This window comes from Bos taurus, chromosome 19 (genome assembly GCF_002263795.3).
Source record: "Bos taurus isolate L1 Dominette 01449 registration number 42190680 breed Hereford chromosome 19, ARS-UCD2.0, whole genome shotgun sequence".
Classification (NCBI taxonomy): domain Eukaryota; kingdom Metazoa; phylum Chordata; class Mammalia; order Artiodactyla; family Bovidae; genus Bos; species Bos taurus.
This window is the reverse complement of record NC_037346.1, coordinates 5546269-5690447: the sequence shown is the minus strand read 5'-3', so window position 1 is coordinate 5690447 and position 144179 is coordinate 5546269. Positions and strand designations below refer to the sequence as shown.

The following is a 144179-nucleotide window of genomic DNA, read 5'->3' as shown; positions in this document are numbered from 1 at the left end:
AGGCCCCTGAACTGTGGGGAGAGGAACCCCAGCCAACTCTACCACTGCCCACCGTTAGTTGACTCGTACCTGAGCACTTATTGTATAAATACTCAGAGAGAGCCCAAGTTCTTTGGGGGAAATGCAAAGGAAAGGAATAGGAAAGACACTGTTGACTGCCTATTTGATGACTATTTCCCACCAAACCTTACCTCTTCTTTGCTTCATTGACCTAAAACAAACAGAAGGCCAGGTATCTCCCCAGCAAAGATGGGTTTTTTCAGAGTCAGCAGAGAATTGCAATTTGGGATCTGCAACCAGGGTGAGCCACACGTGAGTCCCCACAGCACAAGGGGAGGACCGTGCTTTTACAGAGAAGAAAAGGAAGGTGAGAGGCTGTCGCGAGCAAAGAGCCCGTAAGTGAGTCCTCACCAAGAAAGAAGAGTCTTTCTTCTTCTCACTGGGCTCCGCTGTCATCTGGGGCCCTTTCCTGGTCTGCCAACTCTCTGTAACTGAGGTTTCAGCATATTAACTTTTTTATAGCTGGCAGGGCCCATGTCTCATTGTTGAGAGTTGAAAATATCAGATATCCACTTCCCCAGCCTTTCTTGTGCTGAGGACATGGGAATGTGACCCACCCCTTCTGGGGGCTTGGGGAAAGGGCTTTCCTCTCTCTAAAAATCAGTGATATGTCTATGAAAATGCCCTTCTCCTTCATCATTTGCCAGACACTTGAAAAATGTATCCTCAAAACAACCTCATGAGGTGGTTAATAATATAGTCCTGATTTTACAGATGAGGAAACAAGGCTTAGAGAGATAAATAACTCAACCAAGATCATATGTAATAGATGGCAAGGCCAAGGTTTGAACACAGGTATCCATGGCGCCTATCATAGGTTGAATTGCATGCCTCCCAAAAGTTATGTTAAGGTCCGAATCCCCACTATCTCAGCTTATGACCTTATATAGAAATAGGATGTTTACAGGGGTAATCAGCTTAAAAGAAGCTCATTAGAGTGGACCCTAATCCAACATGACTAATATCCTTATAAGAAGGGAAACTTTGAAACCAGAGGAAGACAACACAAAGGGAAGATAATGTGGAGACCCACAGAGAGCAGACAGCCAAGTGGCTGGAATGATATGTCTGCAGCCAGAGAATGGCAAGGGCTGATAGCAAAGCCCAGAAGATGAAAGAGTTAAGAAGAGGTCCTGTCCTAGAGCCATCAGAGAGAGCACGGCCAGGACGACACCTGAATGTCAGACTTCTAGCTGCTAGAAATATGAAACAATAAACGTCTGTCGTTTCAAGCCCCCCAGGTTTTGGTACTTCGTGACAGCAGCTCTAAGAAACAAATAGAACTCCCAAACCCTTATACACCTTCTTACAATGCTCCCTGAAAGCATGCAAATTTAGACATGTAGCTAGGAACATTGCTAGAATAGTGGAGACGATCCTGGATGATCTTGAAGGCACAAAGGTAGGACCATGCAAATCACGTGCTAGCTCAGTCAGAGAGCTACAGTGGAGACCAACATGAACTCAATCTGCATTTGTCAAACTATAAGTATGGTCATAGGTGCTTCACCCACAAGGCTCCCAACACCCTAAAAGGCTGGCATCTCTACCTGCAACAGGTGATGGAACTGGCTGGCCCTAAATCCCGTAGCTGATAAAGGCAAGCAAGCCCTTAAACGCAGAGCTTCTGACCAGCCCCACTGTTCTTTCTGCCCGCTGAACCATCTTCAGTGACACGGCCACAGGAGGCGGGCAGATATGAGAAGGAACGCTGTGAAAGTACAGTATTTGTCTTTGGCTCGTGAGGACTGGGGAGTAGGTTTTTGTTTTAGATTTTTGTTTTTTAAGACTTAAATTGGTCAGTGTGGTCAATTGCAGTTCCTCCCTTTGCTGTCTCAGAACACTCAGGGGTATCTCCCTGATGACCTCATTTCCCACTTTTGTTGCTGTGCATTCTCATGCAGTAGAGCCAGTAATCGTAACTAATTAGCTTGAGAATTGCCTTGAGATAAAAACAAAAGTGCTTACATTACAGAATTCAGTGGCTTGGATGTAGGCAGAACTTGTCTCTTAAGGAAATCCCTGAACTTTGGCTTCTAGCCATTGCACCTCTGACATCATCAAGACTGTGATCTCAAGACTATTGCTTTTCACTTGAGCAGATCTGTGGATGCTTCCTCTACTACCTTGAAGAACTACCTATGTGAAAGTCCTCACTTTCTTTCCACATACCAAGGATGCAAAGATGCCTTAAAAACGTATCACGGATCTATCACCACACATTGTCCAACTGATGGTAGCTCAGAAATGAAGAAAATACAAAGTGATGAGTCAAGCTATAGGTTCCAAGATGGTGAACTCCAAGAGGAATGAAATACAGCATCTGGAACTGCCTTTCTTCACCCTTCTAGAATGAGGGATTTTTGCAACTTCCTTTGTGTCACATTTCTCACAGAACCCTGCCTGATACAACCTCAAGCTTCCATACCTCACACCTAAAACTCTCCACACACTGGCCCTAACTTCACTCCAACTAGACTCCAACCACCCATCTACATGAAACATCCGTTCGACCCCAATACTGCAAGGTATGTTTGGCACTTTTTTTTTTTAATCTTCCTGTCTCCTTGCTCTCAGGAGCTTGCCACGAGAATCCCATCACAGTCTAATGTAGATGCAAAGGGACCCATCCTCCAGTCCAAAGGGTCTAAATTGCCTGTGTAGGTACTGACTTTATCAGAAACACCTGAAGTACTTAAGAGATCCCTGAGCCCTGATCCCAGATGATTCTGAGACACAGCCAAGTTTGAGAACCTAAAAGCCCAAACTCATTCACTCAATATAGGACTCCCTTCTGTACCATCCTAAGGCATGGAAGTCAGCACCTGCCTGAACATTCTGGTATGATCTTGAATTGCATTTTTTAACAGTGCTATTTGTTAAAATTTTCTGCCATATGTTTAAGACAGTATCATCTTCTTCTCTGCAAATCCTACTATTTGACCTAATTCTGTCATGAGAATCACCCAAAAGAAATCCAATAACTCTTCCTAATAGCAGTTGTTCAAATGTCTAAAAATAGATCTCACCTCCCTTTCACTTCCCTCTTCCTTTCCCCAACAAGTCTTCAATTTTCTGGCTAAACAATTCTAATTCCTTCAAATATAGATCATAGTTTATCATCATCCTCATCATTCTTGCCATAGCTCAATGAGACAGGTACCATTAATTATTTCCATTGCCTGCATGAAGAAACTGAGCTTATGAGAGATTCAGTAACTTTCCCAAAGTCGCACAGTAGGTGTCAGAGCTTGGACCTGAGCAGGTCTGTCTGATTGCAAAGTGGATGGCCTTAACTGATAGGCAGCCACCAACTTGTTCATTATTCTTTGGACAGTCTCCAACTTTAATGTCTCTCATTAAATGTGATATCCAGAATGGGATGCAATGTTTGTGAACGTGTCTGCCTAGCACAGAATACAGAGTTCTCTTACTGCCCACTGCAAACTTCTGTTAATACAGGCCAAGATGATCTTAGTATTTCCTGGCAGTTCTATCACACGATTCACTGATATCAAAATCCACATGGACTATTGTAAAATCAGGCATTATTTTACTGCATTAATTGCCTAAAATGGGATTCCTCTCCTCATCTACTGCATCTAGGGAGGGCTCGGAGTGGGGCCCTCATTCCGTTTCTCAGTGCCCCCGTCCCCTGGGCTGGAGGGCTGCACCTCCTTTGGTACCCAAATAAGGAGCAAATTTTCTCTGGAAAAAATAAAAAATTGCCTGTTATAAGTAAATCAAGGAACTATGGACCAGAAATGCAGGTGTGGATACAGTGTTAGATAAGGCACACCCTGCTGTCAAAGGAGCAAAGAAAAGAAAGGGGATGGAAGTAGAAGAGATGATAGAATTGGTGCCCGGCCACATCGCTGGTGTTATAAAACTATCAAGCACAGAGATCTTCAGTTCAGTTCAGTTCAGTCACTCAGTCTGACTCTTTGCAACCCCATGAATCGCAGCACGCCAGGCCTCCCTGTCCATCACCAGCTCCCGGAGTTCACTCAAACTCACGTCCATCGAGTCGGTGATGCCATCCAGCCATCTGATCCTCTGTGGGCCCCGTCTCCTCCTGCCCCCAATCCCTCCCAGGGACTCAATTCTTCTCCAACGTTGTGACTAATGTTACTTTGTGACTCTTTAACCTTTGGAGGCTGAGCAGAAAAGTGTATCAGATGCTTAAAGCTACCACCCAATACGTCTTATCCTGTACCTGCAAATCTGATTTATTTTAAACCTTAGTTAAGGATTTTCTATCTGTACTTAATTGTACCTTATATATTTATCTTGTGAGTTTTGGTCCATCTTCCTAAATTTTAAAAGTGATTACTTTTTTGTTGAGCCTGATACTTGAAGAATCAGATTCTACCATGTCAATACTCCCAACTCTGAACTCTCCACAAATGGAATGAACATGCCCTAGAAGTCATTGATTAAAGTGTTAAACAGAAATTGACCCCAGACATGAAGCATTGTGACAGAGATACAAGCTCAGGCTGGGAGTGGGCTGGCCTGGCTTGTTCCTCCCTGTCTGCCCGGAACACAGCACAGGCCTCCACATAGAGTGGATGCTCTCAAGCTTTGCATTGGGTTGGCTAAAATATTCATTCAGGTTTTTCTATAATATTTTATAATTATTTATTTATTTATAATAATTTATTTATTATAAATTTCTATATTATTTATTTATTTATAATAATTTGGTTATTTTATATATTTTATAATGTTATAATAAATTATAATATTTTTTATGAAAAACTCTAAAGAACTTTTTGGCCAACTCAGTAGAAATCAACCAATTAAGATCCTCCTCCAGTTTCAAACTATAGAATATTAGAATATCTTTAACTGGAAAGGACCTTAAAAGTCATTTAATTCAACATTCTCCCTTCATACAGTAAGAAAATGAAACCCAAAGAACAATTATTTACCTCAAATCATCTCCTTAAAGGAAAAAAACAGATAAACAAAAACAGCTCAATAGCTCAGGCTTCTTATTTTCTAAGGCAGAACACCTCCCAACACGCCAACCAGCAGACTTACCAATCGACACTCCCCTGTTATGTGTGTTGACCCCATAACTGCACTACTGTCAAGCCTGAGGGGATCCTTGGAAGCCCCCATTAAGGCAGAAGAGAGATCCTTTCCTTTTGACTTAGAGATCAAATGCTCCTGGGTGAATTCAAATAAAACCCCAGTTCTTTGGGTACTAAATTTGTCATCATAAGGGAAGACTTTTAACAGAGAGATCCAGAAAGGAGCTCTGCGGTTCTAGAAGAGAAAAACAAGTCTTCTGTCATCACTTAGACACAGAAACTGGCCTCCAAAGACGCTCTCTAGAGTGTTAGACCACATCAGAAGCCCGTGATCCCGTAGGTCAAGTGCTCTATCTCTGGACATGACCTGTCCGGAATTCTGCTTTTCAAATCACAATGCATAACAAATGTTGTAGATTGTTGAGTCCCTACAGAAAGCCCCAGCCCGGGGCTTTATATCCTTTATTTCTAATCTTCAGGACAATTCTGAATGCTGGCTCTCATTCACTCATTTTCCAGACAAGGAAATAAAGATCCAGAGAAGTTAAATAACTTTCCAAGATAATAAGTGGAGAAGCCACTATGGAAACCCAAGCGTATCCATCTAAATCCCAGGTTCAGCTTAAGGCCAGACGCTTTCCACAGCACCAACATGCTTGCCCTCAAATCTGTGCTCTGTTTTCTCGAGTTTGATCTCAACTAACCCCAGACAAGGGAGCAAGTGGAGGGTTAGTTCTACTTTACCCTGAAAAGTGGGAATTTGGCCCCCACCAGAGGCTCTCTACAGCCTTTCCCGTCTGCTCTGCCAGACCATTCTCCCAGTGGGTTCCTAATGTTGCCCACATTTGCAGCTTTCTCCACAGGAACTCTCTGCCCTGAAGTGTTCTATTAACCATATTACAGAATCAAAAACAATAGAATTTCACGGATACTCTTAACTCATTCAGGACTACCACTGTGAGGGAGATGTCTAGGGATTTTTTCCTCATTAAAGAAATAGGTCATAAAAATGCACAAGTTGTATTTTTCTGGATACTCATGGAAGCTATTTGCTTAAACCACCTCATCTGTGATATTTTATCATAGAACCCCAGGCCCACTAACACAGCTGTGTAACTTGTACCGTAGTCAAGAGGCAGAACGCCTCCATCATTCTAACAAGTTCTATCTTTACCGTCAATCCTCTTTCCCCACCTTCAGCCTCTGGCAGCCACTGCCCTGTCCCTGTTCCTATAATTTGACCTCTTCCAGAACGTTATATGAGCAGAGTACAATAGACAGCCTTTTGCATCTGGCCTTTTTTCACTTAGCATGATGCATTGTAAGTCATCTATGTTGCTGAATGGATAATTACTTCTTTTTGATGAAAATATTTTGAGAGCATGTGAGCAAAAGAAAAGAGACAGAGAAGGAAGAGGAACAGGATGTTGGTTTGGAGGAACAAGGGGATGTTGAGTCAAGAATTAGGTATTTGAGAAATTGAATGTACTCAAAATGTCATACAAATAATTACTTTAGGTTTTTCCAAAATCTAATATAGATGACTCTCTCTCTCCTTGGTCTTAGGTCAGAGCTGAGATAATCATATTTCTTAGTCCTCAGTTTCCTATCACCATTAGTCTGGGTGAGGACTCACTCCTTAATTGTATCATGTTTCTCAATTTACTCTCTACACCACTGCTGTTCTCCCCCAAAACTCTCTTCCTCTCTAATACGCTTCTTGTATGTGCTTAGGTGTGTGAAGATCTTTAAAATCTACAAAGTGCTGATTTTTATATTCATGTCTTTTAAATGTAAGTAAAGGGTGTTATGATATAGAGCTTGAAATGTTCCTTTATCACTCAGCAATGCTTTTAAGTTCCGTCCATGCTGAGTTAATGTGTAGCACTTTGTAAATAACTCTACAATACTTGCTACTACTATTTTTAGAAATGACAGTCATAATAATACTACTAGTAGTGGTAGTAATAATAATAATTATTCAAGAAATATTTTTGAGCATCTACTTTGTTAAACTCTAGATATGGAGAAATATATGTGTTTGTTGGTTTTAAAAAAGACACAGTTCTGGGATTTCCCTGATGGTCCAGTGCTTAAGAATTCACCTTCCAATACGGGGAATGTGGGTTTGATCCCTGGTCAAGGAACTATTAATAAGATCCCACGTGACTCAGGGCAGCTAAGCCTCTCACCACAAATAGAGAAGCTCTCACACGGCAATGAAGACCCAATGCAGCCAAAATAAAAAATGTTCTAAACGTACTGATTTTTTTAAAACAAACAAAAAGAAGACACAGTTCCTTATGAAGAAATATGGAAAACAAGTAAGTCCATAATTAGCTATATAAATATGATGGTAATAATCTCAAAATTGTAAATAACTAAGTATTATGAGAGTTTCTAGCTGGAGGGCGCAACCACATCTTCAGACTAGGGACTGCCTCTCTGAGATGAGGGCACTTTAGCCAACTTTTTGCCCCTTAACTAGGGCTCCTATACACTTAAGTCACATATATTGTGCATATACCAGATGGGTTTTGCATTTTCTTCAGATGGGCAAGTTTGAACAAAAGAAATCTAGGACTGAGCTGCAGAAAACTGGCTCCAATGACTGCCAGTGGCAGTCCAGTGAGTGGCAGAGATGAGTCAAAGCTGATGACCTAGAGATGGCAGAGCAACACAGATGACTGAAGTCCAGAATCATCAATAGTGTGCTCTCACCTTCTTATTCTGTGTAAATATGTGTCATCACAATAGGCCTGCATCATCAAAAGAAATATTGAGTTCCTGCCATGCATGGTGGGTCAGAGGCAGGTCTGTTTGTTTGCTTGGATAGAGGTGAAATTAGAGAAAGCAAGTAACAGAACCCCCTGGAAACAGGATCAAGTCACTGCTCTCAGCTCTAGCATTGAATTGCACCAAGAGGAAAAATCCAAGTTCAAAGTAAGGATTAAAGCCCCCCTCCAAGTTGACTAAACACTTTATATTGCATTGGTGCTGATGATTTAGTCACTAAGTTGTGTCCGACTCTTGCAACCCCATGGACTGTAGCCTGCCAGGCTATGGGATTCTCTAGGCAAGAGTACTGGAGTGGGTTGCCATTCCCTTCTCCAGGGGATCTTCCTGACCCAGGAATTGAACCCAGGTCTCTTGCATTGCAGGTAGATTCTTTACTGATTTAGCTATGGGGGAAGCCCTTATATTGCATTGTTTTCCATTTAATGTGAAGTAGGAAGGAGGAACAAATAGGAAACAGTCTAAAAACAGGGAGCATATAAAACAGCGTAAATCAGTTCAGACAGCATGCAAATCCCAACTCTCCATTACCATTACTCTCAAGATCTGCTTGTGGGTTAATGGCATTTACAAATGTTTTCCCTTTGTGATAGATCCTGATAAAGAACTTGAGAGCTGTCAACAGGATTTTGTTTTTAATGTAAGCCTGGTAAACACAGTTCTTCATTTAGAGAGCAATTTTGTATTTTCTAGTAATGCAGATTTATGTGAAAAATGCCTGGTTTATCCTCTCCCAATCTATTCCTACCCCATGAACTTATCTCTTAAAAATCGGTGTTCTTGTGTTAGAGGAAAAACCACTACATTATAACTGCTTGCTGATCTGCAATCCTCGGATAGGAAATCTGAAATTGCAGACAATTATGTAAGAATCATCAAAATGCCTGAGGTTTAAGAGTGTCTGAAAGACTAAAAGTCATGGTCTATGTTGAATGTATTCTGAAAGCCCCTCAATTTGCCTTATTTAATATGTTGATATGGGTGGAGATTTAACACCAAGATAACTAAAACATAATGAAATTTCTCTTCGAATCTCAAAGAGTAAATTCAACTCTTTATGTTTTAGTCTCACAACCTTACCATATAAATGATTCATTGCAAAAAAAATTTATTGACCTTTCCTACTATATTCAAAACAGAAACAAAAATTAACAAAACATAGACTTAAAGAGCCACAGTTGGAACTTGCCTGGTGGTCTAGTGGTTCAGAATCCACCTTTCAATGCAGGGACGCAAGTTTTGACCCTGGTCTAGAAACTCATGCTATGGGGCCAACTAGTCCACAGGCCACAACTAGAGAGCCCACATGCCTCACTGAATTCCCATGTGCTGCGACTAAGACCCAGATAGTCAGCTAAGTCACTCAGTCATGTCCGACTCTTTGTGACCCCATGGACTGCAGCACACCAGGCTTCCACGTCCATCACCAGCTCCCGAAGATCGCTCAAATTCATGTCCATCAAGTCAGTGATACCATCCAACCATCTTATCCTCTGTCGTCCCCTTCTCCTCCCACCTTCAATCTTTCCCAGCATCAGGGTCTTTTCCAATGAGTCAGCTCTTCACATCAGGTGGCCAAAGTATTGGGGTTTCAGGTTCAGCATCAATCCTTCCAATGAATATTCAGGACTGATCTCCTTTAGGATGGGCTGGTTGGATCTCCTTGCAGCCCAAGGGACCCTCAAGAGTCTTCTCCAACCTCACAGTTTAAAAGCATCAATTATTTATTACTCAGCTTTCTTTATAGTCCAACTCTCACATCCGTACCTAACTACTAGAAATACCATAGCTTTGACTAGATGAACCTTTGTTGGCAAAGTAATGTCTCTGCTTTTTAATATGCTGTCAAGGTTGGTCATACCTTTTCTTCCAAGGAGCAAGAGCCTTTTAATTTCATGACTGCAGTCACCATCTGCAGTGATTTTGGAGCCTAAGAAAATAAAGTCTGTCACTGTTTCCTCATCTATTTACCATGAAGTGATGGGACTGGATGCCATGATCTTAGTTTTCTGAATGTTGAGTTTTAAGCCAACATTTTCCCTTTTCACTTTTACTTTCATCAAGAGGCTCTTTAGTTCTTCTTCGCTTTACGCCATAAGGGTGGTGTCATCTGCATATCTGAGGTTATTGATACTTTTCTAAGCAAACTTGATTGCAGTTTGTGCTTCATCCAACCGGAGATTTCGCATGATATACTCTGCACATAAATTAAATAAGCAGGGTGACAATATACAACCTTGACATACTCCTTTCCCTATTTGGAACCAGTCTGTTGTTCCATGTCCAGTTCTAACTGTTGCTTCTTGATCTGCATACAGATCTCCAAGGAAATCAAGAGATCAAGGAAGATCAGGAGATCAGGAATGGTAGGGATCTAACAGAAGCAGAAGATATTAAGAAGAGGTGGCAAGAATACACAGAAGAACTACACAAAAAAGATCATCACGACCCAGATAACCACAATGGTGTGATCACTCACCTAGAGCCAGACATGCTGGAATGTGAAGTCAAGTGGGCCTTAGGAAGCATCACTATGAACAAAACTAGTAGAGGTGATGAAATTCCAGTTGAGCTATTTCCAATCCTAAAAGATGATGAAAGAGTGAAAGCGCGGCACTCAATGTGGCAGCAAATTTGGAAAACTCAGCAGTGGCCACAGGACTGGAAAAGGTCAGTTCTCATTCCAATCCCAAAGAAAGGCAATGCCAAAGAATGTTCAAACTACTGCAAAACCGCACTCATCTCACAAGCTAGCAAAGTAATGATCAGAATTCTCCAAGCCAGGCTTCAATAGCATGTGAACCAGAAGCTTCCAGATGTTCAAGCTAGATTTATAAAAGGAAAAGGAACCAGAGATCAAATGGCCAACATCCGTTGGATCATTGAAAAAGCAAGAGAATTCCAGAAAATCATCTACTTCTGCTTTATTGACTACAACAAAGCCTTGGACTATGCAGATCACAACAAACTGTGGGAAATTCTTGAGAACCCTGGCAACCAAAATAAATAACTTTTTTCTTTTTGGAAAAAGAGAGCTATAGTTCTTAACCTCAAGGCCTTACATGGGCTTCAAGTGATGCTTGTATAAACATATTGTTTTTAAATATTCATAATTCTAAATCCATTGGGGGAAAAATAGGGCTCAAAAACTTTCATCAGATTCTCAAAGGCACCAGTGACTTGAGGATATTTAAGGATTTCTGTCTTAGTCATGGGATGCATGCATGCTCAGTCACATAGTCGTGTCAGACTCTTCATGACCACATAGACTGTAGCCCACCAGGCTCCTCTGTCCATGGGATTTTTCCAGGCAAGCATACTGCAGTGGTTTGCCATTTCCTCCTCCAGGGGATCTTCCTGACCCAGGGATCGAACTCAGGTCTCCTGCATTGTCGGGCAGATTCTTTACCACTGTGCCACCTGGGAAGTCCCAAGTCATGGGATAAGTCATATATAAAGATTGAATGATAAATTGTTAAATGTGAAATGTACTTTAAAGCCATCCAGTCTTAATTAGTCTTCAGTTTACAAATGAGAAAACTGAGATGCTATAGAGGAAAATGACTTGCCCCAACTGCCAAATACCACTAGGACATGGGCCACATCTCTCATTCTGGAGCTAACTATGGCTATGACTCAGATAAAGTGAGATAAGTAACAGGAAAGAACTACAAAAGAAATGGGAAAAATTGCGTTTGTTTTAGAGTGTCAAAAAAGACCTGATGAGGGATGTGACCTTTGAAATAGTCTCAGATGATAGATTTTGAGACATATTATTGGTAAGGCTAAGGTGAGAGTAGATGGAGTACTCTGGGGAAAAGAAAAACTGGAAAAGTAAAGTTAGGAACACATGAATCTGTGTGTATGTGTGTGTGTGTTGTGTGTGTGTGTATAGAAGAATAGGAGGCAGGATTGGAAAAATGAGCACTGGCCCTATTGTGAAAGGTGTCAAAAGTAGAAAGAGAACAGATACCTCATGTACAACACAAGTTAAAAAATCCACCAAATACCATATATCCCCTATCACATTTCCAGACACTTCTTTGGATGCTCACACTTTCTCAGCACTAGTAAACACTCATAAAAGTTGCTGGTGGGACTATTTTGTTGTTGTTCAGTTTATCAGTCATGTCCGACTTTTTGAGACCCCATGGACTGCAGTATGCCAAGCTTACCTGTCCTTCAGCATCTCCCAGAGTTTGTTCAAACTCATGTTCATTGAATCAGTGATGCCATCCAACCATCTCATCTGTTGTCCCCTTCTCCTCCTGCCTTCAATCTTTCCCAGAATCAGGGTCTTTTCCAATGAGTCAGTTCTTCCCATCAGATTGCCAAAGTATTGGAGCTTCAGCAACAGTCCTTCCAATTAATATACAAGGATTGAATTACTTCAGGATTGATTTAGTTGATTTACTTTAGGATTGACTGGTTTGATCTCCTTGCAGTTTGAGGGACTCTCAAGAGTCTTCTCCAGCACCACAGTTGGAAAGCATCAATTCTTCAGCTCTCAGCCTTCTTTAAACTGGTACAATCTTTCTAGAGGGCAATTTGGAAAGCGGTATCAAAATGTCTTGAGTGCATAGCTTTGGAATGGGCAATACCTCTTCTCGGAGAAGGCATGGCACCCCACTCCAGTACTCTTGCCTGGAAAATCCCATGGAAGGAGGAGCCTGGTGGGCTGCAGTCCATGGGGTCGTAAGAGTCAGACATGACTGAGTGACTTCACTGTCACTTTTCACTTTCATGCACTGGAGAAGGAAATGGCAACCCACTCCACTATTCTTGCCTGGAGAATCCCAGGGACGGAGGAGCCTGGTGGGCTGCCGTCTATGGGGTTGCACAGAGTCGGACACGACTGAAGTGACTTAGCAGCAGCAGCATACTTCTTCTAGGGATTTATTCTAAGTAAACAACAATGAACACTCCCTGAGATTTCCAAAACTATCCACTGGAGTGTTTGTTCTACTTATGAACAAAGACATCGGAGAAGGCAATGGCAACCCACTCCAGTACTCTTGCCTGGAAAATCCCATGGACCGAGGGGCCTGGTGGGCTGCAGTCCATGGGGTCGCTAGGAGTCGGACACGACTGAGCGACTTCAGTTTCACTTTTCACTTTCTTGCACTGGAGAAGGAAATGGCAACCCACTCCAGTGTTCTTGCCGGGAGAATCCCAGGGACAGGGGTGCCTGGGGGGCTGCCGTCTATGGGGTCGCACAGGGTTGGACACGACTGAAGCGACTTAGCAACTTAGCAGTAGTCTCTACACATAGAGGATGTTAAATAAATTATGGCACCTTCTCAAGACAGAAAAAAAAAATATGATCATTGTACTGTAGAAGAGCTGTTAGTGGGGGAAATGCCTGTGACATATTTTGAATTTTTTACATTTGTCTTGACTATTTCACCTTCCCTATTGTGTTTTTCTCAAACGAGAAGCCAGAGATTTTTAACTTGCCGGTGTGCCTTATTTGCATAGGAAGCCCATGACACACATTTAGAGAAATAAAGAAAGTTGCAGAGAAGTAAGTATACTATCATTCTTATAAAAAGACACGTGAATAGATCTGTAAACTACAAGGATATTCATCAAAAAGTTGATAATGGTAACCCCTACTTGTGAAATTAGCTTTTAAAAATTCTTGCTCTGTTTTTCTATGTTTTCTACATTCAAAAAAATACGTGATCATTTCTTAAAAATTTTTATTGGGGTAACAAGTGATCGTTTTAAAAACAAAGCAATACAGGTGTTATTTTTCAACAGATGGCAATCCCTCAGGTGTGATTATTTTTGACTGAGAAAGTTAACCTCGCCAGGACAGTTTTGGACTTCCTGGGCTGGTTTCTTCGCTTTTGTAATGTGCATCCAAATGTCACACACACTTCCCTTTCTCCTCCTTTCCTACCTTATTTTGAAGACTTATTTTGTCTGGGATAATTTATGTAGGGGCTTCATTTATCTTTTAGCTTACCTATTAAATAGTTTCTTTTTAATATGAAGATTCCTACCAAACACACATTCAAAGCCCACTGTCTAAGAAAGCTACTTCTGGTGTGTCAAAAATTCCACAGCTGACCAGATGACACTGAGTGATCAGCTAGTAATGAGAGAGAAGAGGAAGTAGGCTTGACTCTAACTTGCCCTGAGATCCTTCCAGCCAGACAAGTGTTTAAACAGGGAACTGATGGGGTCACACCAGAAGGCAAATTCCCACAATGCCACGCTAGTCGGTATTTCTTAGAAAACCAGGGTTCTGCTATTGCCCTCAAAAGGGACAATACTGCTGTTGTTGTTGTTGCTGTTCACTTGCTAAGTTGTGTATGACTCTGCGACCCCAGAGACTGCAGCAAGCTAGGCTTTCCTGTCCTTTGCCATCTCCCTGAGTTTGTTCAAACTCATGTCCATTGAGTAGGACACAACTGTAGATTATTTCACATGTCACCCAATGAAGAGCCGTACCACTGCCATGCTTAATTAGTCTTGATCAACTATTCTGAGCATCTGCGGAAATTACTGTTAAAACCTGTTGTTCAGTTGTTCGGTTGCTCAGTTGTGTCTGACTCATTGCAAGCCCATGGACTGCAGCACCCAAGCTTCCCTGTCTTTCACCATCTCAAGGAGCTCGCTCAAACTCATGTCCATTGAGGCAGTGACACCATCCAACCATCTCATCCTGTCATCCCCTTCTCCCACCTGCTACCTTTCCCAGCATCAGGCTCTTTTCTAATGAGTCAGCTCTTCGCATCCGGTGGCCAAAGTATTGGAACCTTAGGACCTGTCATTAACAGTAGACTGGATTAATACACTGTGGTGTATGTCTCCACACCTGCAGGGGGAGACGGGAGTGATGGGGGCTCCCAGGAAGCTGGTCATATTGTTTCTTGTTCTCAGTGCTGGCTGTAAGGGTATTCAGCTTCTAAAGATTCATTCAGTGTACATATGCGACCATGTAGTATATATGTTATACTTCAGTAAAAGTTTAAAAGATAAATCCACCTGGGGACCACTGTTATCATCCCCAGAGTAAGAATCTTCAGTTGGATCACTGCTGAACTTGCCAAGAGATGTGTAGGATAATGGATATGTTTGCATTTTCACTTGAGAGTGAAAGGAAGGGAGAAGGAGAGTGGAAAATAAGAGAGACCTATGCTTGGAAACCAAGCTGCGTGGCCTCATAGTCTGAGGAACTGCCCAGGTGGTGTGTTTCAGAGAAGAGGGTGGGTGACCACGTGGGAACACAGCCTCCTACCACAGGCTTCACCTGCGGCAGACCGCTGAGCACTGCACTTTTCATCTCTGAACTTCAGGTTGGGCCAGCTAGAAAAAGAGGATATTTTATATTCCTAACCATGGCCTGGGCTTCCACAATGCCGCTAGTGGTAAAGTATGGCAAAGCCAATACAATATTGTAAAGCAATTAACCTCCAATTAAAATAAATAAATTTATATTTAAAAAAAAAAAAAGAACCCAACTGTCAACACAGGCTATGTGAGAGATGTGGGTTCAATCCCTGGGTCGGGAAGATCCCCTGGAGGAGGGCATGGCAACCCACTCCAGTATTCTTGCCTGGAGATTCTCATGGACAGAAGAGCTAATAGCTTTGCCTTCACTGGGTGATAAACGAAAAGACATAATTTGTTGGGGAGTACTGAAAAAATAGGCAGCAATGATTGTCAGAATCATTTTTCTTATTAGAAAGCAAAGTTAAACATTCATGGGTGCCTCTCAGGTCACTCAGGACATACACTGAGTGTCGACAAAGCCCGTTTTCCAGCACAGGACAGTCACTGTGGGAGGGGAGCACTCGGAGCAGAAGAGCTGGAGCTTTCTGTGGCTTCTGTGGTTTGTCCGGGTCATGGTCAAACCTCCACTAGAAGCTGAGAACACGTCCTACCTCACTTTCCTCCATTCAATGCCAGGGATTCATGAGCCGACCTGAGAATCTCCTATTTCTCCATCCTGCGAGTTTTCCTTCTGGCATCACCGTTATAACCCAACTCCGCCACCAGCTTTGCTCCACTCTTTCTATAGACAATGCTGTGTTTACACACACGTGTGTATAGTCTAGAGGCGACAGCTGTTTTCAAACAAACTGGTAGTTTAACAGAATGTAGCAGGATTTCTATACCAGAACTTCCCAGACTATGTTCTGTGGAGCACCTATACTCAGGGATATTCATGCAAATTCCTTGACAAAAGGATATGTGGAAAAATACACCCGGGGACTGCTGAGTTTTCTTAAGTGTTTACTTTAGAACTTCTCAGAGCCTTTGATAGGCACTATCAGTGTCCCAGAAGATAAAAAAAAAAAAGAAAAAAGAAACACTCTTAAATCTTCTTTGTAGGAATAAATAGTAATTCCTCAGGCAGCTTAGTTTAGGAAAGCTGGTAAATTCCTTTATTCAACAAGTATTTGTCAAATAGCTACTGTGTGTCTGGCACTGTTCCAGGTGCCTGGAAAATACATATTTCTCAAGGCCGTTTTCAGAGCATTTTTATTTTAGTGGCAAGAGAAGAAAACAAAGCAGCGAACAAGACGGCGTCAGTATGTGGTAAGAAGCATAAGAAGGAAATAGCTAGAACCCAATTTAAGGACTCTTTGGGGAGCTACTTGAGCTGAGACTTGAAGGCAAAAATGAGTCAGCCACAGGAAAAGCCAAAAGGAAAACATTCTAGACAAACGAGAGAGCAAGTGCAAAGGCCCAAAGGCAGGAAGATCTTGGGCTGGTCGGGTCTGACCAGGTTGGTGGTATTAGAGGACAGTGAGGGAAGAAGACAGTGGTGAAAAATGAGGTTGGGGAAGAGGCAGGGACTGGATCACACAAGGCCTGGTGGCAACAATCAGGAGTTTGGATCTCAGGCTAAGGGTGATAAGAAGCCCCTGGGGGGGCTTTAAGTAGCAAGATGCTGCCAAGGGAGATGGAGAGAAGAGAGTGAATTAGAAATGTATTCTGAAAAAGTACACACATGTATAATTTGGCTATTTTATGTCAACTTATTTTACGTTCCTCTTTGGATCTGATGTGGCCTACGAGGTATGGATTTCTGACCTGTGTTTGTGAACCATAGGTCTAAAACTGGGATCTTTTCTAGAGACAGAGAGCAAATATTTGGGCTTGGCTGTTCACATATGCTTCCCCAGGCGGCTCAGTGGTAAAGAATCCACCCACAATGCAGGAGACGCAGCTTCAGTCCCTGCATTGGGAAGATCCCCTGGAGGAGGAAATGGCCACCGACTCCAGGATTCTTGCCTGGGAAATTCCACGGACAGAGGAGCCTGAGAGGCTACAGGGCATGGGGTCGCAAAGAGTCGGACACGACTGAGCGACTCAACAACAACAACGACAGAAGTCATAAGTAGCCTCTGCAGCAATTACTCAGTTTTGCTATTGAAGTATAAGATTAGCCATACTACTACGTCGCTTCAGTCGTGTCCGACTCTGTGCGACCCCACAGACAGCAGCCCACCAGGCTCCCCCGTCCCTGGGATTCTCCAGGCAAGAACACTGGAGTGGGTTGTCATTTCCTTCTCCAGTGTATGAAAGTGAAAAGTGAGTTGGACAGTCGTGTCCAACTCTTAGCGACCCCATGGACTGCAGCCTACCAGGCTCCTCCATCCTTGGGATTTTCCAAGCAGGAGTACTGGAGTGGGGTGCCATTGCCTTCTCCGAGATTAGCCATAGATGCCATGCAAATGAATGAGCATAGCTATGTCTTGATAAAACTTTACTTATAAAGACAGAAGGTAAACTGAAAAAAAAAAAAAAGAAAGAAAGAAATGTGTCCAGGTGGAGTGCCTATGGAACTCTCCAGTTACCGTCTGGACTCAACTCATGCTTCAGCACTTTATCTGTGCTCTGCTCATCCTGTCTTTCTGTGGCTGTGAACCTGTTTCCTAACTCAATTGCAAGTTCCCTCTCACTAGGTCCTAAGCAGAAAGCAAAAAGTAAAACCCAGGGATCAAAAGACCTGGGTTCCACGCCTGGCTTTGCAGTAAGCAGCTGTGAGAGTGTGGGCAAGGCACTCACTTCCCAGGGCCTCACTCACTTCCTTTGTAACATGAAACCATCACCAAGCCCACCACAGCTATCAGTTACCACCTCACTCCAAATGTCCCCACACCATTTTCAGGGTAATCACTCTTCCTGTCCAGGATTCCCATTACACGATGACTTTTATGTCTTTCATTTCTCCATTATAGTGTTTAGTAAAAGACTTTGCATAGGGTAGATAGCTCTTCAATAGGTACTGCTCCCAAACAGAAACTTCAAGAAACCCTTCAGTAAGCATACCCTGAGCACTTCACTTACAACTCAAAGACCGGAAAGTCAACCAGACATCACCTGATTTGTAAAGAAGCAAAAGAATGTGCTCAGCTTGGCATGAGAGATTCGGATTTTAGTCCCTCCTCTTCACCAGTCTGTTTTGTGACTCTGGCGGGCAAGTTTCTCTGGCTGTCTGGGCATTGGTTTCTAAAGGGAGAAGCCTAGCTCCACAGAAGGGAAGGCATTGAGAGGATGGAGCAGAGAGAGATTTGAAGGTGCTGGCCGTTGAATGTGGGAGTGATGTGGTCACAAGCCAAGGAATGCTGGCACCTGCCAGATTTTCTCCTAGAACCTCAGTGACCAGAGCTGTGGTCCAGCCCTCAAAGGCTAACACTGCAGGGCAGCGTTGGTGGTTGCATGTCATCTGTCTTGATGGCCTGGGGGAGGTTGTCTGTCTGTTGAGGAGCTTGAGGCTTCATCTGGTTGCAGGCGAGGTAGACCACGAGCTGCTCAGAAGGGTACATCTTAGCTTGCTGCACCTACGTCAGACAGGTAGGCATCTTAGACCCACCTTAGTTACCACTGGCCTTGTGATCTATGATCCACTGTGAGATGGGATGCACATAACTTATTAGCAATATTAAAATGTGGACTTTTGCAGATGATTTATTTTGTTCAATAAACTAGGGCAAGGGACTTCCCTGGCTGTTCAGTGGTTAAGACTTCACCTTCCAATGCAGGGGCTGTGGGCTCAATCCTTGGTTTAGGAGCCAAGATCCCACATGCCTCATGACCAAAAAACCAAAACGCAAAACAGAAGCAATATTGTAACAAATTCAATAAAGACTTTGAAAAACAATCCACGTCAAAAAAGAGAGAGAGGAAAGCTTAATGTGACTGGCTTCTAGAAACTCACACTACTTATATTCCATAAGAAGGATTTGTAGGGAAAGAAAGAAACAAACAAACATTTTATTCAGCCCAGGCCCAGGTTGATTGTCCTTGCAATTTAGACGGGCAAAAGACAGATTCACAAGAGTGAAACAGAGGTTTGTCAGCATATGTATCATGCATACAGATGGGAGGATTCAGTGATAAATAGCTCAAAAGGGAGGTTAGAATTTAGGTTTGTTATAGCATCTTAGCAAAAGAACAACAGAGTTGTAGCGATATGACAAGACAAAGGAAGAGGCCCTTCAAGTTTTCAGGGGCAGCAAATTGCGAGAAGGTAAATACATGGAGAAAACCAATGGAAAATAAGGGCTATTTAGCAAAGTTTGTTACCTAGATTCCCCTGGGGCCATCTCAGTCCAAAGTTGTCTTCAGTGATTAACAATCATCCTGCCCTTCAGAGCAGAGAAGGGGAAGGCAGAGAGCTTTTCTTGTGTCTGCTTTTTCTCATTGCCCTTGGCTCAAAATAATCCTATGTCAGAGTGGCCTATTATAAAGGGAGGCATGCTCTGAACCTCCTCAAATTAAAAATTAAATATTTTCCTTCTCAGAGTCTTTTGAAACATATGTCTCCTCTAAGTTACAGAAGGAAAAATTTTGCCCTTATTTACTGCAGTTTGGGGGAATTGACCTAGAAAGAAGAAAAGGATCGAAGTGAGATAAAAATCTTCATTTTCCAGTGTTGCTGACCCAGATCTAAACACTTGAGGCTTCTGCAATACGGAGGGTCAAGTTTCAAAGATCTCTATCTCTCTCAAGAGCTCTATTGCTGTTTTGGAAAAAGTCAGCAGATCCTTCAGCTAACAAGTATTCTTCACGTCCCGGAACCAACCGCCAGCTTGAGCCTGCTTCTGTCTTCCACACTCATCCCGCCCGCTCCGTTCCACCTCCCACACCTCAGGAAGAGGGACACCTCAGGAAAACTTCCTCCCATAAATAACTTAAAGAGCCAAGCAATAGATGAGAGGAATTGTAACAGGGGATGAGAAAGGCACAGGAAATGGAAAAGAATTATCCTGTCCTTCTCATCACATTTCCTTACTTAAGTGCTAGAGGAAATACATGAACTTTGTACCAGGGAGAAAGGAAGAAAAGAACATTAACTGAGCACCTACTATGTCCCAGGCCTTTTCCTGGTTATTTTCACAACCCTGTGAAATGGATATTATTGTCCCCTTTAAAAGATATGGAGATAATACAAATACCCATGATGGGATGAAGGGATAAACAAAATCTGTTATATACACACACACACACACACACACACTGGAATTTTATTCAGTCTTAAAAAGGAACGAAATTCTGGTACATGGTACAACCTAGGTAAGAATTAAGGCATTATTATGCTCAAGACTCACATATATAGGAAACTAATGAGTAGTTATCCATGGAAAGAGGGAAGGGGGAGGGACAATATAGGGGTAGGAGATTAAGAGGTACAAACTATTATGTATAAAATAAACTCCAAGGATATATTATACCACACGGGGAATATGGCCAATATTTTATAATAACTATAAATGAATATAACTCTTAAAATTATGAATCACTGTACCGTACGCCAATAATTTGTATAATATTGTACATCAACCATACTTCAATAAGAAAAAATGTTAAGACATTATGCTAAGTGAAATGAATCAGACACAAAAGCACACATATGATTTCACTTACATGAGGCACCTAATATGGATAAATACACAGAGCCAGAAAGCAGAACAGGTGTTGCCAGAGGATAAGGGGAGGGGAGAGCAGGAGCTGTGGTTTGGGGGGTACAGGCTTTCTATTTAGGATGATGCAAGAGCTCTGGAAACAGGGAGCAGTGACTGTTGCACAGTATTGTGAATGCACTTAAGGCTGCCAGACTCCACACTCTCAAATGGTTAAAACTGCAAAAACTCATGTTATGCATGTTTTACTACAGCTAAAAACAATGGTTATGGAAACGATGAGGTTCATCGTCCCAAATCACACAACCATTAGAGGGGAAGCCAGGGTTTGAACCCATTTAACTGACATGTGATAATTATTATGGGGAGAAAAAAAAATCAGATAGTAATAACACTAATTTCCAGACAAAGCAGAAGTTACTACTGAGTAAACATTAGCTTTTCATGTCTACCACAAGCTGATTTCCTGACCTGAAGTGGTTTTCCAGATGATGACTGGGTGAGTAGAAAGAAAGTTAACTCATCACTCACTGAATACTATCTAACCACATCCTCCTAAGTCTGCTCTGTCAATGGCCTCGTCTGCTGTGTTATCCCCTAGTTCAGCTCCGCTTGAACTTTGAGAATAATTAAAGAATTCACTGGGCTCCTACAACCTACAAATAATGGCCTTACTGAGAGTAAAATTAGCCCTTCCCTTTAGCCAGTATTGAAAGAATTTTGGGAAGTCACTAGACTGTAACTCTTTTGCTCAGATTCATCTCCCAACCCAGGTATTTGGCACGATATCTGGCCAATGACAATATTTGGAAATGTTTAATTAGCTGAATTAAAATTTGGAAATGTCACCCCAAACCTCACAGGAGACACTCTATACGACCAGCCCGTAGAGTGATTCTGCGTAACCCAAAGTCTGTCATGGCAATCATCGGTTCTGCTGGTGATGGTGGTGGTTTTCGTCCCTCACCCCACAGCTACCGTCACACGACACACGGAGATTAACTCTACCTTTTGGTACCATGTCCTGGACACGTGACTCAAAGGACCGCTGAGGAAGGCTGAAGTACTACACCCCTTCCTGGTAAAAATAACAGCTGACATGATGTGCCTACGGAAGTGACACAACGTGAAGGGCCAACACAACATGGGAATCGCTGTATTCTTGCCCAAATATTTATCCTGAATATCAGGAGGCCTCTAGACCTCGTCTCCAGCTTACAGGGAATATTCAAGACAGAGAAATAAGTTATGTCACACCACAACTATATAATGACAGAAAGTAAGACATTCCTCAAGACCAACTGGCCTTCTTTCTGCAAAACATCAATTCCAATGGGAACAAGTGGGGGTCACTGGTCTAGATTAGGGGCAATTAAAGAACTAGAAAGGCGTGATACACCATATAAACCTTCAGTGGCTCCAAAGAAGCTATAAAATGGGCAATTAAGAACATCTGATTACAGGCTGGAAATTAGTTATTAGGGAACTAATATCGTGTTCTTATAATGATATAGTATGAAAGAAATCATTCTTAGTTTTGGGGGCACACATCCTGAGGTATGCAAGGCCAAAGGGAACTAATATCGTGTTCTTATAATGATATAGTATGAAAGAAATCATTCTTAGTTTTTGGGGCACACATCCTGAGGTATGCAAGGCCAAAGTGTCACAATGTTTAATACTTACTTTCAAGAGGCTTAGCCAAAAAACAAAAAATAACACAGTCACACACATGTGCCTATAAGAAGGGAAAGCAAATTTAACCGTTGTGAAATCTGGATGTTGGATATTTGGGTGATCATCGTACTATTCTCTCAACTTTTGTAACTATTAGAACTTTTTTCCAAATTAGAATTTATTTAAAAAATCAAAATTAGAACAACAAAAAATAGCTAATGTTTACTGACTGTGTGCTATGTGGCAGGCAATGGTCTTTATATTCACAGTTTATCTAATTACCATAATAGCTCTTTGAGATAGGTTGTAATATTCTTCTCATTTTAATGATGAGGAACATATTCAATTTACAGTACAGATCTCTCAAGCTAAAAGCATGGGGCTGTCTCAAGACCAACCCCTGATGGTGAATTATCCCACTTACAGTAAATGCCAGAAACAGATATGACGCAAGCTTCAAATGAAAGCCACCTGAATTCCGGATTATTTAATGCTCTTCTGACTCAGGAAATTCATGTCTTCCATTTTTACCCCTTAAATATTCATTAATGCAGCTACTGATCTCTTAGGAAGTTGTATATAATAAAACCACCTCAATCCTGCCACAACATTGTTCAGTTTGTAACTTAGGTGTCGAATCGTTCCTTTTTGATAGTGAGAAGGGGAAGCAGTCAGCACTCTCCTCCTACCTCCACAACTAACAGCCGTGGGGCTTGGACGTGGGAAACAGATTCTACCTTTCTGGGCCCTTCTCTTGGGAAATGAAGAGTCTGGCCAAAAAAGTGAAAGATTCTTTGCTACTTAGCCTGTTGTAACCTGACCTTAGAATAGTCAGTTTCACAACTGATCTGTTCTGTTTTGTTCAATTGTGGAATTTTTTAAACAAAGTTTCTCAGAGCTGAGCAAATCCTTCCCTTTAATGTTTTATGGTTCTGTTTCAAAAGTGTCTTCGGCAACCACTCCCAGGCCCCTTTTTTTACCCCACCAGTCTGTTTATCTGGTGACTAAGTGTAGAAACTCCTTGTGATCTGAGCCAAAAGATTCAAGATTCAAACGTGGGCGCGTGGTGGGGGGACTTTTAATTGCAAGCCTGCCTCTCAGAAGAGAAATGGTCTGAAACACAAAGCTCAGTTGCAGCCTTCCTCACTTCCTCAACTTCTTATCCCCAGTAGCAGGGTTTGCACTACATATACCCTAAATTACCCACAGGCCAGGAAGATCAGATGGGAAGAGGAGACCACAAGAATTCTGCTCAAATCGGTTCGGTCTCCAAAACTGTCCAGCCAAAGAGCTTTTCCATCTTAAGGGTGGGGAGCATGACAGAGGCCAACTCCAAGTGGTTAGAGGTGATACGGATTCTAATCCTCTAACTGCATCCTCAAATGGGGTTGATTACTACAAGTTGTACGCAGGTCTGCAGTTACCCCTGTGTTTCAACTGGAACTCTCAAAGTAAGCAGCAAAGCAGATGACGGTGCCTAAACCCCCACCCACCCACCTTCCATCCATTCTGTGGCCGCCAGCCCCCCCAGCTCCAGCCCCCACCTCCCAGCAGTCCCTGGGCATTTTCTTACTTGAGAAAAGGTTTTTCCTAAGAGTAACTTTGCATCCTGATTGATTTTTCGCCTTTGTTTCACACAAACACTAAATATGTATGTATGAAATGGAGGTGGTTCAAACTTCCTTTGGAAGGAATTTAAAGTTGCCTCTATTGTCTGTTGCCATCGTTAGCTTTAAAGACACGTGTAGTATATTGTCAACTACAAGATGTAGCCATAAACCCAGACCACGCAGAATTTGGGGGAGTCCCAGGCAGGGTGCCGGGCTCCTGTGGAACCATGCAAAGGCCTTACCCGACTTTCACTCTGCCGTCCTTGCTGGGAGGCTGACCTCCCTCCCTCTGCTCAGGACTCCCAGCCCCAGTGTTTCTAAATCAGGACCAAAGGCTGTAACAAAGTATAAACTCAACATTCCATTCCTTCTGTAAGAGAGCCATGTGAAAAGCTCTCTTGACAAGGGAAGGGAGGGCGGAGGTACCCGGCTGCCTGCTTTCAGGGCAAATCCTTCCATCTCCCCACAGAAGGAAGCTTAAAAGGAGGCCATTTAGAGCAATGCATCCTCCCCGCAAAGGCGGTCCATGCACATTCGGCTACCAAACAGTTTCCCTTTTAAATAAGGTTGGGGAATATTGCATGTTACTGATTCTCAGAGATTCACGCTTCACATTGACATGTTAAAGGTTCTGAGAAATAAACCTGTTTATGTTTAATGAAAGATTTCCAAAATCTGTGCTTTGCTTCACCACTCAGTCATGTCCAACTCTTTGTGACCCCTGTGGACTGTTGCCCGCCAGGCTCCTCTGTCCATGGGGATTCTCCAGGCAAGAATACTGGAGTGGGCTGCCTTGCCCTCCTCCAGGGGATCTTCCCAACCCAGGGATCAAACCCAGGTCTCCCAAATTTCAGGTGGATTCTTTACTGTCTGAGCCACCAGGGAACCCCAAGAATACTAGAGTGGGTAGCCTATTCCTCCTCCAGGGGATCTTCCCTACCCAGGAATCTAACCAGGGTCTCCTGCATTGCAGGCCGATTCTTTACCAGCTGAGCTACCCGGAAGCTCTTCCAAAAGCTATTTGACCATATAGTTGTTTTTTTTTTTTTTTTTTCTCTCTCTCTCTTTCATACAATACTTATCAACAATCTGTTCTGAAGAATACAAACTGGGAAATGCAGGTTTAATGGAAAATCATTGTGACCTTTGGTGTTAGCAAGTCTAGATTGGAATTACTATCCAATTGTTTACTTGCTGTGGGGCCCTGGGGAATGTACTTACCCTCTCAGAACCACTGTCCTGCCATCTTGAAAAGGAAGCTCATAATTCCAGTCTCCTAACGGTTTCTGTGGAAAATTCTGAAAGAGACAGGAATACCAGACCACCTGACCTGCCTCCTGAAAAACCTGTATGCAGGTCAGGAAGCAACAGTTAGAACTGGACATGGAACAACAGACTGGTTCCAAATAGGAAAAGGAGTATGTCAAGGCTGTATATTGTCACCCTGCTTATTTAACTTCTATGCAGAGTACATCATGAAAAACAGTGGGCTGGAAGAAGCACAAGCTGGAATCAAGATTGCTGGGAGAAATATCAATAACCTCAGATATGCAGATGACACCACCCTTATGGCAGAAAGTGAAGAGGAACTCAAAAGCCTGTTGATGAAAGTGAAAGAGGAGAGTGAAAAAGTTGGCTTAAGGCTTAACATTCAGAAAATGAAGATCATGGTATCTGGTACCATCACTTCATGGGAAATAGATGGGGAAACAGTGGAAACAGTGTCAGACTTTATTTTGGGGGGCTCCAAAATCACTGCAGATGGTGATTGCAGCCATGAAATTAAAAGACGCTTACTGCTTGGAAGGAAGGTTATGACCAACCTAGATAGCATATTAAAAAGCAGAGATATTACGTTGCCAACAGAAGTCCGTCTAGTCAAGGCTATGGTTTTTCCAGTGGTCATGTATGGATGTGAGAATTGGACTGTGAAGAAAGCTGAGCACCGAAGAATTGATGCTTCTGAACTGTGGTGTTGGAGAAGACTCTTGAGAGTCCCTTGGACTGCAAGGAGATCCAACCAGTCCATCCTAAAGGAGATCAGTCCTGGGTGTTCTTTGGAAGGACTGATGCTGAGGGTGAAACTCCAATACTTTGGCCACCTCATGCGAAGATTTGACTCATTGGAAAAGACCCTGATGCTGGGAGGGATTGGGGTCAGGAGGAGAAGGGGAAGACAGAGGATGAGATGGCTGGATGGCATCACTGACTCAATGGACATGAGTTTGGGTAAACTCCGGGAGTTGGTGATGTACAAGGAGGCCTGGCGTGCTGTGATTCATGGGGTTGCAAAGCGTCGGACACGACTGAGCACCTGAGCTGAACTGAACAGTCCTATGAGAATGAAATAAACGAAGGTATTGCTTGGCACCTGATGGGAGTCTGGTGAATGGCAGTTGCCATTTATAAATATGACCCTTTGTGGAGTGGAGGCTGTGAGGCACTTTCCAGATCCCCCTTTCAGAATAAAGGCAGGAATTGTTTCTCCAGTTGCTGAGAAAGTTGCTGGGAGACAGCCTTCCACTCTCAGCCCTGTTCAGGAATGGTCTTGGCTGAAGAGGGCAGGGCAATGACGTGCCCTCTTAGGGCAGCTGTGGAGTGGCTCCAAACACCGAGCTCTGACCCTCTCACCCTCTTTGTGAGGGCTGTCTGGGCTTCAGAGTTTCCCGTGGGCTGCCTACAGCCGCAGCTGAAACCACCCTACAGCCCACTTTCTCGCCCTCCCCCAGGCCCGCTTGTCTCCCCACTCCCCACTCTGTCCCCCTTCTCTCTCTTCTACAGGTGCTAATCCAAGACCAGTCCCTAATAAAGCTCTAGCACACACATTTCCACTTAAGATTCAGCCTCCTGAGGACCCAGCCAATGCCACTGTGATTCTAACAGCCCACCTTCCATCAGGACTTGGATGGCAGGAAAGAGAGACAGCAGGGCTCCAAAAGCCTCAGCAAGAGCCAGAGTTATGCATTTAATGAAGTAGGCGTTCCCCAAAGAAACGCCTCCCGTGCCGGGCAGACGTCCCCGCGTGGCCGTCTCTGGCAGGTTCCGCCGGGCCGCGGACTTGCACAGGGTGGCCCATCAGCGGAACCCAGGCAGCTTGACAACAACGAGGCTCGTCAGGTTCACCCCAGACTGTCTTCAGAGGCAGCTTGGGATGACACTGGGAATCAATATCTGGAACCAACCCTACAAATGATGCTGATGCAGGCCACCCTTGGCCCACGGTTGGAGAATTGACGCTCTAGACTTTTTCTCTTTTAGGCGTGGCAGGTCAGGTGCGCATGCGTGCTCAGCTGCTCAGCGTCTGACTCTTTCGAGCCAACGGACTATAGCCCCGACAGGCTCCTCTGTCCATGGGATTTCCCAGGCAAGAACCTGGAGTGGGTTGCCGTTTCCTTCTCCAGGGGATCTTCCCAACCCAGGGACCAAACCCAAGTCTGCTGTGGCTCTTGCATTGCAGGCAGATTCTTTACTACTGAGCCACTGGGGAAGGCCTGGATAACCTCTGTCACTGCTCAGCTCCACTGTTGTAGCATGAAAACAGCCACAGACAAGATGTCAGATAAAGGAGATGGGTGGACTGCAATAAAACTTCATTTTTGGAAGCAGGCTGCAGGCCACTTGAGGCCACAGGCCATGCTTTGGCAACCCTCACCCTGACTCTTATTTTCCAAGGCATGATGCCAGGATCATCAACTTCACCTTGAACCCTGCTAGACAATACTGATTCCCAGGCACAGGTGCAGAATTACTGAATCAGAATCTGCAGTTTAACAAGCTGGGCAGGTGATTTCTAGTATGTTTGAGTTTGAGAAGCAATACTATGTAGTGTCCACTGGAGCAAGCTTCTATCGCCACAGGCTAGTTAGCTTCTCTCTGTTCTATGATTACAGAGGAAAGATGGGCATCTTCCCAATCTGTGCTAGCTACCAAAGTGGCCCATAAAGCAGGTCAGCTCAAAGGCCTCTTTCCTGGACAAATCAAGTAAATTCTGACTTTCTCACTGGAGGCCAGTGGTTAATGAACGTGAAACACACACATTTGTAAAAAGATATAATCAAGCTGACACCAGGTGGTGGGGGAAGAAACCCTTTTATCTTTGAGGGGGAAGTAGAGTAGAAGATCATCTGGATTTTCAGGCACAAGGCTCATCTTCCTGACTCACGCAGTCCTGTTTTTCTGGTAGAGACTTTGCAATATTGCATTAGTCAAATGATTCTGCAACATCATTTAAATGACACAAAATGTCTGCTTGTGTCTGATCTGAGCATGAGTCTGAAAGCACATCAGTGCCAGCCCATCTGTTTCTCTGGAGAGTAGATCCGGAATTAATTCTGTTAGCAATAAACAGGCTTGGGCTTCCCTAGTGGCTAAGTGGTAAAGAGCCTGCCTGACAATACAGGAGATACAGGTTCGATCCCCAGTCCGGGAAGATCCCACGTGCTGAAGAGCAGCCAAGCCTGAGCACCCTGACTACCGAGCCTGTGCTCTGGAGCCTGGGAGTCGTGTCTGCTGAGCCCACATGCCTAGAGCTGTGCTCCACAACAAGAGAAGCCATGGCAATGAGAAGCCCCCCTGCATCGCAACTAGAGGTTAGGCCCCACTCACCACAACTGGAGAAAAGCCTGCCCTGCATCAAAGACCCAGCATAGCTGAAATTAAAAATAAATAAAATTATTTTTTTTAAGTTTTCAAAAGAAATAGCAGGCTCATTTGGCAGGATGGCCCTGGTAAGTACATATAAAAGGCCTATGTGCCAGAAGCCCTGTCCTCACAAGGGGCATCACCAATATAAGGGCAGGAACACTTGCCCTGCCCTCCACCCATACCTTGACAAATGCTTTCATGGTTGAACTTAACCGCTCCATCTTCTAAAGCAGTGACTGGCAAACATTTTTTGTAAAGGGACAGACAGTAAACATGTTAGGCTTTGTCAGCTTCATGGTATCCCCATTCAGCTCTGCACTGTAGCACAAAAATAACCATAAACAGTGTAAAGTAATGAAGGAAGTTTGTTAATAAAACTGTATTTACAAGAAAAGCAGTGAGTGGGATTTGACCTAAGGATTTCAGTTCAGTGAATCCTGCTTTAGAGTGTCTAGACCACTGCTTCTCAAATTTTAAAGTGCATAGAAATCCCAGGGTGTCTTGGTAAAATGCAGGTTCGTATTCAATAGGTGAGGCCTGAGTTTCTACATTTTTAACCAGCTCTCAGATGATAATGATGGTGGTGATCTAGGACCATGTTTTGTACAGCAGGAATTGAGTTTCAGACCAGAAGTTCTCAAACGTGGATGCACCCTGGAATTATTGCAAGAAAAACAGGGCATGAGAGGATGGTCATGTCCCAGGTCTCAGGCAGGTTTGTGGGATGGGCCACCAAGTGAGGATCCTTGGCTTCATGAAGGAAAGAATTTAAGAGTTAGCCACAGCATTTAGAGAGATACACATTCCACAGACAGAATGCTGTCCATTCCAGAAAGTGAGAGTCGCCCCCAAATATGGGGTGTTTGGTTTATATGGGCTGGGTAATTTCAACAGTTCATTCCAACTATTTTGGAGAAGGAGTGGGAATTTCCAAGAATTGAGCCACCAACCACTTTTTGGTCTTCTATGGCTAGCCACAGGGCCTGTGGCTATGTGGTTATGTCATTTAGCTAATGGATCAATATTATAATGAGTACAATGAGGATTAAGTTTTACGGGAAGTTGAATCTTTCACCATCTTGGACCTAGTTGGTTCTAACCAGTTTCTGTAGTGCCCTCAACAGCTATGTCATTCTTTTGAAGGTTGTGCCCTACCCCCCTCCTATCTCAGAATCACCTGAAGAGCTTTAAAAATACCAGTGCCCAAGAGGAATGATACCAAAATCTGGTTCCCACATTTACCCTCTGAAGTTCTGATTTCACTGGTCTGAGCATCTTTATTTAAAGCTCCCAGGTGATTCTGACATGTGACTAAAATTAAAAATCATTGGTAGGATAGAATCTGGAATCCTTAGGGCATTCATGTCAACTATTTGGTAGAGGAAGAGATATTCACCCAGCAGACGCTTCCTGAGAAGTTAGAATGTCCCAAGGAAGGTCATCTTCTGAGTGTGGGAAATACAAGTGGAATGGAGGACTTGAAGAGAATTGTGAAGATTCAGAACAGGTTTTCAGAACACTAGGAGAAGAGGCAGAGCCAGGGACAAAGGGATTCCCCAATGCTGTAAAGGGCCCACTGCAGTTAGAGAAAATTTTCAACTGAATAAAAGGAAGAATTTGCTGATGGTAAAACTGCCAAAGTTGTCATTGGCTCCCACTGGAAAGGGCAAACTCCCCATCCCTGGATGATTTCAACCACTGGTGACCTTAGCACTTTTCATGCACAAAATCTATGTATCAAGAACAGCCAAGCAGGGTGTTACCAGTAATTTTGGCTATTAAGAGTTAAACTGCCAACTTTTGCGAACGAATGACTTTAAAATTGCATACTTTAGAATAAAATCAAGTCTGTCTCTGTAACAGCATCCCTTTTAACTGTGTGCATCATGTATTCTCTTTGAGTGGAATAAAAGGCGTGGCAAAAGCAGGTGCCAGGAATTGCACACAACCCACCAGCTCTTGATGCTGGGAAAGACTGAAGGCAAGAGGAGAAGGGGACGACAGAAGATGAGATGGTTGGATGGCATCACCAACTCAATGGACATGAGTTTGAGCAAGCTCTGGACGCTGGTGACAGACAGGGAAGCCTGGGGTGCTGCATGCAGTCCATGGGGTCGCATGGAGTTGGACACGACTGAGTGACCAAACTGAACACCAACTCTTATCTCATTAGCAAAGGTGGTGTATCACACAAAACAAGGGCTTTGAACTGCTGAGACAGATAGTGCTGTGGTAAAGGGAAATCCAAGAACTGATTTGGAGCGGGGACATTGAAGTAGCAGTAGTTAAAACGCCTTCTAAGTCTGATACTTGGTGATTCTAAGAAAACACCTGTCCTTCTGTTTGTTCTTTTGGTTTGAAAGTAAAAGCTTCCTTTAAGAGGAAGAATGAGTCACTTCATAAATTATTCAGGGCTTGGGGTCCTTTAGAGAATTGCTCTCTGGTCTTTGATTGAGGCAGGGATCTTCTTCCACAGCCCAAGTCTGGGTCAAGGCTACAATTTTTATTTCTCAGATGCAGAGAAAGGCCATGCATGGATAATTAGGCCATAGGTAACAAGGCCTCCTCCATCCTGTATGTTTATGATTGTCAAAAGCATCACCTTGTGCATGGAATTATTTTCCTTAAAGGCCAGAATTGTTGCTTGGTCTAGATTGGGTGTTGCTGCGAAGGATTAACTGCTAGCAAGGTGCAGTGTGACACACCAGTGTGCCCACGTTCACGTATCAGCTTTATCGTTTTCCAGAAAAACAGATTGCTTTCTGCTCAGTGCCAACGTCATCATCAGTAAAATGAAGATAATGGTACCTGTGTCACAGAGTTAGTAGGAGGACATAATTCAGGTCAAGTGCTTAGATTAGCACCTGGCAGATACAAAGGTGAGTGAGTACTCAGGCTACATTAGTTATTATATAATCCCTGCCTTCCAGAAACTGAGAGAATGATCACTTAAATGGACATACTTCTATAATACATGCAGCCGATAAGTAAGAACATAAAGCAAAATTAGACAGTAGATATTTTATTACTTTATTACAAATAGCTGAGAAAAGAAAAGAAGCTAAAGGCAAAGGAGAAAAGGAAAGATATACCCATTTGAATGCAGAGTTCCAAGGAATAGCAAGGAGAGATAAAGCCTTCCTCAGTGATCAATGCAAAGAAATAGAGGGAAATAATAGAATGGGAAAGACCAGAGATTTCTTCAAGAAAATTAGAGATACCAACGGAACATTTCATGTAAAGATGGGCATGATAAAGGACAGAAATAGTATGGACCTAACAGAAGCAGAAGATATTAAGAAGAGGTGGCAAGAATACACAGAAGAACTATACAAAAAAAGATCTTCATGACCCAGATAATCACGATGGTGTGATCACTCACCTAGAGCCAGACATCCTGGAATGTGAAGTCAAGTGTACATCAAGGCTGTATACTGTCACCCTGCTTATTTAATTTATATGCAGAGGACATCATGCAAAATACCAGGCTGGGTGAAGCACAAGCTGGAATCAAGATTGCCAGGAGAAATATCAATAACCTCAGATACGCAGATGACACCACCCTAAAGGCAGAAAGTGAAAAAGAACTCAAGAGCCTCTTGACGAAAGTGAAAGAGGAGAGTGAAAAAGTTGGCTTAAAACTCAACTTTCAAACAGTTAAGCTCATGGCATCCAGTCCCATCACTTCATGGCAAATAGATGGGGAAACAATGGAATCAGTAAGAGACTTTATTTTGGGGGCTCCAAAATCACTGCAGATGGTGATTGCAGCCATGAAATTAAAAGATGCTTGCTCCTTGGAAGAAAAGCTATTACCAACCTAGACAGCATATTCAAAAGCAGAGACATTACTTTGCCAACAAAGGTCCATCTAGTCAAAGCTATGTTTTTTTCAGTAGTCATGTGTGGATGTGAGAGTTGGACCATAAAGGAAACTGAGCACTGAAGAATTGATGCTTTTGAACTGTGGTGTTGGAGAAGACTCTTTAGAGTCCCTTGGACTGCAAGGAGATCCAACCAGTTCATCCTAAAGGAAAGCAGTCCTGAATATTCATTGGAAGGACTAAGGCTGAAGCTAAAACTGAAACAATTTGGCCACCTGATTTGACAAACTGACTCATTGGAAAAAACCCTGATGCTGGGAAAGATTGAAAGCAGGAGGAGAAGGGGATGACAGAGGATGAGATGAGATGGTTGGATAGCATCACTGACTTGATGGACATGAGACTTAGTAAGCTCTGGGAGTTGGTGATGGACAGGGAAGCCTGGTGTGCTGCAGTCCATGGGGTTGCAAAGAGTCAGACACGACTGAGCAACTGAACTGAACTGATTTTATTACTTTAATAGATTCAACTTGCATTTTAAAATTAAGCACCAACTCTTTTGCTTGGGATCAAGGTCCATTATGATCTGATGCCAATGTTTCTACACACATGACACATTCTTCCTTATTAAGAAAATAACCTATAGTAGAACAAAGCCAGACCATTAACTGGGACTTAATGGGCTCTGTCCTTTCTTATCTCTAAAATCTCATTCATGATATTTACAAAACTTGTGTGTAATATAGTTTTTACTCATCTTAATTGGTCAGTATCTTCCCACTGAGAGAGCTGATTCTTAGGTTAATAAGGAGTCCGGAGCCCTCAAGAAAGAGGTCCAGGGCTCTCAAGGAGGAGAAAAGGATAAACGTTCCTTAGTCTTAGTCACATAAGACTTTTATTTAAGCCTAGAGCTATTTTCTTTAAGTTATTAGTTACTATATATTCTTTAAGCTATACCTTTTTATTTTCTTTAAGCCCAGAGCTGATGATCACACAGCAAAACAACTCATCTTAACTCTGTACTAAGGATTATATAACAACAAGGTATACTAATCATGTTATCTTATGTGGGAGTCGGTCTGGTAAGACTTTTCTATTGTTAGTTCTAACCTTGCTAATTTAAGAAGTATGTTGTGGGAGTGGGTCTGGTAAAAGTACATAAGACCTTGATAAGACGAGGGCACTCTCCATCACCCTTCTGATGTCCATGTCAGAAGCATTCTCTGTCTTTATACTTTAATAAAACTCTGCTACACAAAAGCTCTTGGGTGATCAAGCCTGGTCCCTGGTACCGAAGCTAAATCTTTGGAGATCACGAATCTGACATCGTTCACCATAAGCTACCACCACCGTTCACTGTCCAGGCCAAATGACTTTGTCTGTGAAGACTTTCTCTATAATCCCAGCAGATGGACGGAATGTATTTATCCCTTTCTGTGGAGTCAACCCTTCATGCCTATGGAGGCATACCATATTCATCATACACTCCCTTGGTTTAGAGTTATTTTTATGAAACCCACCAGGTTTAAGTACCTTGAAAGACAGAAGTTGCTCCTTTTTCGTCTTTCCATCCGTCCTCTGACCTGACCCCGGCACTGCCCCCTGCACAATGCGGACTATGGTGCCTGATACACTGTAGGCATTTGACAGATGGGGGCTGGGTCCATGAATCTCTGGGATGTAAGAAAGCATAAGGGTGAAGATGGGGGGAATTCCTCATGTAGCCCAAATTGTTGTTCAGTGGCTAAGTGGTGTCCGATTTTTTTGCCATTGCATGAACTGCAGCACACCAGGCTTCCCTGTCCTTCACTACCTCCCGGAGCATGCTCATCACCATCGAATTGGTGATACCATCCAACCGTCTCATCCTCTGTTGTCCCCTTCTCCTCTTGCCCTCAATCCCTCCCAGCATCAGGGTTTTTTCCAAAGAGTCAGCTCTTCACATCAGGTGGCTAAAGCATTGGAGTTTCAGCTTCAGCATCACTCCTTCCAATGAATGTTCAGGGTTGACTTCCTTTAGGATGGACTGATCTGATCTCCTTGCTGTCCAAGGGACTCTCAAGTCTTATCTGGCACCACAATTCAAAAGCATCAATTCTTAGGTGCTCAGTCTTCCTTATGGTCCATTGAGAACCCCATGAATACAATGTAGCCCAAGTGGCAAAACAAAAAGTAGATGCCTATAACCCAGGGGGTGCAACCACTTACTAAAATTCAATGTCTGAGAACAAATTCTTGTATACATCAGGAGCTAGCCACACTCACACCCTCTTCTGAAAGAACTGTCCCCGCACTTAGAGCCCCTGGAGAAATGATGGATGAGTCAATTGTGTTGTTCTGTCAGAGTTCATCTTCTAGCCTGAGTTAATTGGATGAGGGAAGTCAGTTCATTGAAAGCCTGCTTCATAGAAACCTAAAACCTCAAGAGATAAGGTTCAGCTAATGGCTCTCCAAACTGAGAATGTCATATTGGGATTTGGAGTATTTAACCAAGAGCTATAAATACCGGAGCTCCTGTAATAATAACACAGCTGTATTTATTGAGCACGTATTATGTGTCATGACTACTCAGAGTATATAAGGACATTATCTTATTTACTCCTCACAATACCTTTGAAGTTGAGGCTGTTATTTAGTTCAGTTCAGTTCAATCACTCAGTCATGTCTGACTCTTTGTGACCCCATGAATTGCAGCATGCCAGGCCTCCCTGTCCATCACCAACTCCCAAAGTTCACTCAAACTCATGTCCATTGAGTCGGTGATGCCATCCAGCCATCTCATCCTCTATTGTCCCCTTCTCCTCCTGCCCCCAGTCCCTCCCAACATCAGGGTCTTTTCAAATGAGTCAACTCTTCGAATGAGGTGGCCAAAGTTTCAGCTTTAGCATCATTCCTTCCAAAGAACACCCAGGGCTGATCTCCTTTAGAATGGACTGGTTGGATCTCCTTGCAGTCCAAGGGACTCTCAACAGTCTTCTCCAACACCACAGTTCAAAAGCATCAATTCTTCGGTGCTCAGCTTTCTTCAAAGTCCAACTCTCACATCCATACATGACCACAGGAAAAACCATAGCCTTGACTAGACGGACCTTTGTTGGCAAAGTAATGTCTCTGCTTTTCAATATGCTATCTAGGTTGGTCATAGCTTTTCTTCCAAGGAGTAAGTGTCTTTTAATTTCATGGCTGCAATCACCATCTGCAGTGATTTTGAAGCCCCCCAAAATAAAGTCTGACACTCTTTGCAGTGTTTCCCCATCTATTTCCCATGAAGTGATGGGACCAGATGCCATGATCTTTGTTTTCTGAATGTTGAGTTTTAAGCCAACTTTTTCACTCTCCTCTTTCACCTTCATCAAGAGGCTTTTTAGTTCCTTTTCAGTTTCTGCCATAAGGGTGGTGTCATCTGCACACCTGAGGTTATTGATATTTCTCCCAGCAATCTTGATTCCAGCTTGTGCTTCTTCCAGCCCAGCGTTTCTCATGATGTACTCTGCATAGAAGTTAAATAAACAGGGTGACAATATACAGCTTTGATGTACTCCTTTTCCTATTTGGAACCAGTCTGTTGTTCCATGTCCAGTTCTAACTGTTGCTTCCTGACCTGCATACAGATTTCTCAAGAGGCAGGTCAGGTGGTCTGGTATTCCCATCTCTTTCAGAATTTTCCACAGTTTGTTGTGATCCACACAGTCAAAGGCTTTGGCATAGTCAATGAAGCAGAAATAGATGTTTTTCTGGAACTCTCTTGCTTTTTCCATGATCCAGAGGATGTTGGCAATTTGGTCTCTGGTTCCTCTGCCTTTTCTAAAACCAGCTTGAACATCTGGAAGTTCACGGTTCACGTATTGCTGAAGCCTGGCTTGGAGAATTTTGATCATTACTTTACTAGCGTGTGAGATGAGTACAACTGTGCAGTAGTTTGAGCATTCTTTGGCATTGCCTTTCTTTGGGATTGGAATGAAAACTGATCTTTTCCAGTCCTGTGGCCACTGCTGAGTTTTCCAAATTTGCTGGCATATTGAGTGCAGCACTTTGACAGCATCATCTTTCAGGATTTGAAATAGGTCCACTGGAATTCCATCACCTCCACTAGCTTTGTTCGTAGTGATGCTTTCTAAGGCCCACTTGACTTCACATTCCAGGATATCTGGCTCTAGGTGAGCGATCACACCATCGTGATTATCTGGGTCATGAAGATCTTTTTTGTACAGTTCTTCTGTGTATTTTTGCCACCTCTTCTTAATATCTTCTGCTTCTGTTAGGTCCATACATTTCTGTCCTTTATCGAGCCCATCTTTGCATGAAATCTTCCCTTGGTATCTCTAATTTTCTTGAAGAGATCTCCAGTCTTTCCCATTCTGTTGTTTTCCTCTATTTCTTTGCATTGATAGCTGAGGAAGGCTTTCTTATCTCTTCTTGCTATTCTTTGGAACTCTGCATTCAGATGCTTATATCTTTCCTTTTCTCCTTTGCTTTTCACTTCTCTTCTTTTCAAAGCTATTTGTAAGGCCTCCCCATATAGCCATTTTGCTTTTTTGCACAAAAGGTTAGTTAGTGTAAATCTAGCAGCCAGCTGTGTTGGGTAGCTGGCAGTTTCTAAAGCAAGGAATCTATCTTCCCACCAAGACTGGGAGACATAGGCCCTTGATTCCATTTCAAAGGAAGAGCTTTTAGGGGCATTTCTTGGCAGTCCAGTGGTTAGACTCCGTGCGCTCACTTCAGAGGGCTCAGGTTCAGTCCCTGGTTGGGGAACTAAAGTCCCACGAGTCTCTCAGCACAGCACCGCCCACCCCCACAAAAAAAGAGAAAGAGGAATAGCTTTCAGAAAAACACCCCCAAGCCTATCTGAACCAAAGTCACCTGCCTCAGTCAGGGAATAGTTTCCTGCTTATATTCACATTGTCAGTAACAAAACTGAGTTTGGCACAAGCCAGACAGGCTTTTACTCAGTGGCCAGAGAATGTAGGAGAGGCACTCATGATTCCGAAGGGAGGAAAGTAGGGAACTTACAAGGGACAAGAGGCAGGAGCATCATCAGAAACTGGGGAGGACAGGGATTTCCAGAAACAGATGGCACGTGCGGGCCCTCAGACTCCCTTGCACATGGCACAAATTGTGCCCAGCAGAGCACAAATCTACTGCTTTGGGTGGATATCTTAGCATGGCAGTGAAGCAAAGGTAACTTTCAAGCACTTCCAGGTTTCACCTGAACAGGCTCTTTCCTGTGGTCAAACCAGAGCCAGTGTGAAGCCATTGACTATTGTATACCTCTCAAAGCATGTATCTCTCAAAGTATAGCTCAAAAGCAGCTCTGCCGGACATCAAGTACTCTTGAAACAGAGACATAAATCAAGGCAATGAAAGTGGTGACTGTTAGTCACTACCTTGGATCCAGCTGGTCAGTTTTGGTTTGTTGAGGGCCTTTGTGTCATCTTGTTCATAAAACACAGTTAGTCTATATGACTGAAAACAGTTTGGGCCCGGCCGCTTGACCTGCATAGTAAGGGTGACAGTTCCTTTTTTCATTCAAAATACTATAAGATCTTTCCTAATCAAACTGTATTCAACCAGAACTTTTTTTTACAATGTGCAGAAACAGCTTTTGATGCAAAGGTTTAGTGTAAAAAAGAGAATAGAAAACTTGCTTAATTTGCTTAAAATATCATTGTGTTAAGAAACTGTTGGCAAGCAATGGACATGCTGCATTTTATTTTTTTAATTAATCTTATTTTTTCATTAAGACATCTTTTAGCACTTGCCATCAATGTTTTTTGTCAACATGGAGTTGGTGATCTATAGGCACAAAAGACAGATATTTAAATTATTCTAGGATTTTTACTGTAAGTTGGCTCTCAGTAACTTAATCCAAATACAAAGATTTCTCAAGTTTCTGAATAGGTAAGGGTATTACAATGATTTAATTTTATCTGTATTGCTACCATCCTGAGCTGAATGTGGAGAAGAGCATATGTTCTATTTTTGTTTCTCTTTACTCTTTAGATTTCTACTTTTAAATGGTACTGAATTGTGAGTTTAACTTGATGCTCACAGAAGCAGTCATGGATGGAACTATTTCTCCTTGAGTTTTCACAGATTCAGGCTTTGTATAAAGAGTCCTTTTATCCTTCTCAGATGAGCTCCTTTCTCTGCCTCCCGATGGCTTTACTCTACTTCTGGCCTGCATCACTTCTTGGCTGGATTATTCTAATCATGTTTCACCTGCTCACTCCATTTCCAGCTTTATTCACGGTAACCATTAGAATAGCTTGCATGTGAGAGAAGGCCAGAATTAGAGTGGTATAAACAAGACAGAACTTTATTTCTCTGTTGCTCAAAAGTCTGGCTGTCATGACAACTCTGGACCAAGGGGGCCCAGTTCTGTCTATCTTTCTGCCCTGCTTTGCCGCATACTCCCCTACACTGCAGTTCAGTCTGTGGAGAAAGGGACCTGGGTGCGGGGGAAGTCCTTCATCCACCATCCAGCAACTGCACTTCAGCTCACATATCTCTTTACCCAGAATGTAGTCATATGGCCCGCACTTAGCTATAAGGCATCTTTATTTTGTGCAACCATGTGCCCAGCTGAAAAACTCGGTCTCTCTTAGGACAGACAAAAAGGAAATGATATAGAATAGTGATGCCCAATATGGTAGCCACTGACCACGTGTGGCCATTTACATTTAAATTTAGTAAAATTAAGTATTGGCAAAATTCAGTTTTTCAGATACACTAGCCACATTTCAAGTGCTCAGTAGTGTAAGTGGCTACATACCATGATATTGGACAGCATAGATATAGAACATGTCTGTCATCATTGAAAGTTACACTGGATAGAACTGATGTACCAACAATCTTGTCCACACCCCTCCAGTTCTCCAAACAAATTTCATCGTATATAACTGATCACTTCATTTGTGTGTTCAAACTTTTTAAACAGGTCTCTACTGCTTTCAGAAAAAACACCAAATCTCCTTGGTCTAGCACATCAGTCCTTTGTTTAATCTGAACCCTTCTTATGACTCCATCTTCATCTATGACAATTCTCCACAAATGCCTTTGACCTAAAGCATGTGGAATTGCAGCTCTTAAAACATATCATGCTTTTGCATATGCTGTGCTGTCTCTGTTACCCCCAAATCGAGTTCACCTCTTGGTGGGTATCAAGCCAAAAGACCCTGTACCCTATCTGCTTACAAAATCCCCCCTTGAGATACTTCACTCTTCAATCTCAAGCAGTACAGGGCCTAAGGTCAATCTTCTGTAACTGCTTCCCACTGAGAACAGGTATTGTAGAATCCCTAGTTAGATGAGTGAAACTCTTGCTGCTCAAGCTAGATAAGTTTTGGAGTCCACTGAAGTAGCATTCATGAAGTAGCCATGAAATTAAAAGACGCTTACTTCTTGGAAGGAAAGTTATGACCAACGTAGACAGCATATTCAAAAGCAGAGACATTACTTTGCCAATAAAGGTCCGTCTAGTCAAGGCTATGGTTTTTCCAGTGGTCATGTATGGATGTGAGAGTTGGACTGTGAAGAAAGCTGAGCACCAAAGAATTGATGCTTTTGAGCTGTAGTGTTGGAGAAGACTCTTGAGAGTTCCTTGGACTGCAAGGAGGTCCAACGAGTCTATCCTAAAGGAGACCAGTCCTGGGTGTTATTGGAAGGACTGATGCTGAGCCTGAAACTCCAATACTTTGGCCACCTGATGCGAAGAGCTGACTCATTTGAAAAGACCCTGATGCTGGGAAAGATTGAGGGCAGGAGGAGAAGGGGACAACAGAGGATGAGATGGTTGGATGGCATCAGCAACTCAATGGACATGGGTTTGGGTGGACTCCGGGAGTTGGTGATGGACAGGGAGGCCTGGCGTGCTGCGGTTCATGGGGTCGCAAAGAGTCGGACACGACTGAGTGACTGAACTGAACTGAAGTAGCATTTGCACCTCATTTGAATAGGATTATTGTAGCATGTATAGGAGAGGCATAGCAAGAGAAACAATTAACAGAAACTTTGCAATGTAGAAATATGAGCCAAGACTCCCCTAAGTCAGACTAGTTTTCTAATATTTCCCCTAACCTAGGAAGGGGTTTCCCAAATAGCTCAGATGGTAAAGAATCTGCCTGCAATGCAGGAGTCCTGGGTTTGATCCCTGCATTGGGAGGATCTTCTGGAGGAAGAAACGGCAAGCCACTCCAGTATTCTTGCCTAGAAAATTTCATGGATAGAGGAGGCTGGTGAGCTACAGTCCATACGGTCACAAAGAGTCAGATACAACTGAGCAACTAAATACAGGAAGGGAATAATTCAGAGATGAGAGTTGATTTTTTATATATATCATAAGTTGAATCACATTAAAAGTCTCATCAGGTACAAAAAAGTAGCATTTGATATGTATTATATAATAACATATGTTCTTTCTTGAGAGACTGTTAAAATATCAAGGGCCATGTGTTTTCGTGGGACCATATTTTTTTTTTAATCATAGAAACATTTGAGTTCAGCAGATTGGCATCTTGATTACTATCTTTTAGGGCTTACAGGGTAAAATTCCTTAAAACCTCTATGTGAGTGACAACGTCCTCTATTTTTTTATTTTGAAATGTATTCCCCTCCTCAACAGCCAAACAGATGTACAATGCATGTCTATAGGTCACAAAACTGACCACTCTAGTCAGCATCAAGTTTGATTCAAATCATGTGCTGGTCACAATAACCTCCTCAGTTGGAAAATTTCTATCTTTTGATTGCAAATATTTCGATAGATCAAAATATTTGTCCCTACATGCAAGGGTGCTTGCTGCCTGTCATAACTCCATCATTTCAAATGATGCAAGGCCTCCTTTTTGCTCATATATTTGCCTAGTCAACCACATTTGGGGAAAACTAATCAGAGTTTTGAACTCTTAGAGTTTTGAACTCTAAGAACAAGCTTATAGTTATGTTAATGGAGGAAAATGTTATAAACTATACATGTTATCAATTATACTGAACTGTCACAGAAAGTCTGTACACGTGCTTTTAGCAGTAGACTTAAAGCAAGCCATAATACAGACCATGAGTAGTTACATTCTGTGACAATTACACTAGAGAATTTCCTTTCCATCCTAAACATTGAGGGAAATTCCAGAGTTGATAATGAGACAAACATTTGGTAAAGAGCTCAATTAAATGAGTAGGAGGGGTCTTGGTCCTGGTCCAGATTCCCAGGTCAGCTGTCTATCACTGCTGTGGTCTTTTCCACTCCTGGTGCGGATGTCCTCTAGGGTCACCAGCCTTTGTATAGACCAGTCCAAGGCAGAGGCCCTTCTGAAAAGGGTCACTTTAATAATTCCATTAAACTTTACAGTACTATAACATAGCAGCAAGGAACTATCTGGAAAGTGAGTTTTAGGCAGTAAATACAGACCGTAGTTAACAAAACTAGAATTTAATATCCCCTGAAACATAATCTTTTTCTTCCTAAAATCACCCTCATTTCTAACAAGTATAGCCAAATTAAAACTAATTTGCTTGCAAAATTGTCTGGTTAATAGTCCATTCTAAAGATCAGTCCTGGGAGTTCTTTGGAAGGACTGATGCTGAAGCTGAAACTCCAGTACTTCAGCCACCTCATGCGAAGAGTTGACTCATTGGAAAAGACTCTGATGCTGGGAGGGATTGAGGGCAGGAGGAAAAGGGGATGACAGAGGTTGAGATGGCTGGATGGCACCACTGACTCAATGGACATGAGTCTGAGTGAACTCCGGGAGCTGGTAATGGACAGGGAAGCCTGGGATGCTGCGATTCATGGGGTCGTAAAGAACTGGACACAACTGAGCAACTGAACTGAACTGAACTGAATGGACCATGTAGGCTTTTTTAAGTTAGCTGTGCTGAAACTTTTCATAAGGTAACTAATCCTTTCTCTTAATAGTTTTATGAAGTCATTGGGGTTTTCATTAAGATTCTTTAATTTATTATCCAGTTCAGCAGTATGATCTGAAATTTATCAGAAACAAGTAATTGTCAAAAAGTCCTTCCTGTGAATCTTCTTGAAGACAAAACACTTTTTGCAGAAACATTCAGTTCAGTTCAGTTCAGTCGCTCAGTCACGTCAGACTCTTTGCAACCCCATGAACTGCAGCACACCAGGCCCCCCTGTCCATCACCAACTCCCGGAGTTCACTCAAACTCATGTCCATTGAGTCGGTGATGCCATCCAGCCATCTCATCCTCTGTCATCCCCTTTTCCTCCTGCCCCCAACCCCCTGCAGCATCAGAGTCTTTTCAAATGAGTCAGCTCTTCGCATCAGGTGGCCAAAGGATTGGAGTTTCAGCTTCAGCATCAGTCCTTCCAAAGAACACCCAGGACTGATCTCTTTTAGGATGGACTGACTGGATCTCCTTGCAGTCCAAAGGACTCTCAAGAGTCTTCTCCAACACCACAGTTCAGAAGCATCAATTCTTCGGTGCTCAGCTTTCTTCACAGTCCAACTCTCACATCCATACATGATTACTGGAAAAACCATAGCCTTGACTAGACGGACCTTTGTTGGCAAAGTAATGTCTCTGCTTTTTAATATGCTATCTAGGGTGGTCATAACTTTCCTTCCAAGGAGTAAGTGTCTTTTAATTTCATGGCTGCAATCACCATCTGCAGTGATTTTGGAGCCCAAAAAAATAAAGTCTGACACTGTTTCCCCTGTTTCCCCATCTATTTCCCATGAAGTGATGGAACCAGATGCCATGATCTTCGTTTTCTGAACGTTGAGCTGTAAGCCAACTTTTTCACTCTCGACTTTCACCTTCATCAAGAGGCTCTTTAGTTCCTCTTCACTTTCTGCCATAAGGGTGGTGTCATCTGCATATCTGAAGTTATTGATATTTCTCCCGGCAATCTTGATTCCAGCTTGTGCTTCTTCCAGCCCAGCGTTTCTCATGATGTACTCTGCATAGAAGTTAAATAAGCAGGGTGACAATATACAGCCTTGACGTACTCCTTTTCCTATTTGGAACCAGTCTGTTGTTCCATGTCCAGTTCTAACTGTTGCTTCCTGACCTGCATACAGATTTCTCAAGAGGCAGGTCAGGTGGTCTGGTATTCCCATCTCTTTCAGAATTTCCCACAGTTGAATTTTCCATAATTGACTATACTTCAATACAAAAAAAAGTTAAAAAAGATTTTTAAGTGTATATGCAGGTTGTTCAGGTATACCAAGCTGGCACTCCTCTAGAAATAATTTAAGTTACCAAAGCCCCCTAATGAGGGTCTAAACCAAGAGAAATACAGATTGTGTCATTGAAGGGTTTCGCAATCAGGCATCCTTGATCAGCCTCCAGGACTCAGAGGGCAGGGATGTCTTACAACCTCTCAGATCTCTCAGACTCTCCAAGACAACCAGAGCAAATCTGATTACTTATTCAGTTCCTGAATCATTCATTCTCCCACCTTGAGATGGGGACAGAGCTTTGAAGCTAACTTGTGGAATAAATGTCACTCACCTCTCCAAAGCAACTCCTTAAATCAAGATGTCCACAGTGTCTGCTGTGCACACTTGACAATCAGGTGCCAAGAGGGATTCTCCTATGCCCTTCCCCACAGTCCCCCAGCAACACAGACAGATTCACCCAGGTGAGCTACCACAGCCCACTGCGTAGCATATTCGGAGCTGGAGGAAGCCAAAGAGGTTAGGTGAGATATCCCATCTGGGTCAAAACTTGTTATTGGAAAATTGAGTTCACTTTGGTGTGGGGCCAAAAGACACAGACAAGCCAAAGAGCAGGAGAAGGAAGGATTGACTACTTACAGCAAGCAATGGAAATACTGTGTATCTTTCCCAAAGCAGTGTTTCCAAGAACAGCAAAATTGGGAAAGTCTTAAGCTAAGGGCAGATGTTAATATATTCATATTCATGTCTTCAGTAGAGGGGAATTCAGCACAGAATTGGGAGTTAGGTCAACAGAGTCCAAGATTTAGTTGACTGAAGGCACAAGGGTCAATAACGGTCAATATCCCCCAGATTATGGAAAGTTTTTCTCTCACTCATTTCCATCTTGTAAACCAATATAGCCTCTCTGCCAAGGCCTCTTTTTTCTCTCTAGATCTTTCTTCCCATTGTTCTCTCCAGCTGTTTTCATTGTGAAGGTCTAGGAACTGAACATGAAAGAGACAGGTATTCCTTGAAGGTCAGGTTTTAGTCTACTTGAGCTATTAAGAAAAAAAAAAAAGACTGGGTGGCTTATCAACCACAGACATTTATTTTTTATGGTTCTGGAATCTAGAAGTCCAAGATCAGACTGCCAGAATGATCAGGGTCTGATGAAAACCCTCTTCTGGGTTGAAGACTGCTGACTTGGGTCTTCACATGATGAAAGGGGGCCAGAGATCTCTCTCATGGCTCTTTTATCAGGGTATTAAACTCATTCATAAGGGTGGTGGTTGACCTAATCACCTCTCACCCCTTCTCCCATCACCCCGCTAATACCATCACATTGAGCATTAGGATTTCAACATATGCAGCTTGGAGTAGGGACGAAGACAATAAGGAAATGTGGGCAAAACCCTAAGAACTAAGACTAAGATAGCATTCCTGTCTTCAGGAAAGGGAAAAAAGGATGGGAGCATTTACATTTTAATAACTGCTTTACATTGTCATATTTGTAAAGAGACACACTGAAAGCCAGTCATAGAATACGATTTGCAATTAGAAGTTCAGGCAACCTCCTTGGTCATCTGAGGCCACAGTCTGCAGCAGAGCTGCTACTTTCGGATTGGATGATGGCAGCTGAAGGACTAGGTTTCAGGTACTTCCTAGTATGGTCAGCATCCAGTCAGGAACTCTGTGGCCCTCAGCAAGCAGGACAGGTGTTCTCCCAAGAGATTCCTCTGCAGCTGGCATCTGCTCCTTTGCAAATCCTTTCTTCCAGGCAGAGGCTATGCAAATAATTGTCTGCTGTTTTGCAGAAAGAAGAACTAGTATATTTCTGAGCTCAACAAAAACGTCACATCCTGCTAATGTGAAAAACTCCATTTTATTTCACTTAAAAATGCTAATCTCTAAGTTGAATGTAGTACCTCTTTTCTGAAAACATACTCAAGATTTCTCCTCAAAAAGATGAAAACAATAACAACAAAGATTCAAATGGACACCTTAGTACAAAAGGGAGGAGGGGCGGTGTTCAATTCTAAACTCTTTCATGGTTTTTATTTTTATCTTTCGAGAATTGCTTTCACTTGGGAGAGTCACTAAGAATGAGGTTGATTTTAATTTGTGATCATATTATTTACACAAGCCATTTTTAGTTTGTTAAATATTCCTGTGTATTATATTCCTACAATATTTCCGTGGAAGAGACAAAATAGGTCAAGATATTTTATTCTGATTTGATCTAATTTTTATCTCACTCATTTTCCCCCACCTTGGTAAATGCCATTCATAATGATGTTTCTAAACCTAGGTGGCCATTCACAAGTTTTCCCCATACTGATCACATCTCCTATGTTTTCCAAGCTGTTATACTTTACGAAAGGATGTGTGCCAAGTCATGCCCATCATCTCTTTAAAAATGCATCTCCAGACTTCCTTCTCTCATGTGTCCCATTTCCTAATTAGCCTCACCACACTTAGCGTCTCAGTCTCCTGCACATTCCTAAACCATTGCTAGGATGTGACCTAGCATCTGCTGGTTCATTGTTTTCAATCCTTCCTATGTTACTTCATACCGTTATTTTTTAAATCTGTTTTTATCAGTTATTTCCTTTGTGACCTTTCCCTCCCCCACCAATTCATTTAACCCAGTGGCTGGACAGAGCAGTTTAGTAAACCTTCAATCCATGGTCATTTTTCTGACTTTTAGAAAAAAAAAATTAAAGAAATATACAACTTTACAACCTAGGGAGAGGCAGTTTGGGGCTGAAAGGATCTGAGGCTTTAATGTTAGACAAAGCTAGGAGCAAATCCTAGCCTTTGGTAAGATTCTAAACTTCTCAGCCTCCTTATCTGTGAAATGAGTAAGATAATGCTTATCTCCTGGGAAACTGATGGAAATAACCATGGAAAGCACCCTTCTAGATCCAGCCAACTTGGAAGGTGCTAAAGGAAAAGAAACCAGAATTTTGGGTGAACTACTTCTCAGCTTTCCAATGTTCCCACTGCATGTCGACTAAACACTTCCAGTAGGCTGACCTACTGTCCGCTTGAGAGCCTGAAGTTTGGGGTGTCAGTGATGGTGTGGACAGGATACCTGGAGGGAGCCATATCAAGGGAAGGAATCAAGAAATCAGCCATTTGGGACTTCCCTAGAGGTCCGGTGGTTTGGGACTCCTGGCTTCCACTGCAGGGCACAGGTTTGATCCCAAGCTGGGGAACAAGAATCCCACAGGCCATGTGATGCAGCTGGGAAAAAAATTAAAATTAAAAAAGAAAAAAGAAAACCAGGGACTTCCCTGGTGGTTCAATGGTAAGAATTCGCTTGTCAATGCAAGATACACGAGTTCCATCCCTGATCCGTGTCAGTTCCCACATGTCACGGAGCAACTAAGCCCAGGCGCCACAAGTACTGAGCCTACGGGCAGAAACTACTGGAGCCCATGTACCCTAGAGCCCACGCTCCCCAACATGAGAAAACCTCACACCACAACTAGAGTAGCCCCCACTCAGGGCAACGAGACAAAGCCTGCACTCAGTGAAGACCCAGCACTAAATAAATAAATATATAAAAATTGAAAAACAAACTATCATGGAGGCCTTTGAAGATGATTAAAAGTTGTACATAGCTTAGTTCATCCCAAGAACTCTACCCCCCCCCCAAAAAAAAATCATCATTCATTAAATATTCTTTGAACCTCTTACAGGAAGCCCTCTGAGTTTATATTTTTCCCACAGGACCCTGATTCAAATCTACTTTTTGGTTTATTTAGAAGTTGCTTGGATTAAGCAAATAAATGAAAGGATTACATGTAAGCATCCCTACATGACAGGCGGGGAGAGATTTTAAAAATCTACCCCAGAACCTCGCATAACAGCCTCGGGGTAGCTGACCTTGAAAATGATGAAGGAATAAACGAACGGAGGGATGAAGAAAGGAATGCTGAAGAACGAAAGACACAGAGTCAGGACTAGAACACAGACAGAGGTCCTTTGTTTGTTGCTGTTTTCACCACAGTCGCTTTCAAGAGCCGTGCCTCACATCCTCCTTTACCATTTTTCTTCCTGTCATTGGGCCCTTCTATCTTCTCGCTCCAACTCCACCCCTCGAGCCGTGAACCGCCCTCTGTCTCCCGCCCCGCCGGGAGACCACGCCCCTTCTGTAGCCCCGCCCCCGGCCGGGAGGCCCCGTCCCTCTCCTGCCCCAGCGGGAATGAATGGCAGCGCGGCCGCGGCTCCGCTCGTGCGCTGATTGGCCCCCGGGCGCGGTGACGCGCGGGCGGCCGCGGGAGCACGCAAGCGGGCGGGGCGCGGGCAGCGGGGGGCGGGTCTGGGCGCCGGGTGGGGCGGGGCCTCCCTGCCGGGGGCGGCAGGGCCGGGCGGCGGGAGGTGGCGGGAGGCGGCCGGGCCGTTTAAGGGCCGCCCTCCCGCCCCCAGGCGCCCGGTCTGGCTCTGGCCCGGTCCCGACCCCCGGCCCGGCCCCGTCTCCCCTGCCCGGTCCAGCGGTCCGCCGGGCCCGCTGCGGCCCCCGGAGCCGCCCCAGCTCCTGCGGGCCGCGCACCCGGGCGCCGGCGCTGACGAGACGGAGCTCGCGGCCCCCGCGGAGGAGCAGGAGCATCGATGCGGTTCCAGAGTCGATTCCAGCGGTGAGAGGGCAGCGCCCCAGGCCCGCCGCCTGCGCCGGCACCGGGTCCCGGACCAGCCTCCGCCCGTGTGGGGCCCGGCGCCCCGCCTGGTCCTCCTCTCGTGCTCCGGGGGCTCCCCGCCCCGCCGTCCCCGGGCGGCCCCGCTCCGGGAGCTGGTCTCGCGCCGGCCCGGGACCCCGCTGCTCGTTGCGGGCTGCAGTCCCCAGCCCTCGGACCCCGGTTGCCTTCCCCGGGGGGTCGGTTGCCCGCCCAGCTTCGCCCTGCAGGGACAGCCTCTCGCTTGCTCCGGGGACCTGAACGCCGGCCGCGGGCACCGGCCCCGGATCTTCCGACCCCGGATCATCCTACCCCAGCCTTGGCCTGCATCCCTAACCGGCCTTGGGGGGCCCCCGAGGCGCCCGGACCCGAGCCACGTTGCCCCGCAGGGGTGCTGGGGGTTTCCGGCGCTTGTCTTTGAACTGCCGTGGCGGTGGGGAAAACTGAGGCAGGCTCCGCCGGTTTAGCCTTGCCTGCGGGGTTCTCGGGCTTAGAGCCCCAGCGTGTGCTATTTTGGGTCACCGCGCCGGGGCATTAGCTTCTGGGCGGTAAGACCTGCAGTTGAGACGCCTGGGTTAGGAAACGAGGAACCGAGGAGGCCCCCCGGAAGGATGGCCGGGTGCTCTTTGGCTGGAAAGCCGGTGGGAACGCCAGCCTGGGGAGATAACTTGGCCTTAATCCTGACTCCAGGTCCCTGCCATCTAGCAATGAATGGAGGCTGGCCATAATTCGAGAGGAAGCTCTGCGCTTTTTTTTTTTTTTTTTTCCCCTAATGCTCCTTCGTGTAAGTGGGTGAAAGTTCACGTGTCGTGTGTTTGTGGTAACTCTCCATCCCTTTGTCTGAATCAGGCTAGCATCCCCACTCCCAGGCCTTCACCCTGAGCAGGCTAGCTTAGTGTGCAGTAGAATTTGGAAAAAAAAAAAAAAAAATGCATGAAATCTCTTAAGGCTTTTGTTGCGTTTTTAGGCATTGCTTTTTATTACAGGATTTTGAAGTATGGGTTTTTTTTTGTTTTGTTTTTCTTTCCAATGCTTTAATCCCTAGAAACCCTCTCACCTCTTCTGCTGGTCTCATTTCTTCTCCAGAGTGACATTTGCACAGGGAGAGTTGGAGTGATCAGGATGAAGACTTGGATTAACTTTTGAACATTGCTTATCACTCAGTGTGGTGAATGCCTGGCAATGTTCGCCTAATGGGAACATCATATCAGTTCTTCCAAAGACAAAAGGGAACCATGATGTTCTGTCTTTAGAACATGAAGTCAGCCATGAGGACTGGAGGGGCTTCAAGGGAGGATGTAACACAGGCTCAGCAATGGTTGGCAAAACCCTGTATGTGGTGTGTTTAATTTGGTTTTACTTCTCTGCACATCTGTGCTCTTCCTGTTTTCCGGGAACCGTGGCAGTCTTCTGTGCATTTACCGGTTTTTGTTAGATTAAAGAGTTCTATTTCTTTTCTATCCTTTCAGTTCTTCTCTCGAAAAAGAAAGAAAAAAAAGAAACTTGTGTTATTGTTTGTTGCACAAACATTAGCAGTATTAAGAGAAATGAAAAACAAACACATCTTTATTTAAGATCCTACCATCTCAGCTGATTGAACTCTTCTTGTTTGCTGGACACTAATCTATGCAGTCCTTATTATCACAGTTGTAATGTGATTTTGCCCTCTATTCCATTCATTTAAAAATTAAAAATACAGGCATTTTCTTTTGGTATAGCATAGACGTTGTAATTTCCGCAGCAACTGCACAATGTCAGTGGATATTTAACAGTTATTTTCTTGATGACATCTAGACCTGCCCTGATTTTCTTTGCAGAATGAATGATCCCGTAATTTCTTGTTTGCAAAGATATTTCTATAAATCAACTTGAACTTAGAAATAAAGTCTGCAAATAAGTAATATATTGTGGTCTATACATTAACATATTGAGAGTACTGTTCTGCACCTCTTAAAAGCTGTTTGTTATCCATCTTGTGAGCATTTAGGATAGTTACAGGTTGTAAATGACAGAGGAACTAGAAAGAGGAACACACTTATCTTTAAGCCCTTGTATTCCTTTTGATAGATTCACCAGGACTCCATTGAAGAGCATTTGACTGCAGTAAAAACATTTCATTAGGCCATCCTTTGTGGCTATGTCTAACTTATAAGAAAACTTGAACACCCTGCTGGTTTGTTCATAATGGAAACTTGGCGGTCACTGTGGCTTTGGATCAACTTCCAGAGCTCTGCCATATGTGGAGAAGAGCTATAAGGACGCCTAACCCAGTGTAGTAAGTGGAGGGCTTTATGCAGGCATGGCTTCTCAAAAATCTTAGGATGTGAAAAATCCCACTGGGACACCTTTTATCTTTTGTGCTGTATCCCTTTCGCTCTTGATTCTACCCCCACACTGCACAGAGTCATTCTCTCCCTTTCACAGCATCTCTGACTGATTAGAATACTTGCTAACATTTATTGAGTGCCTATCAGTGCCAGGCAGTAGCTGGGTATTTGTAGGTAACTCATCTCATCCCTAACTGTAACCCTGAAAGGCAAACTTCTACCCATTTAATAGAAGAGCTTTAGAGAATAAAAGAGCCTGCTATCATCACACAGCTAGAACGGGGCAGACAGAAGGGTTCATGTCCCTTTCCACCACCCATGCAGCCATTTACCTCTGTCTCCCCACCCACACACAACATCTGTGTGATAGTGCAGAGGCCTAGGACCCAGAGCTTCTAAAGTGTCCTGTTGGTGTGTGCTCATTTCTCCAGCCTGGCAACCAGAAATCCAAGGAAAAGGATACTGCTTTCTTAGCTCCAGCCTTGTGACCACTGGTTAGTTTCAAATTGAGTATGTGGTAAGGCGTCTTATTCTAAAGCATTAGGAAGTGTTCCAGTGCTGCCTGTTGCCTCTCTTTTTGTTCCATGTTCTCAGAGCATCGAATCATACACCGTTCAGTGAACACTGAAGAACACTGAAGTTGTTTCCTTATATGTGCCATTTCCCTTATTTAGTAATTAAGTTAAATGGCTGCCACCACTATCGCCACCTCTGACTGCAGGCACTTTCTCCTAAACATCATGCTTATTCATACAGGACAGCTAATATCAATAGTAGGGTTCTATGTAGGGATCAGTTCTGTTGCCCCTTCGAATGATGTTGAAGGAGCCCCTGAAATGTTCATGGTCTTGTCCTTTGTCCATTTTGTTTTCACAAGATCGAGGATTCTCTTGGCTCTAAGACTGCCTGTTTTTGTTGCATACAGAAATCCCCAGTGAAACTAACTGCCGGCAGGATCTCTCTCAGTTAGGATAATAAAATGCTTCAGCAGCAGCAAAATGTCTGTCTTTTTATTCTCATTCAACACTTATTTATTAAGATCCAACAATCAGCTGGACTTTGTGTTTGGGACTGGAAATGAAAAAATAGACAAGGCAGCCTTCATGGAATTCACTTTACAGTGGGGAAAGATGAAATAAAAAATAAGTTCAAAAAGTCCAGTTCTTACTAATTGTGATAAGGGCTCTGCTGAATTGATACTTTAGGTAGGATGGTTGTGCCGAGTTTGACAGGTGAGAGGAGAGCTGGGCACACTGGAGGAGAATGTTTGGGCAGACATAAACGGCAAACACAGATGCTCTGAGTCAGATCAGACCTGGTTGGTTGGAGGAGCAGAAAGGCTGTGATTGGCTGGAGGGGGAGAGGAAAGGAAGGGAGCCCCTGGCTGGAGAAGTCGGGAGGGCTCGTGGCCTGCAGAGGAGGCCCTGTTGCCAAGCACTTTGGGAAGCCAGATAGGTTTTAAGCTGGGCTTAGCATGTGATGTGATCTGGTGTTAACAGACTCGTGGCTGCTGGGTAAAGAAGAGAGTCCATGTGCGGGCGGGCAGGTAGACCAGAGCTTTGTCTACAGACCAGAGGAGTCGATGTCTTGATTTAAGGTAGTAACTTTGAAACTGTAGAGACTGGGACTGTTTTGGAATGTATTTTGAAGATAGCACAGACAGTACTTGCATTTGGAGTATGGGGAAATACAGAGGAATTAAGGACAACTTCTGAGATTTGATCTCAGGCTCTGAGGTCTGATGGTGCATTTCGGATTTACCTTCAGAAGGCACTGTTGTGGGCTAAAAAATTGGGATGGGGGGAAGGCTATGCTGTATCTTCGCTGTAGCATGTGGGCTCTTTCTTGGGGCACAGGGGCTTCCTCCAGGCTTCCCATGAGACACTCCTGGTAAAGAACCCACCTACCAGGGCAGGAAACCTAAGAGACACGGGTTCAGTCTCTGGGTCAGGAAGATGCCCTGGAGGGCATGGCGACCCACTCCAGTATTCTTGCCTGGAGAATCCCATGGACAGAGGAGCCTGGCAGGCTACGGTCTATAGAGTCGCAAAGAGTCCAGACAACTGAAGTGACCTAGCCCACACGCGTGGGCTTCCTCTAGTTGTGGCACTTGTTTGGGGGGCTTCTGTTGTTGCAGCATGGGCGACACACCCAGTGTTAGAATGTTTTCTAGCATTGGATGACCATCAGAATGGCTCTGCTTTAAGTGGAGGTGTCTGGCCTAAGTGGGTGCTGTTTCCCATAACTCTTGAGAACCTTCCTCATTCTTTTGGGGCGAAGAGAATAGCCTCAGTGTTGGGGGGTTTATTTGCATTTTACATCTGCTTTTCATGTAGGTCTTGGGTGACTAATTTCTTCATAATGATTTCTTCAGGAGGCAATGGGAGGCATGATTGTATCAGAGAGAAATGGAAAATGTAAATTTCCTGGCAGAACCATGTGCCATCCCATGGGGCCCCAGACGGTGCCTGACATACTTGCTGTTCCCTTTCCTTATTGCCAGAATCTTGACCCTGCCCTTAGAGAGAAACTACCTTAAGTCACATGGAAGGAATCTTTTTCTCTGCAACTTCTGAGTTCATTTTTAACCTGAGTGATTCCAGGTGGGCACAAACATGTTACACACATGGCCGCTCAGCTTCCTTGCTTTTAAAGTCTATCCCTGTCTCTGTTATAGCCTGACTATTTTTAGTTTGGGCTGCCAGAGATATAAATTGCTATTTTAGCCTGCAGGCTGGTGGTGGGTGGACAACCCTCCTGAGCATGCCCTGCAGAGAGTGCTTGCAGTTTAATCTACCCTCAGCCACCCTGGAGCCTTACTCTTTACCCTTTACAATTCCTAATGGGGTATGCTACTTAGAGCCCTGTCCTTGTGTCTCAGGCTGATAATCCTGTAGGCCCTTGAATGCAGGGGACACTTTTAAAGCCTCCTTCCCAAGAGTGTAATTATTTTCTTTTTTACTAATAACTGCCGTATAGCAACACTCTAGTCCCTTAGGAAATTAGTGAAATTATTTAAAGGATTGTCAGGGGAGAAAAGATTTATTTATCTATGTGTGAGAATATCTTGGAGTAATTCTGAAGCTGTTAACTGTACGTTTCTCTCTAATAGTTTCCAAGCCGTGTGATGAATCCCATTCAGTATGTGTATCTTTTGCATGTTAGTTAGATAGCTGCCCTTTGGTGAAGACAGGGAAGGTGTCTTCACAGTGCCAACTCCGTTCCCTAAGGGATCTTCCACTCGAACTTTCTGTGTCAGCTTGGCAGGGACTGCCACTTGATCTTTACTCATTTGCTCTAGGGCTACCAGGCCCTTCTTTAACTCAGGGAGAAATGTTGGCTGGTCTTTTGTTCATAAACTGGACACTATTTGGAATTGCTTGGCCACATGTTTTTAGTCAGTTTTTGGCAACCTGTCTGTGCCATTTGGTTTAGCCTGGTACCGTTTTTCCATCGTGTTAATTGATAAGACATGAATAGTCAGAACTTGTTAGTGACAAGTAACAAAGTCTCCTCCTCCTACCCACACCCCCTTAAACTAACTCAAGCAAAAACCTACACTATTGTGTAAAGCCTGTTGACATCTTGCAGGCCCCAAGCCCATCAGTTCAGTTCAGTTCAGTCTCAGTCATGTCCGACTCTTTGCGACCCCATGAATTACAGCACGCCAGGCCTCCCTGTCCATCACCAACTCCCAGAGTTTACCCAAACTCATGTCCGTTGAGTCAGTGATGCCATCCAGCCATCTCATCCTCTGTCATCCCCTTCTCCTCCTGCCCCCAGTCCCTCCCAGCATTAGAGTCTTTTCCAATGAGTCAGCTCTTCGCATGAGGTGGCCAAAGTACTGGGGTTTCAGGTTCAGCATCAGTTCTTCCAATGAACACCCAGGACTGATCTCCTTTAGGATGGACTGGGTGGATCTCCTTGCAGTCCAAGGGATTCTCAAGAGTCTTCTTCAACACCACAGTTCAGAAGCATCAATTCTTCGGCACTCAGCTTTCTTCACAGTCCAACTCTCACATCCGTACGTGACCACTGGAAAAACCATAGCCTTGACTAGACAGACCTTTGTTGGCAAAGTAATGTCTCTGCTTTTCAATATGCTGTCTAGGTTGGTCATAACTTTCCTTCCAAGGAGTAAGCGTCTTTTAATTTCATGGCTGCACTCACCATCTGCAGTGATTTTGGAGCCTAAAAAAATAAAGTCTGACATTGTTTCTACTGTTTCCGCATCTATTTGCCATGAAGTGATGGGACCAGATGCCATGATCTTCGTTTTCTGAATGTTGAGCTTTAAGCCAACTTTTTCACTTTCCTCTTTGAGTTTCATCAAGAGGCTGTTTAGTTCCTCTTCACTTTCTGCCATAAGGGTGGTGTCATCTGCATATCTGAGGCTATTGATACTTCTCCCGGCAATCTTGATTCCAGCCTGTGCTTCTTCCAGCCCAGCGTTTCTCATGATGTTCTCTGCATAGAAGTTAAATAAACAGGGTGACAATATACAGCCTGGACGTACTCCTTTCCCTATTTGCAACCAGTCTGTTGTTCCGTGTCCAGTTCTGACTGTTGCTTCCTGGCCTGCATATAGGTTTCTCAGGAGGCAGGTCACGTGTACACACCAAGTGTTGGTATTTAGATTCAGGCGCTCTTAGGGGCTTCCCAGGCGGCTCAGTGATCAACAATTTGCCTGCCACTACAGGAGACGCAAGATCCTGGCAACCCGCCCCAGTATTCTTGCCTGGAAAATTCCATGGACAGGAGCCTGAGGGGCTACAGTCCATGGGGGTCACAAAGAGACACGACTAAGCCCAGGCACACATGAATGTTCTGGCCAGTGTGTCAGGCACTAGTCACATATTTAGATTTTGAAGCAAACTCTTTTTAATTCAGGAAGAATGCAGATGAAAATGGACCTCTTGTTTCCAGTGGCCTGGAGGCAGCCAAGTATCATTTATTTAAGCTGTCTGGGGCCGGAACAGGTAATGCAATACAGGGAAACTAGTTTGGCAGCCCTGCTAATAATGGGATGGAGCATTTAAAGATCTAATATATATAAAACTTTATACATTTTGAGAGACAAAATAGGAACTTTCAAATGCATTGAATTCACATTAAATCGTGGTTACTGGTATTTATAAAGTTTAGGAAAATGACCTTGATTTTTTTTTTTAGATTTCAGATTTGGTTATGCCATTTTTAATTTTTTATTTTTTTTAAGTATCCCAGTTGAAGAGTACCAGTTGAAGGGGATAGATAGGAGTTTTGTTTGCTTTTCATTGGTAGAAGATTTTTTTGAATGAACTGAAAGAATACTGAATCCAGTTAACTAGGGCATGCACTTTAGACAAAGGCTTTGATTCAGTTTACACCGGCTTTGTGGCTTTGGTTTTGTTCCAGTAGCTAGGTATTTCCAGCAGTCACCTCTTCAGTTAGAAAGACCAGGCAAACTCTGACAAGCTTTCCCATCGTTCTTTACACACTCTGAGCTTTTCTCATGGGATGTCTTTTGTTTCTACAGGTTCATGAACCACCGGGCCCCTGCCAATGGCCGCTACAAGCCAACTTGTTACGAACATGCTGCTAACTGTTACACACATGCAGTGAGTACGAGCTGCCTGCCTTTTCCATGCTTCCCAAGCGCTTTGGTGGGAAGAAGGGGCGATCATCTCTGTTAATCTCAGCCCTGTCAATCCGGTTCACCCATCCCTGTGACCTTTCCTGACCTCGTATCAGTACATGTCATCAGAAACTGTGAGCCGTTAGATACTTTGAGTGCTCTGACCTACAGTCAGCTCTGTTGATCCTGAATTTGCTTTCTCAGATAAGATCTTCTTTGAAAGAAATTAAGTGTTTAGTTATAAGAAAAACCAAAGGAAATTATTTATAAAGACTGTCACCCCTGGAATGAAATGAATTACCTTTTCAAGACAGTCACCTGTGTTCATTTGGCAAGAAGTGTTCACCCCATTTGCTGAGAAAGATTTTTTCCCCCTGAGTGATCCCCTAAAATAGGTAGCCACATCCTTCCCATCCCCACGGTCGTCATTGCTTCTCAGAGCAGATGTTAGTCCTTACTGTAAAAGAAAAGTTTAATTCCTGAATTCAGTTTTTTCTTCCTTCTAAAAGCAAAACATGTTCATTTTAAGAAAAATGGAAAATACTGAAAAATACATAAGAAAAGCAAAACTATCTAGAAAGTGAAGTTGCTCAGTCATGTCCGACTCTTTTGTGACCCCCATGGACTGTAGCCCACCAGGCTCCTCCGTCCGTGGAATTTTCCAGGCAAGAATACTGGAGTGGGTTGCCTTTTCCTTCTCCAGGGGATCGTTCTGACCCAAGGACTGAACTCAGGTCTCCCGCATTGCAGGCAGACCCTTTACCATCTGAGCCACCAGGGAAGCCCATTGTTTGTGTTTATGTGTGTATTTTCATTTTATTGGCATTTTCTTGTGTCACTATAAACTTCCTTTTATCTATGATTTCATTATTCCCTTTGAAAGTTGCATCTAGTGAAATTTTTTGAGGGGAAATGGTGGTTGGTATATAGTCTGAAGATAAGAGATAGAGGAGATCAATTTATCTCTTTAGTGAAGAGTGTTTAGAACAGGCTGATTCAGTTATTTTAGACAGTGTTAGTATAATATGTAGGTTACATATAAATGTTATTGGAGTAAAATTTGCTTGAATTCAAGTTGTGCCTTTTCATTTCTTTAAGCCCCTTCTCCAGAGAATAGTGTTTTCTATAAAGGAACGTGATGCCAAATAAACCTGAAATCAACTAGTTTTTGGTAGATTCCCTTGTAATCTAATAGAACAATGCTGTCTGGTCATTACTTAGCAGAAATCCAACTTTCTAAAGTATCAGTTCTATGTATTATAGTGAAGCGAAAGTGTTAGTCGCTCAGTTGTGTCCGACTCTTTGAGTCTCCATGGACTATAGCCTACCAGGCTCCTCTGTCCATGGAATTATCCAAGCAAGAATACTGGAATGGGTTGCCATGCCCTAGTATTATAATAGTAGAATTCAAATGTTATTTGTGGTATTGAAATGTTACTCTCTTTTATCACTGTCCTTTTTCTTTAGGTGCTCAAAATATTTTTATTTAAATAAGTAAAATGCTAGAATCTTGCTGAATATTTTTTCTTTAGAAAAGAGTTTCTACCTACTTTGTACATGCTTACCCTGAAGAAGCCCCGTTAAAGGGCTTCTTCAGTAATGAAATTTGGAGTAACCTCACTAGTGGACAGTCTCCCTGGACCTGCGGCTTAGATTCTTAGGGCAGGAAGGATTTGGTGAAATTCTCTAGATTTGAGCTGACCCCTGTCTTTGCATTAATGACACATATTTTGTGAAGTGAGCCTCACAACCCCAGAGGGTCAAAATGTTTAGAGTCCATACTTAAAGAATGCACAGCCTAATTTGATTATTAGCTGTACTTTCTAGATACCCATCTTTTTTTCTTTTTTTTAATTGAAGTGTAGTTGATTTAAAATACTATGACAGTTTCAACGGTACTGTAAAGTGATACAGTTTTATTCGTGTATATATATACACACACATTTTTCTGATTATTTTTCATCTGTTGTTCAGTCAGTAAGTCGTGTGTGGCTCTTTGTGACCCCATGGTTTCCCTGTCCTTCACTATGTCCCAGAGTTTGCTCAGATTCATGTCCGTTGCGGCAGTGATGCCATCTGGCCGTCTCATCCTCTGCCACTCTTCTTTTCCCTTCAGTCTTCCCAACATCAGGGTCTTTTCTAATGAGTTGGCTCTTTGCATCAGGTAGCCAAGGTTTTGCAGCTTCAGCTTCAGCATCAGTCCCTCCAATGAATATTCAGGATTGATTTCTTTTAGGATTGACTGGTTTCATCTCCTTACAGTAGAAGGGACTCTCAAGAGTCTTACCCCGCACCACAGTTTGAAAGCATCTATTTTTCAGTGCTCAGCCTTCTTCACAGTCCAACTCTCACATCCATACATGGCTACTGGGAAAACCATAGCCTTGACGATACGGACCTTTGTCGGCAAAGTGATGTCTCTGCCTTTTAATACACTGTCTAGGTTTGTCATAGCTTTCTTTCCAAGGCACAAGCGTCTTAAAATTTCATGACTTCAGGCACTGTCCACAGTGATTTTGAGACCAAGAAAATAAAATCTGTCCCTGTTTCTACTTTTTCTCCTTCTATTTGCCATGAAGTAATGGGACCAGATGCCATGATATTCATTTTTTGACTGTTGAATTTTAAGCCAGCTTTTTCATTATAGGTTATTATAAGATATTGAATATAGTTCCCTCTGCTATACAGTAAATCTTTGAGCGTTTCTATTTTGTCTAGTAGCGTGTATTTGTTAATCCCGTAGTGCTAATTTATCCCCCTTCCTGCCCCCACTCCCCTTCCCCTTTGGTTGTCATGTTTATTTTCTATGTCTGTGAGTCTGTTTCTGCTTTGTGTATAGATTCATTTATTTTATTTTTTATATTTCACATATAAATGATATCATGTGTTTCTTTGACTTACTTCACTTAGTACGATAATCTCTAGGTCCCTCCATATTGCTGCAAATTGGCAATATTTCATTTTTTTAGGACTGAGTAATATTCTATTACATGTGTATGTGTATATGTATGTATGTGTTTATACATATCCCACCTTCTTTATCCATTCATCTTTTGACAGACATGTGGGTTTCCATTTTTTATTCTTAACTAAATGTCTGATGAATTTAACAGAGCTAAAATTAAAGTTATTTCTTAAGATAATTGTCCACAGGCCCTTAAGAAAATAAGCGTGTGTGTGTACGTGTGTGTATGTATTTAAGTCTACTTCAGGATTAGGATATAAGGGATATAAAGTTTGAATGATAGCTTATATGGCCTTTTCTTTCACTTATTGTTCCAGTATACATCCATCATTGTATCCATTTACCAACTGCAAAGTACTGATAAAAGGTAGAAAAATAGTGTCCTGATAGTTTTCAAAATACTGACCTATGAAAGCAACCAGTGAAGTGCTTATTATTTAGCATAATGCTGAGCATTTAAATATAATTGTTTGGTTGTTGAGATGCACAGGTCACCTTTAAGAATAGTATTTTCTTGAAGTAGACCTGAATAATCCTTTAGTTTATCTCTCCTGGATGGTCATCAGGAACACTTATATAAACCAAAGTTAAGGGAAAACTGACAAAACACACACATTAATTTTTTAGAACAGAAAACGTCATCTTATTAAACTTACTAAACTGTATCCCTGATTTTTGGATTTCAGAGAGCATTAAAATTTCTAAAAATGACAAAACAAAAAACTTCCATCTAATTCTCAGGAAGATACTTTAACATAAAAAAAATAGAAAGGACATAGTCTCAAAATAAATTTTGTTTTATGAAAAATTTACTTTGTTGTCCTTAATTTTCACATTTTGTTCTCAGCCATTGTAATCAGCATTGAAATTCAGTGCTGATCCTATCTGGAAGAGTTAATATTCTGTTGCAAGAGAGAAAACATAGGTGTTGGAGACAAAAATAGATGAGATTTCTAAAGTTTGCATTCTTTGCCAGGTATGTTTATTCTGGTATCTAATAAAGTAGTTGATTTCTCCTGATGATTTCTATTATTATAAAATGTTTATTAGTCATACTGTTATGGCTAGACTTTGCACTTTGTGTCCATATGTAGTGTAAAATATGGCGTAAAAGCAAAATTCCCTCTTAAGATCCTAGTCTCTTAAAATTATTTGACTTGGTAGGAATGGATTACCTTTGTCTACTTGAAAGGTGCTGTTAAAAATGAAATAACCCGGAAACTTCCCTGGTGGCCCCATGTCTGAGGTTCTATCCTCCCAGTGCAGGGTGCCTGGGTTCAACCCCTGGTTGGGAAACTAGATCGCGCATCTGCATCCAAGATCTGGCACAGCCAAATAGGTAAATGAATCTCAGAAAATGAGATAATGCAAAGACCCTCCCACCCCTTTTCACTCTACAGTAGCCCCCAAACTGGTGGGATGTAGACATCCTAACTAGAGATGAGGACGTATGATGGGACAAATGATTTGAGTGTGGTATGTGCGTTATATGCACTGATTGAATTCATTTAGTTACCCTTTGCTGAAATTTGGGCTTTCAGTAGCACTTTGGGGAAACAGGAAGGACTATCTCAAGATCAAGTCATCCCTGGGAAATCTGGATACGTGCTTGGTAGCAAAATTAGGATAGAGGACGTCTGTTTTGCAACAGTTGAGTAATTTTGCTGCCTGACCATGTCCCCACTGGCAGGCACAGGTTCCGGGCCCTAAACACAGCACCTGTTCGCAGCGCAGCAAAACGTCAGCTTCATCTGGTGCTTGTTCTAATTATCCGGGAAAGGAGATGTGTGTTTTAAAGTGATCTTCCTAAAGTTGTCCCTCATAAACTTGGGTATTTTTAACAGCTCTCAATTCAGTGTTTTACTGAATATTTATTTTTCTTTCCCTCTCTCTCAGTTCCTCATTGTTCCGGCCATTGTGGGCAGTGCCCTCCTTCACCGGCTCTCTGATGACTGCTGGGAAAAGATAACAGCTTGGATTTATGGAATGGGCCTCTGTGCCCTCTTCATCGTTTCCACAGTATTTCACATTGTAGCATGGAAAAAGAGCCACTTAAGGTACCGTGAATGGCAGCTGTTTGAACAGATCACACAGAATCACTGGTTCAGGTTGGCCTTTCCTGCTGGCATGCTTTGGGCAGCTGAGGCGAAGAGTGGACATTGCCCTTCCTGGTAGACTCAACTGTCCCATTCATTGCTCAGGAAATTTTCTATGGATTGGAAGGAGTTTGAGGACCCCCCATGTGTATCTTTAAAAAGTGGGTCTTTGTTCAAAACACAAACAAAACCACATTGCTGGGAATTCCCTGGCAGTTCACTGGTTAGGACTCTGCACCCTCACTGCTGGAGCCCCGGCTTCAGTCCCTGGTCAGGGATCCTGCAAGCCTCGCTGCTCAGCCGAAATAAAACCCAACCAACCAACAACCAAACCAACCCACATTGCTTCCCTAGGACTGACAGTGTGGAACCCTGACGCCTGTTCTCCACTGCAGCTGAGGGGTGGTGGGCAGGACCCTGGGCTTGGACTCATCGGTTGGGTTTTCAGTCCCAGCCCTGCAACCTGCAACCTGGCCTCATGTAGCCTCAGTTTCCTCATCACTAAAATGAGAATGGTAATGCCCGACTGGTGGACTGTTGTGATAGGTGAATGAGATGATGCATGTGAGGGTGACTGAAAATTACAATCACTGCAGCTATACTGCAGGTATATTACAGCTCAGGTTACTGTTCTGTGAAGTTCAGCTTTCAGAATTAGATCCAGTGTATCTACTCAAACAAAACACACAGATGTTGCTACTTATTAGCTATTAAACGCTTTCCAAACAATACTGCGGTCCCTCACCTCCCAACGAGAAGAACATAAAAGCAATCATCCTTTGAGTGAAGAGTTAATTGGGGAGAATACAAAGGTAGAGCACACCATTTAGTTGCTTATGAAATAGAATCTGTACAACCCCAAAGGGCAAAGTTTCTTCTCAGGAGGATTTAGAACAGACCAAAAGTGATTTAGTATAATTTTAGAAGGTAATTTTTGGTTTTATAGAATGTTCAAAGAAATCTCAAGCTATTTGGACAATCTAACATTAAAAAGATATGCTTTATTTAAAAGCAGGATTTGGGATTCTGCTAGTGATGAGATGATTACTAGTTTCCTCACATTTAAAGATCAGAGTTTTAGAACCAGAAGGATCCTTTCTGCTGCTGAGTCACTTCAGTCATGTCTGACTCCTTGCGACCCCATAGATGGCAGCCCACCAGGCTCCGCCATCCCTGGGATTCTCCAGGCAAGAACACTGGAGTGGGTTGCCATTTCCTTCTCCAATGCATGAAAGTGAAAAGTGAAAGTGAAGTCGCTCAGTCGTGTCCGACCCTCAGGGATCCCATGGACTGCAGCCTTCCAGGCTTCTCCGTCCATGGGATTTTCCAGGCAAGAGTACTGCAGTGGGGTGCCATTGCCTTCTCCAAGAAGGATTCTTAAGGAACATCTAATCCAAGACCCATCATTTTCACCTGGGGAAACTGAGACCCAGAGAAGCTCCCTGACTTGCCCGAGTCATCGATTGCAGCAGAATCTGATCATCCCAGGTCCTCTGACTCCGGTCCTGAGGTTTACTTCCACCACACCCTTCACATTATTGCTTATAGTTTGTAGTCTGCTACCTTCACCCAGAAGCTGACAGTTCCCTGAGCTTAAAATAAAACCACAGCATTGAATCATGAAGGAGCCCAGGGACACACTCAGAAGCATGCCTCAAAAGTACCTATCCTGACTCTTCAGGACACACTGTCGCAGAGGCCAGAGCCTCTTCATTATCTTTTTGGCATAGTGCAGTGCCTGTGATTGCCTTGTCTGACTTGGCTTTGCTGTCTAGATTTCTGAATCAATAAAGAGTTGTAGGTACCTGCTTCAGTATTCAGGGCCTCCCTGCCAAGGCCTGAGAAGAAGGTGTAAGAGAAACCAGTCTCTCTTGAACCTTGCAATAGCACTGCTAGAATCATAAGCTGTGGGTGGAATTTTATTTATTTTAATTGCATTAATTCTTAAAAATATCCCAGTATATCCTTAATTTAAGTAAAAGAGGGAAGGGAATGAGTATTGGTTAAGTACCTACTATGTGCTGGGTGCTGTGCTAATCACATGGCCGCATCGTCTCATTTAATGCTCATACGTACTCTGATACAGATGTTGTTTCTGGAGGGTGAGTGTCAGAGAGGCAGGTGGTGGGGTTTTATTTTTTTAATATTTTATTCATTTGTTTATTTTCTTGGCTGCGCCAGGTGTTAGCTGCCGCAGATGAACTCTTAGTTGTGGCAGGTGGGGTCTAGTTCCCACGCCAGGGCTCACGCCTGGGCCCCGCGTGCTGGCAGCATGGAGTCTCAGCCCTGGGCTGGCAGGGCAGTCCCTGCGGGGTGGGTCTTGAACAAGCTGCAGCTTGACTTTGGGTGCTGCCACCGTCTGGAAAGCAGAATTAGAAAGGCCCCAGAACTGGCTCAGAATCACAGTCGTCCAAGCAGTTAAAAAAAGAGATTCCCCTCTTCCCTCCACCTTCTGCCTCATCTTCTAGCCCTGTTAAGTCAGGATCTGCTGGCCTGGAGTTTGTGACTGTATTGTAGCTTCCCTGGACGATTCTGAAAGGCAGTCAGGCTTGAGAACATTAATGTAGTGACCAGCACTGACTGGCTGGACACCCTCGGCCTGCCCTGGCCACCCCAGGGTGTGTGGCGAGGCAGGTCTAATGCTGGTCAACCACCAAGCCGTCGTGTCCACCACTTGGGCTGAAAGTGGATTAAAGACAGTGCAGTGCGTTTGTACTTTTTACGTTCCCTCAGTGAAGGGCAGATCCTGTCTTATCCGCTCTGTGAATAGACCTCGGGGAGCCGGATCGTTGTACACTTCCTGACCCTTCAGTTGCAGGAGAAAACTTGCTTAGAAGCGCAGGCGGCTACCCTCTTGACAGCAGATAACCATTTTTTTTTTCCCCTTGTTTGTGTCATTGCTGTTCCTAAATTAGTTTCTAAATTTGCTTTATTGCAACTTATTGTCTGCATTAAGGTACTTGGAGTAAAGGCTGCTTCAGAGACATTCTAAAAAGACTGTGGCTTTAGGGGGTATTTTACTGAGCCCTCACAGGTTTGTGCCCTGCACCATGATAGGGGTTGAGAGGTGGTCTGTCCTCGGGGAACTTCATTTTCCTGTTAGATAGGATCTAAAAGAAATGGAAAACATCAGAAAGCACAGATTTTGCTTGTTATTGTTTAATAGTTTCAGAGTTTCTGATTGTTGTGGGGTTCTTACATGGAGAGAATCTTTGGTATGTGTAATCTTAATAATAAAGCTTTTATTTGTGGCTTCATTTTATTAAAAAAAAAAGAAAGCTGTGTGACTTTGAAAGCCCATTTATGTATGCCATGAGAACTAGGAACAAGAGTGGCTGTTGTGGCCTAGCAGAGTGACAACCCCTACTTCCAGTCTTACAGTTTTCTGAAAACTTTGTCTGATGTGTTTGCCCCCACAGGACAGTGGAGCATTGGTTTCACATGTGCGATAGAATGGTCATCTATTTCTTCATTGCTGCGTCTTACGCTCCATGGTAAGATACAGTTTTTCTGAAGACAGCATTTTTATGAGAGAATTCTCAGTCCTTCTTCCCTCCTGTCTTCCTGTCCCTGCCCTCCACCCCAAAAAACATACATACACGGGTTTTTTTCCTTTCCCATTTTGATTTGCTTGAGTCAGCTTGCAGACTGTAAGGAAACAAGGTTGCTGACACTCAGAATACACATCTGCCCTGGAATGTTCCAGAGAAGTGCTACAAAGTTGTGTGTAGGTAGCACGCTCACTTTGGAAATAGATTACCTTTGCCTTCCATTTTCTTTCTTTGTGCTTCTGCTATTCAGAATACTTGGACATCTAATTGTTTAAATGGAAATGCTATAAATATATATGTAAAGAAAACAAGCTAACTTTTGAAATTCACACTGCTTGTCTTCACAGCACAGTAGCTACTATATATGGAATGCGGCTCTCATTTCTTCAGCTATGTGAATAAGAGAGCTAGCCTAATTAGTTAGCCATTTAAAATGCCTGGTATTCAGTTCAGTGTCCTGGTTCTTCCTGTCTTTTCGGTATAGACAAGATAGAGTCTTGTGCTGTTTTGAATCCATAATTAAAGAAAAATTAGTTTTCCTCTACCACGGTATGGTCCAGTTTTAACCACTCGGAAATTGATATTATGCCGTCAACTACTATAGTCATTAGAAACACCCAGTCTCTGGATTCTGACTAATGTAGCATCCATCATTCAAAAGAAACCTAATTATGTGTTGTAGTAAAAAGTAAGTGCTGTCTCTCCCCAGTACCTGTTACTAAATTATAGGTCTGCATCATATTGGAGCGAGAATACTTGGAGGCTTTTGTGAAGTATACCTCAATTTAAAATAAGTAAATAAAAATTTTAAATGTAGACTGAGGAAACAAATATTACAATAAACAGTTTGTTCACATGTAAGTCTTCGATATGCAGATGGTACCTTTTCCATTTGGAAATACTAATTTTGTAGTAATAGTCATTCAGAATAACATTTTTTCCCCCATATCTATTAATCAGAATTTAGTACAGATGAATTTGTAGCATTTTAAGTTCAGGCTTCACAGGAGTCCATGGTTAAATTCTAACAAAATATCTTACATGACATATGTTGGGCTAATTCTTCTGAAGTTTTCTCTTGGCAGAGATACTTGGTCTGTGTATTAGGTATCTGTTGTGTGTGTGGGATCCAGTTGAGGGTTTTGTTCTCAGTAATCTTTGTAAACAGTCTGCTCTCAAGTACACAGTCAGGAGTGAGAAGGCAAGTGGCCTCTGCAGCAGCCCGCCTAATCAGGAAAGTCGGGTGTCGTGGTGTGCTGGGGCTCACCTGTACATGTCTCTTTAAGTTATTAATTTTACCCCAGTTGCCCAGATACCTCCACCACATGTTGAGTGCTTTTTCTTTCTGGTCTTATCCTCTTACCTTCTCTATCAGTTTTCAGGACTAGAGGAAAACACAGGTTTTATGAATTCCTTTCATTTATCACTTCTGTTCTCTGTTGTCATGTTTACATTTTTAGGTTAAATCTCCGTGAACTTGGACCCCTGGCATCTCATATGCGTTGGTTTATCTGGCTCATGGCAGCTGGAGGAACCATTTATGTATTTCTCTACCATGAAAAGTAAGAGAAAATAATTTACATTTAATACCTTTAAAATTAACTTCCTAAATTTTATCTACATTACAGTATGATTTACTTTACATTTGTACTTCAAAATAGTAGAAATACATAAACAGAATATATATTGTTTTAACAAATCTTCAGAACCATTTGCTCTATATCACTGGTGGACAGATTGCTGTAGACAAATGAATGGTGCCTGTGTAACACATGATGTAGCTGAAGGACAAAGTAGCCTTCTCTCTCATCTGCAATGGCAGTTCAGTTCTGACTCTGAAATGAGTCAGACTTCACTTCACATCCTCAGCCAGACTAGTTGTATCTACAAACTAGCCTGCCTCTGTGACTTACAGTTACCACATGAGAAAAATAACTGCTTTTCTAAGTTTCTAGGAAGGTTGAAGATAATCGATATTAAGCCCTCAGCATAACACTTAACCTAGTTAGGAGCCCAGCAGCTGTTCCAACCCAAGACTCCTGGGAAGGGGGATGTTTGGAAGGGTATATGAACTCTTAGTATCCTCACCATGGAACACATTTTTTTTTAACCTGGTATTCAAAGGTCCTAGTGTGTGAAGCAATATAAAAAGAAAGCTTATTGAAATTTAGCATCTTAGTTCTAGAAGAGACCTTCAAGTCGTCTATTTCTGCTTCATGCTTGAAAACTGAGAACATTCAGTACATGCATGAAATCAGTGACACATCTGGAATTAGGACCCAGGTGGCCTAGTTCCTATTCCATGGCTCTTCTCATCATTTCATATGCCTGAACTTGAGAAACTCACAACCATGAAATCATTTATTTGGATACAGTTTATTAAATTCTTTATCTATTGTTTTTGGCAGAATGGCCCTCAGAATTGACTATAACGTGTGCTTGTCACAAAGTAATAAATTGTTTTCTCTTTTCAGAAGAAAATAGTAGTTTTAGCTAACTTCTCTGTAACTTTGAAATTCACTTAAGTGCATTTTTGACCATAATTAGCAATTCTGAGTGGTGTTATGCATTATATATATATATATCCAAGGGAACAGTTTGCTTCTCAGACTCAAACCCCTAATTTATACCCTTGGATAAAATAGGAAGTAAAGTAAGACAACTATTTTTTATCCTGTTTCAGGCCTTCTGATGTAAACCAAACCCACATTCTTCCCCAGTTCCCTGATATGATTACCTCCTGGTGGACTTTGAGTACAAAACACTAAGAACGAGATGCGAGTCATCCTTGGCCATTTGGTTTGGCAGGTATTAGGGAAAACCTAAATGGTGCCACATACTGTTCTAGGCCCTGCAGATCCAAACATAAATATACTTTGGCCCTTGCCTTCGAGAAACTTAAAGTGTAGTTTGACTAGGCATAAATATAACTTGAATTTCAGTACAGTGTGTTTTTTTAGCATTTTCAAATAATCTGCATCTAAGATGATGAGCCTTACAAATTAAGAGTTTGTGCAGATACAAAATAGACCATCAGAAACACATTCCCTTAGTTCTTTAAGGCTCCCATCCCTTTGCCACTGATAGAGGAGGCGCCAAGCTATTCCTTGTGCAGCTTCATAATTTCAGTGTCTTATAGTGATGAATTGGAATGACGGTGAAGGCAAACACTGGGATTAGAAAGGGAAGGTGCACGGTTAATTGGATTCAGTGATAACTTTGGGCAAAGAACATTTCCCATGTAGCATGTAGAATTTGATGCCTTATCAATCCTGAAAGGGTTTCCCTGGTGGCTCAGTGGTAAAGAATCCACCTCCCAATGCAGGAGATGCAGATTCAATCCCTGGGCCAGGAGGATCCCCTGGAGAAGGAAATGGCAACCCACTCCAGTATTCCTGCCTGGAGAATCCCATGGACAGAGGAGCCAGGAGGGCTAGAGTTCATGGGGTCACAGAAGGGTCAGATAGGATTTAATGACTAAACAACAACAATCCTGAAAGAAGTATTCGTTCATTGTTATACTCAACTACAGTATTTCAGTCTGTAATGGTCTCCTGTAGGGAAAATACATTTCATTAAGAGTTTACATTTGTTTTTCAAAAGAAAAAAATGGCAAGGAAATGGTTTAAGTGTTGTAGGAATAGATAAATTATATTAACACATTTCTCTTCTGCAGGTATAAGGTGATTGAGCTCTTTTTCTATCTCACAATGGGCTTTTCTCCTGCCTTGGTGGTAACATCAATGGTAAGTTTCTTCATAATTTAGTTATTTCACCTTATTTTCTTTCCAATCACTGTGACTTTTAATATGTCTATAGATACAATCTGTAGCTTTTATTTCTGAAGTTATAATGTGCCTATTAGAGACTCAAAAGAAAAAATATATAAATTACAAAGTGCTACAACTTGCACTACTTGCTGTCTGCAGTTTGGAAAAGCTATACACCCAAGTGTCTCCTCCCATGTGGTAATCTGCTGTATTTGTTCTTGGCAATAACCCCACTCCCACCCTTTACCCAAAGAGCTGTGAGATAATGTGAAGGTGGGAATTTTTTAAGTTACTTGGTGTCTTAAACCTAAATCCGTGGACAAGGGTAAACTTTTTCATTTTTTAAAAATCTTTTTAATATTGGAGGATAGTTAGTTAACAATGCTGTGATAGTTTCAGCTGCACAGCAAAGTACCTCTGCATACACATGTATCCATTCGCCCCCAATCTCCCCTCCCATCCAGGCTGCCACATGACATCGAGCAGCGTTCCCTGTTCTGTACAGTAGGGCCTTGTGGTTGTCCATTTTAAATATAACAGTGTGTGCACGTCAGTCCAGACTCCCTCCCTGGCCCTTCCTGCCATCCTCCCCTCCTGGCAACCATAACTTCCTCTTCTGAGTCTGTGGGTCTGTATCTGTTTTGTGAATAAGTTCATTTGTTTCACTTCTTTTTAGATGGCACATATAAAGGATGTCATACAGTGTTTCTCCTCTGACTGACTGCACTCAGTATCATATAAAGGACGTCATACAGTGTTTCTCCCCTGACTGACTGCACTCAGTATCATATAAAGGACGTCATACAGTGTTTCTCCCCTGACCGACTGCACTCAGTATCATATAAAGGACGTCATACAGTGTTTCTCCCCTGACTGACTGCGCTCAGTATCATATAAAGGACGTCATACAGTGTTTCTCCTCTGACTGACTGCGCTCAGTATGACAGTCTCCAGGTCCATCCATGTTGCTGCGAATGGCATTATTTCATCCTTTTTAATGGCTTGTAATATTAAAAATATTACTCAGTTATAGTGGAGTAATATTCCATTGTATATATGTACCACATCTTCTTTATTCATTCCTCTGTTGATGGACATTTAGGTTGTTTTCATGTCTTGGCTATTGTAAACAGTTAAATTAATGACTTCTTAAAATTTAAGCATTGGAAGGACTTCAAAAGGTCATTTGGCTCAACATTTTATTGGATATTTCTTGAATCCCTTCACTCTTACATTTCCTTTCACTTGCTTTTAAGTCGTATTATTTCTCTTTCCCAGGAAAGTGCTTTTTTTTTTTTTTTTAACTTTGCTTGAAATTGTCCTTTGGGGACTTTACTGAGTGAAAATGTGGCATTACCTGTAGGAGTCAGACTAATCAGTATTGAGAAATCCATGTGTATTTGTCAGTTTGGAACAATAACGTAACGACCTCACAATCCCACCCACTGCTCACTTGTGCTTTTAGCTTATGTATTTCCAGTCTATACTCTGCATTTTTGGGCACTGGCTACTGTATTAATTAAGGAAGTCATGGTTTGTTTAGTTGAACTCTCTTCTTAGCCTGCAAGGGTCAGAAATGTACCTGTAATTTCACTCCTGAGCTCACAGGCACTTTGTAAGAATTTTGCTGTATATAGTTCTCGCTCTGGTCACAAAAATGCCTGTAAAATATTTAGGATTTATGTTTGCTTGTGTTTTTTCAAAGGGTATGCTTTATGAGATTGTAACGAGATATGTTCTTTGAGATACAAGATTTATAATGGCTTTAGTAATTTACCTTGCACCAAAAATATATATAGTTTAGTTGGTAAAGGCATCAGGGAATGGTGAGAGGAGGGAGGTGAAAGACAGAAGTGAGAAAATCTGCCTGGAAGGCGATTGAGGACACCCAGAGCAAGGTCTGTGTGATAGGTTACTAATCGTTAGAGTGAAGCTTCAGGTAAATTCCCTCTGGGTATCGTAAAAACAAGTTTATCCAGTATTTTTACTAGTGTAAATCTTTCATGGACATTTTCAAGTGGCACAACAACAGGTGACTACTGTTCACGTTTATCAAACAGGAAAATCCCCACCCTTGCCCTGATAGAACTTAGAATCAAGCAGAAAAATACCATTCATATAAAATAAGAAGTGGTCATCAAGTTTTATAAGGCTTTGGGGAAAGTGCAGCCTACTCTGGGAGGGCCTGACAGAATACCCGAGGAAATGCTATTCACGCTGATTCAGAAGGACAGACGGGAGCCAAGAGGCGGAAGAGTGGCGCAGGTGGCACGGAGACGGACCCAGCGTGGAGGGAGGCCCGGGCACAGGGAAGCAGCGTCTGAATGTGCATAGACATGTGAGGGGTGTGACCGTGCAGATGACACAAGTTCTGTGATGAAACCGGTGAGCAGAGACCAGGTCAAAAGGAACCAGGCATCTGAAGGAGCAGGAACAGCACAGATGATGAAGACTCAAACCTTTGGTGTTGCAGTCAGAATAACGAGTGTCAGAATTACCCTTCTACCACAAAGAGCTATAAAAATGCTACAAAAGTGCATGAATAACAATTTTTTGGCATTGGACACAGACATATAGGACTATGATTCTTGAGAGAGAAACCAAAAGATGAGCTTCAAATGCACTGCAGTTTTCTCCCTGTTTGGAATGCTTTCCAAACTACAGTGAAAGAAAGTGGAGTCCAGGAGCAGCCATCTGGGTGGAGGAAACAAACCAACAATTCAGCTCACTGGGCTGGGGCAGGGTCCTGGAGACGAGGGAGCTTCACAGAGAAGAGTCTCCAGAAATCTGCAAAGGGATTTCCTTGTGCCCTTGCCCAAATACTAAGCTGCATTTGTGCTGGGCAAGACGCTGCATACCCTGGTTGAAGATAGCTGTTGAAAGGCTGTGAAGTAAGTGGATATTCCTGAATGAGCCCAGTACTGGAGATCCCAGAGTTCCAACCAGCCAGAATGGAGAGACCACGCAGAGCAAAATAAGTATTCCATTGACCCTAGCAAGATCACATCTTAGACAAAGCTGTGGCACTCCCATAACAAAGCCCAGAAACCTCAAAGGATAAAGTTGATCCTCTAGTAAATAAATGGCAAACTCAACGTTTGGAAAACAACAAAATTTGTACTCTTGGCATCCATTAACTAAACAAATACTGCTAGATAAGCAAGAAGAGCCTAATGAAAATTCTAGATCTGAAAACTGTATGTTGAAAAAAAAAATGTATTGGAGGAATTTAAGAACAGATGGGATACTGCAGAAGAAAAGATCAATGAACTTGAACTGTCAGGCCTCAGGCTGGGAGAAATTTGGTTTCTCTATATGTATCTGACAAAGGATATGTACCAAACACTGTAGCACTGTAAATCAATAATAAAAAGAGAAAGAGATACAAGTATCCAGTAAACCCTTGAAAAACTGCTCAATGTCACCAGTCATCTCTGAAATCAGGGAAATGAACATTAAAAGCTTACCACCACACCATACCCAATAGTTAAATTAAAAAGTTTGACGCCACCAAATACCAACAAGGATGTGAAATAACTAGAGCCTCGATTCATTGTTTTGGAAAATATAAAATGTAACCACTTTGGTAATTTGCTTAGCAGTTTATTATAAAATTAAGCACACATTTATAGTTCAGCAAAAATGAAAACATGTATCTACAAAAGGACTTGTAAAACAGTTTAAGGATTAAATTTTATTCATGATAGCCCCCAAATGGAAAGGATATTAAAACTTAATGAAATGCCAAGTAATAGAAAGGAATGAATGACATTAGCACCAGCATGCATACATGTGCACACTTGCTAGCTAAGTCACTTTAGTCGTGTCTGACTCTTTGCAACCCCATGGACTGTAGCCCGCCAGGCTCCTCTGTCCATGAGATTTTCCAGGTAAGAATACTGGAGTGGGTTGCCGTTTTCTCGTCCAGGGGATCTTCCTGACCCAGGGAGCAAGCCCGCATCTCTTACATCTCCTGCATTGGCAGGCGAGTTCTTTATCACTAGCACCAAAAATATTATATTGAGCAAAAAAGAAGCCAGACGCAGAACTGTACATACAGTATAATTCCATTTATGTAAGCTTCTAGAATGGAGAGGCTTAGTCTGTGGTAATAGCAACAAGAACAGTGGTTGCCTTAGTGGAAGGGGTTGTCTAGGATTGGGAAGGGTCACCAAAGAACTTTCTGGAGTGTTAGGATATTTGTGTATCTTCATAGGGGTGATATGAATTACATAAAAGTATGCATTTCACAAAACCTTACAGTCCACTTAATATCTATGCATTACACTATATAAATGAATCATCAGTCTTTAAAAGACTTCCCTCCCTCTCTAAAAAAGGAATGTAACTTCAGGAAACAAAACACCTTGGTCTTGATTCAAGTCCTGATTCTGGTACTTAAAGGCTCCATGGCCGTGGGCAAATTATTTATCCTCTGTGTGTTCCAGGTTTCTCATCTGTGGAGTTGGGATAAAAATACTTAATTTAGGGTTATGAAGATTAAATGAATGTTTCAAACGTTTAATAGGGACATAGAAACACAATAATGGTGTTGATAATGAAGCAGACATAATCTGGCTTTAAGATTAACCATGTTCTGGTTCTTTGAAAGTTGATAAAGCAGTACTTATCTCTCTGACTTTAGTCTCTTCATCTCTAAAATAAGGAGGCTATGTTAGATGAGTGACTCTTCACTGGGGGGGTCAGATGCTCCTGTAAGAATCCTAACCCTCTGTTAGGAAAACCTAATCCTCTCTAAGGAAAATGTCCCTAATACATGTATACAGGGAATTTTGTATTACTCAGTTCAGTTCAGTCGCTCAGTCGTGTCCGACTCTTTGCGACCCCATGAATCACAGCATGCCAGACCTCCCTGTCCGTCACCAACTCCTGGAGTTTACTCAAACTCATGTGCATTGAGTTGGTGATGCCATCCAGCCATCTCATCCACTGTCGTCCCCTTCTCCTCCTGCCATCCCAGCATCAGGGTCTTTTCCAATGAGTCAACTCTTTGCATGAGGTGGCCAAAGTATTGGAGTTTCAGCTTTAGTATCAGTCCTTCCAGTGAACACCCAGGACTGATCTCCTTTAGGATGGACTGGTTGGATCTCCTTGCAGTCCAAGGGACTCTCAAGAGTCTTCTCCAACACCACAGTTCAAAAGCATCAGTTCTTCGGCGCTCAGCTTTCTTCACAGCCCAACTCTCACATCCATACATGACCACTGGAAAAACCATAGCCTTGACTAGACGGACCTTTGTTGGCAAAGTACTGTCTCTGCTTTTGAATATGCTATCGAGGGTGGTCATAACTTTCCTTCCAAGGAGTAAGCATCTTTTAATTTCATGGCTGCAATCACCATCTGCAGTGATTTTGGAGCCCAAAAAAATAAAGTCAGCCACTGTTTCCAGTGTTTCCCCATCTAATTCCCATGAAGTGATGGGAACAGATGCCATGATCTTCGTTTTCTGAATGATGAGCTTTAAGCCAACTTTTTCACTTTCATCAAGAGGCTCCTTAGTTTTTCTTGGGCTTTCTGCCATAAGGGTGGTGCCATCTGCATATCTGAGGTTATTGATATTTCTCCCGGCAATCTTGATTCCAGCTTGTGCTTCTTTCAGCCCAGCATTTCTTATGATGTACTCTTATTAATGGATATTAATTGCTCTATAACCTCTAGGAAATAATAAATGTGTCTGGTGTTTTGTTTTGCTATGTTTTACTTTTTAAAGAAAATGAAATCTAACTGATGTCCCATCTGACCAAGGTTAAGGAGCAATCTGAGAAGTCTCCTTCCTCATTGTTTGATCCTGCAGAACACCACGGTGCCTATGTGAATTTTGAAGATGGGGCTGGCCCTCGCCCCCGGCCTGGGTCCTCACGCCTGGCTCTGTGTCCAATGTGGCCATCGCCCTCACCTCGGCACAGGCAGCCCACGCACCGGGGCCCCCCAGTCCCCTGTTGGACTTCTGCAGGGCCCTGCTCTAAGGCTCCCAAGGCTGCAGGGCCCAGGCCTCCAGAACACCCACACCGTTGTCCCTTCCAAGGCCTGGCCACAAGCTGCTGTAGGTTCCCACTCACCCTGCGGAACCGGAGACCTCCCTGTTCTGGTCTCCAGAAACCCTCGTGAGTTTGTCCATCAGCATCTTGAGCCCTGCCTCTGTTCTCTTCACCTGCCATTCACACAGCCCGGTCTCATCTTGTAGATGAGTCAAGGGCTTTGAAAACCAAGAGTACTTTATAAAGTCTCCTTTTTGTGCTAAAGCACACCTGACTGTTAATTTCCTGCTGAGCTAAAACACTCCCAAGCACAAAGACACAAAGGCCTGGTGCATCTAGAAGGCTAGGAACTGTATTGTGCTATACGATCTCAGAGGTCACTCCTAGCAAGGATTTTCCTTCTGGCTATGTCAGCTGTAAGGGAGCCACAAGCTCACAGAAACAGGAGGAGTCTGAGGAAAGTGATTAGTGTAGAACAGAGTTTGAGGAAGACAAAGGGAGTGAAAACCGTGCTGGAGATGTGGATTATAAGCAGAGCGGCTTGAGTGTACCTTAGTAGGGAAGAAGGCTGCTCAAGAGAAAGATGAAAGCCAAGGACTGTACTTTATCAAATGAATGACCATTCATTTTAGATGCGATTGCAGTCTGCTTAAACAAGCTATAGATGAGCAGAAGATGCTGCTGTTTGCCTTGGAACCTATAACCTGATTGCTTGGTGAGATGCAGACGGCTGATTTCCGAGGTTAATCCAGGTCGATTTAAGTGTAGTTCATGTGTACAGATAAGGATTCTGTTTGCGCAGAGCTGCTTTGTTGTCTGGAAAATCAGGAGACTTAGGGGGCATTTGCAGGGATGGTTTTAGCTGTCATCAGAGTAACATCCAAACCTTTTCGTTTTTTTCCTCTGTTGACAGAACAACACGGATGGACTTCACGAACTTGCCTGCGGGGGCTTAATTTATTGCCTGGGAGTTGTGTTCTTCAAGAGCGATGGCATCATTCCATTTGCGCATGCCATCTGGCACCTGTTTGTGGCCACGGCAGCTGCAGTGCATTACTATGCCATTTGGAAATATCTTTACCGAAGTCCTACAGATTTTATGCGACATTTATGACCAATCTGTACTAGGTCTCCAAACCAGTATTATTTCAGTTATGGCACTTAAGAGTGGGATAAGAGCTGAAAATTGCACAGAGGAAGAAAAGAAGACAACTGCACTGACTTTCTTGATATCTTTTGAATATAATTACTGTGAAAGTTATGAAAGCTGTGTTCTGGGATTTTCCCCCTCACAGCAAGTAAATAAGGTAGTGAGTTAATTATTCATTCCATTCCACTATCATGAAGGACTCTGGAGAGACTTGGCCAACTGATGTTTACAAACCAGGATTTTGTATTTTAATTTTACAGATTTTACTACATGATTTTTCTAAATTACTAGGTCAGATTGTAAAAGTCAGTGCAATAACAAAACTTCCTTTTTAAGAGAAAATGATTTCTATCACTTTCCCATTAGCTGTTAAAAGAATCATGACTAGAAATTACACTACTTTTTACCATGTTTCATCTTGACATACGTAGTTATTTTTTAAATAGAAACTTCAGTTTTTTGTAAATTTTTAAAAAAATACTTCATTGAAGCACATCTGTGCGGTTCTTCATTCATGTGAATTTTTGCAGCAGTCTGTCAACATTCCACAAATGAACAAACATTATACCTCTTCTCTGATAGTTTTATTAAGCATGGAGAGATTGCCAATTTTTAAAAGCTGCAACTTTTCCAAAACTTTCCTGCCAACCTCTGACTCTGAATTCCATGCTGCTTTGGGCCACATATTTGACCTAGTTTGGTTTCCCAGCGATAGAAAAGCATTTTGATATCACTAACTTTTTCAAAAGGTTGAACTTTTTCTCTATGCCTTTGCCGTGACTTCTTCGGGGTCTTTTCCCACAGAGGAGTATCCAGTCTGTATTAAGACAGGATTGCTGGCTTGGCCGTCCACCGAACACTCCTGAAGAGCGCTGTGAATTACAGTGAATAGTGGTCATACCTGTCTGGTGCCCAGTGGTTAAGTTATTGTCACTTAGCTTTATATTATCGGTTTGATAGTCATTTTAAGTTGTGGAACTCAATGCATAAATTCACATTTCTCCCTTTCTTTTGCATCTCCTGATACACTTTTTATCTTAGAAAAGTATCTAAAGCACTGTTTGACAAACTCACGTGTCTGTTGTCCATCAGTTACAGCCTGGCTCAGTGGAGTGATATTTAATATATTGTTTTTGGTTTTTCTTCAATGTCTTATATTAAGATTAACATATTAGTTGCTTTTTGGTTAATCTCCTGTTGGTGTTTTAATAAATAACCTTGCATTTAGATCGGGTGCTGATATTGCCTGTTTTCTAGTGATTGGGTAAGATCACTGGAATTGTTAGTTTGACAGTATATTGAATTCAGTTCATTGAAATTTTGTACTGATGTAGCCTTAAAGGAGGGTTTATTTTGTGTGTGTGTGTATGCTTAGAACTCTGACTTTGATAAGTTATATGGGAATGAGGAGCAGAAGAACTGCCTTTTGCTGATGAATTCTGAAACAGGCAAAAGTGAAAGTTAATAGTTGCTCAGTCATGTCCGACTCTCTGCAACCCCAAATAGGCAAGGTACCCAGTGAAAACGCCAACCAGACCATCCCTTCTGCATGGCTCTGAGCATCTGGATGCCTCTTGTTTTTTGTGTATATTTAATTTTAAGTATATTAACTTTTGTGGATTCATTTGAAATCTGCTCAAAAGTACCACTGTCAAAACCACTAAAGTGTATGTAAAAAATTGTGCTGTAGACAAAAATAAAATTGTTACTTGGACTTGTTCCACTGTCTCTAAATTAGATGACTGTGAAAATGATAATGCATTTTTGAACGCCTGAGCTCATCTAGCATATGTAATTTGTATACTAGCCTTTTTTTCCTCTCTTTTTTTTTTTTTTTGAAAAGTCAGGATGGGAATAAAAACAAATGTACCCTGTCATCTAGAATTTTCTAGTCCACTTTTTAATAATTGCTAGAACCAGTGCAAACATTTAACCACATTTTCAGCTTAAAATATGCCAGTCTGGGCCTAAGGATTATAAATTTTATAAATGATGTTACCCAGAGAAGCCTTTTGGTTTAGTTTATATAATATCCTATAAGATTGAGCTTACATGCTTTTTTGTTACCAAGCAGACACATACTGTAAGTGAGTAACAACTCTGTGAGTGTTGGATTTCATTCTCCCTCTTCTGCAGGGTAGGAAACAGTCAGGCTTACCTGCCTCGTGCTCATTCAGGGAGCTGGGACAGGAACCCAGGTTCTCTCCAGTTCTGAAGCCTCCTGTTCAGTTTGCATCACAGCATTGTCAGAGTCAGCAAGAACAAATGGATCAAAAACTTGAAATGAAAATTGGTCAGGCATACACATGGAAAAGAAAACAATTTTCACACAGTTTAGAACCTCAGTAAACCACACACAAACCTCTGTCAAATCTATTTGAAGATTGGGTGTCTTGAGGTTTTATTTAGAATTCTGTTGTCTAGTCCACCAGGGTAACCTCATCTCTTCCTGGAGCATCTGCTCACTCTGTGTATCTCCTTCTTTATCAATTGTTCAGTCGCTCATTTGTGTCCAGCTCTTTGTGACCCCATGGACAGCAGCATGCCAGGCCTTTCTGTCCTTTACTATCTCCTGGAGCTTGCTCAAAGTCATGTCCATTGAGTCAGTGATGCCATCCAACCATCTCATCCTCTGTCATCCCCTTCTCCTGCCTTCAGTCTTTCCCAGCATCAGGGTCTTCTCAAATGAATCAGCTCTTCACATCAGGTGGCCAAAGTATTGGAGTTTCAGCTTCAGCATCAGTCCTTCCAATGAACATTCAGGACTGATTTCCTAAAGGATGGACTGGTTGGATCTCCTTGCTGTCCAAGGGACTCTAGAGTCTTCTCTAGCACTCCAGTTTGAAAGCATCAATCCTTATCAGTACCTCCAGCCTAAACTGTTCTCTGAAGGCCAGACCTCTCTAATCAACTGCCTCTTCCCCACCTCCAGCACATTTTCCTCACCCGGTCCCAAGCTGAGGTCATCTTCATTCCCCCACCAAACTCATCTCTGAAATATCTTATCCTGGTTGATGGCATGGCCGTAGCCGTCTACATCCTTGATTTCTCTGACTGCCGACCCCCAAGATTCAACCAGGCAGCCAGAGCTGTCACCTCCACCTCAGGCCCAGCTCCCTGATCTGGTTCCTCAACCCATTTCCCACTGCAGCTCCCTATAAAGCCCTAGAAAGCGATTCTCAGACTATTGTAGCCACTTCCTCGTGTACCCGCCACTGGTCACACTCAATAGACAAGCTCATCCTCCACGCTTACCAGCGTCATCCCCCTGAAAGAATGAGGATGTCTCTCCCCTGCTTCAGGACTGCCACTGACGGTTGTATGGCTCTGTACGGCTCAGGCTGCCTATGGCTTGTGGCCTCTTCACATGCTCAGTTTAGTTCAGTCGCTCAGTCGTGTCTGACTCCTCAATCCCACGGACCGCAGCACACCAGGCCTCCCTGTCCATCACCAACCCCCGGAGTTCACTCAAACTCATGTCCATCGAGTTGGTGATGCCATCCAACCATCTCATCCTCTGTCATCCCTTCTCTTCCCACCTTCAATCTTTCCCAGCATCAGGGTCTTTTCCAGTGAGTCAGTTCTCATCAGGTGGCCAAAGTACTGGAGCTTCAACTTCAGCATCAGTCCTTCCAATGAATATTCAGGGTTGATTTCCTTTAGGATTGACTGGTTCAACCTCCTTGGAATCCAAGGGACTCTCAAGAGTCTTCTCTAATACCACAATTCAAAAGCATCAATTCTTCGGCGCTCAGCTTTCTTTAAAGTCCAACTCTCACATCCATACATGACTACTGGAAAGACCATAGCCTTGACTAGATGGACCTTTGTTGGCAATGTCTCTGCTTTTTAATATGCTGTCTAGGTCGGTCATAACTTTTCTTCCAGGGAGCAAGCGTCTTTTAATTTCATGCTGACTCTTCCTTATTCTTTCCCCGACTGAACCCCACGGACTAGCCCCATGACGTCTTGCCTTCATGGTGCCTTTGTCCCTGTGCTTTCGTACCCGCTCTTCCTCGGCTTGGAAGGCTCTGCTGGGTCCAGACCTCCACCAGCACTCCCAGGCTCCGGCCCCATGTGCCCTCCCAGTTGGGCCTCAGCACCGCTGCCCCTTTTTGGCCCCATCCTTTGCCCTGGGGAGTGTTTGTCTGTCTGCCCTCTCTGTGGTAGGGACCACCCCTCTGCAGGCAGGAGCTGAGTCTCACCCAGCTCCATCTGCAGCACAGCGCCACCCTCACAGCAGAAGTGTAAAGAGGCCTGGGAATGAGAGTGGAAAGGGAGGGGCAGGTTGGAGGGTGGTGTCATGCGTGAGAAAGACAACATAAAGTGTTTTCAGGACACACTTGTTATACCCAGTGGATCTGGTCCCTGAAAGCCAATGCGGCTCGCACCGACTGGCTTGACTCCAGTTCCTTGGCCTCACTGGCTTCCCTGACCAAGGGTCCGCTAGAACATTCATAGCGACCACAGTAAAAGTTGATGAGAAACTGGCATGGAAACATGAGACTGTGTCCTAAATAAGGGAAAATCCAAGCTAGATTACCGAAGGGTTCAGAGGACCGACTACCCATCATGTAAAAGGCACATGCAACACGATGTTCATCGCAGCACTATTTACAATAGCCAGGTCATGGAAGCAACCTGGTTGTCCATCAGCAGATGAATGAATAAGAAGTTGTGGTGCATGTAGACAATGGGATATTACTCAGGCATAGAAAGGAATAAATTTGAGTTGGTTGAACTGAAGTGGATGAACCTAGAGCCTATTAATATTGTATACTAACACATATATACGGAATCTAGAAAAGCAGTGCTGATGAACCTGTTTGTGGGGCAGGGATGGAGGTGCGGAATGCAGAGCGGACTTGCGGATGCAGCAGGGCAGGGAGAGGGCAGGACGAACTGAGAGAATAGCGCTGAAACATAGACACTACGGTGTGGAGATCAGACAGCGTGGAGATCAGACAGCTGGCAGGAAGCTTCTGTACAACACAGGAGCTCAGGGCTCAGTAACGACCTAGAGGGGAGGGATGCCGGCGGGATGGGAGGGAGCTTCCAGAGGGAGGGGACACATGCATACCTTTGGCTGATTCACGTTGCACAGCAGAAACAAACATGACACTGTAAAGCGATTATCCTCCAACTGGAACTAAACTTATGAAAGTCTGGAAAGCTGTTCTGCCTATCCTGCCTCCCTCTGGTCCTCTTCTCTGCATGTAATAATAAACTGAAATAACACTTGGTTCTGCAACCCGTGAGCCTCAGTGCAGACTGCCCTCAATTAGAAGGAGTCCGCTCATCCTAATGCATTATCTTGTATTTTCTGCCATTCTTTCCCCTGCTATTTAAGGAATTTGGTTTTTGTTTTGTACAGTTGTAAATATGCCACATATGCAATTATGTAACTGCTTTTTCCTGCTTATATTAACATTTTAAAAAATTATTATATAGCTTTCATAGCCAACATTTTTAATGGCTCCATCATCTTTCCAGACCAGACATGCAGCCTGTTTTAGTCAGTCACCTAATTGGGGGGTTTTAGATTCAGATTTTTCATTACTGTAAACAGTGCTGTATGAACAGCTTTGCATAAAGTTTTGCCCCTGTTTGTGACTGGGTCTTTGAGATAATAAGAAACAATTTGAGTACTTTCTATGTCTGGGGGACTGGTACTGTGCTAGTTACATGGACTATCTCACTCTTTACAAAAAACCTTATGCGTAGACAGTTTTATCTCCATTTTACAGATTAGAAAACAAGCACAGATAAATGAATTTCCTTGCTCAAGATAAGTGTCAGAGCCAGATTAAACCCAGGGATCCTGGAGTCTTAGAGTTTTCATTCTCAAGAGTGCAATCCCTGGGTCAAAGTTTTCTTAATGGGTTTACCCAAAGTGAAAGTGAAAGTCGCTGTGTCCTGTCTGACTCTTTTAGACCCCACAGACTATACAGTCCAGGGAATTCTCCAGGCCAGAATACTAGAGTGGGCAGCCGTTCCCTTCTCCAGGGGATCTTCCCAACCCAGATATCGAACCGGGGTCTCCTGCACTGCAGGCAGATTCTTTACCCACTGAGCTACTAGCGAAGCCCAAAGGAAGACCTTTTAAAAATGAGACTCATTCCAAACCTCCAGATTTTTGCTTGACATTTTCAGGTTATGTCTACTCTTCTTGTGTGCCAATTAGATGGAAAGTGAAAAAGGAAAATTTCCAAATGAAACTGACCTCGAAGAAGCCGATTCACTTCCTTCCTTGGGAAGCAAAATAAAGTTTCCCAAGAGGACCTGAGAAATGTTTTTAGTTTAACAAGGTTAGAATTACTGCATTCGCGTCTTTCTGCTGCTTTTGCTAGTTGGAACAGACAGTGCCAACCTCTTACATTCTGCGCCTCTTCCCCCTACGTGCTTCCCTGTGATGTATCAGCGGGGTGATTTTTCCAAGAAGCAGTGCCACTGTGCAGTCTAGCCACTTGCAAAGCGAGTCAAAACTATTGCCATCAGGAGCCTGTCCAACACAACAGCTCTCTCGTTCTTCTACACAATTCACTGTCGCTCAGACTTTGCCTGCACTCGGAAGCCAAGGCCAAACAACTGGCCAGGCTTCAGGAGGGCCTTGGGAAACATGCTGTCAGCCCCAGCCGGGAGAGGTTGCATCTACCCCTGGTATTCCGTGCCAGATCAGATTTACGACACCCAAACAATGTCAGCCACCAAAAAGGTCAGGAAATGCTATCCATCAAGAAGATTTGGTTCTTTTAAAACATGAGTGTTTTCTGATCTCATCTGCAAGCTGCATACTGAATTGGCATGGATCAGCCAGCCTGGGACAGATTGCCAGTGAAGATGAGCTTCAGTAAATCCCTCGTGACCTTGGAGCCTCCATGCCCACCTGCAGAAGGGGTCCAGGACCTCCCTCGGGCTGCAGCCCCAGGATGAAATGATACCCCAGAAGTGCCTAGTTCATGCATTCTGGCATATGACTGGCGCTACACAAATGGCCTCCCCATATGGCTGAGCTTTTAAATGATTCTAGCCCACCTGCAGAGATTTTCAAGCAGAAGCAACCTGAAGGAACAGTTAGTGGCGCTCTTAAAAAGTCTCCTGCAATTTTTAGCTCTTAGAAGTTCATGGGACTGTGGCTGAAGCTAAACTGAGGCAGGCGGTCACCCCTGGCTTTCTAGTGGTTTAGTGCCCTCTGTTACCAATGTTCTTTAAATATTGCTTTCTTGAAACAGATCCAGAGCACTATGTGGACAAAGGTGGGCAAGGAAAGCTGGACAGTTTTCCTTCTGTGCCCAGAGGGGAACATGCGCCCTCCACCTAGTCAACCCGGAGGCCCCCGGTTGACTGGGCCACACTCCCGGGCAGCAATGTGGTCCATGCCTACTGCTACACGTGCCACTTTGGAGGCTCACCTACCAGACCCACCTTCGATGGCTTGTTCAAGAATCAGTTCTAGGAGCTTCCCTGGTGGTTCAGTGGTTAAGAATCCGCCTGCCAATGCAGAGGACATGGGTTCAGTCCTTGGTCCAAGAAGGTCCCCCACGCCGCGGGGCAAGTAAACTCATGAGCCGCAGCTACTGAGCCCTGTGCCCTGGAGCCTGGGCCGCACAAGAGCAGCCGCCCCAGGAAGGAGCCGACACAGCGCAGCCAGAGGTCAGCCCCGCCCACCACAGAGAGAGCCCTCGAGCAGCGACCAGGGCCCAGGGCAGCCGCAGAGAAACAACTGAGGGACTTCTAAAAATGAAGAATTACTGTCAACTACAATATACAATGTCTCCTCCGTCTTATCTCAACTTATTCCCCCTGAAGTTGCACGTTCATCCATCAAATGTTTGAAAGAGAAAGTGTCAGTCACTCAGTTGTGTCCAGCTGGAGTGGGTAGCCATTCCCTTCTTCTGGGCATATTCCCAACCCAGGGAGCAAACCCAGGTCTCCTGCGTTGCAGGCAGATTCTTTACTGTCTGTTGTTGTTCGGTCACTCAATTGTGTCTGACTCTGCGACCCCATGGACTGCAGCATGCCAGGCTTTCCTGTCCTTCACCATCTCCCAGAGTTTACTTAAACTCGTGTCCATTGAGTTGGTGATGCCATCCAACCATCTCATCCTCTGTCATCCCCTTCTCCTCCTGCCCTCAATATTTCCCAGCAACAGGGTCTTTTCAAATGAGTCGGCTCTTCGCATCACGTGGCCAAAGTATTGGAGTTTCAGCTTCAACATCAGTCCTTCAAATGAACACCCAGGACTGATCTCCTTTAGGATGGACTGGTTGGATCTCCTTGCAGTCCAAAGGACTCCCAACAGTATTCTCCAACACCACAGTTCAAAAGCATCAGTTCTTCAGTGCTCAGCTTTCTTTATGGTCTGACTCATGTCTGAGCCACTATCAACTGTTTTGTGGGTATCAAATCTGTGCTAGAGACTGATCTCCTACCGCGGATGCTATAAAAAGACAAAACTCCTGCCTGTCACTCAGGCCAGATGATCCCCTGGCTCCACTCCTTTATCTGGTCCCAAGGCCTTAGTGGAGTTTTGCTGACCTGTTTTCTGGCACTTTCCAAATGACAGTGGCCAGTCAACATGCCAGTGTGAGCCGACAGGTAGGAAGTGGCTGCTTTAACTAGCTTTTCAACAGCTGCCTTGTTCAGGGCAGTAGATTTGCATCTGCTGGGCCAGATTCAAATCCTCTGAAAATCAGCTGTTGCTTTGGAAGAACATACCTTAGAGGAAGCCTGTGTGAAGTCTGCTCTCAGAGCCTCCCTGCACTCCAGAAGCTCAGAAGCGTGTCAGGTGCTTTTGAAGTGGGCTTTCCCCAGCCTCCCAGGCAAGGGTGAGGCATGAGAGACACCTGCCCGCTGAGACCTTTTCTTTGGCGCTGACAGTAAGTTGCGTCTGTGCCCTCTAGGCCCCCGTGTTCTCCTGGGGAGAGGACTTGGGGACAAATTAGTAATTATAATACAACCTAATGACAGTGTTTGTATTGGCTGCTATTGGAGGAGGTGATTAACCCTGCCCAGGGGAGTCCGAAGTCCTCCCCGTAGAGGCAGTTTCAGCTGAGACTGGCAGGGTGTGTGGGGACTTACTAGGGAGATGAGAAATAAGGGGGCAGTGGGTAGAGACAGGGTAGGGCGGAGATGATAGTCTGGGCACAGGGAAAGAATAAGCAGGGGCGCGTGGCAGCGAACAGTCCGACAGGTTTCCTAACCAGCATGGGTGCTCCTGAGAAACGCCGCGTGGGGCCTCTGGAGGGAAGATGATGCTGACGGCAGATAGTAGCAGCAGCTTGTGTGATTGCCTACTAAGGGCCTGTTGTACACGACCTCTCGGGAGAAGAGAGAGGGTGTGATGCTGAACAGAGCACTGTGGGACTCCCAGGCACAATGGCCTTTTTGTTCACCATTTCTTATAGGCAAGACTCCAGCCTCCGTGACCTTCTCTGAGTTCCAAAGAGCAAATTCAAACAGTTGCTAATCAAGGGAGGAGCAGCCACAAAACCACAGGATTAAAGGGAAACTCATCAAGATTAGGAGATTAGACCACCTCAGACCCTGCACACACCCTAATGTTAGCAACCCCACCCTTCTGAAACTTGCAGAAGACAGAAGTAAACTATTACTGCCTTGATCCTTATCACATACGCCTGCCTAAATAGACAAATCTTTTTCTAATCGGGCTTCCATGGTGGCTCAGTGGTAATGAATCTGCCTGCCAAAGTGGGTTTGATCCCTGGGTTGGGAAGATGCCCTGGAGAAGGAAATGGCAACCCACTCCAGTATTCTTGCCTGGGAAATCTCATGGACAGAGAAGCCTGGCAGGCTGCAGTCCATGGGGTTGCAAAAGAGTCAGACACGAATCCGTGACTAAACAACAACACTTCACCAGGAAAGGGGTACAATCCTTGAGGTGCTATCCTACTGTGTTCCCTCTTTGCCTGGCAAAGAAATAAAGCCACTCTTTCCTTCTTCATAACTGCGTCTGTATTTCTGTTTCTCATTGGTGCACAGGGAGCCAAGATTTTGACAAAAGGAGGGTGGGGCACTCATCTATTCCTCTGGCAATTGAGGAAGATGATCCTGTATGCATGTGAAGTGTTCTGCAGCAAACTCCTAGATGGGTTTCTTTGTTTCAATATTTCTGGGTTTCCTTTTCCCGTTTTCAACCCCGCCTAAGCACATAACACCTTAGAATTCTTATGGGTGGCAAATATTCCAGGGTTCATCTGACCTGAAGCTCCAATACTTTGGCCACCTGATGCAAAGAGCTGACTCATTGGAAAAGACCCTGATGCTGGGAAAGACTGAAGACAGGAAGAGAAGGGGACGACAGAGGATGAGATGGTTGGATGGCATCACTGACTCGATGGACATGAGTTTGAGCAAGCTCCAGGAGATGGTGAAGGACAGGGAAGCCTGGCATGCTGCAGTCCATGGGGTCACAAACAATCGAACACAACCGAGTGACTGAGCAACATCTGAGGTGATTCTTGGGTTATTGTATACAAGTTGAAATAACACCTGGTAAAAGTAAGCTATGAGTTGGCTGGAAGGGGCTTCCGACCCTGGAGACTGTCATCCTTTGCTATGAACGTAGATAATCAAGATCTGAAGGTATTATGGAGACCCTCAGCATCCAGGCATTCAATGCATTCAACAAAGCGTGAGCCCCTCTGACATGCCAGATGCTGTTCCAGGCACTGGGGAGACAGCAAATTCCTGCCTCATGGGACTGACATTCTCCTGGAGGAGAAAGGGACTATAAACAAAATGTACAGGTAAACGGCTTGGCAGATGGTGCCGTGGAGGAAAGCACGCAGGAGAGAGGCAGGGGGCGTGGGGGCGGGAGGACCTGTGCTCAGGACAGGCGCTCTCTGAGAGGGAAGACTGGAAGGACCCGCGGGGCCGATTGCCGCTGCGAAAGGCCTTCCTGGGGAGGGACCGCGCAAGCACAGAGGGGGCCGGGAGGAGCCCTGTGAGCAGGCTGGGAGCACTCTTGGCAACGAAGTCAGGGAGGCTGCCAGAGCCCGTCTCCTTTGACCGAGTTCGATTCAGCCTCCCGAGTTCCCTTTCTGACAAGTCCCTGACCTCGGGCCCTGTCCTTGGCCTGTTTAGTCCAGTCTTAGCATGAATCCTGCTGGGTCAGTTAAAAGGAAAATCCTTACCTTTGGGAGCTAATGAAATTCCTCATCCCCCAGCACTGGTATCTTACAACCCTGGCCTGCTCGGTCATTTTCCACCCACTGACCACCCCACTCCTGCCCGCAGCCCCGTTCCTTGACTGTAACTTCCCCCCGGTCATTGTATTGAGCTTAGTGGCCCTTACTCCAAAACGCCATTGCGGTAGCCTCTGAAAGAGTCTGCCTACTCACCTTTAACAAGTGTCATGGATTATTTTTCCTTTAAAAGGGGAACTGAATGGCGGATATATAGGGCTTTGGAAGCCACTGTAACGTCCGCGGGCACATATTTGGTGTTGTGATTAGCGATGGAATTCCTTGAGGGATCATCTAGAGAGATCCCAACGCTGTGCTCTCAATAATGAACTGTGGCTGGGCAGTTCATTTCCTAAATAGCAGAAAAGCACATGTGCAAGACCCTGGGTCTTGGTTTATCTTTAAAATGCAGATTTTAGCAATAAAACCAATCTCAGAATATAGTCAAACACTGTAAAAGTATTAATTTAAAAATGAGCACCAATCTTAGAAATAAGAAGTGGGCCCGTGTATTTCCTCACAAGCAGCCTTGAACTGTCTGATTGTTTAAGAGGGAGATTTGCAGACTTTCTCCCCTACCTGCCCCCACCTCCACCCCTCCCTAGCTGATCTTTGCTCCCGGAAAAGAAAGCTGCTTTGTGCAGTGTCTTATCTCTGTTCTGCCCATTGATTTAACTTGCTTCTGTGGTGGCCTCAGTGGTGGAAATCTACCCTGTGTCTGGCCCAAGACTATCTTCTTTCCTTATCAGCTTTAGCAACTTGAGCCAGTGAGAGACAAAGGGCTGGCTCTTCACAGATCTGCTTTGGAGGCTGTGACCTGGCCGGTGGAACAGAGAGGAATAAGTGACTCGACTAAGCCTTGATGTCCTCTGTTTGAAAAGGGAGATTAGGCTGTCCCCTCCTAGGACTATGGTGACATTATTTGCATGAAATGTCTAACACAGGACCTGACAATCAGGAGGCACTGAATTCCATTCCCCAAAGTTCTTCCTCATCAGAGGTGCCCTGGAGAATGTGGACTAGCTCCTGGCTAGGAACACCACCCTTATGGCAGAAAGCAAAGAAGAACTAAAGAGCCTCTTGAGGAAAGTAAAAGAAGAGAATGAAAAAGTTGGCTTAAAACTCAACATCCAGAAAACTAAGATCGTGGCATCTGGTCCCATCACTTCCTGGCAAATAGATGGGGAAACAATGGAAACAGTGAGAGACTTTATTTTGAGGGGCTCCAAAATCACTGCAGATGGTGACTGCAGCCATGAAATTAAAAAACACTTGCTCCCTGGAAGAAAAGCTATGACCAACCTAGACAGCATATTAAAAAGCAGAGACATTACTTTACCAACAAAGGTCCTTCTAGTCAAAGCTATGGTATTTCCAGTAATCATGTATGGGTGTGAGAGTTAGACTATAAAGAAAGCTAAGCATAGAAGAATTGATGCTTTTGAACTATGGTGTTGGAGAAGACTCTTGAGAGTCCCTTGGACTGCAAGGAGATCCAACCAGTCCATCCTAAAGGAAATCAGTCCTGAATTTTCATTGGAAATACTGATGCTGAAGCGGAAACTCCAGTATTTTGGGCACTTGATGTGAAGAGCTGAATCATTGGAAAAGACCCTGATGCTGGGAAAGATTGAAGGTGGGAGGAGAAGGGGACGAAATGAGATGGTTGGATGGCATCACTGACTTGATGGACATGGGTTTGAGTAAACTCTGGGAGTTGGTGATGGATAGGGAGGCCTGGCGTGCTGTGGTTCATGGAGTCACAAAGAGTCAGACACGACTGAGCGACTGGACTGAACTGACCTGAGGAACTAGAACAAGGAGGTTCTCCTTCCCAGCTCTTTACATCTCCCCTGTCAGTGAAGGGCAGCCCTCCTCCTCGATAAGGCTGTTCCTCAAGCCCACCAGTTATGTTACAGGCCTTGCTCTACCAACCAGGCCCCTTATTTTTGGCTTTTATCAGACTTACCCTCCCTAGGAACCTGACAACTCTGTCCACTGTCTCTTCTGAAATCCGCCCTGGCCTCCCTAACATGCTGCCTCCTGGCTCCCCGCTGCGTTTCTGACTTCTCTTACTCAGTCTTCTTTCCTGGATTGTCCTGCTCTACTTCACCTAAAACATCAGTTTCCTGAGGAGATGGTTAGATGGCATCACCAACTCAAAGGACCTGAATTGGAGCAAACTCCGGTAGATAGTAGACCACAGACGTGCTGCAGTCCATGGGGTCACAAAGAGTTGGACACAGTTTAGCGACTGAACGACCATCAGATGCCTGCTTCCTCTCCCTCCCCACTCATCCTGGGTGACCTCACTGATGTCCATGGTGAGGGTCTCTAGCCCCAAACACTCTCGTGTCTTGCATACTGGCTATTTCCACATGGATGTCCCATACTCACCTCAGTCTTTTCAAAGCGAAATAAATCAACTTCCTCCCAAGCCTGATTCTCCCCCTGTGTTTCCTATGTAAGCCAGTGGGCTGGTCATCACAGTCACCTAAGCCAGGAACAGGGGAGTCAGTCTAGACCCCCACCTTCCACCAGCTCCTTAGTCTCATACCCTCTGCTCAGATCTCTCTCTCCACTCTCCCCTCCTCCATCCACACCTGCTGAGTGGAGGCCTTTATCCATTCTCAGCTCATTTACTATAAAAGTGAAACTGTGAGCCTCTGACTGGGACTTGAACCCATGGGCTAGGACTCGAATCCAGCCAAAACCCACACTGGGACTTGAACCCACAGTCTTTTAACTGAGATCACACCCAGTCTTGGAACTTAATGAAGCTTAGGTTCTTGATGTCTCATCACATAAAGAATCCAGTGAGAGAAGTGATAGGTAAGAAGTGGATTTATTTGGAGTGAAACCCACTCCACAGACAGAGTGTGGGCCATCTCAGAAAATGAGAGCAGCACAAGGGTGTGGGGGTTGTCAGTTTTTATAGGCTGAGTAATTTCATAGGTTAAAGAGTAGAAGGGTTATTCCCACTATTTGGGGGAAAGTGTGAAAGTCGCTCAGTCATACCCAACTCTTTGTGAACCCAAGGACTATAGCCCACCAGGCTCCTCTGTCCATGGAATTCTCCGAGCAAGAATACTGGAGTGGGTTGCCACGCCCTCCTCCAGGGGATCTTCCTGCCTCAGGGATCAAACCTGGGTCTTCTTCATCGCAGGCAATTCTTTACCGTCTGAGTCAGAGGAAAGAGGCAAAGACTTCCAGGAACTGGGCCGCCACCACCTTTTGTCTTTACGGTCAGCCTTGGAACTGTCATGGTGCCCATGAGTGTGTCATTTAGCTTGCTAATGTATTACACTGAGGCTCACGGCCTAGTAGAAGTAGACTTATCCACCATCTTGGACCTGTCTGATTCTAATCAGTTTATGTCACGTCCTAGGGCTACGTCATTCTTTTACAACATGCCCTGTCCCCTTCCCTCCTGTTTCAAAAGCTCCCAACGGGGCATCCACCCCATTCCTTCAATCTCACATGTCTCTATTCTAGTATCTACATTCCTGCCAGAGCATTTTTTCTAAAATGAGAATGACTTGACTCCCGGAAGTGGTTCCCCATGTCCTTCAGGATAAGCCTGGTGCTGGATCTGGGACCTACTTACCTGGACTCCTCTACTGCCAATCCACAGGTACCATCCGGCCAATCAGAATACTAGCTGTTCCTCAAATATACCATTGCTGTCTCATGCCTGCATGCCTTTGTACATGCTGTGCCCTCCTCTTGGAATGCTTTCCCTCACCCCACAGTCACTAATATCCATCCACATGAAAAATTCCTACTGAGGCTTCAAGTCCAAGTGTTAACTCCTCCTGGAAGTCTTTACTGTCTTTGCTGGGTTTAGGAAGGGCTCCTCCTTCACAGTCACCAAAGACATTCCACTATGACAGCTATTAATCACACCATATGGGACTCATCTGTTCCCCACAACAGACCTCAAGGTAAAGGAAAGTTTCTAATCTTTGTACACCTGATCCTTAAGAAGTACTCAACACATAGGAGCTACTTGTAGCATACATTGAATAAGCAAATGAATGAATGATTAAATAAAGTTAATGGCACTGATGGGATTGTTAGGTAGGTAGAATAGGGAAAAGGAGTCCAAAATGGCGGTGGCTAAAAGACAAGGAAGGTCAAAGGAAGGTCCGAGGACCAGAGTGAAGACTTCAGGCAGAACAAACAGCACTCCTGGCTAAGCCCAATTTGCATAGGGCAGGCCCAGGTGGAGGAAAAAACATATAAAAGGAGGAGCCAAAGCGCTTTCTCACAGACTCTCTCTCCCGCGTGCGTGCGCTCTTTTCTTTCTCTCTCTCTCTCTCTCTCACTCTCCTGCTATCTTCTAAATAAAATGTAACTGTAACACTGATTTGCCTAAGAGCTGTAACACAGTTTGTCCAAGACCCGAGAGCTGTGACGCGCCGAGGGCTTTAATGTCCGTCGCTCCAAATCTTTGTTGTGACGAGACAAAGAACCGAGGAACATACACTCGTGTGACAGGAGCATTTATTGAAAGAACATCTTCTTGAGAAGAAACTTAGAAACCAGGCTGTCAGATTGAAACCATTTACCACAGATTGGGACCCATGTACTGGACTCAAACCCAGCCAAAACCCTCCTTGGGACTTGAACCCATGTGTCTGGGACTCAAACCCAGCCAAAACCCATGGTACACGGTTTCAGGACCTAATGAAGCTCAGATCCTTGATGTCTCATCACAGAAAGAATTCAGTGAGAGACAAAGTGATAGGTAAGAAATGTACATATTCAGATTCAGAGAGAAGCACACTCCACATACAGACTGTGGGCAATCGCAGACAGTGAGTGAAATGTGAAATGTGGCATGGTTAGTTTTTATACGCTGGGTAATGTCATATGCTAATGAGTGGGACAGTGTCAGACTTTATTTTATGGGGCTCCAAAATCACTGCAGATGGTGATTGCAGCCATGAAATTAAAAGACGCTTACTCCTTGGAAGGAAAGTTATGACCAACCTAGACAGCATGTTAAAAAGCAGAGACATTACTTTGCCAACAAAGGTCCGTCTAGTCAAGGCTATGGTTTTTCTTGTGGTCATGTATGGATGTGAGAGTTGGACTATAAAGAAAGCTGAGTGCCGAAGAATTGATGCTTTTGAACTGTGGTGTTGGAGAAGACTCTTGAGAGTCCCTTGGACTGCAAGGAGATCCAATCAGTCCATTCTGAAGGAGATCAGTCCTGGGTGTTCATTTGAAGGACTGATGTTGAGGCCGAAACTCCAATACTTTGGCCACTTCATGTGAAGAGTTGACTCATTGGAAAAGACCCTGATTCCGGGAGGGATTAGGGGCAGGAGGAGAAGGGGACGACAGAGGATGAGATGGTTGGATGGTATCACTGACTCGATTGACATGAGTTTGGGTGAACTCCGGGAGTTGGTGATGGACAGGGAGGCCTGGCATGCTGCAATTCATGGGGTCACAAAGAGTCAGACAGGACTGAGCGACTGAACTGAATGAGTGGGAGGATTATTCCATCTATTTTGGAGAAGGGGTGGAGATTTCCAGGAACTGGGCCACTCCTTGGTCTTTTGACGTGCCTTGAAACTATCATGGCGCCTCTGGGTGTGTATTTAGCTTGCTGACTGAGGATCAAGGTCTAATCAAAGTCAACCTGTCTGCCATCTTGGACCCATTTGATTCTAATTGCTTTATGTTGTGTCCTTGGGGTATGTCATTCTTTCAAAAGTTTTGCCCTGCCCCTTTCCCTCCTGTTACAAGATAAGCCAACAGCACCTGTCCTGAAGCCTTTGAAAGGGAAAGCAAAGAAAGATGAGTCTTGAGCCAGGCTTAGTAACCCCACATGACCTTCCTCCCTCCACCCAAAATCTATCTTGGTCAACCCTCTTCCATTTTACAAATTCAAGCCTGAGCAACAAAGTTAAGGAGGTAAAAAAAAAAAAAAAAAAAAACTGTATTATTGCGATGTTGAATTAAAATGATCCCACTCCTTGGAACTTCCCTGGTGGCCTAGTGATTAAAACTTCCAGTACAAGGGGCATGGGTTTGATCCATACTCAAGGAACTAAGATCCTGAATGCCAAGGTATTGCCAATAGATAAATAATCCCAGTCCTTCAGATGACCTGTTCTTTGAGATTATGATCTGCCCCTTAGCATGGATAATCAAGGACTGACCACATCTCTTTCTCAGGACACTCTGGTTCCTGAATCATCTGCGCAAATCAATAATACCTCCTGGGATGAAATCTGTGTCCAACCAACCAAATCAACCAGAAGACATCCAGCTTCAGAAACTCTAAGATCCCAGGCAGGTTGACCACTTAAGTCCTTTCAACTTTAATTCCAGGGCAGCAGGGGCTGCCAGAGTCCTGGACTGTAGTGACCCACAAACTCAGGTGAGTCCAAGGAATACTCTAATAATAACGTCTCCCAGCTTAAGACATTCTACTTTGGAAAATTTCCAAGTACCTTCGTGGCTATCACCCTGCCTTCTTTTTCAGTTTTCTTGGGAGGTCATTTGGTGGTAAACAGTATTATTTCTATGTTACAGTCAAAGAAAGTGAACCTGTTAGGAGGGAAATAATAACCCAAGATCACACAGTGAAATGGACATCAAGCCAGGACCTGCAAATAACACCTCCAGAAAGGCTGCTCCACAAAGTCTTCTATGAAGCATCAGCTGCTCCTTATTTAAGTCTGGGGGAAAATTAAATTTGGGAAAAAAAGAATAGAAACATAATTAAATGATCTGGCAAGAGAATATAAAACCTGGAGGGAACAACTCATCCCTTTGTGTTTTTTTTTTTTTTTTTTTTTTTAGCTGCTTGTGCATGCACGTGATTTTTCTTATTTCTTATTCTCAAATGTTCTTTTCTCATTTCTTTTTTAAAGTCAAATCTTAAAGCACTGAAACCCAAACCCTTCAGCACCTGACTTCCTTGGGGCCTGACCTTCCTGTGGTTCTCTCTGCTGGGGGCTGGCCAAGCCATTTAACCCCATCCTTTTAATTTTTTAAGCTTTTCTGTTATGGAAAATTACATATGTATATAAAAGTACAGAGCAACTCAATTCTAAATGGAATGACAAATAATGCAAAATAAAAAAGCCTAGGCCTAAAGATGTGTTTTCATTAGGAAATCATTAGCCCATTTTTCTTCAGCTGCACTGAGGCAGCATGAACTCAAGACTTGAAGGAAAACGTCTGTACCCAGTTTTTCCCTCTTCTGAACTTCATGGCTTTTGGAAAGTCGCTCTGAAGTTTGGTTTCTTTGCTTGCAAAAGAGGAGTGATCAAGCCAACTGCACAGAATGGCTGTGACAATGAAGTGAGATAATGTCTGGGAATATGTCTTATAAGTTATGAAATGCTCTAAAACTGTGAAGAACTATTATTAATCTTTCATAGGACCCTTGGAGCATAGCCATGCAAGAGTGTGATTAATATGCTCAGGAATGTAGACAGAGGTTTGCAGGAGAGAAGCCCGACCATGGCCCGCCTCTGCTCCGACTTGGTCCTAATCTGTTCATCTTATGCCACTTTGTTGGTCACCCATTTGACCTTGCTGCCCTTCTCACTGCAGGGACAATTTGTCCATCAACCTTGTCTTCCCAGCTTCCCCAGATAAATCTGGTCAACAGTTCTGTTTTTCTAACCAGACTAAACCAACTCAAGATGATTTATTTGGAAAGACCTCTTCAAAGTGGCCCCTGTGATCATCTTAATTCCAGTAACATCTCGACGTCCACCAAGGGGTCAGGACCCAGGCAAGAAGCACTGTGGACTTAGGAAGGAGGCAGGAAAGGAGGACCGCCCTTGCAGGCTCAGCCTCTCTCTTGTAGGTCAAGGAGGATCCCCACTCTCCTTAGAAGGTGGGTCAAGGACCACTGTGAACAAGATGAAATCCATGACCCCACGAAGCTGATATTCCAGACAGGGAGCTGACTATAAATGAGTAAACATATAAACAAATAATAAGCAAAATAGCAAAGTAAATAATAGTTCAAACTGTGAAAGGAAGAATGCAGAGAGATTAGAGAAAGAGACAGGAGGTGGGGGTGGCTAATTAAGATAAGACGGTCAAGGTCACGAGGTGTGAGTGCCCTCCCCATCCTGCCATATCATGAACAAGGAAGCTAAGAACTCCACTTGCTGCTGGCAGCCATCCCATACCCTGAAAGGAGCTAGTTACAGGATGAAGCCATCACTACAGATAACAGAAAAAGGAAAAATTGTACCCTTGATGCTGTGGTTAAACCACTGTATCATGGAACCCTGAAGACCTCCTAACACTGGACCTCCCAGTTAGGTGAACCAACAGCTTATCTAGGCCATTTTGATTCAGGTTTTCAATGTCCAGCAACCAAAGGTGTCAGGACTCACGAATGCCTCTTGTGGATTATAATCCCCACCCAAGCAGCTTGTCCATCCAGCCACATGCAACTCTTCCAAGCGATGGAGATTCTGACAAACCTGAGTTTCTCTACTTCTTACTTTTTCAGGGACGTCATTACCCAGGTGAGGCACTTCGTGTGGCTGACGTGTTAATGATCCTTGACAAATGTCTGTGAAGCTGAATTGAGTGAATAAGCCAGAGTGTTGCTTAAAAGGGGATGAGACACAGGAAGTCCTAATCTCCCAGAAGAGAAGCACGTTCTAAAATAAAACATCACAGCCCTTTCTAGGTCACAGAATGCTTTCACATACCTTCCACCATTTAAGCTTGTACTACCCCCGGGACCATCATTATCATCAGTTCATGGCTAAAGAAGTAAGGGATGAGAAAGCTCAAGTCAAAGAGCATGGCGATCAAGTGACACTCAAAGGTACTCTGACTTCCAATCTTCCATTCTTTTCTGGATTCTGAAAAGAAGTTAGCTGATGTAGTAGATATTCTGGCTCAAGGAACAACCAAAGAGCTGCTAACAGAGTTATTAACATCAGAGAGCAAAGTTTGTGGAGACGATGGTGCAGAAAACGTGTTCATCCAGAATCAGCCAGGCACTGGAGGGGCCACATATTTGTGACAGGAATATAAAAGCTTTTCTGTGTTACTTCAACCAAAACTGACTGACTCCCACTTGAGTCGCAGGAAAATAGGATAATTCTTGTATAGTGCCTTCCTCTCAGCCCTACCCTGATAATGCCAGCAATAAATGCACAGTGGTGTTTTTCACTGTGTAATTGATATATTTATTTATTTGGCCACACTGTACAACAGGTGGAACATTCATGGGCAGGGATCAAATCTGTGCCCTCTGCAGTGGAAGCACAGAGTATTAACCACCGGACAACCAGGGAAGTCCCAATTAATCATTTTTTAAAAGATTCATGTATTTCCCATAGGCCTTTAAATTTAGAATCATTTGAGATTTGCAGAACGTGCCAATAGTATTGAGTTCCCATATACCCCCTCACCCAGCTTTCCCTGTTATTAACATCTTCCACTAGAATGGTGTATTCGCCATAATTAATGAATCACAATTGCTTAATCATGATTAACTAAGTCTATACTTGAGGGTCCAGGATCCCATCCAAGATACAATGAGTCATCATGTCTCCTCAGGCTCCTCGCGGCTGTGAGCTTCTCAGTCTTCCCTTGTTTGTCACGACCTTGACGATTTTGAGGAGGACGAGTCAGGTAGCCTTAGAATGTTCCTCGCCTGGGATGTGTCTGATGTTTAGCACATGGTAAGACAGGGTTATGGATCTTGAGAGGGAAATCGGCAAAGTGCCATTCTCATCATGTCGTACCAGGAGTGCCTACTATCAACACGACCTACCACTCCTGACATTGACCTGGGTCCACCTGGCTGAGCCGTTGCTTGTTGGCTTTCTGCACTGGCAAGTTACCCTTTTCCCTCTTTTCCCACCCTGCACTCTTGGGAAGAAAGTCACCATGCCAGGACTTCTCTGGTGATCCAGTCGTTAAGACTCTGCACTCTAGGGCACTCCTAGAACCCAGGGCCCTGGGTGTGATCTCCGGTCAGCGACTAGGATTCTGCATGCTGTATGGCATGTCCAAATTGAAAAGTCACCAAGCACACACACAGCCCACACTAGGGAGCGGGGAGTTGGCTGCCCCTCTTGAGGGCAGAATGTCGACATCAATTATCTAGAATTCTTCTACAGGGTAAATTGGTTATTCTCCCCTACTTTTTAAAAAAAGTTTTATGTATTTATGTTTTGGTGCTTCCTAGGTGGCTCAGACAGTAAAGAATCTGCCTTCAATACAGGAGACCCAGGTTCAATCCCTGGGTTGGGAAAATGCCCTGGAGAAGGAAACAGTAACTCACTCCTGTATTCTTGCCTGGGAAATCCCAAGGACAGTGGAGCCTGGCCTCCATGGGGCTGCAGAGTGAGTGGGACATGACTGAAAGACTAACACACACATTTAATTTTTGGTTGCACTTGGTCTTTATTGCTGTGCACAGGCTTTTTCTAATTGCATCCCTACTTTATTTTGTGTAACTTGACTTCATCTCTATAAAAGTCTCCATCCCCTGCCTTACCCCCTTCTGACTGAATTCTTAGCCAAGCCAGTTCCAGGCTGTGCCGGTTAATCCCATGTCTTCTACTTTTCCTTCCAAGCAGTTGCAAGGACTGCATCTGAGTTCTGATCATCACACAGTGAGTGGGCATTAGAGGTGGGGGAGGCATCAGACACTTGAGGGGGCACCTGTCAGCACTGTGCTGGCCTCTGCCAGACCTCTCCTCTGCCTAACCTGCAGTGTGGCTGGCGGACCAGCTCCCCCAGCATGACGCAGACACCATCAGGTCGACCAGTTCTCTCATACTCGTTTTTGGATACACAAAGAAATGTGAGTGCCTCCCTAGGAAGGCTCCCTGGAGCTTAGGAAACTGAGCCACTGGCTGCTTTGGACTCTCTCTGCTCTCAGCCTCTGGCATTATATCTCCCTTCTGCTCTCAAGTCACAGGCATGTAAGGCGCCACTGGGGCCCAGGCCTAGGGCAGGGCCCCCCGCTGCTGGAACTCACACTTTTCCAGGGCCACTCGTCCCACCCCCTTTGAAGCTGACTCTGGGGAGGAGCACCCCTTCTCCGGTACACTCACCACCTGCTGTCTTATTTTCCTTCCAACCCTGTCACGTTCTTCCCCTTGGGAGGAGTAGGCAGGCAGAGGGAACCCAGCTCAGCCAGCTGTCTTTGTCGTTTTTTTGTTGAGTTGCTAAGTTGTGTCCAACTCTTTGTGACCCCATGGACTGTGGTCCACCAGGCTCCTCTGTCATGGGATTTCCCAGGCAAGAGTACTAGAGTGGGTTGCCAGTTCCTTCCCCAGGGGATCTTCCTGACCCAGGGATCAAACCCACATTTTCTGCATTGGCAGGTGGATTCTTTACTGCTAAGCCACCAGAGAAGTCCCCAGCTCAGCAAGTATCCTGAGCTAAATCATTACAGCTTACACCTGACAATCTTAACTCCCAATAATTTAACAATGTTATTATTGCTTTTCAGTCCTTCCTTGAACTTCAGAAATCTTTTATGTAGTGGCCTGTATATAGAAAGATCTCAGGACAGTAAAAGAAGGTTTGGAGAAGAAAAAGCCAGACATAGGAATTGGGTAACACCCCAGAACCAATGAGAGTGCAAAACGGCACCTCCTCCCTATGGAGACATAATGTGATGAAGAAACAGGATGAGACAGCCGTGACTTCATCCATGCCTCATCCACGCACCTCGCTTCTCAGCTGCCTCCACAGGCATAAAGGAGGCGTTTCCTCTCTTCTCATCTTTGTTAGTGACCTTGTGAGAGTAAGTGATAATAGGACCTTACGTTTGCTTAACTCCAGTTTATAGCACATTTTACATTCTTTAGTGCATTAGGTTATCATCCATTTTAGGGCTTCCCAGGTGGCTCAGTGGGTAAAGAATTGGCCTGCAATGCAGGAGATGCAGGTTCAGGATGATCCCCTGGAGGAGGGCATAGCAGCCCACTCCAGTATTTTTGCCTGGAGAATCCCACGGACACAGGGGCTGGCGGGCTACAGTCCATAGGGTCACGAAGAGTCAGATATGACTGAAGTGACAGCACGACTCATCATCCATTTTACAGAGGAGGACACCAAGATTCAGAGAAGTTAAAGCACTGAGTCCAGGAAAACCAGAGAAAGATAACAATCACCAGAGCTTACAGTCTTCTGTTTCTAATTCCATTGTGAAGGGAACACTCAGCAGTGTGCCTGTCACCTTTGGAGAAAGAACAAATGGCAAGGCAGAAAGCCCATCTCTTGTCCTTCAGCTTTAGGAACATTGCCATAACATGACAATTGCAAGAGCACAAATACTTTTTTTTTTTTTTTCAAATTTTTATTTATTTTCCTTTCCAGTTTTATGGAAGTATGATTTTTCAAATGAGAATTGTAGCAAAATGGTGGAGTAGAAGGATGTCCGCTCATCACCCCGTAGACGGCAGCCCACTAGGCTCCCCCGTCCCTGGGATTCTCTAGGCAAGAACACTGGAGTGGGTTGCCATTTCCTTCTCCAATGCATGAAAGTGAAAAGTGAAAGTAAAGTCGCTCAGTCGTGTCCAACTCTTCACGACCCCATGGACTGCAGCCTACCAGGCTCCTCCATCCATGGGATTTTCCAGGCAAGAGTACTGGAGTGGGGTGCCATCGCCTTCTCCACATCTCCTGCAAGAGCACCAAAATTGCAACTAGCTGTTGAACAACCATCAGCAAGAGGACCATCAAAAAAAAAAAGATACCCCACCTCCAAAGACAAAGAAGCTGCACTGAGATAGTAGGAGGGACACAGTCACGATCAAATCAAATCCCATACCCACCGGGCGGGTGACCCACAGACTGGAGAACAATGATATCAAAGCAGTTCTCACACTCTTGTGAAGGTTCTGAACCCCACTTCAGGCTTCCCAGCCTGGGGATCCAACAAAGGGACTGGGAATCCCCAGAGAATCGGGCCTTGAGGGCTGGTGGGATCTGGTTATAGCCTTCCGGAGGACTGAGGGAAACAGATACTCCAGTCTTGGAAGGCACAGACAAAGTTGTGCACCCACCAAAACCCAGAGGAGAGGGGCAGTGACCCACAGGAGACGGAACCAAAAGTATCTGCTAGTGTGGGAGGGCCTCCTGTGGAGGTGTGGGTCAGTAGGCGCCCCACAGGGAAGGGGACACTGGAAGGTCTGCCTTGGTGGAAACCCTCTTGGAGGTCACCATTAACCCTACCATAGAGCCCAAAGACCCCAGGGCTGGGTTGCCTGAGGCCAAACAACTACCAGGGATGAAGGGCAACCCCACCCATCAGCAGGTATTTGGATTAAAGCTTTACTCAGCAAAGCTCTGCCCACCAGAGCAAGATTTTCCCACCACCAGTCCCTCCCATCAAGAAGCTTCATGCATCAGAGGGCAGACAGAAGCAAGAAAAAGCACTGTCTCACAGCAGCTAAAACAAAAATCATACTACAGAAAGTTAATCATGATTCAAAAGCAGCAAGTTATGTCCCAGATGAAGGGACAAGATAAGGTCACAGAAAAACAACTAAATAAAATAGAGATAGGCAACCTTCCAGAAAAGTAATTCAGATTAATGATAGTGAAGATGACCCAGGATCTCTGGAAAAGAATGGAGGCAAAGATTGAGCAGATGCAAAAAAAATGTTTACCAAAGACCTAGAAAAATTAAAGAACAACAGATGACTAATACACTAGAAGGAATCAATAGCAGAATAACTGAGGCAGAAGAATGGATAAATGATCTGGATGAAAAAATGGTGTGAATCACTGCCACTGAAGAAAAAAAAAATGAAAAAAAAAAATGAAGACAACCTAACAGACCTCTGGAACAACATTAAACATGCCAACATTCATATTATATGGGTCCCAGAAGGAGAAAGAGAGAAAGGACCTGAGACAAAATTTGAAGAGGTAATAGGTGAAAACTTCCTGAACATGGAAAAGGAAATAGTCAACCAAGTCCAGGAAGCACAGAGAGTCCCTGAAAGAGTCCCAGGAGGAACACATCAAGACAAAAATTACAGATAAACTATTTAAAGCAAAAAGGGAAAACAACAAATAATGTACAAGGGAACCCCATCAGGTTATCAGCTGATTTCTCAACAGAAACACTACAAGCCAGAAGGGAATGGCATGATATATTTAAAGTGATGAAAGGGAAGAACCTACAACCAAGAATACTCTACCCAGCAAGACTCTCCTTCAGATTTGATGGAGAAACCTAAAGTTTTCCAGACAAGCAAACATTAAGAGAATTCAGCATCACCAAACCAGCTTTACAACAAATGTTAAAGGAACTTCTCTAGGCAGGAAACACAACAGAAGGAAAAGACGTAAAGAAAACAAACCCCAAACAATTAAGAAAACGGTAATAGTGTCATACCTATCAATAATTACCTTGAATGTAAATGCATTTCCACTTACCACATCACTCTGCTTGACCCCCGCCCCCCAAATTGTATGTAATTAATGTAATTATTTCATATTGTTAAATTAATCATGTTCCTATTATGGCTTGCAATTGTAATTATCATTTATTCTTTGTCTGACTATTGATTGTGAAAATTGACAAACTTCTTTTACTATTGTGATTATTACTATTATTACTCACTTAACACCATTTATCACGATTGGTCAACAGAAAAATAATAGAATTCTGTATCACCAAAACTAGGATATAATAGAAAAACCTGTAATTGCTTTTTAAAATCCAGGTGCATATCAGAATTATCTTGAAATTTTTTGAAAAATACAAATGCTCAGGTATTGCTTTTTTCCTCCAGAGCTCTAGATATGTTTCTAATGAGCAGTCATATTTAAAAACAACTGTACTATATGATGATCTTACTTTTATCTAGTTTGTTTCACTTTTTCTATTTCATATTCAGTGCTCCCATTTCATTTAGTTTATGTTCTCCAATTTCTCCATCTCTTCTTTGTTTTTAATCTTCCTCAAGCCTTTATCAGGTGTAGTAGAAAAGCTTTAATACACATATATGAAAATAAGTACTATTTTAGAAAACTTACGAATTTTTGCCTAATTTAAAAAATTATGACATTTTGATTCCGTTCGTTTGACCTAGTGTGAATAGAATGCTAGATTTCTAATTAAAAAATAAATATGCAACAATCAACAAAGGTTTACCATATAGCATAGAGAACCAGAGTCAACCTTGTAACAACCTATGATGGAAAATAATTTCAAAAATAATATATATGTATTTATATAACTGAATCACCTTGCTGTGCACCTGAAACATTGTAAGTCAACTATACTTCAATAAAATATATATATATTTTAAAAATATGTATATATTTAGGTTGTACAATATGATTTAAGATATACAGTGTGATGTTCTGATACATGTATACACTGTGAAAGGATTAATACAATCACATTAATTAACAGATCCATCATCTCACATAGCTACAATTTTTACTAATTCTTCAGTCATAGTGAACCGCTGCCCTGCAGGTCCGTGGAGGAGAGTATGTGATAACAAAAAGGCATAAACTTGGGTATTACTCATGTGTTCATTGGGGTGGTGTTCTAGGTGCTACGGATAAAAAAAAATGAATAACAAGATTTCAGGAGTTTGCTAACTAGCAGCAAGAGATACGTATACATGTATAACTGAATCACTTTGTTGTACAACCGAAACAAACACGACATTGTTACTCAACTATATGCCGATATAAAATAAGCAATGTTTTAATTAAAAACAGAAATATGAGCAAGTAAATAAAATTCAGTATTTATATGAGTCTTAGAAGGTGATACAGTTCAGCTCAGAGAAGGATTGGTCAGTCCTGGGGAGCAGAGATGGAGGCTTAATGGAGGAGGTGTCTCTCGGGCTGACTTTAAAAAATAAGTGGTTTTGCCACATCGAGAAGGAGATGAGGGAGAGAGAACTGAGGGGAAGGAGGTGTCATGGGGGAGGTCCTGAGGCACTGAAACGACCCAAGTATCTCAGGAAACGCACTTCCTTGTGGTGAACCATTCAGGGAAGCAGGGCGGGGAGGGGCGGCACTGAGGCTAGGGAGGAAGCAGGTCCCAGAGGGGCTGAGGGTCAGGCTCGCTCTCCAAGCCACGCTGAGGGCTGGCGGCACTGCCGCGTGCGACTAGAGAGCATTAGAGATGTGGTCGCTTGACTGAGAAGTTCGTTTTTAATTCATTTAAATTTTAAAAGTGGTATTCAATTCAGCTATCGAAAAACCCTTAAGTATATTTGGAGCACCCTGGATAAGTACATCTACGCTTTCAACTCTTTCAACTTGCAAATTTTATGAAATCTAAATATAAGCCAAATATTCTCCATGAAAACATCTGAAATGAGATACATAGTAAGCGTGAACATATAGACCAGATTTCAATGACTTGGAAAAAAAAGTAAAGTACCTTATTCATTGTTATATTAATTGCATGTTGAAATAACATTTAGATATATAGGGTTTTAATAATTATTTAAATTCATTTCTCTTTATAATATTTATTTATTTATTTGGCTGTGCTGGATCTTAGTTGCGGCACTCAGGATCATTACTTGTGGCATGTGGGATCTTTCGGTTTCTTTCTTTTCTTTTTTAATTAATTAGTTGTAGTTGCACTGGGTCTTCACTGATGCGTGAGGGCTTCCTCTAGCTGGGGGCTACTCTTCCCTGTGGCTCACTGCGGGGCTTTTCCTTGCGGAACACAGACGCCCAGAGGCGCCTGGGCTTCGGGAGTCGCAGCACGTGGGCTCAGTATTTGTGGCACCCGGCTTCGTTGCTCCGAGGCAGGTGGGATCTTCCTGGACCAGGGACTGAGTGAGCCCACGTCCTCTGCACTGGCAGCTGGAGTCTCATCCACTGCACCACTAGGGAAGTCCAGTTTCTTTTTCAACTTAAAAAATTGTCTAGTAGCCACACTAAATAATTCTATGTGCCTGCATTATATTTTCTTGGGAAGAGTGCCCCTTAGGCACTGGAGAAACTTTGAAGGAAGTTATTAGGTTGGTGCAAACGTAACTGCAGTTTTGGATTATTAATTTTAAATCATTATAACTAGGGTCAAACACATCTTTATTAATCAAAATAGGAACCATTACAATCAATACATTTTTGCCAATGAGAAATAAGTTTGTTTACTTCTGTAATGTGAAGTCTGTGCTTCAGGGTTTGACAAACTCTTGGAAAGCATTTTCTGCTTCCTATTGGCTGTGGAAGCATTTTTCCTACAAAAAGTTTTTGGACGCTTGAAGAAGTGGCAGTCAGTTGGCAAGAGGTTAGGTGAATATGGCAGATGAGGCAAAACTTCATAGTCCAATTTGTTCAACTTTTGAAGTGTTGGCTGTGTGACCTACAGTTGGGTGTTGTCCTAGAGAAGAATTGGGCCCTTTCTGTTGACCAGTGCCGGCTGCAAGCATTGCAGTTTTCAATGCATCTCACTGGTTTGCCAAGCATACTTCTCAGATGTAATGGTTTCGCCAGGATTCAGAAAGCTGTAGTGGATCAGATGGGCAGCAGACCATCAAAAAGTGGTCATGACTTTTGTGTGGTGCAAGTTTGGCTTTGGGAAGTGCTTTGGAGCTTCTTCTCGGTCCAGCCACTGGGCTGGTCATCACTAGTTGTTGTATAAAATCCACTTTTCATCACATGTCACAATCCAATTGAGAAACCGTCCACAGCTGCTGTGTAGAAGAAAAGAAGACAACACTTCAAAACAATGATTTTTTTTTTTTTTTTACTTTTGGTCAGCTCATGAGGCACCCACTTATTGAGTCTTTTCACCTTTCCAGTTTGCTTCAAATGTCAAATGACTGTAAAACGGTTGATGTTGAGTTCTTCAGTAACTTCTCGTGTAGTTCTAAGAGGATCAGTTTCAATGATAGCTCTCAGTTGGTCATTGTCAACTTCGAGTGGCCAGCCACCACACCCTCATCTTCAAGGCTCCTGTCTTCTTTGCAAAGCTTCTTGAACCAGGACTGCACTGTACATTCATTAGCAGTTCCTGGGCCAAATGTGTTACTGGTGTTGCAAGCTGTCTCTGCTGCTTTACAATCCATTTTGAACTCAAATAAGAAAATTACTCGAATTTTCTTTTTGTCTAACATCACTTCCATAGTCTAAAATAAATATAAAATACACAGCAAGTAATAAGTCACTGGCAAAAAAAAAAAAAAAAGGCAATAAATATGCATTAAAATGATGTATAGCAAAACCACATTTATTTATGAATGTATTCCAATATCAAATAGCAAAGTTCAACATTCAGTTCAGTTCAGTTCAGTCACTCAGTCGTGTCCAACTCTTTGCAACCCCATGAACCGCAGCACGCCAGGCCTCCCTGTCCATCAACAACTCCCGGAGTCCACCCAAACTCATGTCCACTGAGTTGGTGATGCCATCCAACCATCTCATCTTCTGTTGTCCCCTTCTCCTCCTGCCCTCGATCTTTCCTAGCATCAGGGTCTTTTCAAATGAGTCAGCTCTTTGCATCAGGTGGCCAAATTATTGGAGTTTCAGTTTCAACATCAGTCCTTCCAATGAACACCCAGGACTGATCTCCTTTAGGATCAGGATCCTTTAGGATAAGGACTGACTGGATCCCCTTGCAGTCCAAGGGACTCTCAAGAGTCTTCTCCAACACCACAGTTCAAAAACATCAATTCTTCGGCACTCAGCTTTCTTTATAGTCCAACTCTCACATCCATGCATGACTACTGGAAAAACCATAGCCTTGACTAGATGGACCTTTGTTGGCAAAGTAATGTCTCTGCTTTTTAATATGCTGTCTAGGTTGGTCATGACTTTGCTTCCAAGGACTAAGCATCTTTTAATTTCACGGCTGCAATCACCATCTGCAGTGATTCTGGAGCCCAGAAAAATAAAGTCAGCCACTGTCTCCACTGTTTCCGCATCTATTTGCCATGAAGTGATGGGACCAGATGCCATGATCTTAGTTTTCTGAATGTTGAGCTTTAAGCCAAATTTTTCACTCTCCTCTTTCACTTTCATCAAGAGGCTCTTTAGTTCTTCTTCACTTTCTGCCATAAGGGTGGTGTCATCTGCATATCTGAGGTTATTGATATTTCTCCTGGAAATCTTGATTCCAGCTTGTGCTTCCTCCAGCCCAGCATTTCTCATGATGTACTCTGCATAGAAGTTAAATAAGCAGGGTGACAATATACAGCCTTGACGTACTCCTTTTCCTATTTGGAACATTGCAAAATGCAATTACTTTTGCACCAACCTAATATGTGTGGTAGAGACATGATCAAATTTTCATTTGGAGGGAGCATGCTGGCAAGAAAGGGGAGGAAGTTCATAGGGGTCTGAAGCTGGAGAAAGGTACATGGTTAGGAAATGATTGTACTCATTCAGGTGCGAGAAGAGGAAGACTTGACTTAGGAGCTTCCAGAATGGAGTAATTAGAGAGCTAATAAACCAGGTCAGTTTAGAGTGTCACCAGAATGCAGGGATGGCTTGTTACACCACAGATTGCTGGTCCCAGCCCCAAAGATGCTCGTTCTGAACAAGGATGGAGTCCAAGCATCGTTATTTCTAACTTGTTTCCAGATGGAGTTGCTGCAGGTGGTCTGGAGACCTTATTCCAAGAATCTCTCCTCTGCAGGGCTGGGCCACCAACAGGATACAGGAAGAGAGACAGAAAGAGTGGGAGGATTCTGTGACCTGCTGGTTCCAGCCGTGACTCTCTGGGTATATGGAAACTGGAAGAGGGGACACTTGCTTGGGGGAATGGTATGGGTTCGGTTTGGGGTATATTGAGCTTGAGGTCCCTTAGGAATACCCAGGAGGAGACATCTCATGAGTAGCTGGATATAAATGGGTTGGCTTCAAATGATGGTCAGTCTCTACATATGTATTTCATTTTATGTCCCATGCTCTCCGCTCAAGCTGTCTATCTTTCCTATTTGGTGACCTGATCTAAGGGCACTTATCTGTCCGAGATGTCACTGTGTGAATGTCTATTGATATCCTCTTGTGTAAGTGCCTCAGGGACATTCTTTTCTGATGGATGTTTCAGAGTTTACACCTGTTGCTAAGTGTAAAATGTATATGTTAACCAACAAAAATTAAGTTTTATAAGACTAAATGGGTTGGAACTCGGGAAAGAGATTGAACTGTAATTAAAGACTTGGAAATCATCAGAATGGAGTTGGCAGTTAAAGCCCTAAGCATAAGTGAAGTTGCCCAGAGACAGTGGCAAAGGAGAAGGGAAAACCCAAGGGCAGACCCCTATAGTTGGAGCTGTTTTGATCAAAATCAGCAGTGTCCAAGAAAGAGAAGCTAGGGACTTCCCTGGTGGTGCGTGGATAGCAATCTGCCTGCCAGTGCAGGGAACACGGGTTGGAGCCCTGGTCCAGGAAGATCCCACTTGGCGGGAGCAACTAAAGACTTTCGCCACAACAACTGAGCCCTCGCCCTAGCACCTGCGAGCCACAGCTACTGAACCCACGCAGTGCAACCACTGAAGTGCTCCTGGAGCCTAGGCTTCACGACAAGAAAAGCCACCCCGATGAGAAGCCCGTGACCACCAGACTTCTGGTGGGAGCCCCGGCCCACACCAACAAGAAGAAGTTTGCACGCAGCAACAAATAGCCGGCATAACCAAAATAAAAAAAATAATTTAAAAAAAAATCTGCCTCCTGGCCTTCCCCGGTGGTCCAGTGGTTAAGAATCTGCCTGCCAATGCAGTAGACATGGGTTTGATCCCTGATCTGGGATCCAGGAAGATCCCACGTGCTTCGGAGTGACTGAACCCGAGTAACACAGCTACTGAGCCTGTGTCCTTCAGAGCCCTCGAGCCATCACTACTGAAATCATACGCCTGGAGCCGATGCTCCTCCGCAAGAGAAGCCTCGGCGGCAAGAAGCCCACGCAGGGCAAGCAAGGGAAGCCCCCGCTAGCCACAGCTAGAAAAAGCCCAGTGCAGCATGAAGACCTGGCACCTCCCAAAAAAGGAAAAAGGAAGGTAAGATGGGCAAGAATTCCCACCTGCCATTCTCAGCTGCTTGCCTTTGGTGTTGGATCACAGTGACCCAAGCTTAAAAAATAGTTTGGAAAGCGTTTAAAATTCTTCAGAAGATTCTAATCAAGGGTTAGCTATGCTTCACCACTGACATGGCAGGTATTAAATAAAACCTTTTATTTATGAATTTCATCATTAATAAAACCGTCTTGGCCAAGACTCTCCTAAGCTTCAGTTTCTTCATCCATTAGATCAGGATGCTGCTACCTCACTCACAGAGGTTCTGGGAAATAGAGAGAACATATGCCCAGTACAGACCTAACTGACGTGCAGGAGCATCTCAATCCGGGTGGTAATTACCACAATTGCTGTAAGACCACTTTCTAGACCAGGCTGCATCACCAAGCCTGTGGGGGAGAGGCCAAGAAAAGACTCACTTCACATCCACTTCCAGCCAGTGTCAAGAGACTTAGAGTCAATGAGAGCAATAATAGCTTCAGTATTACAGTTATTGCCATTTTAAAATTCAGAGGGAAAAGCAATTCTTTAGAGCAATGTGTGCTGTCCATTGTTTCACTGTGTTTGTATAATAACTGAAGTGGAAAGAAAGTAGCCTTCTTATGTGCTAGGCAAGCTGGATATATTATTCCATTTAATTTATCAATGTAATATCTTTAAATAAGGCCCCAGTGAATGGCTCTAAGCGTTCCTTAGCAAGAGGAAGAGTAGCTGGGTCTCTGTGGTCACAAACAATGCCATTGCTGAGGCAATCAAAAGCTGGACCATTGCAGGGGATTTGTTACCATGCATTCAGAGCCGCAGACGGCTGGACACATTTCTGACTTGACTGTCAGGCAGACCTGACCTGTGCAGACAAGCACAGCCTTTCTTTGGGACATTTAAACCATTTTCCCCATCATCCTCTCCTGTTCTCATTTTCTTGGAAAGCCTCAGCACTTCCTTTGTTTTGCCTGCTATTTTTCCCTAAAGAAAACATTCTCAACCTGAGAGAGAAAGTCCTCCTTACATTACGTTTCATCTGAATATCAATCTCAGCATCTTAAGAGCCTTATCTAGTCCAGCTGCTCTGACTGAGGTGTGGTCTGGAAAGAGTAAAATTGAATTGTGGGGCTTGGCTGATCTCTCCCCTAGTCCTGCTGTACTTTTCTTTCCAGAGTATTCTCACCTCTCCCCAGGGCCTGATCTGCTAATGAAATAGATACTGCAGGGGTTTTTTTTGCTTCTTTCACAAAACGAAGCCCAGATGTGCTTCCTAATGGTTTGTTTTCCAAATGGGCTGAATCAAGTCAAAACTACAACTACCATTGAGGGCCAACAATGTCTAAAAAAGCAGAGGAAGCCATTAAAAAATGCTAGAAAAATAAAATAAAGTTGGAGGCCAATGGAATTTTCTATAGTCAGTTTTTTGAGTAGGAGGAGATAATTTTTATATACATATAAATGTTGCTAGCTTCCCATGCAGCTCAGAGGTAAAGAATCCTCCTGCCAATGGAGGAGACACAGATTCAGTCCTGGGTGGGCAATATCCCATGGAGGAGGAAATGGCAGCCCACTCCAGTATTCTTGTCTGGAAAATTCCATGGACATGGAGCCTGGCAGGCTACAGTCCATGGGTCACAAAGAGTCAGAGGTGACTGACCACAAACGTATGTCACTAACAAATTATGTAAGTCATCTACCAAACAATCAGCAAATTTAGTGCTGTTTAGAAAAATAAAAGCCTGTCTTTACACAGCCCCTGCCCCATCCAGCCAACCCTTAACTCCTCCTCTCCCTCCAACCCTTAACTCTGCCTCCAAGAATTCCACTGAGTGATCAGCAGACTCATCCACCCTCAGATACTCCTCTAAGAATTCCCTCACCTCTCTGCCAGAGTTGAAACCCCAGCCAGTGTGTGCCTCACTCTTCCACAGCTCGGGGCCTGATGGGACAACGGTCCTCCACGTGGGTCCTTGCTGCTTCCAACAGTTATTCCTCTACCTTGGTGTTAAACAAACAACAAAAAAACATACAATAGCAACGGCAAACCCAGCTCCCTTGGGGCTTGTGCTGCCCTCTGTTGCCTTCTTTCCTCTCGCTCTGTCGTCACGTTACCTCCAGACTCTAGCCCGTGATCCACGGGCTTTGTCTCCTGGTCCAGGGACTCAGCTCAGGGACTTCCGCAGGCGGGCAAGCAGCTCGCCCACCGCCCCGCCCATCCACTCTCTGACCTTCCTTAGCAGCGCCACAGCCTGGGAGCCTGAGATTCCACCACGGACTTTGTCTCCAAGTACCTGATGATCTGATTTATGGACCACATCTTCCTGTCTTGCCTCATGGAATTCTTCAGCCTCATGGAGACCTCCAATCTATTCTTCCAACTTTTATGTTTTGCCTTTTCATACTGTTCATGGAGTTCTCAACGTTCTCAAAACCACTGAAGTGGTTTGCTATTCCCTTCTCCAGTGGACCAGGCTTTGTCAAAACTCTCACCATGACCCATCTGTCCATTTTGGGTGGCCCTACACAGCATGGCTCATAGTTTCATTGAGTTAGACAAAGAGTACATCAAGGCTATATATTACCACCCTACTTATTTAACGTATAAGCAGAGTATATCATGCAAAATGCCGGGCTAGATGAAGCACAAGCTGGAATCAAGATTTCTGGGAGAAACATCAATAACCTCAGATATGCAGATGACACCACCGTTATGGAAGAAAGTGAAGAACTAAAGGGCCTCTTGATGAAAGTGAAAGAGAAAAGTGAAAAAGTTGACTTAAAACTCAACATTCAAACAACAAAGATCATGGCATCCGGTCCCATCACTTCATGGCAAATGGATGGGAAACAATGGAAACAGTGAGAGACTTTATTTTGAGGGGCTCCAAAATCACTGCAGATGGTGACTGCAGCCATGAAATTAAAAGATGCTTGCTCCTTGGAAGAAAAGCTATAACCAACCTAGACAGCATATTAAAAAGCAGAGACATTACTTTGCCAACAAAGGTCCATCTAATCAAAGCTATGGTTTTTCTGTTAGTCATGTATGGATGTGAGATTTGAACCATAAAGAAAACTGAGCTCTGAAGAATTGATGCTTTTGAACTGTGGTGTTGGAGAAGACTCTTGAGAGTCCCTTGGACAGCAAGGAGATCCAACCAGTCCATCCTAAAGGAGATAAGTCCTAAATATTCATTGCAAGGACCGATGCTGAAGCTGAAGCTCCAATACTTTGGCTACCTGATGGGAAGAATGGACTCATTTGAAAAGACCCTGATGCTGAGAAAGATTGAGGGCAGGAGGAGAAGGGGATGAGATGGTTGGATGGCATCACCGACGTGATGGACATGAGTTTGAGTGAACTCTGGGAGTTGGTGATGGACAGGAAAGCCTGGTGTGCTGTGGTCCATGGGGTTGCAAAGAGTCAGAGATGACTGAGCGACTGAACTGAACTGAACTGACTTATTTTTTCTTTTCTTGATATCACTTCAGTCTCCCTCACTTACAGTTCATGGGTCATTCCATCACTCCCCTGCCACTGTCTCTCTTACCCTTCCTTCCTCTCATCACACACACCTCACAGGTGGAGCAGTTTCTATACACCAACTTTTCCAGGAACAGCCACAGAAGGCCACGGATTGAAGCCAATTGTCACTTTAAATCAAGAGCTGAGTAACTGACTTCAGCTGGGTACACTGTGCTGCCGGGGATTCCCACGCTCTCTCTCCATCCGCTTGACCCCACCCCTTTTGTTCACGCCTCAGATTTCCCCGGCTTATCTCTATATTTTCCTGGTTAAAATCCAGGGCATCACGTGGAAGTGCGCCCGTCTTTCCTTGACCACGCGGGACATCGTCCTGTGTCTGCATCCAGCTTCTTTTCTGTCTGGTCCAGGAAAGCAGGCACCCTCCTCCTCCTCGTCGTCCTGCGCTTCCTCCTCTGAAAGGCCGTCCTTTCCATGTGCCTGGGTTTCTTCACTCCAAGGCCACACCCCTTCTACATCACATGTCATGAATTGCCCTTTCTTACCTGGCTCACACACAATCCTGTCTACACACAAAGGACGGAAGAGCCCCCACTTTAAAAACCTTACGAACTAGTGACACTACGCCCCCCGAGCTCCACGCCCTTCCCTTCACCCCTCGTGCTTAGCTCAGAGGAGCAGTCGGTCTCCAGGCCTCCTTTCCACGTGGCCGACTTCTCCCTCCGGCCCGCCGCCCACACTCACCACTCCGGAACGTCTCCTCTCCGCGTCCCGGTGACGCCTCTGTCCTCGCCCTGCTCTAACGGTTCCCAAGGCGGGCAGCGTGACCCCCAGAGCCGGCTGTGACCAGTGGGGTGCTCTGCGGGGCTTCTCTGTCCCTGGTTCTCTCGATTAGGCTTCTGCCTGGTCCACCATTTTGCCTGTATCCCGCAGATAACAGTCTCTCCCTTTGTTCTCCATGAAGATCACGGGTATTTTCAGCAATGCTTTTAGCAGGAAGCTCTCCACTCTTTATTCCAAATAAATTCAGAATTGTGGAGCTGTTCCTTCTTGTGGCCTGCCTGTCCCGCTAGATTCAGATGAGTGGTACCAGTGCACTGAAGCTGGGCCAGAGAGCCTCTCTCCCAAAGGGATGCCCTTGCTTAAAGAGTGTATTCTGTGGGAGGCGGTGTGGACACTCATATCATCTCTGCCCTGCAAGTGTGGGCAACCAGGGCCCTGGGACCCTCAACTTGCCTGGGGAAGAGCTTCTGCCCCACAGGTGTGGCTAGATGAGGAGAGGGAGACCTAGTCCTCTTGGTATGACTCTCTGGAATGCAACTTCTGCAAAATGGGGCTGGAAGCTGAGAAACAGCAGCCTCTTGCCTCCTCTGGGGTCAAACCGCAGCCCCAGACCCAGGTCTCAGGAGAAATGGAGGGTTTGGCTACACGTGCCCTGGGCAGAACTTCCAAAACTTGGAGCTAGTGGGGAGAGCTGTGGAGCAGAGTGGGGCTCACACACCACAGATTTTCACTGTTTTTATTGAGATACTTTAGATTTTCTTGAACAAATGTTTCTCTTTTGCTATATCCCCATAGGGCATCTTTCCAGAGGCTTTCAGTGATGACTGTTTTAAGTAATATCCTCAGTTCAGTTGTTATTTTGTTTGGGGGAAAGCCTGCCAAGCTTCATACTCCATTATTCCAGAAAGTCTATCTCTTAATTCATCCACTATATGCCTCCCCTAATGTCTCTTGGCATGTTAGCATAGCTGTCAGGAGCACAAGCCCTGGTCTAACAGCTTGGGTCCAAATTTCTATTCTACCACTTGTTAGGTATGGTACTTAGAATAAGTTATGAAACCAACGGCAGCAACCTCAGAGGAGCGCGGTGAGGATAAAGGAGCTAATTCTCCCGTGATGTTCCTCTCAGAGTTCAACACCCGCTAAAGAACAGCTCTCCCTTCTCTGGTTGAACGCTGCATGGCAACAGATCGCCACAAGGGGGCACCAAGAGCCAGGTGTAGTGGTGAGCCACTCCAGGGATTCAGTTAGGTCATCCCAACAGTTCCGTCGAGGACCAGCCAGAAGCAGGTATTTTTCCAGACAACAGAAGGCGAAATTTTAAGGCACTTTCTAAACAGTACCACATCATTTTCTGCAGAAGGTATAAATTCAGAATCTTCCTAAACATCGCCCCAGTTGCTTCCCCATGGAAACTGAGCTGTGTACAAGGAAGTGCTGTGAAAGCCCTTGTGCAAGGTCCTGTTCTAGAAGTTGGGAGGATGCAAAGTTCCCTTGAATTACAATCAAATATCATAAGTTGGTGTTTACGTATTGAGTGCCTGCCAAGCACTAAGGGTTCTCAATAGCATCAGATTCCTTTCATTCTGGTTGAAGAGGGCTCAGGGGCTCAGCTGGGGGTTTGATTTGCTCAGAGAATAATACAAAGTCAACAGATATTTTGGAGCAGGAAGTAGGTACCTTAATGAAGAAGCACTTGGCATGATTTATTTAGAGCAGAGTGCAGGGAAAAGGAGTGGCAAAAGTCAGAGATGCCCAGGCAATGTTGCAGTAGACCAATGAGAAGCCAAACACTGTTGCAGTGAAAACTCTTAACAAAGCTAAATTTTAAGAGAAACTCCAGTAGTTAAGAGAAGTGAAAATGAAGCTGATGTTCTTGCTGAAACACGAGTGTGGGACCCAGGTCTTCACCTACCATGCCTCTTTCTTACCTTCTTGCAGCCCCCAAACGGTAAACTGGCCACAATTTTTAAAATTAAATGTTGGGAGACCCTTGGGTGTACCTCTGGGTAGCACAATTTGCAAGCCCCTTCAGTGGTCCAGAGAGCAGAGTGAGTAGGTGGAGATTCAGGGTGAAGGATGCTGGGGAGGGTGCGGAGGGGGGCGGAGGGGCACTACCTGCAGCCTTCTTGAGCCCCCTGCAGCCTGGGCGCCTCATCCTCTTCTTCCCGCTCGCCCCACTTCTTCTGCCCCCCTCGTGTTCTGCCCCTTGTCTTACACCAGCACAGGCTCAGGGTCTGAGCCATACTCTTGTGTTAATCTTGCTTCTTGTCCTGAGTTATAATTCACATTTGTCTCACTTCCCGGAGACAACCTAGCCTGCCCCAGCCCTGTACATGGGAGCCCTAATGGCAACCCACTCCAGTACTCTTGCCTGGAAAATCCCATGGACGGAGGAGGCTGGTAGGCTGCAGTCCATGGGGTCTCTAAGAGTCAGACACGACTGAATGACTTCACTTTCACTTTTCACTTTCATGCATTGGAGAAGGAAATGGCAACCCACTCCAGTGTGCTTGCCTGGAAAAATCCCAGGGACGGGGAAGCCTGGTGGGCTGCCGTCTACGGGGTCGCACAGAATCAGACATGACTGAAGCGACTTAGCAGCAGCAGCAGCATGGACTAGGAGGCCACTACTTCTGCCAGGATTTTCTAGCTCCTATGAAAACTAGGAAAGAAAAATGAAGGGGATCTAGCAACTGATCATATATGTACGCAAAACTACTATACTGTGTAAGTACTGTGTACATACATATATGCTATGTATGGTATTATATACTGTGTATATGCACACACAGATATGCATACATATTTGGAGGCACAACAATTATAGGAAGGGGAAAAAGAAGGAAGCATTATCTTTAGGCTAATATTTATTAAGTGATGGTTATGTACCAGGGGCATTGCTAAGATCATATACATGTATATATACCTGCTGCTGCTGCTAAGTCGCTTCAGTCGTGTCCGACTCTGTGTGACCCCATAGACGGCAGCCCACCAGGCTCCCTGGTCCCTGGGGTTCTCCAGGCAAGAACAATGGAGTGGGTTGCCGTTTCCTTCTCCAATGCATGAAAGTAAAAAGTGAAAGTGAAGTTGCTCAGTCGTGTTGGACTCTTTGCAACCCTATGGACTATAGCCTACCAGGCTCCTCTGTCCATGGGATTTTCCAGGCAAGAGTACTGGATTGGGGTGCCATCGCCTTCTCCGGTATATATATCTAGATATGTACATATGACTGAGAGTCGCTCAGTCGTGTCCGACTCTTTGCGACCCCATGGACTGTGGCCCGCCAGGCCCCTCTGTCCATGGAATTCTCCAAGCAAGAATACTGCATTTCCTCCTCCAGAGAAACATATACATATATATTCATATAAATATGAGGGACACAGGAATAGGACAAGTTTAAATGCACAAAGCACGTTTTTGATGAGAGCCAGACATTTTCCCTGAATAAATATTCCTTGGATTGTTGCAAGACTTTTGTTCATTTCCATAGTTCTAAAAACACTGATTCAGTGTTCTTCCTGCTTTGTGGAAAGGCAGATTTTCGCAAGTCTCCACTCTGCGGTTGTGCAAACTGGAAGCCTGGCTGCAGGACTTTGTAAGCAATGGCATCACAGTCTCACTTACACTTGGCTTGTGGTGGTCAAAAGCCTCGATCTTTTGTCATGAGCTGCTGGCTACTCCTTCCTGTAGTAGCTAGGAACAGGTTCCTTTAGTTGTTTTTAAGGAGGCCTAAGACTTTTCATTCCCACTAATTAAATTCCATTTTTCTTTATTGCTGTTGATCCAGCATGTCAAATAACTGTGAATCCTGCATCAGTAAGGATGCTTCTTGGTTTCATTTAATTCACTTGGCTGAGTCACAGCACCGACCAGCCTTTTTGTATTTCACTGGGTACCCCTCCGGGGGGACTTGTCCTCCATTAAAATTTTTGGAATCCTTGTGTTTCCAAACTGTGCCACTGGCATGACAAAATCTACCAGTAAGACAACTTTTTTCTCAAAAGGTAAGTTGGCTAATTTTACATGATTTATTCACAGCAAATGTTTCCGGCTCTCACGCTTCACTATTTCTTTACTGTTCACACATCCTTTGTTTCTAAAGGATGTTATACTTAGTGAAATATCAAGGAGTCATCACTGTCTCTTTTCGAAAATTGAGGCAGCATAGGTCTGCCCTCAAGTTTCTAGCCTTTTTTTCATCTCTGCACATATTTTCCAGAGGACAATGACGAGGAAGAATTCATCTGCAGCCTCAGCAGTTCCCGGGTGAGGCGGGGCCGGGAGGGGTGGTCTGGGGAAGCGGTCTCGCTGCAGAGGCTGGTTCCTGTGTGGCCTAGCCTGGGCTGCTGCTCAACAGCTCCCAGGGTGGTGTCTTGGGGGTCAACGAGACCAGAGTTCCCAGCCACATTCAGGGCTGTGTTGGAGTTCAGGATAGAAGGAGGAGAGAGGAGAGGATGAGGATACATTTTTTCTTTTTCTCTGTAATCCTGAGGGCACCTCGTCAATGATTAGTGGACAAAAAGAGGAGAATCCAGCATCGCCCACTCCCTGGGAGGGGAGCTGTTGAGTGTAGCATGGGGTAACAACGCCCTGCAATTCAGGCTGGAGCGTCTGACAGTCCCCGGGCCAGGAGTTCTGTGCTGTGAATCAGGCAACTGTAGGCAAGGGGGACACCAGCCCTATTGATCCTCCCGCTAATGTGGTTCCTGCCTGGACAAACAGCTTAAGGTGGAGTGTAGACCACCTGTGATTCCAGCTGAGAAGGACTAGAGAAGGCAGGAGGCCTGAGGAACTTCTGAGAGTTTGCCTGGTCCAGAGGAAACAGAGGTTGAGGGAGGCTCTGCAAACTGTGGTCAAGCTTCTTAAGGCAAGATACTTAGTACCTTTGAGTTTCAAAATTCTCATTTATAAAATAAAGGTAATCATATCTCCCTAAGGATAGGTATGTAGAAAATATGTACATTATGTACATAGAAAAATATGTACATTATGCACTCAAAACATAAGAGGCCCAATGCATTATACTTCATTGTTGTTCAGTCACTCAGGCGTGTCTGACTCTTTGCAGCCCCATGGACTGCAGCACGCCAGGCCTCCCCGTCCTTCACTACGTCCCAGAGTTTGCTCAAACTCATGTCCATTGAGTTGGTGATGCCATCCAGCCATCTCATCCTCTGCCGTCCCCTTCTCCTCCTGCCTTCAATCTTTCCCAGCATGAGGGTCTTTACCCAATGAGTTGGTTCTTCCCATCAGGTGGCCAAAGTATTGGAGTTTCAGCTTCAACATCAGCCCTTCCAGTGAATATTCCAGACTGATTTCCTCTAGGATTGACTGGTTGGATCTCCTTGCTATCCAAGGGACTCTCTAGAGTCTTTTCCAACACCACAGTTCAAATACATCGATTCTTCAGCACTCAGCCTTCTTTTTGGTCCAACTCTCAGGTCCATGCATGACTACTTCATACTTTGGGGGAATTCCATTTTGTGTGTGGGTTTCTTTCTGGGAGCAATTTCTCACCTCTACTGCCAGATGGCGCCTGTGAGCAGCACTGCCCTTTCCAAAGGCTTTCATTTCCACCCCTTGGGTGCGAGGTATCTTCCTCTGTCAGTGCTCAGGCTGGTATTTAAAATCCAGTATTGCACACAGACTTTGTGTTTCTGATCCATCTGCTCCATGAAGAACTGTGAAACTCAGAAATACCTACTTCTACCCAGACACCCATTTCTCCACTAGGATTTGTCAGCGGATAAGCCTTTGTGATTTAATCAGGCAGTTGGGCATTCCAAATAAGTCAAACAATTAGGAGTCTGGCGTTTTATATGTTTGCGTGCATGCTAAGTCGCTTCAGTCGCATCCGACTCTTTGTGACCTTATGGACTGTAGCCCTCCAGGCTCCTCTGTCCATGGGATCCTCTGGGCAGGAGGGTTGCCAAGCCCTCCTTCAGGGGATCTTCCCGACACAGGGATCGAATCTGTGTCTCTTGTGTCTCCTGCATTAGCAGGCAGGTTGTTTACCACTAGCGCCCCCTGGGAAGCCTTTTTATATGTTTGTCTCTATTGTAAGTTACAGAACCTGGAAAGAGTGCAGAGATTCCAAGTTCAGGCGTTTGGATTTGAATCTTAGCATGCGGAGAACCTTTGGACAAATATTTGACCTCTCTGAGCCTCAATTTCTTCATCTCTTAAACGTTTGTAATCATTGTGGCTGTTTTGTAGGATGGTTGTCAGGATAAATGAGATAATATTCTGAGGATAAGCCGCACAAAGCCTGCTACAAAATAAGCAAGCCTGCCTGTATAGGCAATTTGACTGTCAAAGGCTTGAACTCTGAAATCAGTCAGATGTTGATTTGACACCTAGCTCTTATCTTGAATAAGTGATGTAAACTCTTTGAGCTCCACTTGCCTTGCAACTTGCAAGATTATCATGCCAATCACACACACACACACAAAAGGTATATATAATACTTGTAACTTTTTCTTTGTATCATGTCCCATTTCAGATAGGATTTGAATTTACCTACTCAAAATAAAAATTAACATAATGACCTTTTCTTTTATAATACATTTTAAAATCAAGGATAGGTTAAAGCAGGAAACAAGTTTAGAATTTTGGATCCCAACTTAAGAGTCTATATAATTGCTAGGGATGGGGGCACAAATTCGGCTTTAAGATTCTCAGCATCCAAAGCGGTAAAGAAAGGAAATATGGTTAGTTATGACTCAGAGCGCCAAGCTAAACGCAGAGGAGTTCTGAAGAAGCCCGGCTATTCCTAGATCTGAGACTCAAGAGACTGTATGTCGCACACGGTGGCTACACAACAGGCACATAAATGTTAGGCGGCCTCGGCTTCCGCAGAGGAAAGAGTGGGTCCGAGAAGAAAAGCAACATGCAAAGGGTAATATCTGAGCTGAACAAGACAGAATGGGGTTTGTCAGGAGCCTGGCGGGCTGACGAAGGGTGAGGCAGGGGAGCCGGTCCACGAGGGGAGGGCGGCAGCCTGGGCTCCTGCGCCCGCAGGGCCTGCGCGGGCCGCGCTGCCCTCCGCGGGAAGGCACAGGGCGTGCAGCCGGGGAGGCGCGGCGGGCTTGTCCACACGGCGGCTTCCGCGTGCGGTCCTGCCTTACCGGACCTCTGGTGCTTAAAGACCGTCCTCAGAGGGAAGCTAGCTAGCTGTCTTTTTTCTTTTGAATGTTTTGTTCTATTTTCCTAAGAACCTAGCCTTATGGCTCTTGAAGGAAGAAAATGGTCAGGATGGTTACTGAGAACGTTCCTTTATTTTTTCCCCTCCAGGTCTCCTCAGTCATTACAACCTGTGCTGGGGGGTCTGTGACGTGGCCTTAAGACAGCGCTTTTAGGCGGAAAAGCCCCAGAGGAGGGAAGCCATCGCCTCTTCGTCTTCCGACGTCCCCTCTGTTTCTCCTCTGGCTTCAGTGCTTCCAGCACATGCTGTTTCTCCTTCTCTCTCAGGAAGCGGGAGTCGGGGTACACCCGGCAGACGTGTGTTTCCGGCTTCAGCCACGCAGGGGGCAGGCTCTGAGGGGCACCCCAGCCCGGCTGTGCTCAGTGACTCCCTCTTAAATGCGCCTGTAGGCAAGGGTGGAGCTCTGGGGGTCCTAGGTGTTTGTACCCGGAGGTTGAAATGAGCTCATGGGGGGTTATGATTAGGTTTGGGTTCCTGAACACACACCTGGTATCGTTGCCTTGCTTTCAGAGACAACTGAGCAGTCACTTGTTTTCTGGACTCCGATACCCTCTGGGTTCCTCCGGCCTGCCCGTGACAGGCCCAGGTGATCAGGCAGCCCCAGGCAGCCTATCTCTGCATCAGCTGCATTCTGAGAACTCTGCCCAGGGCCAGTTCTTGGAATGGTTCTGATCGTTATCTTTGTACCCTCCCCGTGACATCGGTGGCAGAATCCACGTGTGGCAGAGTGCACGGGGTAGGCGATCAAGACATCTGGGCTTCTGGGTACGACCGGCACAGAAAAGTTTGGTGGCTTTGGATAAGTCATTTCCCACCTGTTTAAAAAAATTGCATATTAAAAAAATTTGTGCGTAAATTTGGGCGAGGGGCGGGGAAGGGTCCATGGATGTCATTGTTTTCTCAAGAGTCTGTGACAGACAATGGCTGAGAATCCCTGGACTTAAGATTTACAAATTCTTACCATCCAGCTTGAGACAATGACAGTTCTGTGCTTCCAGGATTAACTCTTAGGCAGTTTTTGCCGGTGGCCTACCAGTTCCTTCGCTATGGTCCAAGGATACCTTTCAGAGAAACTCAGAGAGGGCAATGGCACCCCACTGGAGGAGCCTGGAGGGCTGCAGTCCATGGGGTCGCTGAGGGTCAGACATGACTGAATGACTTCACTTTCACTTTTCACTTTTATGCATTGGAGAAGGACATGGCAACCCACTCCAGTGTTCTTGCCTGGAGAATTCCAGGGACCAGGGAGCCTGGTGGGCTTCCATCTATGGGGTTGCACAGAGTTGGACATGACTGAAGTGACTTAGCAGCAGCAGCAGCAGTGAGACTACTCGCCCATGAGGGAGAAGGACCCATGAACAAAGAATTACGATGTCGAAACTCAGGGTGGCATTTAACCCAGGGCACTGAGAAACAAGGCCCCCCAGAGTGTTTACAGCCGTTCCTTCTCACATCTGGAGGATGTGAAATGCTGCAAAGGAAGAGCCCTTCAGTGAAGGGTGAAGGGCGTGCTCCCAGCCAGCACCGGAGGCCAGGGTCGCCCACTGCTGTCCCCACAACACCCCCCACACGGTCTCTCTTGCTGCCAGCAAGCTAGCTGCCCTTATATGGGAACAGGTTGTAACCTCAGACCTGCGCTTTCTGGATGAGAAGCCACCTACTCTGCAGGAGCCCCAAGATCCCATTCGCCCCTCTTTTCCTGCCCTTCCCGGGGCGTCCCAGCCCTTTCAGGGCCAGCACTGTAGGAGGATGAACTGCGGAGACGCTTAGCAATGTATATCACATCGGCACGTAGATCTCCCTCGGGTGTAGACCTTAGCAGTTCCCAGGGACCTCCTGGCTCTTCAGGAATCTCTGTTAAATGGGAAATCTGCTTAAAACAAAAGAAAAGCAGGACTGTTTCTATTGGCACACAGCGGGCCAGAGGGGCAGGTACTGTAGCAGGCAGGGCTCTAGGCTCAGTTCCTTTACTGCCTGGGTCCAGGCTTTTCCATCATGTTGCTGCCCCCCAGTCCAGCTACCATCACCTCTGCCCTCGACTATTCCACTTAACTTCCACATATGTCTCATTCTAATTCATTCTCCATGTGACAGCCAGAGGGATCTTTTAAAATGTAAATCAGAACACACCACTCCTCTACTAAAATTTTCCAAATATTTTCACTGCACTTAGAATAAAATCCAAACTCTACCCAGTCCTCCCATGATCTGGCATCTGTCTACCCGTCTAGCTGTCTCCTGGAATCCCTGCTTCTCACTCACCAAGCTCATTGACCTCCTGTCTCAGCATTGCTGTAATGTCCTTTCTGCCTCAGGGCCTTTGTATGTGCTGTTTTTGTTGACTGAATTGCTCTTCACCAGTCACATGGTTTCTTCCTCCTCTTTATTTTAAAATTTATCTTATTTTGTATTGGGGTATAGCTGATTAACAATGTTGTGATGGTTTCAGGTGAACAGTGAAGGAGTCAGGCATATATACACTGGTTTCTTCCTCTTTTGATTCAGATCCCAGCCTAACAGGCAATTTTTGTTAGAGCTCTTCCCTGAGGATTTTGACTAAAGTTTCCCTACCCTACTCCATCACAGCCTTTTCACTGTTTTCTTTTATTCTCTATTTGCTGTAATCTGAAATTACCTACTTTATTTGTTTATTGTCTGTCTCCCCTGCCCCACTAATGAGCCTTGTCTGTCCCATACACTGTTGTGCCCCCAGCATATAGAATTGTTGTTGCTGAGTTGCTAAGTCATGACCGACTCTTTGCAACCCCATGAACTGCAGCTCGCCAGGCTTCCCTGTCCTTCACCATCTCCTGGAGTTTCTTCAGACTCATGTCCATTGAGTAGGTGATGCCTTCCAACTATCTCATCTGTCATCCCCTTCTCCTCCTGCCCTCAATCTCTCCCAGCATCAAGGTCTTTACCGATGAGTTGGCTCTTTGCATCAGGTGGTCAAAATATTGCTGCTTCAACTTCAACATCAGTCTTTTCAATGAATATTCAGGGCTGATTTCCTTTAGGGTTGACTGGTTGGACCTCCTTGCAGTCCAGGGAACTCTCAAGAGTCTTCTCCAGCACCACAGTTCAAAAGCATCAATTCTTAGGTGCTCAGTCTTCTTTATGGTCCAATTGTCACATTTGTACATGAAGAATGAAAGAAAAAAGGAAGAGGCATCTAGAATGGGGGATGCATAATAGATAATCAAATATTTGTTGGGTGATTGAATAAGTAATGATGGTAACACCATTTAATATATTGGTGCCCCTATTCCTCAGCGACACATCTGATCTTTCATTATCTTCAGAAAACTCCCTGAGGTAGATGTTAGCATCACAGACAGCCACGTTATAGTTGAGGAAATGGATCAAGTGAGATTAACAATTTGCCTAAAATCATAATTGTGGCCTGGAAGTTTATCCCTTGTGAGATACCAATAGACCTTTTGGGGAAAGTGGAAGAGGAGAGAAATTCTCTCTGTTCTTCCAAATTTTAAACCCCACCATCACATTATCCATCCACTGAGGAGTTAATGGAATAATGCACTGCCTGTCTGGTCTACACAAAAACAAGGTCTGCGACCAGGCCTCAGCTCCAGGGAGTGATTAAACTCTATTCCCACACACAGTTCTGCATCTGATTCATCCTGAGCACATCCACATTCAGTCACGTATTTATTGCTGATTGATTCATCACACATGTACTCTTAGTAGATACTGTGACAGGCACCTGGCAGCTCCAGGGAGGAAAAGAATCCCTGATTCATGCTAAGGTTTGTTCCCGGTCTCCCCTGGAAATGGCCTCTAATAAGTTCTATTGGTCAAATTTTAATTCTTTTGACTAAATAAGATTATGCATATAAAATACTGATTAGCTGGGATTCTGGCATGGAGGAGGCACTCAAGGAATATTAGTGATGATGATGGTGATATCAGAACCTGGACTTCTTTTCTCAGCCAGGCTGCCTACAAGGGGAGGAAAGATTTAAAATGCTCTTGGCCTGTTTTTCCCCTTCCAGAGCCATCCCATTAAAAACTCCAGCTCACATGACTTCCATTGCCTTTTCCTAAGCGCACAGCCTGTACAAGCAACTGCAAGTAATAAGCATAATTTAAATGCTGTGTCTTTCCTAATTAAAATCCATCCAGAAGGGGATGCCAGAGTTATTTTAGTTCATGAGGCAGAAGAAGTTTCATTATATTAATCCAGGCTTTTCAACAGAGCTGGAGGGGAGATGTGTCCATGTGTGTGCATTGTGTGTGTGTGTGTGCGTGCACGCACATGCGTGCATGTGCACGTAGTGTGTTTGGAGTGCTATCAAGAATGCAACGCTGGCCCTGAATAGGCTGTAGGCTATGAATTCCCTTTGAAATTCAAAGGGAGCTGTTGATGGAGCCACTGGGGATTGCTTGCTGAGCACCTCAGGCTGGTGAGTAACTCTGGGGTCTGCCTTGGCCCTTCTACGTGGTTCTGAAGGAAGCCACTGGAATGGCTTTTCCATCAGGAGATGCTGTCCCAGCTCCCTGTGCTGAGGCTCCACAAGCTTGGCGGCTCTCCTTGGAAAACTGGTTGCCAGAGCAGCTGGATCAGGCCGGCTTCCTCAGCAAAGAGGAGAAAGCAAGCAGACCTCCCTCTGCTAACCCAGAGGCCTCTTTCCAGGGGATAGCTCCCAAGAGCGAATGATACAGGAAACCAAATCCAGATAGAGAGGAGATGATGACAGAAAAACAAGGAGGATGAGAAGAAAGGAAAGCTTACAAGGACAAGGAGGAGGGAAAGGTTTAGGAGACATCTCTCTTAGGACAGATTTTGCTTTGCCAGGGCAGGAGCTGGTCACCATGGGAGTGAACAGGAAGCTGAAGGGTGAAGACAGTTTGGAGCATGCTTTTCATGTTCAGAGGATTCCTCTTTCCCACCACCAAGCCCTAAGCCCTCACTGTAATATTTTTGAAATACATCTCAATGTATTTTCATTATTGATAAATATGTTTCTTTCCCCAATCCCTTTGGCTATATGGCCCCTGAGATGGAGAGGAAAGCTACAGAGTAGCAAAGGAAGAAGACAGGACCTTAAGGGAACTCGACACCCAGAAGGAAGGGGAGGAAATGCATTTGCAGTCTGAGAAGGGGGCTTAGAGAGAGAGAAAACAGGGCAGGGAGTATGAGGTGTGGGTGTTTCTGCTCCTCAGCTCCAGGTCACACCTCATTTGTTGAGGGTGGGATGGAACCAAAGACATTTAGCAGGGGTTAGAAACACCCAGTTAGGGAATATAGGATGACTCACCCCCGGGGAAATGCAAGTATCTTTGCCCAGGTGGGCCCAGAGCTCCTGTAACCCTGGCCCTTGGGTAGCCGGAACCAGGGCTCAGGAGGGTTTCCGGGAGGTCCGACTTGTGGAGACCTATGGACTCCAGTTTGATGCAGGGTCCACATCTGAGAGTTCCTGGACCCCCAGGGGGATGCAGAGGCTGAAATAAATGATCAAAATAGATCAGGGTGGTGGATAAGATGGCTGCAGGGAGCAGGGATTCACCTCTGAATGCCAAGGTGGAGGCCCCACCAAAGCTCCAAAGGACAAGGCAGGATTCCCTACCAAGGTAGACACCCAGGAACCAGACAAGAATGGCTCATGGGTCAGCACATACCTATGACTAGCGCATGGAACTGTGACTACCCCCTGCTGCCATAGACTTTTAACTTCTGCTGATCTGGGAGACAGCAGTGAGCAGTGGTTTGAAGCAAGATCTTAATTCCCTGCCCAGAAATTAAACCTGGGTGAAAACCAGGATTCTTAACCACTAGACCACCAGGGGCAATACTGATTACAGCTTGTGATTCATCCAGCCCGGCATTTCTCCTGGTGTACTCTGCATATACGTTAAATAAACAGGGTGACAATACACAGCCTTGATGCACTCCTTTCCCAATTTGGAGCCAGTCCATTGCTCCATGTCCGGTTCTAACTGTTGTTTCTTGACCTGCATATGGTTTCTTCGGAGGTAGGTAATGTGGTCTGGTATTCCCGTCTCTTGAAGAATTTTCCAGTTTGTTGTGATCCACACAGTCAAAGGCTTTAGCATAATCAATAAAGAAGAAGTAGATGTTTTTCTGATTTTTATGTGATCCAATGGATGTTGGCAATTTGATCTCTGGTTCCTCTGCCTTTCCTAAATCCAGCTTAAACGTCTGGAACTCCTCAGTTCACATACTGTTGAAGCCTCTCTTAGAGAATTTTGAGTATTACTTTTCTAGTGTGTGAGATGAGGGCAATTGTGTGGTAGTTTGCACATTCTTTGGCATTGCCTTTCTTTGGGATTGGAATGAAAACTGAGCTTTTCCAGTCCTGTGGCCACTGCTGAGTTTTCCACATTTGCTAGCATACTGACTGCAACACTTTAACATCAACTTTTAGGATTTGAGATAGTTCAGCTGTAATTCCATCACCTCCACTAGCTTTGTTCATAGTGATGCTTCCTAAGGCCCACTTGAATTCACACTCCAGGATGTCTGGCTCTAGGTGAGTGATCACACCATCGTGGTTATCTGGGTCAGGAAGATCTTTTTTGTACAATTCTTCTGTGTATTCTTGCCACCTCTTCTTAATATCTTCTGCTTCTGTTAGGTCCACACTATTTCTGTCCTATATTGTGTCTGTCTTTGCATGAAATGTTCCTTTGGTATCTCTCATTTTCTTGAAGAGATTTCTAGTCTTTCCCATTCTATGCTTTTCCTCTATTTCTTTGCATTGATCACTGAGGAAGGCTTTCTTATCTCTCCGTGCTATTCTTTGGAACTCTGCATTCAAATGGGTATATCTTTCCCTTTCTCCTTTGCTTTTCACTTCCCTTCTTTTCACAGCTATTTGTAAGGCCTCCTCAGACAACCATTTTGCCTTTTTGCATTTCTTTTTCTTGGCGATGGTCTTGATCCCTGTCTCCTGTACAATGTCACAAACTTCTGTTCATAGTTCTTCAGGCACTCTTTCTATCAGATCTAATCCCTTGAATCTATTTCTCACTTCCACTGTATAATCATAAGGGATTTGATTTAGGTCATACCTGAATGGTCTAGTGGTTTCCCCCACTTTCTTCTATTTAAGTCTGAATTTGGCAATAAGGAGTTGATGATCTGAGCCACAGTCAGCTCCTGGTCTTGTTTTTGCTGACTGTATAGAGTTTCTCCATCTTTGACCACAAAGAATATAACTAATCTGATTTCAGTATTGACCATTTGCTGATGTCCATGTGTAGAGTTGTCTCTTGAGTTGTTGGAAGAGGGTGTTTGCTATGACCCATGCGTTCTCTTGGCAAAACTCTGGTAGCCTTTGCCCTGTTTCATTTTGTACTCCAAGGGTAAACTTGCCTGTTAATTCCAGGTATCTCTGGACTTCCTACTTTTGCATTCCAGTCCTCTCTGATGAAAAGGACATCATTTTGGGTGTTAGTTCTAGAAGGTCTTGTAGGTCTTTGTAGGATCATTCAACTTCAGCTTCTTCACCATTACTGATTGGGGCATAGACTTGGATTACTGTGATACTGAATGGTTTGCCTTGGAAATGAATAGAAATCATTCTGTGGTTTTTGAGATTGCATCCAAGTACTGCATTTTGGACTCTTTTGTTGGCTATGATGGCTACTCCATTTCTTCTAAGGGATTCTTGCCCACAGTAGTAGATATAATGGTCATCTGAGTTAAATTTTCAGATTCCCATCCATTTTAGTTCACTGAATCCTAAAATGTCAATGTTCACTCTTGCCATCTCCTGTTAAACCACTTCCAATTTAAATTCATGGACCTAACATCCCAGGTTCCTATGCAATATTGTTCTTTACAGAATCTCACTTTCCTTCCGTCACCAGTCACGTCCATAGTTTGGTGTTGTTTTCACTTTGCCTCCATCTCTTCATTCTTTCTGGAGTTATTTCTCCACTCTTCTCCAGTAGCATATTGGGCACCTACTGACTGGGGAAGTTCATCTTTCACTGTCATATCTTTTTGCCTTTTCTGCTGTCCATGGTGTTTTCAAAGTAAGGATACTGAAGTGGTTTGCCATTCCCTTCTCTGGTGGACCACGAACTCTCCACCACGACCCATCCATCTTCGGTGGCTCTACACGGCATGGCTCATAGTTTTATTGAGTTAGGCAAGGCTGTAAACCACATGATCAGTTTGATTAGTTTTCTGTGATTGCATTTTTCATTCTGTCTGCCCTCTGATGGATAAGGATAAGAGGCTTGTGGAAGCTTCCTGATGGGAGGGACTGGTTGTGGGGGAATCAGGGTCTTGTTCTGATGGGCGGGGCCATGCTCGGTAAATCTTTAATGCAGTTTTCTGTTGATGGTCAGAATTGTTGCTCCCAGGACTGTTGCTGTCAGTGTTCCTGACCCCACAGCAGGCCACTGTCAACTCATGTCTCTGCCAGACACTCCTGGATACTCACAGGCAACTCTGGTTCAGTCTGTTGTTGGGTCACTGCTCCTTTCTCCTGGTCCTGGTGCAGACAAGGTTTTGTTTGTGCCCTCCAAGAGTCTGTTTCCCCAGTCCTGTGGCAGTTCTGTAATCAAATCCCACTGGCCTTCAAAGTCAAATTCCCTGCGGGTTCTCAGTCTCTTTGCCAGATCCCCACGTTGGAAAATCTGTTGTGTATCTTAGAATTTTTGTAACAGTGCGAGAATGTCTTTGGTATAATTATTCTCCCGTTTGCGGGTCATCTGCTCAGTGGCTCTTTGGTGGGGTTAATGGCGACCTCCTCTAAGAGGACTTAGGCCACAGACTGTGCCTCCAAGATCTGCTGCAGCCACAGGCCCTGTCCCTACGCAGGCCACTGCTGACTGCCTCCGCAGGAGACACTCAGACACAAAGCTGCCTGGCCCTGTCTCTTTGGGGTCCCTGGGTCCTGGTGCACACAAGCATTGTTTGAGCCCTCCAAGCATTTCTGGCAATTATGGGCTTTGAATCTAAGCAAAGCCCTTCCTACTATCTTAATTGGCTTCTGCTTTGCCCTTGGATGTGGGGTATCTTTTCTTGGTGGGATCCAACATTCTCCTGTCAATGGTTGTTGGGCAGTGAGTATTATTATTATTGGCATAGCACAACACATGCAAGAGCTCATGTACAAATAGTTTATTTGGACAGAAACAAACAGGAATACATACCTGGAGAGAAAGAGTGTGGGCGTCCTTCCCAATGAGGAGAAGTACAGTAAAGAGGTGGTTAAATCTTCATATAGGGACAGTTCCTCTGGGTCTTTGTCCTCATCTGGCCAATTACCTCATTTCTTTTCCCACATCTGTTCTGTCCCAGGGCCCTCCCTTATATCTGTGCACATCTTTTTGCCAAGATAGATTCTAGTGCAGAGGCCTATGGGAGCTTCACAGTACCTATTATGAAGCAGTGTCCCTTCCCTTTTTGACCTCTGAGAAGTCTTCCTATGCATGTGCAGTTGGGGAGGGCTCCTTGACCTCAGGAGTCATAGATGTGGTCATCTTATCTTTTTATTCCAGCAGAGATCAGCTCCTGCCATTGAGTTGATCCTTGAAATATCTAGGGAAAACAAAGATCCAATTTACTCTACTTGACAAGCTCCAGCTGTTCAGCCCAGGGGCCCATCTATCGTCCCTCATGGCCTCTACCCAGACACAACCCAGAGAAAGAGAGAAAGGTTGAGAGATATCTTGAGAGAAACTTCCCCGGACCTTTGTATTTTGGACTGATTGAATTATTTTCTTTCTCTCTTTTTTTTGACCATGCAGCATGGCATATGAGATGTTAGTTCACCAACCAGGGATGGAACCTGCGCCCCCTGCAATGGAAGCACAGAGTCTTAACCACTGGACCATCAGGAAAGCCCTAAATTGATTGGACTCTTAACCTGAACTTATTAAGTTGAATGAAAGAATCTGTTTTAAATTAGAAAAGAAGCAATTACTTTTAATTGGCCAATTAAGTTTTTTGGGGACTCAAATAAATTGATGAAATCAATTATACTTTTTAGAGCTAAATTTTTTTTTTTTTTTTGCACAACTGAATTGCAGTGTAAAAATTTTGACCTCTCTATAATGATTGCTTTACAAATCCACAAATAGATTTAGAGTTTCTGAGTCATCTTCACATACATTATCATTTGGAACTTGATGGCAAATCAAAGTAGATGCTTTATTCCAACTTTACAGATGCAGAAAACAGAGGCTCAGTGATGGTCAGAGCCTTGTTCAAGTTCACCAACCTAGAAGAAGGCTTCTTCCAGGCCCATGCTGAATCTCTGTCTAATATAGTGGTTCTCAGCTGGGGCCATTTCCATAGATAATTTTGGTTGTCACACTCTACCCAGGGGTAGAGGCCGGGATTCTGGTGAACATACTGTGCTGCAGAGAACAGTCTCAGTAAAGAATGACTTGGCTCCAAATGTCTAGTGCCAAGATGGAGCAACCCTCTTACATATATGTTATGGGGGATTGAGTTCAAGGGGGTAAGTTGTATCTCTCCTTTCATACTTGTGAAAATAGACTAGGAACCCATAGCCAAGGTGATTACTACTTAATGAGGAAGACACAACTGATAAACCTTAATTTCCCTAGAGATATAACCCCACTGGAGCTTCATTTCTAAAATGCTGTGTCAAGTGGATAAGTCAAAAGCTTTGTCAACAAGAAACTGCACATCCTGGGCAGGCTGGTGCTTGGGGCATACTCAGAACAGATCATTTTTAACTTCCTTTCCTCTCTACATGATTACTTTCAGTGATAATCAAATTAAAATAAATAGTGACAAGCAGAAAACTAAATTTTTTATGTCATATACATAATCATGTCAGTAATAAAAAGATAAATATACATGCAGTGAAAAAGGAAGAGTACTATATTAATACTTTTAAATTATATGAATGTATTTTCTTTCAAAAGAAAAACTATACCTGTGTATTGATATGTTGAAATAATGAATAATGATATTACAGATTCTATATTCACGCCTTGAGTTTGACAAATTTGTCAATGATTTTAGTTAAAATTAGTCTTCTCTGTCAAAATTAGTCTGCATATTCCTATTTGATAGACAATGCAGTCAGATTTGTCAAGCTATCTTCACTCATAGTTGATCAAAGAATTTTTTATTAGTCTTAATTTTGAAATTTTCTTTCATATAACGAAACAGGTGTACAAGTAGAAATTTTCATACCTACCTAAGAGTAAGTTCAGCTAAGATACAGAAGACATCCCATTTTTCAGTCAGTTCCAGAAATTGCAATACTTTCTGTGTCCTGTTTCTCTTCAGGATTTATTCTAAAGCTTTCCAAAGTCTCCACAGTTGAAAATTTCCACTAAAATACCTTTAACAGAAAGTCCACTGAATTTAATTGTATTTGGTTAAAACTTGGAAAATTTTTCTTCCACAAAAAAGAGAAAATGGCTGATTAACAGAACATTGATATTATCATTTTAAAAATCACTTCTGACAGTGAAGCCCCTTACCGCCTACACCCTGGGCTGACCCGTCCTGCCTTCTGGCCCCACCAACTCTGGATGAACACTTCCTGGAGGAGCTAAGTTCCATTTTTCTGTTGTTAGGGAAAGGTCTATGTGGTCAGTCAGATTTCAAGGAATCAGTGTTCCACCACGAGATTCCGCCCCCCACCTTTTCTAATTCTTGGCATAAAAATATGCAAATACAGAAACAAATGAAAGAATAAAAATGACACATTTATTAGTTAGGGTTATGTTTGCTTTTCCATCCATAACATACAGTCTCTGCCCTCAAAGATGCTGGTGTCTTTGTGGAGGGGTTGTTTTACGGACTGTAGGAAGTTAGCCATCACAAGAGAGGGGCAGGTGGAGAGCTGCATTGGAAAACGGGTGAGGTTCAGGGGAGGGAGTAACTGTGTCCAACCAGGAGATCAGAGGGGTAAGCTTACGGTGAAGGATGTCGGATTTGTGATCTCTGAAGAAGATTTAGCTTTGGGACCAGGGACCAGGCTTGACCAGTCAGGGCTGTCGTGTGGCAGAAGTTTATCACAGTGAGAAGGGACAGAGGTAACTTCTGACATAGACATCAGAAGGGCCTGGAGAGTGCCCCCTTGCTAGTCTTCAGCAAGGGAATTACGTGCTTTTTAATTAGTTATTACAATATATCAAAAGAATATCTCAAGTTTGTGAAAATTTTACCAGACCCACTCCCACAATATATGTTTCAGGACAACAGGATTAGAACTTAGAAAGCTAGATCCTACCAGAAAGATCCTAGAAAGACCCACTAGAATAGAAAGATCCTACCAGTCCCACTCCCATAATTTACATTCTAAAATATCAGGATTAGTCAGAAGGCTTCCAGGAAGGAGAAACTGTTCTCAAGCAGGATACATTGTTATATAATCCCTAGTATAGGGTTTAAACGGAATTGTTTTTTGTGTAATCATCAGTTCTGGGCTTAAAGAAAAACACCGTTTTATGTGACTAAGACTAAGGAATGCAGAGGGAAGAAAAAGGTTTGCCCTTTCCTCCTCCTCAAGAACCCCAGACCCCTCTCTCCTCTGGGACTCCCGGACCTCTTAACAACCTGCCTAAGAAATGACTCTCTCAAGAGGAGATTTCACGGAAAAAAATAGCATTTCCATGTGTCCTGAAGAATGAATAGCATTCGGTACTTAAAGGCTCTGCTAGGGCCTAGGAGCCAGTGCCTCCATTTCGCCATCCTTTCTGCCCCTTGGGTCCACAGGGAAACGAACCCGAGAGGAGACAGACTGCTCTTTGGAACAGTGCCTGTCCGCGGGTGGGGGGATCATCGTAATTGTCCTCAACTGCGTGTGACATTCAGAGAGTCGCTTTCCCTCTCTAGGCCACAAAGAGCTTATCCCAGGAAACGTCTCAAAGGCATCCTCTGACCCAGACCTTCCTGGGCCGTCCTGAAAGCGCCTTGGGGAGGCTTTCTGAGTATGGCTGCGGCGGACGGGTCTGGCTCCAGAGCACCAGCTGCGGGGTCTATGGGGTCGCAGAGGCGGGTCGGGGAGTGCGGGCGTTCCCCGTGCCATCCGTCTGCTGGGGGCCTTGAGTCTCTGGCCCCGATTCCCTGTAGCCATCCCCTCTGCTCATTCACGTCCCCTCTCGACCCAGCACACCAGAGAGGAGGAGAGAAGCGGGTGGGAAGGGAGAAACGCGGCAGAGACGAGGGAGTGGGGAGGGCAGAGGGTCAGCGACGGAGGGGAGGAGAGACCACGGGTCGGAGCAGGGGGAGGGCCGAGGAGGGGAAGGGCCCAGGGCGCAGACGCGCAGACCCCAGCTCCCCCTTTCTGCTCACCCACCCCCATCGCCTTCTAAAATCACTCTTCTATTTCTGAGATTCATCTTCTGTCAAAAGAAAGAAAGGCCCTTTGGTCTTTTAAGGTACCGTTTCATGAGGCCTCTGTGCGCGTCTGCCTGCCTCTGTAGTTCCAGGGAGGCAGCAGGCGGCAGGGCACCTGCAGGAAGGGGGACCCGCGTTCTGCCGCCTGCCCGGGAGGAGGGGGTGCGCCGGAGACCGGGAGGGGGCCCTGTGCTGTCGGAGAGGCCCATCAAAGGGCCCTGCTCCGGCCTTCAGCTGTGAGCAGAAAAGTTAGGGAGAGGGCAAGCAGTAGGATCGAGGTGGGAAGACGCACGTTTAGGAAAGGCAGTCCCATCTCAAAGGAAATCAACCAGCCCTGGTTTCTGGCTTCAGATATTAATCGGACCTCAGAGGCGGTGGGTGGGGAGTCCTCACCCCGTCAGAAGCATCTCTTACAATTGATTCACAGGTCATTAATTACAGCTGAGGAGGTCGAGGTGCGTTCGCAGGGCACTGAGGAGAGTCAGGCTGGGCTGGGGTCCGCACACCCCCTCAGGGAGCGCAGGGAAGTCGGAGTCACTGCGCAGCTTAGGCCGCGCTCCTCACTGGCCTTGCAGCATGCCTGGGGCCGCCAGCCGTTTCCTGGGCCCTTCCCGGGGTTGCTGACAGGGCCAGTGAGACGCGGGTGAGGCGTCCTTCTGCGGCGCAGTGGTGTTCAGACACGTCGGGGGCCTGTACCCAGGGCAGCGCTGCACACACTCTCCGTCCCTGAATGTGTCTTCCCGTGTGAGAGGTGCACGAGGAGACCCGCCCTTCTCTCTCTCTCTCCTTTCACTGGGTTCTCAAGTCACAGGAGGCTGCCCGGGGAAAGGACAGAACTGGAGCAGAAACCTCGCTTCTGGCTGAACCTTGTGAGTCATGCTGGAAGCCACCTGCTACCCAGGAAAGCTGCGCAATTCCCATCTGACAGGGGACTGTGGGTCCACACTGCAGGGCACAGATCTCTGATTCTTTACCTCCTGGGACTCATTTTCGGGGATGGCTTCAGACTTTCTAGGAAGAAGTAGCTTAGGGGCTGCCATCTATACGGGGAGTGGGGTACAGCCGTGTTAGTAAACCAAGCATTCTGGTTTTACATGCTAATTTGGGGGTGCTTTAAGAAGTCAGTGCTGATCTTGGGGTTCAAAATTCCATGCTGCTCCACTACCAGTTTATACTGGAGTGAAAAATTAAAGATGCGACGATGGCTCTGATGCTGAAAACAGCCTCTGTGCACTGGGGCTGAATGGAATCTCAGAGACAAGAGTTTTGACTAAAGTAGAAAAGAATATTTACCGTTTTGCCACGTAAAGGGGAACCCAGCAGGCTTGTGCCCCTCAAAAACTGTGTGCCCCAACCCAGGGGGATTTGGTGAGTGTTATAACAGTGGTGCAGGGGCAGGATTTCTGATAAGGATTGAAGTGTGTGCAGGGTCTCGGATGGTCTCCTAGTCTTGATGAGCTTCTCCGGTTCTTCAGTCTGGAATGAAGAATGCCACCATCTTCCGTTTGTTGGGAGTTTTAGTTCTGTCAAGAGCTCAAAGGCATTGCTCTGTGCATCCCTTGACATGGAGTCAGGCCCTGGCCCCCAAGCTGCGCTCTTGTTTCCTGACTGCTGCTCCCTCCTCTCTGCATCTCCTCCTTTCCCTGATTAGCAGCTGTTGGACTCTGCCCTTTAGAACTCAGGGAAAGTCATGGGGACAGGAGTCTATACCCTGCAAACAAGAAATGGGGGACATAGAAAGGCTTCTATGCCCAGGAGTGCCACAGGTCCCTGCTCTGTTTCAGTTTTTAGGGGGCAAGTTTGATGTTTCTGAATGAGCATTACACCGGAAGTTTGCAAACCTAGGATGGAATCTAGTCTCCACCAGCAAATGTTTGATTTCTCATCTTAAAATCAGGATGAAAGATTCTCCAAGACTCTTTTTTCTTTTTTTTAAAAGTTATTTATTTGGCTGCATCTGGTCTTAGTTGTAGCATGCAGGGAATCTCTAATTATGTGTGGGGGCTCAGTAGTTGCTCCAGGACGTGTGGGATCTTAATACCTCAACCAGGGATCAAACCCAAGTTCTCTGCATTAGAAGGCAGATTCTCAACCATTTGATCACCAGGGAAGACCCTCCAAGATTTTTTAATCCATTTGCTCTCCTATACGTGAACTGTGAACTTCCAGATGTTCAAGCTGGTTTTAGAAAAGGCAGAGGAACCAGAGACCAAATTGCCAACATCCACTGGATCATCAAAAAAGCAAGAGAGTTCCAGAAAAACATCTATTTCTGCTTTTTTGACTATGCCAAAGCCTTTGACGGTGTGGATCACAATAAACTGTGGAAAATTCTGAAAGAGATGGGAATACCAGACCACCTGACCTGCCTCTTGAGAAATCTGTATGCAGGTCAGGAAGCAACAGTTAGAACTGGACATGGAACAACAGACTGGTTCCAATAGGAAAAGGAGTACGTCAAGGCTGTGTATTGTCACCCTGCTTATTTAACTTCTATGCAGAGTACATCATGAGAAACGCTGGGCTGGAAGAAGCACAAGCTGGAATCAAGATTGCTGGGAGAAATATCAATAGCCTCAGATATGCAGATGACACCACCCTTATGGCAGAAAGTGAAGAGGAACTCAAAAGCCTCTTGATGAAGGTGAAAGAGGAGAGTGAAAAAGTTGGCTTAAAACTCAACATTCAGAAAACGAAGATCATGGCATCTGGTCCCATCACTTCATGGGAAATAGATGGGGAAACAGTGGAAACAGTGTCAGATTTTATTTTTTTGGGCTCCAAAATCACTGCAGATGGTGACTGCAGCCATGAAATTAAAAGACACTTACTCCTTGGAAGAAAAGTTATGACCAACCTAGATAACATATTCAAAAGCAGAGACATTACTTTGCCAACAAAGGTCCATCTAGTCAAGGCTATGGTTTTTCCAATGGTCATGTATGGATGTGAGAGTTGGGCTGTGAAGAAGGCTGAGTGCCGAAGAATTGATGCTTTTGAACTGTGGTGTTGGAGAAGACTCTTGAGAGTCCCTTGGACTGCAAGGAGATCCAACTGGTCCATTCTGAAGGAGATCAGCCTTGGGATTTCTTTGGAAGAAATGATGCTAAAGCTGAAACTCCAGTACTTTGGCCACCTTATGTGAAGAGTTGACTCACTGGAAAAGACTGATGCTGGGAGGGATTGGGGGCAGGAGGAGAAGGGGACAACAGAGGATGAGATGGCTGGATGGCATCACTGACTTGAAGAACGTGAGTCTGAGTGAACTCCGGGAGTTGGTGATGGACAGGGAGGCCTGGCGTGCTGCGATTCATGGGGTCGCAAAGAGTCGGACACGACTGAGCAACTGAACTGAACTGATAGTATGTTAGACCTGGGTTCGATCCCTGGGTCAGGAAGATCCCCTGGAGAAGGACATGGCAACCCACTCCAGTATCCTTGCCTGGAAAATTCCATGGACAGAGGAGCCTGGAAGGCTATAGTCCATGGGCTCGAAAAGAGTCGGACACCACTGAGTGACTAACACAGAGTATGCTAGAATAGGAATCTTACAAGTAAATCTAGCCTAAGGGGCAAAAGTGCGAAAAGGCCTCCTTGTTTTTTGTCCTGTGTTACTCTTGAATTCGGAGAAGGCAATGGCAACTCACTCCAGTACTCTTGCCTGGAAAATCCCATGGACAGAGGGGCCTGGTGGGCTGCCGTCTATGGGGTCGCATAGAGTCAGACACGACTGAAGCGACTTAGCAGCAGCAGCAGCAGCAACTCTTGAATTTCAAAGGCCAGAATGAGGACTTCAACCCTGGGCTCCTCCTTCCTTGAGTTTCTTATTTACCTCCTGCAAGGTCAAGGAAAGGAGGAGTCAGGAAGAGTGAGAGAAGGAACTAATACTTGTTGAATGTCTAATATTTCAAGTTGCTAGGTGCTTTATATATGTTGCTTAATGCAAACAATATTAAGATGGCATTAAATGACTCTGAGGCTCAGAAAAATTAAGTACAGTGTTACTAGCCTAAAAGAGCTTCTCCATCATGAATGGTTAATGCATATTTGTTTATTAAGTAAATGGATATCAGAGACAGAGTTTGAACTCAAGGGTAATTCAACTTCAAAGCCTTAGTGTGCTAATCCACAAGCTGCAATTGGAATCACCTGGGAAATTTTTAAAAGTAGTGATGTCTGGGTTCCACCAACCGCAGCAGATATTCTGATAACAACTGGTTTGAAGTATGGCCTGGGAATCAGGATATGTTTTAAAGTTCCCTCAGGTGATTCAGATGAGCAACAAGGTTTAAGAGCCTCTGTTTTAGACCTAATGCCCAGCTGACTCAAGGAAGTGGCTTCTCTGGGGTTAGATGTTCTTCCTAGTTCAGGCAGCCATGGATAAAGTGCGGGCTCACAAGGTATAAATACCCCAGCCCTACTGGACTGTGCAGGGCAAGGGGGGGCGAGGATCGGTACATCTGGATAGCAGAGGGCTCAGGAGCCCAAAATCCTGGTGCAAAATCCTGGCATCAACTTTTCCTGGGTGTAAGCTCTGCTCCAGAGACTCTGACTGGAGAACTCTTTGAGCCTTGGTTTCTTTCTTTTTAAATGTTTGCTTATTTTGGATGCACCAGGTCTCAGTTGCAGCACATGGGATCTTCCATCTGTTGTGGCCGCCAGAGACTTTAGTTGCAGCTCATGGGATCTGGTTGGTTCCCTGACCAGGGATCAAACCCGGGCTCCCTGTCTTAGCCACTGGACCACCAGGGAAGTCTGAGCCTTGGCTTCTTTAAGTGAAAGGTGAATGGTATCAAATAAGGATGTTTTATTTGTCACCAAACAAATATATATTCACAGAGATAGACTGACAACATTTTTTGTAACGTTTTCTTTTGGGGCACCTCTTCATCTTTTAAAATACACCTTCACATCTGTAAAAGAGAAGTGGCCTCCGGCCTCCCTCCCATTTTGAAGCTTGCCAAAGTTGCCAGTCAGGGATCCACATCACTCTCAGAGAATCAGTGCTGGTCAACCAAGGATGTGCAGAGGAGATGCAGCTAGGAGAGTTCTCTAGGGAAGCAGGCTGGTCTTCCAAACCAGAGGCTGCGTGTTTCCGGAGGATGCAGCACGGGTTTCTTTACAAATTCCCCAGACGTTCCCTCTCTGCACCACTAGCTGTGAATCACTGATCACCAGAAGTCATGGAAGTGAAACCTTAGAGGGATCCTCCTACCAAACTCTATGGACCAGGCTCTGAATCCATCCACCCATCATATCCCTAGAACTTTATTCAGATGGTGACTGCAGCCATGAAATTAGACACTTACTCCTTGGAAGAAAAGTTATGACCAGTCTGGACAGCATATTAAAAAGCAGAGACATTACTTTGTCAACAAAGGTCTGTCTAGTCAAGGCTATGGTTTTTCCAGTGGTTATGTATGGATGTTAGGGTTGGTCTTCAAAGAAAGCTGAGCACAGAAGAATTGATGCTTTTGAACTGTGGTGTTGGAGAAGACTCTTTGAGAGTCCTTTGGGCTGCGAGGAGATCCAAGCAGTCCATCCTAAGGGAAATCAGTCCTGGGTGTTCATTGGAAGGACTGAGGTTGAAGCTGAAGCTCCAATACTTTGGCCACCTCAGGCGAAGAGCTGACTCATTTGAAAAGACCCTGATGCTGGGAAAGATTGAGGGCAGGAGGAGAAGGGAATGGCAGGAGAAGAGGATGAGATGGTTGGATGGCATCACTGACTCGATGGACATGAGTTTGGGTGAACTCTGGGAGTTGGTGATGGACAGGGAGGCCTGGCATGCTGCGGTCCATGCGGTCGCAGAGTCAGACACGACTGAGCCGCTGAACTGAACGTGAGAACCTTCCTCAGCCCTCCACTCTTCCTAATTCTTTGCAATCCTTCTTCCATATAGCTGCCAGGCTAATCTTTTCTAAGGAGTCTGCTTGTGTCATTCTCCTGATTAGGATGAATTCCAAAGGCCTTGGAGTGACATGCAAGGACTTTTATGGTCTTGCCACATCTCGTTTCCCATCACATTGCCCCTCAGACCCTAGGATCCAACATTGTTGTCGCCCCTAGGAAGGACTCCCTGGTGGCTCAGACAGTAAAGAGTCTGCCTGCAATGAGGGAGACACGAATTCGACCCCTGGGTCAGGAAGATCCCCTGGAGAAAAAAATGGCAACCCACTCCAGTATTCTTGCCTGGAAAATCCCATGGGCAGAGAAGCTTGCCAGGCTATAGTCCATGGGGTTGCATAGAGTAGAACACTACTGAATGACTTAACTTTCACTTTCAACACATAAAAATGTTGTTGCTCTACTTCCTGTTTGTATTTCTTGGTTTTATGATCCTCTAATAGTCTAGGAGAGTTCTGGTCTCTCTCCCCACTGTGCTGCTACCTGGAATATCCCTGCCCATTGTTTCCTGACAAACTTGCTTTCCCTCACTCAGCTCAATCATCACCCTCCCTAGAGAGCCCTTCCACACCTGGAGGCCATCCTGCCCCCACAATGGAGAGGGAGGGAGGCTTGGGACCACTTCTGTTTATGGACTTTAAGGTATATTCCAAAAGATGAAGAAGTGCCCAGAGAAAGTTCCAAGAAAAGCTGCCATTCTATCTCTGTAAATGTATATTCATTTGATGACAACTCAAGCATCCTACTTAAGCATCCCAAACCCTTCAAAAAGGTAAGACTTGCCCAAATGAACTTCCTGCTCCTTACCCCCCATCCATCTCCAACACCCTGCTTTGAGCTAGCATAATCTTCAAATTCAAGGAGCCATATATATGTGTGTGTGTGTGTGTGTGTGTGTGTGTGTGTGTGCGTGCTAAGTCGCTTCAGTTGTGTCCAACTCTGTGAGACTATGGACTGTAGCCCACCAGGCTCCTCTGTCTATGGCATTCTCCAGGCAAGAATTTTATTATATATATGTAATAAAAACAAATTTTAAAAAATTCCAAAAATTTAACATATATATGTGGTTTTGATCAATTGCATAGTGGTAATAAAGGTAAATAAAAGTGGTAATAAAAGTAAATCACACCTAAAGAAATTTTAAAAATGGGGGGGGCCTTATTTTCACAGAAAATAAAAATAATCTCTGTCTATAGATATGGTTTTATAGCTGAAAAACATGGAGGAGCAATACAAGACTTATAAGCCCCCAAATATATACATTAGAAACAAATTCAGTAATGGACAATACCATTAAAATAATGATTTCAAGGGAAAAAGAAATGACATACAAATTCTAGCTGCATTTTTCAAGTGGATGTTGGCAGGTATCCAGTCACTTGGGGTTTTGTACCTCATTGGCTACTTTAGGAAGAGGTATGCTGTGCTTTATGAAAATGCTGATATTTAGAGCAGCTATTGCTCTATTTGCAACTATTAATACTTGTGATGGGGCTTCCCAGGTAGCACTAGTGGTAAAGAACTTGCCTGTCAATGCAGGAGACTGAAGAGATGCAGGTTTGATCCCTGGGTCAGGAAGATCCTCTGAAGGAGGGCATGGCAACCCACTCCAGTATTCTTGCCTGGAGAATCCCATGGACAGAGGAGCCTGGTGTGCTACAGTCCATAGGGTCGCACAGAGTTAGACGTGACTGAAGCGACTTAGCACAGCATGGTACCACATACTTGTGATGAGAAATTTTAGATGTTAGCTTTATAATGTGCAATGTGGGTTCATGATTTACAAGAATTTTAGGGAGTATGTGAGTCAAAAACTGGGAGGATCAGTGCTCTGAGAAATGTTAGGCCTCATTTCTAGGGAAGTATCTGAATATCTGGGGTGGGGGAGGGAGGCAGGGCCAAGGAGCCAGGGAAAAAGTCTAGGCTAGGGGGACGGTTGAGGCTGGAAAAGCTGACCTGGAGGTAGAGGCTGCTTCTCCTGAGGGAGGCTGGACAGCTGTGGATACTGTTCAATCCAGGAAAAACTGAGGCCACAGGAAGGCAGTGATATTCTGAAGGTTCAGCCCAACAGGTTGGGCCAAAATAGGGTGGCAGGTGTGTCCAGGAGGCAGGTAGACCTCAAAGTCCTGTATGTGAGAGCTGGGTTCCAAGGAGCCAGCCCCACTCCCCAGCCTGGGAGGGAGACTGGCAAAGATGCGAAGACCTCAAGTAAGGACACTGAACTGCAGAAGAAGGTTCTCAAGTCAGGGCGGACTGACCCCTGTAACAACCAGTCCCAGGATCTCAAAGGTTTAGTCCAGAGCAGGGTTTTTGTCCCTCATGTGACGGTCCAGTGATTCAGAGACCTCAGTCCCTTCCTCCTGGAGTCTGCATCTTCTCGAGGCATCTGCTGGAGCCAGGAGAAGAGAAAGAAGGAGATATTTGTGGGCCAGTTGTGAATCGATGCCTGGCTCACTCCCGCTCACATGCCATGGGCCAGAATCCAGTTGTCTGGACACACCAAGTGCAAGAGGGGCTGGAAAAGGTGGTCTCGGTGAATGTCTAGAAAAGCAATGGGGTTTTGTGGCCTCATCGAGTCCTATTGTGACATGCAGGGCCCACAGGATCCACGTGGTGTGCAGGCCTCTCTCTAGCCATAGCTCGGGTTCTAGGGCATGTGGACTCAGAGTTGTGGAGCATGGGCTTAGCTGCTCTGTGGCGTGGGGCATCTTAGTTCCCCAGCCAAGGGTTGAACCCATGTTCCCAGGATTGCAAGGCAGATTCTTAACCACTGGATAGCCAGGGAAATCCTGAGAAAGCAATGGGTTTAGTAAGCTGCTGACATATTTCTTACTCTCGTCATAGACCATGGGGGCCCCAGTCTATCTCTCCATGTGATTAGCAGGAGCTAACAAGGATTGATAGAGGTATTGATAGAGGTATACAGATGGATATATGAATGTAGATGTACAGTGTGGAGACTGGGGCAGGCCTGAAGGCAGAAGCGAATGAAAGACGCTTGAGAGCCACTCATGACTTCTCGTCTCTGTAAGCCTTAGCCTGCCCTCACACTGCAAGGGTCAGCCTTTCAGCACCACTTGGTACATTCGTTAAAGCAAAGATCTCCAGGTTCTCAATAATATCAGAGGCAACAGAGTTGACTTAAAATTGGTGATGCCTCATGGATTTTATAAGATCAATCTCAGAAACACAGCTAGGCCCATAAAGTGATCACAGCTCTCCCACTTACTCATCCAAAAGAGGCATGTCACCTAAACATAGTCTAGGATTTACAAAATAAAAGTGCGCCCACTAAAATACACAACGTAGAGTCTGACTCCATTGTAGCACATCGCTAGTGAAATTAAATCAAGCAATACTTATTAATAATTGCTATTATTACCACAAAAAGCAAATATTTGTTGAATTCCTGTTATACTCTGGACATTGATCCAAGTGTTTGAAATGCATGTTCTCACTTAATCCTGCTGCTGCTAAGTCGCTTCAGTCATGTCCAACTCTGTGTGACCCCACAGATGGCAGCCCACCAGGCCCCGCCGTCCCTGGGATTCTCCAGGCAAGAACACTGGAGTGGGTTGCCATTTCCTCCTCCAATGCATGAAAGTGAAAAGTGAAAGTGAAGTCGCTCAGTCGTGTCCGACTCTTAGCAACCCCATGGACTGCAGCCTACCAGGCTCCTCCGTCCATGGGATTTTCCAGGCAAGAGTACTGGAGTGGGGTGCCATTGCCTTCTCCCCTCACTTAATCCTACAACAACCCTACGGACAGTAGTAGTATGTCCGTTTTGCAAGTAAAACTCAGGGTGCTTTGGTGAATTGTCTATGGTCACACAGGAAATAACAGAGGGGTATTTAAGTCCAGGTTTGCATGCCCTGGGCTCACCCTCCTAATCACAGCAATTGCCTTTTGCCTTTGCTGAGTCCCTCATTTAAGTCACGGGGAATAGCAGCACAGAACACAAACTTGGGACTCAGACATCCTGTCTGGGTTTACATTCTGCTTCCTTCATTTCCATGAACCTGTTTCTTTACCTGTAAAACAGGAAAAATATTGGTAGCAATTTCATAGCATAAGAATTAAGTGAGATGTGGCAGGTACAAGGCTTAGGACTCAGTAACTTTTGCCTTTTCCTATTGTGCCAGGCTTTGCACAATGAAAAGTCAGAGAGGGGCCTTTGCGCCCAAGTCTTCACTGACTCAAAGCACAGAGGAGCAGAAGACGCTCACCACTTTCTTCACTTGGGACTTTCTCCTTCAGTAGTTCCCTTACCTTTATTACCAAGGAGCCATCTCCCAACCACAGAGGCAAGATTTCCATAATTTCCACCCAGATCCCGGCTAAAGACACACAAAGAGACTTCCAAGCCAGTGATTTTCAAAGAAGGAATGGTTGCTGTGTTTTGAAGAGAAAGGGCTTGGGGGCGGATGGTGTGTTCACGTTTAAATGTGAGTGGAAAAGCCACCCCCAAGGCAGCATGTGACTGGCTCAGGGACTGAGTGACTGTGAGTGATGGGGGCATCTGCAGCGGGGCTTCTCATCAGTTCCTGCCATCTGAGACTCAAAAGTCTCTCCAGGCGTGGAGAAGCAATCATTCCATCTAAGAGCTGAAAATGCAAAAACACAGAATCACCTACTCAGAGAACCTGAAGGTCATTGTGCCTATTCCTCTGAGGAAGGAGAAAGCAATTTGATGGTGGTGAAATAGAGCTAACTCTGAATTATGACTGCTTAAACTGGAAGGGGCCACCTGATGGATGTCCCCCAGGCTTGGCCAAAGCTCGGATCTACTAGGGGTGTCGGAATACAAACCACACCCATGCTGGGGCATCACGATTTCCCTCCCCACCAGCCACCTGCCCCTTCTTCCGCACAGAATTGTTTTCTGCCTTCTTTGGAGGAACGAATGGTCTGAAATACTGAATTGGAAAAAGTGCTCCAGGCACACATTCGACTCCCTGGGTCCCCATGGCAGTTATTTATTGAGGGCTGACAATGAGCCAGACTATGCATTTGTTATGTCATTAGTTCTCCCCATGACCCCCAGGGATGGAGAGTGGAAGTTCATCTCACAGAGGAGGAGATTAAAAATGCTCCGTGGCTGTTCAAGGTCACACACCTATGAAGTGACAGCTCTGAATCACTGGGCTCCTCACTGGAGCCCTTTCTCTTCTGCCAGAGATGCTGAGCTCCTTGGCTGAGGCTGTGGCCCACGCAGCAGCAGTATTCTGAGCTTCCCAGGTGACTCTAATGGGTTGCCTGGGCTGGGAACCACCACACTACATCACCTCTCCTGTAAATCAGGGATTTTTTATTCCATATTGCAGCACAGATTCCTGTGTGGGGTGGGAAGCCATGGATCCCCTCTACAGAAAATTGTTTATGTACAAAAAGTTGCATGCAATTCCAGGTCATTACAGAAGTTTTGAAGCTTCTACATGGATTCCCCCAAGGTCATGAACTCAGATGAAGGTCAAGTCTG

At 44.4% G+C, this 144179-nt stretch overlaps 1 protein-coding gene across 13 annotated transcripts; it reads left to right on the top strand.

The window, feature by feature from the left end:
- The first annotated feature begins 48022 nt into the window (after positions 1 to 48022).
- MMD (monocyte to macrophage differentiation associated) lies at positions 48023 to 129447 on the top strand. 13 transcript variants are annotated; one of them, XR_009491521.1, is made up of 9 exons: positions 48023 to 48309; positions 56191 to 56272; positions 61151 to 61311; positions 64770 to 64844; positions 66362 to 66463; positions 68578 to 68647; positions 93220 to 93424; positions 106576 to 106716; positions 129214 to 129447. XR_009491521.1 is itself a non-coding variant. In XM_059877965.1 (9 exons), exons 4-9 carry the CDS (start codon positions 56195 to 56197, stop codon positions 86280 to 86282), a joined length of 738 nt encoding a protein of 245 aa, XP_059733948.1. In that variant the 5' UTR covers positions 48023 to 48309; positions 49432 to 49677; positions 50413 to 55651; positions 56191 to 56194; the 3' UTR covers positions 86283 to 86294. The 13 variants fall into 13 exon arrangements, 7 of the variants coding, with proteins under 7 accessions (XP_059733948.1, XP_059733947.1, XP_059733946.1 ...); XR_009491520.1 differs by lacking the exons at positions 106576 to 106716; positions 129214 to 129447 and adding exons at positions 95528 to 96666; positions 96783 to 102325; XR_009491519.1 differs by lacking the exons at positions 106576 to 106716; positions 129214 to 129447 and adding exons at positions 93580 to 94897; positions 95528 to 102325.
- Positions 129448 to 144179: the final 14732 nt, after the last annotated feature.

What these genes read in the sequence shown, in the direction of transcription:
- MMD (XM_059877963.1), top strand. Translation starts at nt 48,284, where the DNA reads ATGCGGTTCCAGAGTCGATTCCAGCG. An exon ending in CTAACTGTTACACACATGCA is followed by an intron (nt 56,273 to 61,150) that starts GTGAGTACGAGC and finishes CCTCTCTCTCAG; the next exon opens with TTCCTCATTGTTCCGGCCAT. An exon ending in GCTGCGTCTTACGCTCCATG is followed by an intron (nt 64,845 to 66,361) that starts GTAAGATACAGT and finishes TTACATTTTTAG; the next exon opens with GTTAAATCTCCGTGAACTTG.